At 34.8% G+C, this 144,179-nt stretch overlaps 13 protein-coding genes and 2 non-coding genes across 19 annotated transcripts; 8 read left to right on the top strand and 7 right to left on the bottom strand.

The window, feature by feature from the left end:
• Positions 1-10,226: 10,226 nt before the first annotated feature.
• LOC145577595 (heavy metal-associated isoprenylated plant protein 7-like) lies at positions 10,227-14,285 on the bottom strand. The gene is made up of 5 exons (XM_081635084.1): positions 13,876-14,285; positions 13,597-13,771; positions 13,074-13,285; positions 11,041-11,131; positions 10,227-10,811 (listed from the first exon to the last, which is right to left on the bottom strand). Exons 1-5 carry the CDS (start codon positions 13,882-13,884, stop codon positions 10,372-10,374), a joined length of 927 nt encoding a protein of 308 aa, XP_081491210.1. The 5' UTR covers positions 13,885-14,285; the 3' UTR covers positions 10,227-10,371.
• A 16,675-nt stretch (positions 14,286-30,960) lies between these two features.
• On the top strand, positions 30,961-32,493 carry LOC145579638 (uncharacterized). The gene is made up of 3 exons (XM_081636872.1): positions 30,961-31,274; positions 31,384-31,465; positions 31,590-32,493. The coding sequence occupies exons 1-3, from the start codon at positions 31,251-31,253 to the stop codon at positions 32,282-32,284; spliced, it is 801 nt and encodes a 266-aa protein (XP_081492998.1). The 5' UTR covers positions 30,961-31,250; the 3' UTR covers positions 32,285-32,493.
• Positions 32,494-34,231: 1,738 nt separating this feature from the next.
• TRNAR-UCG (transfer RNA arginine (anticodon UCG)) lies at positions 34,232-34,305 on the top strand. The gene has a single exon. It is a non-coding gene; the product is annotated as a tRNA-Arg (tRNA).
• A 781-nt stretch (positions 34,306-35,086) lies between these two features.
• Positions 35,087-46,538, top strand: LOC145577593 (pentatricopeptide repeat-containing protein At4g16390, chloroplastic-like). Of its 3 annotated transcripts, none has more exons than XR_014098826.1 (2): positions 35,087-37,420; positions 46,521-46,538. XR_014098826.1 is itself a non-coding variant. In XM_081635082.1 (1 exon), exon 1 carries the CDS (start codon positions 35,297-35,299, stop codon positions 37,352-37,354), a length of 2,058 nt encoding a protein of 685 aa, XP_081491208.1. In that variant the 5' UTR covers positions 35,087-35,296; the 3' UTR covers positions 37,355-37,667. The 3 variants fall into 3 exon arrangements, 1 of the variants encoding a protein (XP_081491208.1); XR_014098825.1 differs by lacking the exon at positions 46,521-46,538 and adding an exon at positions 39,076-39,204; XM_081635082.1 differs by lacking the exon at positions 46,521-46,538 and having other exon boundaries at positions 35,087-37,667.
• On the bottom strand, positions 44,045-48,841 carry LOC145577594 (microtubule-associated protein 70-5-like). Its single transcript, XM_081635083.1, has 10 exons — positions 48,558-48,841; positions 46,703-46,788; positions 46,509-46,574; positions 46,227-46,397; positions 45,813-46,139; positions 45,417-45,563; positions 45,271-45,342; positions 44,665-45,180; positions 44,440-44,588; positions 44,045-44,303 (listed from the first exon to the last, which is right to left on the bottom strand). Exons 1-10 carry the CDS (start codon positions 48,649-48,651, stop codon positions 44,288-44,290), a joined length of 1,644 nt encoding a protein of 547 aa, XP_081491209.1. The 5' UTR covers positions 48,652-48,841; the 3' UTR covers positions 44,045-44,287.
• A 2,210-nt stretch (positions 48,842-51,051) lies between these two features.
• LOC145579636 (two-pore potassium channel 1-like) lies at positions 51,052-52,967 on the bottom strand. The gene is made up of 3 exons (XM_081636871.1): positions 52,826-52,967; positions 51,610-52,581; positions 51,052-51,354 (listed from the first exon to the last, which is right to left on the bottom strand). Exons 2-3 carry the CDS (start codon positions 52,548-52,550, stop codon positions 51,210-51,212), a joined length of 1,086 nt encoding a protein of 361 aa, XP_081492997.1. The 5' UTR covers positions 52,551-52,581; positions 52,826-52,967; the 3' UTR covers positions 51,052-51,209.
• A 7,022-nt stretch (positions 52,968-59,989) lies between these two features.
• LOC145578407 (uncharacterized) lies at positions 59,990-70,092 on the top strand. The gene is made up of 6 exons (XM_081635722.1): positions 59,990-61,107; positions 62,961-63,054; positions 63,270-63,419; positions 63,508-63,842; positions 69,137-69,433; positions 69,519-70,092. The coding sequence occupies exons 1-6, from the start codon at positions 60,907-60,909 to the stop codon at positions 69,969-69,971; spliced, it is 1,530 nt and encodes a 509-aa protein (XP_081491848.1). The 5' UTR covers positions 59,990-60,906; the 3' UTR covers positions 69,972-70,092.
• A 154-nt stretch (positions 70,093-70,246) lies between these two features.
• On the bottom strand, positions 70,247-70,318 carry TRNAT-CGU (transfer RNA threonine (anticodon CGU)). Its single transcript has one exon. It is a non-coding gene; the product is annotated as a tRNA-Thr (tRNA).
• Positions 70,319-76,089: 5,771 nt separating this feature from the next.
• LOC145578405 (TPD1 protein homolog 1-like) lies at positions 76,090-76,909 on the top strand. The gene is made up of 2 exons (XM_081635721.1): positions 76,090-76,150; positions 76,572-76,909. Exons 1-2 carry the CDS (start codon positions 76,090-76,092, stop codon positions 76,907-76,909), a joined length of 399 nt encoding a protein of 132 aa, XP_081491847.1.
• Positions 76,910-80,917: 4,008 nt separating this feature from the next.
• On the top strand, positions 80,918-88,412 carry LOC145579635 (uncharacterized). Its single transcript, XM_081636870.1, has 7 exons — positions 80,918-81,196; positions 81,330-81,627; positions 84,106-84,185; positions 84,309-84,425; positions 84,512-85,294; positions 85,801-86,017; positions 87,625-88,412. Exons 2-7 carry the CDS (start codon positions 81,333-81,335, stop codon positions 88,056-88,058), a joined length of 1,926 nt encoding a protein of 641 aa, XP_081492996.1. The 5' UTR covers positions 80,918-81,196; positions 81,330-81,332; the 3' UTR covers positions 88,059-88,412.
• A 250-nt stretch (positions 88,413-88,662) lies between these two features.
• LOC145579634 (transcriptional adapter ADA2b-like) lies at positions 88,663-96,604 on the bottom strand. Its single transcript, XM_081636868.1, has 12 exons — positions 96,243-96,604; positions 95,494-95,549; positions 94,611-94,789; positions 94,387-94,452; positions 94,131-94,256; positions 93,958-94,033; positions 93,260-93,323; positions 93,119-93,177; positions 92,475-92,685; positions 90,228-90,438; positions 89,291-89,527; positions 88,663-89,180 (listed from the first exon to the last, which is right to left on the bottom strand). Exons 1-12 carry the CDS (start codon positions 96,287-96,289, stop codon positions 88,989-88,991), a joined length of 1,524 nt encoding a protein of 507 aa, XP_081492994.1. The 5' UTR covers positions 96,290-96,604; the 3' UTR covers positions 88,663-88,988.
• A 6,263-nt stretch (positions 96,605-102,867) lies between these two features.
• On the top strand, positions 102,868-106,043 carry LOC145577591 (uncharacterized). Its single transcript, XM_081635079.1, has 5 exons — positions 102,868-103,386; positions 104,066-104,284; positions 104,781-104,879; positions 105,146-105,250; positions 105,344-106,043. The coding sequence occupies exons 1-5, from the start codon at positions 102,880-102,882 to the stop codon at positions 105,536-105,538; spliced, it is 1,125 nt and encodes a 374-aa protein (XP_081491205.1). The 5' UTR covers positions 102,868-102,879; the 3' UTR covers positions 105,539-106,043.
• Positions 106,044-106,630: 587 nt separating this feature from the next.
• Positions 106,631-111,004, bottom strand: LOC145577592 (CASP-like protein 2B1). The gene is made up of 4 exons (XM_081635080.1): positions 110,594-111,004; positions 109,189-109,433; positions 108,830-108,962; positions 106,631-107,143 (listed from the first exon to the last, which is right to left on the bottom strand). Exons 2-4 carry the CDS (start codon positions 109,407-109,409, stop codon positions 106,892-106,894), a joined length of 606 nt encoding a protein of 201 aa, XP_081491206.1. The 5' UTR covers positions 109,410-109,433; positions 110,594-111,004; the 3' UTR covers positions 106,631-106,891.
• Positions 111,005-120,664: 9,660 nt separating this feature from the next.
• Positions 120,665-135,276, top strand: LOC145579633 (accelerated cell death 11-like). Of its 3 annotated transcripts, none has more exons than XM_081636865.1 (5): positions 120,665-120,826; positions 122,702-122,922; positions 123,052-123,224; positions 134,100-134,245; positions 134,876-135,276. In XM_081636865.1, exons 2-5 carry the CDS (start codon positions 122,731-122,733, stop codon positions 134,980-134,982), a joined length of 618 nt encoding a protein of 205 aa, XP_081492991.1. In that variant the 5' UTR covers positions 120,665-120,826; positions 122,702-122,730; the 3' UTR covers positions 134,983-135,276. The 3 variants fall into 3 exon arrangements, with proteins under 3 accessions (XP_081492991.1, XP_081492993.1, XP_081492992.1); XM_081636867.1 differs by having other exon boundaries at positions 120,666-120,826; positions 122,730-122,922; XM_081636866.1 differs by having other exon boundaries at positions 120,666-120,826; positions 122,726-122,922.
• Positions 135,277-141,401: 6,125 nt separating this feature from the next.
• Positions 141,402-141,865, bottom strand: LOC145578404 (glucan endo-1,3-beta-glucosidase 4-like). The gene is made up of 2 exons (XM_081635720.1): positions 141,796-141,865; positions 141,402-141,676 (listed from the first exon to the last, which is right to left on the bottom strand). The coding sequence occupies exons 1-2, from the start codon at positions 141,863-141,865 to the stop codon at positions 141,402-141,404; spliced, it is 345 nt and encodes a 114-aa protein (XP_081491846.1).
• Positions 141,866-144,179: the final 2,314 nt, after the last annotated feature.

The raw sequence follows: 144,179 nt of genomic DNA, 5'->3' as shown, positions 1-144,179 counted from the left end.
TCTCTTCATCCTCTACATTCCTACATAAAAAAAATTCTACATTTCCACAAATTCAATTTTCGACTACTACCTAATGGCGGCTAAAAGGGCTCGAAATTTGCTCGGGGGTAGCTCCAGCTCGTCCCAACAGTACGATCCAGCTCTTCAACTCGCTCAGTGGCTGACGATCAAGATCGCGACGGCGGAGCAACGGGAGAAATTGGAGGTGCTCTACGGAAGAGAGGTAATTCCCTCACGGTGGTTACACCGTCCCACTTTAGAAGCTTTAGGTTTATATGGTTTTGTTAGGAGATTTTTAAACGATATTGGTATGCGTAAATTCGTAGATATGCATTATGCGACATACCGTGAATTAACTTGTGAATTTTTGTCTTCTCTTGTTATTCAAAACCATAAAAGTGGTCCTAAATTAATATTTAGGCTTAACAATAAAAATATCACTCTTTCTTTTGTGGAATTTTGTAAATTGTTTGAACTGGAACCGGAATTAAACAGACAATGGCATGCTGAGTTTAAAATGGAGGATGTGTATTTAGCTTTGACTGGTATTCCTCATGTTTCTGCACAACATGCTAGTGCTAGGCCTATCCACCACCCCGTCCCTAAAATGTGGCAAAGATTTGCCGGTGTATGTTTCCTAGGTAGGAATGAACCCCATAACTGTCAGACCAATGAACTAGCTGTAATTGGCCATTACATGTTTGGGTATGAGAAATTGAACATAGCCCGGTATATCATCCACCACCTAGGTAGGCACGCTACGGCCAGCAACCACCACACTACCCCCATCCGTCTTGGTGGCCTTATCACTAGGATAGCCATCAAGAAGGCCGGTTTTGTAGAGAGTGGACCCCACCGGATGACTAACATGGGACCCGACACCTACATGACCTCTAGGTACCTTGAGGAGCTTGGGTGGTTGCGGGTAGACGAGAACCAGGTCACCCATTGGTGCATTAGGACAGGGACTGAACAACCCTTGCCCATTTTTCCTTTGCCCAACCCAGACCTGACCGCCTTTCCCCCAGGGCAAGAGTCCTACACTTACGCCCTGTTAGTTGCCCATGCTAGGGGTGAGGATCCACAGCAGGCCCAGGCTCAACCACAGCTCGTAGTTCAACCCATTCCACAGCCACCATCACCACCCCGACAGTCCCATTCCGTCCCTCACGGTGACTCTGACCCAGTTTGGGACTTGCAGAGTATTGGCCAGGCCATAGGTCGCATAGAGCAGACCCAGACCGAGTTCAGACAGATGATTGGTTCTATCGACCAGAGGCTAGGCTACCTAGAGAGGAACCGGGGTAGGGGACTCTACCCCATTTATGATGATTATGCTCGTCGGGGCAACATTCCCGACGATGCTGTTTACCCAGACTGGTTCCAGCCCCCACCTCAGGGATATGATAGGGATCCCACTGCCCATGGTATTTACACAGACTATTCCTCGTTCCATGGGTACGGCCAGGACATTCCTTTTGGGGGACCGCCGGGGGGGACTTTTCAAGCTAACTATTTTGGTGGTAGCTCTTTTGGTGCAGATGGTGCAGGTTCCAGTGGTGGAGCAGGTGGGTCCTCTCATATGGACCAAGATGAGGATGAGTAGCCAGCTGGGCTACTTTCGAGCCAATGAGGACATTGTCCGATCTTGGCTTGGGGGAGGATTTTTGGATTTGGTATATACTTTTCTCTTTCCTTTTCTTTTTTTTTTATTTTTGGTGTGTTTTGTTAGTTTAGATTTATTGCTTTTTAGTTTATGTTATTGCTTTCCTTATATGAAAAATACAAAAAAAATTGAAAAATCAAAAAAATAAAAAATACGAACCAATGAACTGTAAATCATGCTTCCTTGTGCCCCATACTTGAGAAAAATTGTTTTGATTCTTGGTATTTGATTGTGAGCATTGTGGATTTGTTGATCATGATTTGAAGTTTAATTGCTTGGATTCATAAACATGCGTCAATTTTGTCCAACTACTTGTGAATATAGTGCTTGACTAGTTGATTTGGTTAGGAATGTGTGATTAGTTCCTGGTATGTCAATGAATTTGAGTATTGATTTGCAACGATGAGTAGTGTTTCATAACTCACTATTATGCACATGTGGAGGACGAAGGCATTTGTTCTTTTAGGTAGCCTTCAGATTTATTAGATACATTTGTTCCCTTCTTGCTACCCCTGTTGTTGCCTTGACTTTTTATTGTTTTTAGCCACATTACAAGCCATGTTTGCCCCATTGGTTACTAGTCCCAAGCTTGGCTTGGGGGAGCTATTAGTGAGTGAGGTGAGGGAGTTTGTAGTGTGCACATTATTTGCACAATTTGGGTGAGAAGTATTTTGTTCTTGATCATATTTTTGTTTTGATGAGTTTAAAAGTGTATATATTTGAGAAAAATAAAAGTGTGATGAAAAAGAAAAAAAAAAAAGAAGTTCAAGGAAAAAAAATGAGAAATTGAAAAAAAAAAGAAAGTGAACTTCTAAGAAAAAAGAGCAAAAAGAAAAAAAAAGTGTTTCATGTTCAAATTATCTAAGTGAAGGTTGATCAAAAGAAAAAAATTGAGTTTCATTGTAAATATTTGAGTTTGAGTTCAAAGTTTGTTTATTCACTCTTGTTCTATATTATCATATTGTTATGAGTGAATTTTTGTAAGTATTGGGATTGATTTTTATGATTGGAGTATGTTTGGTGATTTATGTTGGAGTTAGTTTTGTTGGAGATGATTATGACCATTATTTTTGGTCATGTGTTTATTAGGATATGGCTCCCTTAATGCATAGCTTTTCTCTCACATATTCCCAAATTTATCCTACCCTTTACCCTAGCCTTACATTACAAGCTTTAAAGACCTTTTGACCTTGTGCATAGGGTTGTGTAAATATGAAAGTGTTGTTTATCAATGCAAGTTAAGACTTGACATATTCCGAGTCGACTATTAGGTTGAGTGTATGTCTTTTTAAACACACGAGTGTTGTGAGTTTGGGAGGGCATTGTTCACATTAAAGGGGTTGGGATGGAGAGCGATCGAGTACATCTTTTACTCGCCACATAAATGAGAGTTGAGTGTGTGAGCACTAGTCTTGAATTCTATATGCTCTTGTGGTTTGCTCTATTTGACAATTGTTGGGGATGAAGGGTGATTAGATGGATAAGATTGGTTGATTTTGAAGCATGTTCACTTGATTTACTTTGAATCGTTTGTGCTTGATTTTTATATTGGGGTGAGGCATGTTTTATTTGTTCATTGAGGAGCTCTTTGCTTAGGGACAAGCAAAGGTTTGGCTTGGGGGAGTTTGATGTGTTCATTTTATATATATATTTATCCCCGTCCCTTGGTCGTAATTAGTAGTGTTTTTGGCTCCTACGAGCCACTTTTATTACTAATTTGTGTTTTCCAGTGCTTTGGTAGTTTTGCTTGAGTTTTGTAGGAATTTGCGTACTTGGAGCAATTTCCCGGGTTTTTCGAGGAGCATCTACAAGTATTGGAAGACCGCGACCGCTTTCGATAGCCCAAGGCCGATTGGAGGGATCAAATCGGTGATTAAGGGCTCGGTTATGAAGATTTGAGGACTTGGGCCAAGTTCGGAGGCCCAAGAGTTGGAGATTTCGAAGCCCATGAGCATCGCCCAAGTCCACTCTCTCCGCCCGGAGGCGCGCCCGGTCGGGCGGGCCAAATCAACGTGCGCCCGGTGCACGCGCCCGGCCGGGCGCGAGAAAGCTTTTGGGGAGAAAAAAAGGCGGGCCCGGTCGGGCGAGCCCTTGCCCGACCGGGCGCGTGTCGTTCCTCAGAGACGATTAGCTTTTCGTTTTGTTTTGTTTTAGCGTTAACTCTTGCTTAGTATTAATGTAATTCTATTAGGCAAGATTAGGATCTCTTATCATTATTATTACTCTAGTTTAGTTTTTTTTCTCTCCCTTCTCTCTACTTAACTTTCTCTCTCTAGATTTTATTTCCTTTCCTTGTTCTTCACACTCTTGTAATTCCGTCGTCTTGGTACGATTTCTCCTTTAATTAATCTCAGTATTTTACTCTTTCCGATTTCTGTTATGTCTTGTTTAATTATTATGTTTTGTTTAGTTTTGATTATGTCCGAGTAGTTTAATTCTAGGGTTTATGGGGATCCATAATTAATATGAAGGGGTAATTTATTATTATTGATTATTGACTTTGCATAATAATTTCTTATTGAATTGTTCTAATTCTTTGCAATTGGATTATGAATCGAGCAGATGTAATTTGATTGTGAATGTTTAGCAATATTGAATTGATGAATCGAGCATATGTTAATTCGATATTAAAGGCTATTTTCAATAGGAACTTAGATCTAGTAAATTGCGAGAGCCTGTTAGATCTATGTTGGTTAATAAATTGCGAGAGCCTGTTAATCATGTTATTTGTGCAATGTTGATTGATTGATTGTTATGTTTTATCCCGGAATATTAATTATTGGTGAACCTATGACCCTAGGCCTTCTTATTATTGATTTTCTCCCTGAACTTGATCTCCGTAGAATAGTTTCACATTATATACAACAATTTGGTTACCTTAATAATTTAGATTATATTAATTAATTAGGAGTAGAAAGACTTGTTTCCCCGTGGATTCGACCCTACTTCCCTATCTACTTTAGTTAGAGATTTAGGTAATACTTTTGATTAGGTGATACGACTTTAGCCTGTCAATATAATCAATGATTATTGGGGACTTCTGAGATGAAAATTTATTTCTACATTTTGATGCATATGTGATGCCATGTGTTGGTTTTTTTGTTTCTTGTTTTCATCAATGATGAGACTCCGTAAAAATGAGATTACATATGCAAAAACGTGTCATTATTTTTTGCCATTAGATTCCACCTTCATATATGGGTGTTGAGACTTTTAGGCAGCTAATTATGTGCTACGTTTGTGTATATAATCAATGATTATTGGGGACTTCTGAGATGAAAACAAAAGCTTATACTTTGCCTTTAACAAAAAAAAAAAAAAAAGAGCACCATTGATTTATATATGATGACATAAACGTTTCACTTCATTGAGTCATTAATATAGTTACAAAAAGTTAAAATCTGATAGCATCACATTACTTTTTCTTTGATGTGCCGGCCTCATGGTCATTGTTGCAAATTGGAGTGCCATACTTTGACAAGCCTTGTGACTCTAGAAATTCTTCATTGTTTATTAATGACGCCCAATGATGTAGTTCTTCAGTGTACTCACTGTAGTCGAACCACCTTAAATCCATGTTATCTGCTTCTTCTTCATGAATCTCTGTGTTGTATTATGCCTGAATACCTGCAACTGTTTCTGGTGGTAGTTGATGCTCTGAATGTGTTATGTTTTCTGTTTCTTCATCTGGTTCTTCAAAAGTTGGATCACCCACATCCCCATAAACTGCCTCCCATGCCTTCAAAACAGCCCATGATGGCGCATCCATTCGCTCCTGTAACTTGCCTTCCCTTAACAGTTTTTCTTTATTAATGTGAGGCACGGTGAAGTCATTGCCACCTCCAACCTTGAGTATCTCATTCATGACTGTTTGCAAAGTACACCACACAAAACATAGTGTTTGTGGCTCAATCTCATAATATGCATCTTTAACGGCCTTGAGTAGCTCATCAATGTCTTTTGGCATTTTTTTGTGTTGCAATGATTGTATGCTTCTGAAAAATCCCAAATCTAATATGTTAAGATCAGGGCTGTTTGGTGGTTGTTGTACCAAAATGAATGTGAAATCATCTTGTTTGTAGACTTGTTGCCACTCGGGATCATCTTGATTAATGTGTGTTATGCAATTATCTTGTTGAATGTAAATAATCTTTGGTTGCCCATCATTTGGCCAATTTGCTTTTATTGTTGGTACAATTTGATCTATGAGCATCCGTCTTGTAGTTTCTTTTGTGATCGATTCAATGATTTTGGTGACCATAGTCCCCTTCTCCCTATTTTTTGAGTTTCGCTTGGCTGGTTCTTGGTTTGTGAATGGGAATATTCCATGTCTTCCATCAAAATAGCAGTCCCCATTTTCATCAAACCTTGGCCTTGAAGTTGCTGCCATGAACATCGCCTTTGGTATTCTTGTGCTAGATTTTGCTGCCCTATGTTTGCCCTTTTCAGACTTTGACAAGTAATACCTCTGACTGTTTCTTGTTAAGTTGAACCATTTTTCATCTATATGAACAAAATCGTACATCGGAAAATATTTTTTCTTTGTCCAAGCTGTTGATCCCATCAACAACCCTAGGACCCACTGCAATCTTGCCAATTTGTTAGCTTCTGTCATTTTTGGCTTTAAGGCATTAGTGTGTGCCTTCAACTCCCCTCTTTGGATCATTCTAAACACTGTGCTTTTAGAGACGTTGAGCATGTGTGCCAAATCTCTAATGCATGACCTCTGACCAATGCTCAACTTTGTTACGTCTTCTTCTTGAATTTGGATCCTTTTCCTTCCTGCCATGTAGTACTTTGGGACTAGATTGTAACCTCCAATTTCAGCTTTCTGGTTTTTTGCATCATGCCATATTTGACTGACAGACCTGTTGCATATGTTGAACTTTGCTGCTGCTGTTGTTATTGCTCCTTTGTGTGGTTTGTCCCCTTTAATATTTTTCATGAGATACATGAGGACATTAAACCTCCCTTCAGTGCTGAGCCGATTGGCCTTTTTTCTTTGCCTTTGTGGAGCTTGTTCTTGCTGCCCATTCATTTGGACTTGTTGTTGTTGACCATTCATTTGGACTTGTTGTTGCTGCCTATTCATATGGACATTAACATGAACCTCATCATGCTCTGAATCAGACACTTCTACTATTTCTGGCTGCGTGTTTAAGTCGAAGAAAAGTCCCCTAATACCCCAACAATGTTAGCTTCAGCAGGTCCATCTTTGTCTGGCGGCACGTTCAAATCGATTCCCGAAGGCATGGCTCAATTTGGCAATGATGCGAAAAAGTCCCCTATTTTCTCTGTTTTTTTTTTGGTGAACAATGCTGTAAACTTAAATTATGAACAGCGATTATGGTGGAATTTTTTTGGCTTCTTTTGTTTATATACTCAGCCAGAATCGTAGAGTTATTGTAAAATGGAGGGAAACTGAAATTTCAGTCATCCTTTAATTTTGTCAGAATCCATGTGCCATATTTCATTGAATGTGATTGGTTGAAAATTTTAAATTAATAGCATGTGATTGGCCCTTTTTTTTCAAGGGATTGATGACATGTCATGAGTTATCACATTCTCTTTTTGTTTTACTCAAGGACATTATTTAATGTCTTGTACTTCCCATGACATTATCTAATCATTGCAACTTTGTCTTACTCCCTCCTCCTTAATTCCCGTGTAAATTACCAAACAGGAATGTAATTTAGGGACGGAGGGAGTAGTAAAATATATTCTAGCATAGCACATGTTACTCCATATACAACTTCAATACAAGAAATGTTGTTACTCAAATAGTCAATACACCTCTAGCCATGAACTTTATATTTATATTTCACTTGACTCATACATATACCTTATATCATCGTTCTGCATATGTCGGATTTTTCCATTTTTTTAATTATTTTATTCTAATATTTGACCAAGGAAAAGATGCTGTATTTTATGGGAGTTTTAAAACACAATCACTCCTACTTTTGTCTATACAATTCATGATATAGTTTATGCTCTGTGTATATATAGTTCAAATCTAGCAAAATCACTCCTACTTTGACACACACATAAAGTAAGAAACATTATAATGATAAAATGAGCTCAAACCATCAAACCAATTATGAATAATGATAAATTGGAGACAATAATGAGATTGATTATAAACCAACCAAGTTTCATGATGGAAATAGTGGGTATGTATGTAGGCCTATAGGGGTTCTGTTTGAACATTATGCACATATCATAGACCATGCTCCAATTCTACGCCTAGATTTTCTTTTTACAGAAATAAGAAAATTAAAAATAAAAAATAAATAAATAATTTGTCTACGTGATACCTTCAATGGGCCACGGCCCACAGGCACGAATGTCATATTTGGTTCTAGAAATAAAGGAGCCGTACGATGTGGTTTGAATATTCCTCACTTCCAATGGCAAAGCTTAGTTGATCGATTACAAAGGACCATATAAATATTAATGTATGAAATGATTGCTATTTACATGTAACATAGTACATTAGTACCCAATGCGCTCGTCGTCAAACTCATCACTACGTATATTTCAAATCCTGTTTATCTTATATAATTCTTGTTTTCGGGGTGATTCGTTAACTTTTATTTAACTGGGTCAATAATGATTTAACGCCTTGCTTACATAGATTAATATCTTACCTTTGCCTGAATTGGCTGTTTTTTTTAATATTCATGAGGTAACTTATATTTGGTGTGTACACTAACTCATGCAACTGAGTTTGTACTGTTGTAGCCTCATCTTTGCTAATACCTACCTTATCCTATAATCATCAAAAATTTCAAATCGAACAGTTCATTACCAAACAATATTCTCATTTGTAAATCATATAGGAAAGGAAAAGGGAGAAATATGAATTCTCACAATTGCCCATCATCTTTTTCAACAAGAAAGATATTTAACTTGATTGTAAGCCGCATAGTCGGAGTACTTTTCCAGTTTGCCCCACCCGGTTCATCACATGCGGATCTGACTTGAGTTGCACACCTGTGTATAGTGGTTGAGTCTCCAATAAGAGTTTGACTGCATTCACTGAGACTCGAACTCGAGACCTTCCCTTAAACGACATCAAGCTGCTTACCACTTCAGTCAACTCTTGTTGATAAAGGAAATATGGAGTACAAGTACATAATAACGACTCATCAATGTTGGTTGTTTGAGTGTTATTTGTCGTTAGAGATATGAGTCTTATGTACGACAAAGTTACAGGATGAAGGGAGGACCACAATGCCATAATATTCATCGATTATATTCTCAAGATGAATTTGAGTGGACGATCTTACGCATAATCTATAATCTCATGTTCCATCTCTTTAGTTGACAATTTCAAAAGCCACTTGTATTATTTCAACTATTTTTTATTTTATTTTTAACCATTTACGGACCACCAAAGCCTTTTTATAAGATAAAATTATCCTGATACTTCCTCTGATTCATATCAGATTAATTGACATATATATATATATATGTATATATATATGTATAATAGTCCGTAAATTTTGTTAGACCTACCCCTCTCAATATAAACTTCGTTATGTTAATAGGGAATTGCTATTGAATTGTGTGTTGACAAAGGTAATAATAAAACATATCGGCTAATTTGAAATAACGATAGTAAGGAAGAAATTGTATGGTCTAAGGTGTAAGTACGAGAGTAGATTTCCTCAAAAAAAAAAAAAAAAAAAAAAAAGGGTACGAGAGTAGATTTTATGGTGTTTTGTTATATGCATGGCTCCCTTGCCAATTACGATGATGTAGTCCATCTCCTGGGCAGGGAGTAGGATTTAAAAGGAAAACAGAAAAGTGTGGGTAGGCCAGCTCTACTGGCCCAAATAATTTTTCATGTATAGGCCCATTCTATTAGAGGAAAAGTAAACAAAGCAATAATCCGCATATTTGATAACTTTTTCCTAAAGATGATCCATTCTTCTTTAACCAAAAAAAACAGCTCTTGCTCATTTTGCTGCTTGTAATTGGAAAATGAAGACTGATATCATTTGGGCCATGTCGGATTATGTTTCATTTTAATCCTGCGTATGCCATGCTACAATATTCAAAGCGAGAGCCCAAACACAACTCAAGCCTACATACCCATCGTGTAAGGTTTTGTCGTGCTTACATGATCAAACAATTTATTAGTGTTTATTAATTCTAATACCCATTGTTTGATTTTCGTTAACATGTATAAATACATTTCCTTCAAAATAATAATACAAAAACATGTTATACTATCACTAACAAGATACCCATTTCAGTTAAACAACAATAAATAAGTCAATAGCAATAATCCATCAATTAATTAAAAGTGATGGATGTATTATTGTATGTATAATAGAGGATGATTTGATACTTTGATGGTGTGGGTGAGGAGAAATGGCGTCCACTTAATGTAATAGACTAAAAAGGTCCATGAAGCTAATAAATATCTCCCATGCTTAAACAATACGCCACAATTGTTGCTTTTCAGCTTTCAATTCACCATTCACATCAATGTTGAAACAAATTGCAATTATTTCAAGTTTTTTTGATTATATTAAAGAAGACTTGACTATAGATCAAGTTGATCAAATATAATATAAACATAATTATTACACAAAATCATTGATCATATATATAATACAACATAATAAAATTCAAAGCAATAATTTATTTTACAAAATTTATAACTAGCTATTATATAGGGTAGAGGGTTTACATTACATAATAGAGCAAGCATTAGGGTTTTCATCACTAAACACTTGAGGAGGCTGATAATTATGATTATAATGATGATGATCATTATTATAATAATCTGTCATGTAGTCATACCTTGCTGATGGCCAATAATAATCATTCGAACTGTTCATTATATTATTCATCATCATCATCTTAACATCTTGATCAATTACTGTGTTATCAATGACCTCCTTATTTTCCTTATTATCATCATCTTTCTTGTTGTTCTCTTGTTCATTGCTACTAGCCTTGGGCGTCGTTGTCGTGTCTTGCTTATTATCTTGTTCGTTACCAGCCTTGATAATGGACACTTGCTTCCTTGTCTTCTTTTGCACATACTTAGCCAATGCTTCTGGATCTCCTATCACACCCTTCACAATCACTTGACTGTTGCCTACATCTGTTTCTACGGACTCTACCCCTGTTCATGTATAGATAATCATAATGTTCATCAGATCATCTCAAACAATCACGCATATATTACGTACACGTACGTACAATTATAAAATTAATATGGGGTACTACACGTCTACATTATGTAAGTGCCAAAAAAAAAAAAAAGTGTGCAAAACATGCATGTACTAATGTATTACTGTATGAATTATTGTATGCCACATAGTTACATACTTAGTACAATGTCACAAACATACCTTTAATCTTTCGAATGCGCTTCCGTAGGAGCTGCGCACAGGCTTCACAATGCATATGAACTCCAAGTACCATTGTTACTACGGGAGGTGGCTGCCAAATTAAACATGCATATAATTTATTAATTAACCTATGGCAAATATATATGTTAACCATCATTGATATATATTATACTCAATAAAACTGTTACAATCACTTTAATTTAATTCACATCTGTCAAAAATATAATGTCTAGTATATATATAGAGAGAGTTTTGCAAAATTCCAGACAAAGGTGGTTTTGAGTGTAAGCATCAATACAAGCTAATCATCTTCAAATATATATGATCAAATTGAACAAAATTGACTAGCATTAATGCTTTATTTTTTTTCATCTTTATTGTGGGCATACACCATGTAACTTGATTGATTTGATTGCCCTTTATAAAATGAAAAATCAGTGACATTTTAATTTGTTACGTTACTAGTTAATTAGGATAAGATCCTGATCAGAGAAGCTACAAACCAACCACATGATCTGAATATTCAAGATTCTTATAGTTTTAAATACTGCCTATAATGGCATACTAGCTAGAACGAAGAGTACTATTCTACCCAAAAACTAAAAGAGATCGATGGAAATGAAGTTCAAAGCTATGATGTGAGTTGAGGCTTATGTAAGCTAAGAGAGCAACAAGGGCATCAAGCTTATAAACATAAGTTAAGGTTATAAACATTCCGTATGATCTTTATTATGATGGATAGATTATACTAATCCTTCTAGCTAAAGGATGTGTAGATGCATGACTCACACATCTTATATGTTGGGCTGGAATTATTGGCGAGAGCGAGGTTTCAAATATTGACCCAACTTGAGTGCATTGACTCGACCCAAATTTGAAGTTGTAGGGACATATAATATTATGATTTAGCACGAGTCAAATTCAAATAATTAGACCCGACTCATACAAACCCTAAATATATATTAACACCTTAAAAACTACTGGTAGTATGTATCTCATTCTCATACGGATAGATTAGATTAGTGATGAATATATAAGGTGACGTACACATAAAGAAGGTAAAAAAGGGCAAAAATAAATGTGTCCAAAAATGTAAAAGAAAGATGAATAAATGAATGAAAATGGAATGCAGCAATTGGTACGTACGGTGCAATGTAATAGGGTGGTTGTGGTGTCGGCAAATACAAGTAAAAATAAATGTGATCCGGAATCGGAATTCATTGTAAAATGTGCGATAGCTTTTTCACTCACCGGCATTTGAATGTTGGCCTTGTGTTAATCCTGTCAGTTTTAACATATACGACAACTCCACCACATGCTGTTTCAGATCGATTTTACCATTTTAACTGTGGAGTATGTACTGTACTACTTTATACTTTCTCTTTTCCTTGTAACTATGTCTGTCCTACCATCCCTATTCCACCAACTATCTCCATCTTTTAATTATCTCTCATTTTATGTTAACAAGATGACAATCAACACTACATATAAGTAATTATACATGGATATATAGATCCATACATTTCGTTCCTCTTTCAGTCACACTTACGTTATGGTGGTTGATTTATTGTGTAAGTGGATGTCTAGCTAGTAGTCACATATATAAATCAAAGAGTTATGACAAAATAGAAAGCTAGTCTGCTAACAAATTCTAGCCTTTTTTCAAAATCAAAGGTACATCATCATATTACGGTTTTAGAAAGACTTTTAGTGAATCCCGATAAAAGTAAAACACGTGACACATATAGATTTTATAAATCCGGCATTTTTCAGATGGTAGATAAAAAGGTTGCAAGTTAGTTGACACTCGGTCACTAATTTAAAAAAAATCTTGCTTTAAGTAACACATACATAGAATATTTGTATATCCTCTTTAATTAGTGGACATGCATCTATCTCAAATCCTACATTAAACACCAAAATAGAACAAATTAAAGACATAAAAAGATTAATGCATATATATTATATATATTAAAGCAAGGAAAATAAAGATGCATGACGTAAAAGGGTAGAAAGTATGTTATGTTGCATACTTGATCCTTTACCGCAGGTTCATTCATTTGATCCTTGTTCTCTTCTTGTTTAGGTTTCTTCTCTTCCTGAGGAGGTTTAGGCAAGGGAGAAAGTAATTGAGCGTTACGTCCAGTTTTGTGGCGAATTCGGTCACATAACTTCAAAGCTTCAGCTGTCTTCCCTTTTACCATTACTGTGTTCGTCTTTCGGTCCACTGCTACGTCTTCCACCCCTTTTAATTCATTCACAACCAATTCAACAGAATCATTTATATGACCTTTACATAACCTTTACATCTTGATTTAAATTTTTAAGGATATTCGTATTACTTATTAATTACTTTTAATTATTAATTGGTACTAAATATCATTTTGTAAAATAAAGAAGTTTACAGATGAATATAAATCAATATAAGATGCAATGCGCATACTTTAAAACAATTTTATGTACAAAATTTAAAACTAACCCTGGCCTACATATACATCTCAAAGATAAAATAGTAGCTAGTAGTATGGATTATTTAAAAAGCCATAGATAACATACCTTGATAACCTTTAAGAGCTTTAGAAATTTTCTTGGCACAAGCCTCGCATTGACAATGCATGTCAACTTTGATTACAATAATCTCATTATTATTATTATTGGCTTCGTCGGTATTCGCCTTTTCCTTCTTCTCTTCAACCTGACCTTCTCCTCCGGCAACAATCTCTTTCTTTTCCTATGAATGAACAAACACACAATTAGTCTTTAAAGAACAAATTAAACAAAGTATAATACAATCGTGTAATTTAAAAGATAATTAAAAAAAACGTAAGCACGTACCTCTCCCATGAGATCGGAAATTAAGAATATAGATCGTGATAGGTAAAATCACAACGAGAACAAAGTATGAGCAGCTAAGTTTTGTACAAATTAAACGTGTTATATGTGGTAGATAATTTATGTGGCAACGAACCAAAATAAACCTCGCTAGTTATATTCTTACATAGCAATTGTAAAGTAGTATCGCATTAGTACGTGTTTTAATTTTGAGATCTGTAATTTTCATTTTTGTGGTGAGAAGAAATGTAGTCGAAACTATTTATTGCATGTTGTGCTCAAACCAATATCAGCCATTGCGTCACCAAGTCTCAAGTCTTTTCGAGACCACCACATAGATAGAGGTAACTATTTACCTTTTTCTTTTTATTTTTCCTTTTTCTTTTTTGGGTTTATGTGTATGTGTATCTAACGAAACTACTAGAAATACTTGTGGTACCTATTTTTTTTTTTTTTTTTTTTTTTCCTTTTTCTGTTTTTAAGGTAAAGGGGTCCATTCAGAGGAGAAGGGATAAGTTTAGACACGATGAGAATCAAACCTAGAGTTAGGTTTTACACTATATAAGGGTTTTATGTATGGAATTGTCTTGATTATATAAATTTATATTGCAAAACATATAAAAATGAATTGAATTCTATAATGTAATGGTGTGTATTTAATAATTATATGTTTTATGTGTATCACCCCATGCCACCTGGTCTCATAATTAGTATTGATACTACTTAACAAGGGATTATTGATCAACACCTTAATTTAGAAATTTTTAGAGAAAATAAAGGATTCTTAGAGATTGTCATGTTCTTTCGAACTTATTATGCTTATTTAGTTACTTGGTTTATATTTCAGTTTAATGTAATTCAAATCATTATAGATTCATTCAATGCAAAATAAAACTGTATACAACATTATTATTGTTTATAGGTGTAAATTATTAATTAGGATCCCTATTGAGATATGAAAGTGAATTTCTTTTAATTAGGATACACGGGAAAATTCAAGCTTTTAACTTATAAACCTAAGTGGCAAAATTGATTGGTGTTAGCTACAACAAAGTTGCACAATTTTATTAAACTTTGAAATCAACTATAACATACATACGTACAACTCAAAAACACAATTATTGAACAAGTGTTCTAAAATCTTGTAATCTTGTACCATCATTGAAAGACTTGTTTGCTAAATAAAAATATAGCTGACATCAATGTTGTCAATTAGGATTGTTAGTATCATCTTATCTCGAGTTATCTTCGTTGTTCGAATAACAAATTACCTTAGCATAAGATAAGAGAAGCACGAATATCAGAAATTTAATGGAGCCCATGGGCTGATATCATGATAGCTCAATTTATGGTGTGCCCTTTAAATATTTTCATAATTTTTGAAAATATTTGTGAGGATCTTTGGAAGAATATGAAACTATCATACTACTAGCTAGTTTGGGGACCAAAAACTAGCACTTAACCTTATCAAAAGGATGAAAACTTTGGTAAATACAACGATAAAGTTGTGCTAAGAAAAGGAAGGCCACCTCTTGATTTTTCTCGCTGTCCTCAAGTATACCTAATTGATACTCAGCCACATACCATTAATCTCACATTTCTCCGTCACTACTTATTTAGATTTAAATGTGAGTGACTTATGTTTTATATTTTATAAAAATACATATAAGTGTATTTTAAGGTATTTTAAATGATCATTAAATATAGTATCTATAAAATTAGCTTACGCGAGTATAACAGATATGTCACAATTTTTTAATAATTCAATTTTGGATAAAATTTGTGGCCAATCATTTTTATCAATATATGTACGTAAGTTTTAGTAACGCCTACCAGAATCGGTTTTACAACCATCTACGTAACAGTGATAGTATCAAATTATTTGAATATGAATATGGCTGGGCCTGATATCAGTGATAATATCGGGTCAGCAGGGTTGGTAGTTAAAGCTTGATTTAGTAGCCAGTTTGAGCATACTCCAACAAACCAAGTTGGACTGTACCAAGAAATTAAATTATGGTCCAAGCCCAATCAATCAGCTCCTGCTGGACTGCTACAATAATTGAACTATCCAAGCCCCTATTATACATAGTTTGATAGGGGTTTTGTTATTTGTCGCTCCCATTTTACCGGGTAACGCTCCCTTTTTTTCTTGAAATTCCAATCTTACCCTTGATAATAATAATAATTAAACATATTACTAATAATCATATTAATACAACAAAATTACATTAATTATCAAATACTAAATCACAACAATAATCACAAGACATATGTTGATAAACGTACTTAACAATTTAAAAAAAAAAAAAAAAAAAAAAAAAAAAAAAAAATTGGGACATCCGCCTAAAATTTCCGGATGTACCTGGGTACATCCGCCTAAAATTTCCGGATGTCCTAGGTACATCCGCCTAAAATTTCCGGATGTGCCTAGGTACATCCGCCTGAAATTTCCGGATGTACCATGGAACATCCGGATTTTTTAGGCGGATCCCAACTTCCGCCTAAAATTTCCGGATGTTCCATGGTACATCCGGAAATTTTAGGCGGATGTACGTAGGACATCCGGAAATTTTAGGCGGATGTCCTACTTACCGAAAATAAAAAAAAAATACTTACAGAATGATCCGACGCATTCTCCGGCGTACGTATGTTCCACTCGCTGTCCATGACCCAAGACCCGTCGGAAAATTTAACGATTTTTGAAAATAGAAATTTTAGGTGGTCGTGGGGACCGATTTGGTTGCAAGGTCGTGGGGACCGATTTTGGGAAGCTCGGGACAACAATGTCGTGAAGTGAGGGTACCGTTTCATGTATGGTGTCCAAATGGGGAACAAGTTCATTTTTATAACCCATATTGCATAAAGGGCATAGTGGTAATTTCAAGAAAAAAAGGGAGCGTTACCTGGTAAAATGGGAGCGACAAATAGCAGTTGAGTTTGATAGTTATGTTACAAAAAGTGTCATCAATACTATATTATTAAAGTAATCACCAGATTTATCGCTAAAATACACTTGTCATATTCACAAGAAAAATTTTACCGTCAATTTTTTTTTGCTTTTTTTTTCCCTTAAAAATAACATGACATAAAAAGTTAATGAATAAAAAACTACAATAACTTAAAAATATATTTTGAATTATATATCTAATACAATATGAGAGTTTTAAGGGTAAAAATCAATTAAACTCAAATTTCAAAAAAAAAAAGTTATATAAGTCATTTAATTTAAACTAACTTTATTTTAATTGATTATATTTTTTACAAGTCTATCTTATTATTATAAATATGTGCTTTGCACGGGGCAAAAAGTAGTTAATAGTATTTATAATAATGGACTTTTTTTAAAAAAAAAAAAAATACCTATCTTTATTTTAAACATTTACTTACTCTGTAATTCCGAGGTATTTCTTCTTCTATATAAATTGATTAGCATATAGTCATACACTTTATCCATTGAGAGTGAGGGATAACTTAAGTGATTAGAACTTCTCTCCCGATTTCAAGAGATCATGAGATCGAATCTCACCCCTGCCATTGTGGCTCTCTAAATACCCAAAAATATACATACTTTATCCGTTTATTTAATATTAAAGCAATTAGTATCATATATCATTATAACAAATATTGCGTTTTATTTATTATTATTTGCACATATTTTCCATTTATCTCTCTCCTCGACTTTTCTGTCTCTCCCCACATTGCAATATCAAGGCAATTATGGCCTCACAGGGTTCTTGATCTTTGTCCTTGGGTTGATATTTCGATTTGCAAGGTATAGTTATGAGGCCACATGCCCCATAATCTTTCGTCTCTCTTTGCATGTGTTTTTAATTTCGCTATTTAATCTTGTTCTTAATGCATATAATACGGAATTAATAAATGTTTGACGCAAATTAAAATTGGTTTAAGTGCCTTGAAAATCGATTAATCTCAAAGTGATAATATAAACAAATCTTTTGTGCCCATTAATAGAACTCGCCTAGATTTAAGTTGTGTGTTTTTAAGGGAAAAAACTTGAAATATTGTTGACGTTTGCAATTACGACAAAGATTTCGTAATGAAGCCGAGTAGAGACCGCTAGATGCGTGTAAGCGTTGTGCACTACATCGCTCTCACCCTCGTCTCCGAGTCCATAATCTAGTGCACGACCTAAATATGGAGTCCTCTGGCCTTTCGGGGCTACGCATAATACCGGTTCCGTGGCTCCTAAAAAAAGCACGGTGGCGACTTCCTCTACTTGAGTTTTCGAGTATAATTCACACTCCTAAGTCAGGCATACTCACAACATGCAAATAGCAAGAATTCAATTCTTCGCACCCAAAAGTAAGCCTCCAGAGGTATCCTCTTTGGTGCAATCCCACAAGAAAAACACGGGCCTACACATGGAAATTGTTTTCCATTGTAAATTGTTTTCTTTGAAAATCATTTTTCATTAAAAATGTTTAACGCCCAACCAAACGGAACCCTAATTCATGGTTAGATTAAAACTCTATGTTAAAAAATTTAAATATTTTGTGTGATTGATATTTTTCGCCGTGATTGTGATGCGAAGAATTCCAATTAGTTGGACCACTTGGGATTTTAAGAGAACTAGGGGAGCCTACGCACGCGATGCGCACGGTACAGCTAACCATCGTGGGAAAGTTATGCATTTGAACCTTGGAAAATGGTCCATGCATTTTTTACTTGACTGTTGGTTGCTCACACCTCCATTCCCATATCATCTCTTACAACCACACTAAGGCCAACACTAATATCCTTATAATTTTATAAATGTAGCATCAACATCAATCTTTAACATACCTAACTCTGTAGAATGCCATTGTAAGTCCTGATGATGTCCAATACTATGTTTCACCACACCTAAAGCAATCTGCTTCACTCTATAAAAAAATTAACTGAGTGAAGGCTATCCTCTTTCTAAAATTAGTCTCATTCATTTTTCCATTAAGACATACGAAGTACAATTTTTTTTACATGTAAGAAACACAAATTTGGTTATATCTTTCTTATTCTAAAAGAAAGTTCAGCAGGTATTAAAGAACTTGGAGTTCTTGTTTATTGCCAATTATCATATATCTCTGAATCGAACAATTATTAATTTACAGTGTATGTATCTTGCACCTTCTTAAAAGCATAAACAATCGTGGTGGCTAGGGGAATTAAGGTGACTATGATATCAAATAAGGTTTGACAACATATCTACTATACCACCAATAAAAGAGTAAAGCATCAAGAAGAGTATTAAAGACATTGAGACCTCTATTATCTGAAGAATGCTCAAGGCATCATGTAAGAAGCTCTTCACCACACACATCTCCTTCAGACAAGGGAACAACAATACCATCCTCTCCAATGCTTTCCATTTTCCCTTGTACAATAGATACCATCTTATCTATAATACCCCCTTCATATAATATACTTCGTAAAATTTGCTGTCCTTGATGGCTTGATGTATGCCTTTTATTTTAAGCCTATTGTAAACAACATCTAATATAAGCTCCTTCTCATCCACCAGTATAAAATATAAAAATTCAAATCTGCAAATAAAATTTTGATACAATAGATTATGTAAGATCATGTTTTGTTTTATTCAAGTGAGGATAGATCACGATGAATCAATGATGAATATTGATGTACATTTTAACTGAGAAAAGGAACAAGATTTAGAAATGAAATAATACTTGGTACTATATAAACTGAAGAAATTACAAGATTTATTATTTAAGTGATAGGCATATACTAATATGTTCCATGGCTGCACTGATAGACTTGGGAGTGCTTAAAATCTTTACAATTCCATACGATTACCCTACTGCCTAAACAAGAACTTGAAAGTAGAAAGTAGGAGTAGGAAAAAAGAGAGGAAATTGAAAAATGGGGAGTTTTGGGTTGTATGATGGAGAGGACGATAAACGAAGAAACGTTATCTAAGGCTTTCAATGGAGAAGATGAACCAGAGTAACAAATAGAGCCACACAGATGAAAGGTACGAAAGGTCAAATGTATCAATATATTAATTGAGGGTAAATGTGTAAATAAACTTTTTTAAGGATATAATAGTCATCACACTGTTCATAAGAGCATTCTTTCACTTTTTATAAGGTAGGGAAATATTGGCATATATCTCCTAGTGGACTCAACTAGTCCACTAAAAGGGTATTTTGGGGAGATTAGTCTAAAAAAAGTGGTGGGCTCCACGCTAAAAGAAAAGAAAAAACTGGAAAAAAAAACATAAAATCTGTTTTTTGAGCTACTCAATCGATCACTTGTAAACCGGACCAAATTAGTATGATTAGGATGAAAGGTCGGATTATACTGGGTTAAGTATAACGTGAGATTAATTTGAGAATAAATTCATGGATTATTTTTGTTAATTTCCCTTAAAAATAAAAATATTATTATTATTATTATTATTATTATTATTATTATTATTATTTGATATGATTATTATTACAAAAAAAAATCCTTTTAGGTCAATTCATTTCAGAATGAATATAGATCAGTTCAGATACTTTTCAAGACTAAGGCTATGTTCAGTTTGTTTATAATCTGGTTAGATCTGATATGGTATGAACTGGACTTATAGTAGATTTGTAGTTATTTTTCAAAAAAATATTTGCCGATCTGATCTGAACTTTACTAATCTGATTAGAATTTTTTATACAATAAGGCTAGAATGCTTAAACAAATTGGACTAAACATAGCCTAACGATTATTGGGTAATTTCTATTGTGTGGGCCCAACTCCCACGCCAACCACCACCGATTCCACCGTCGAAACAACCACCGTCATCTCCACCTCCTACACGACGATTCAGGTAACGAAATTGAAAACTTCCATTACAAACCTCCACCAAATCTCGTTTTTTTTGGGTTTTGGGTTTCAGTTTTTTCTGAGTTTGGTTTTTTTTTTTTTTTTTTGTGCGTTTAGGGTTCCAAACTTTTAGGTTCAAATTATCTAGGTTTTGGAGTTCGATTTTTGGTTTGTTCTTGTTGATTTGGGTTCGTTATTAAATATCTTTGAGTTGGGTATGTTCTTTCGAATTTTTGCTCGAATATTGCTGTAATTTTTGCTTCAAATTTCTTGAATATTGCTGCCATTATTGCTTCAAATTCTTTTGCCATTTTTTCTTCAAATTTCTCGAATATTGCTGCCATTGTTGTTGTTGTTTTTTTGTTGCTTTTCAATAATCTGTTACAGTACATTTTTGAATAATCTGCTTTTCAAACCTTAAAATATAGGTTGGAAAATTGAAATGGATAGTCATCGGTCTCCCATCTTTCTTTTTCACTCAGAATATCGAGATCTCTTATTTAGAGAAGTCCCACATAGGAGACATTGCCAAGCAAAATGGGATTGATTTCAATTTAGAGATTCCAGGAATTCTTATGGTTGAAATGCCATCTAATACTGGGGAAAGAACTCAAAATCGTCTTCTCGAGTTATCTGACTTAGCTGTACTAGTTGTCAATCATTTGAGCTCGTTTACAACTCATTTGATCAAGTTGATCACTAAGTCATCTAAACCCTTTGTCGTTGTGCTGAACAAAATTGACACAATGACTCAAGATCAAATTACAGAGGTTTTAATTTATAATATACTTTCTTGTTTTTATTTTTTCTTCTTTATTTTCAATTTTTGTTACAGGTAAATGAGAAAGTTAAAGAACGACTCAAAAAATTGTTATCATTAGTGCACTTAAGTAAGTTCTTTTTCCCCCTCAAAAAAAAAAAAAAAAAAAAAAAAAATCTTTTCCTATTTACTTCTCCTTTTTCCCCATTTTCTGCACATTTTTTCTTTGTTTTCTCTCTTTTGGTCTGTTATTATAATTCTACTACAATGCTTCTAGGTAATTTTTGAGTTTGAATTGACATTTGGGTCTATATAATAATATTGTGTGCTAAGTATAAGTCAAGATTGCATCTTTGTTTTAGATGTGGGAGAAATTATGTGGGTTGTTTGGTTTACTCTTATTTTGATGAGCAAACTTGCTTCTAATTACTACTCCGTATGTCTCTATCATTGCTATTGTAGGTAGTGAGATTTATGTATTTATTTATTTTTTCTTTTTTTGAAATTGCAGGGGAGAAGGCATGCCTGAATTTATGCATACGCTATTTCAGGTGTAATGTTAGAATTTAGGTGAGTGGAAGTAGGGGTGGGTTGAAATTATAAGTATTATTGCATGGAAATGGCTTACATTTGCATGGCAAATTGCTAGTATTTATAGTGGTGTATGTCGGTTTACTTGCACCACCGACATACTACACTCTACATCTAATTTTCTAGCTTTCTCTAGATTTCTCTTTACTTCCTTACATAAACTAGAGTTTTCAAGATACTAGGCTATTCTAGAATTATCTAGCTAATAGTAGATATTACTTAGATTTTTCTAGATTACATTTTTTTAACATCGGACACCATCGACAGAAAATTTCTTGAAAGAAAGCTGAGGTATGACCGTATGATCCTTGATTGTCAGTGGTGAGGGTTAAAACCCAATGAAGTTGATTAGTTGTCTCACCTTCTTTTAATTAACCATTAGGAAATTTTGTTAGGACCCCGTGTTTGTAAAAGTGTAATGAGTTAAAAAAAAATATAAAAAATAAACAGAGGAACTATTATCTTTTACTTGTATATTGCTCCGTTCTTTATTAAGTACCAAATGGTTATTAATGATGTTTTATCAACATGAAGTGCAAAGTTCTTGATGTAAAAAAGTTCTGGGTCATGGGACATTGCTATTAGTGGTGGTGGTGGATGGTGTCCTCTATGCCAAGGACACTGTGGTTGTGAGCAGTTCAGAGGTATTTTTTTTTAATATATATACTCTATTTCAATACTTAGTTGTCTAAAATTACTGGTTATATTTATAATTGCTAGGAATCTATGTTACTCAGACACGGATTGAGTGTCTACTCGGATACGAGTGTCGAAGTATCGGACTCGGTCATTTTATAGAAAAAAAATCAAGTTTTTAGTTAAAAATGAAGTATCCAAGTAGGGTGTTATATCGGACACGATACGATACAACACTCGATTTTTGAGGAAATGTGTCCGAGTAACATAGCCAGGAATATTATTAATAAACAATATAAAAGGTCTCTCCAAATTTCAATACAACAACTAAGTCTTAATCCAAAATAATTTCAGGGTCCCATTGTCAGCAACATCAAGACATTGTGGTTACCTCGTAAGTATGGAGGTTTGTTCTTAGCTGAGGTATATACCAACCTTTTTCGTTAAAGGTTTTGTTTTAAACACCATAGTATATATAACTATGACGTAGTACTTTTCTATGTAGGGGCCCTATGACAAAGAATTGAAGAAGAGGAGATAAGAACTGGAAGAGCAGTTCTGGTTGCTCTAAAGGTATATTTCTAACCTGCTTTTACACTCAAGCCTACTTGTTGATAATTATTGATTTGTATAGTGTTTACGCAAAAAAAACACCGGGTGGTTTTTAAAGAAGGGAAGCTTAAGGCTATATGCTAATTAGAACAGATGTGAAGGTAACCAAAGGACTCTGTGTAATAGAAACCTGTGGATTCTATTATATTAATTGCTTTGTTATGCTAGCTGATTTCAAAAAGAGGGTTGCTTTCATTGATACTTAGAGGTTCCAAAGAGTACGAGTTATAAAAAAACTGGGGTCCCCTTTGTTTGTGTCACTTGCTTAGCTTTGTATATCGAACCAAAACAGTTGTCTTGGTTGGTTGGATCAGCAGCGTAACTGTTGGACCGATGAAATAAAATTTTAGGATGATCATGGATTCACGGTTTCCTGTTTCTCTCTTATCTGCCATACTCTAAACCTTTCCTTAAGATATTAATTGCTTGTGGTAACATATCTGTCTCTGAGGAATAAAAATGTTCTTCTAGTTGTAAGGAAACTGAGTTTTTTCTTTTTCCTTGAAAGTTATACGTCATTGGGACTAATTGTGATATCTATCGTATCAAATTGGAATTTGTAATTAATCCGAGTGTCACCAGTTTATGAACAAATGGGGAATGTGATGTCTATGGTGGCATGGCTATTCCATACAAAGGCTTTCTCATGATATGAAGGAGATCCAAATGAGATGAAGAAACCGTATAGTAGTTAAATAGTGTATTTAGTGGAATGTTTATGTGTATTGCTCTCTAGATAGCTAGAAGCTTGTGGTTATTAAAAAATGAATTGTGATGTTGAATTGTCGATACTATAGCTGTTCAAAATACAACCTTTCTCATTATAGAGTGTTGCACATAAGTAGAGAGAACATTCAATTGAGATATTAGGCTCTTTTGCTGTTATAGTTTTAACTTCCTTTGAAAGCATCTACCCCTTTTCTAATTCTGTTTCTGTTGAACCGGTGACTTGACTCATCAAATTGAACTCTAGATATACAAGGGCTTTGCCAACGCTTTCTCTGAGGAGTGAAGTATTTTTTTGTTGGGTATTTGACCCCCTTTTTCCTCTTTATGTCAAGTTCCATATGTTCGTATTGCTTTACATATTATTTTAATCATTTTAGCTAATTTTGTAGCCATTTTATTTTTTCAGGATGAGGGAAGTGGATCTGTTATTGACCTGAATCTTCAGGTGTTGTGTCCAGACGACGATGTCGAAAAATTAAAGACAATAGCCAAATGTGATGCTATTACCTCTCTTCTCCAATTGCACTTGAAATTTGGCATACCACATTTGGGTTGACCTTTTGTAAATAAACAAACAAACGAACTATCTTTTGAAAGGTAGAATAATCATCTAACGCTTTGTGTTCCATAAAGGAACTAAAACTAGACTAGTTCACTAACATTTTTGTAGGTACTCTAGCTTTAGATATGTTAATCTGCAATGGCATGAAGTAACTTTAGGTATAAAAATCAAGTTTGCTTTCAATTGCCTTTCACACTGAAACATCAGTATAACTGTAGCCTATGGAGTATGGACTAGAGCTGTTTGGCATTGGAATATTATTATGTCATCTTAAGTCATTAGTAGCCAACTTGTTCTTTATCGCTAACACAAAAAATCAATCCTCCACCAGACTTTTCTTTCTTCCACTTTCCTAATCCTTTAAGCACCAACATATATATACCACAAGGCTTCTTTTTTTTTTTTTGGGTAATTATATGGATCTTTTTAATATTATTCACCTTCTTAATATGATTGGAAGATACAATTAGTATATCAGGCAATATACTACATTCACTTATTTTCTTTGAGTCCAACAATTAGTATATCAGGCAATATACTACATTCACTTTTCTTTCTTCTTTGACAGGTAAAGAAATTACTTAATATTGTAAAGTCTTCACATTTTTAATTTATCTTTACTATCTACACTTTACTTTGCCAAATTTATTAGTCATACAGACATTACTACTTTATTTAAATAATTTTCATTTTTCACAATACAGAGTATATATATTTTTAATTGGTTAGGACAATTCAATGTGCCCAATTTGCTATTGAAGGAACACTTTTGTATTCAATTATCAATATCTGTCAATTAGGTTCAATGTATTTGAAAGTTGAGTTATTAATTTCACAATGGAAAATCAAGCTAGGTTGAAATGGTACGTAGGATAACCATATTACCATACTCCAAACTTAATTTAATTGACTTTTTCCAAAAGCATTGCACTAGTCAAACTTTTCTTTGAGTGCGTGCACTTTTAAGATACACATTCTAATTCTTTGGGTATATATTGAAATAACATGTAATGACTTGACTTGTACAAGCATATTTAATTATTTATTAATTTATCATGTTTTATTACCGAGAAAGTTCATGACCAAATTTACCACCTAGACATAATGTTATTTTCTTAATTACTTTTCAAAAATATATTTCCTTCGTATTTTTACTTGTTCCATTTCTCCATACACAATGTTTTAAGAGAAAAAATATAGTGTAATAAAATATAAAGCAAGTGGGGTTGGTGTATTAGTGAAAGAATAAAGTATGATACTCCGTAGTTGGAAGAAGAGAGAAACTGGAGATATTAAAGTATGATATTTGGGATCCATTAGAAAAAAAAAATAGTACAGTAGTAAAAAAAAAAATCTTTTGGATATTGTTGGAATAATAATATCAATGAATAGATTATTAATTGTTATAATTTTTAAGGAAAATGATAAACATAGCCCTTAAGGCTATGTATAAGAAGCTCAAAAGGGAAAGGTTGGAAATATTAACATTTATTACACCGATCTGTGCGTGATTTTGCTATAAATTCTCAACTTAATTCAATTTTGGGAAGTTTATTTAATGCTTATACATAGCCCCAAGGGCTACATATATGTATCAATACCGAATTTTTAATTATATATTGTTAATTAAAGATATTATTGGTCAAAGTTTTACATTAATATACGTGCACAGATGAAATCAATGCAATTTAGTAATTTTCACAAATAACTAATTGTACGGTTGTACCATATGCATGATGCATTGTAGGTATAATCAAGGCTATTGTGTGCCTAGCCCATGCACTTGTACCTTATTAATTATATAAAGATTAATCTATTTAGTAATTTCTACATATAACCGATTGAGACTAGCTACCTTGTAACATGGTGTTATTGGACCTTGTAAAATGGTACTATTGGTAAACGATGGAACGAAATCCTCAACTTGATCTTGTGATTTTTTTTAGTTGAGAGATCAGACATAAACTCTCATACTAACTCTAAGCTTGTGAGGTTAGGAGTTATCCCTCAAAATCATCCAACTGTATCATACGAATATAATATACGTGTTACTTTGTACAATATGATAGAAAGATAACCAAATTTGAATAATTGGGGCATAAATCAGACATTAGTATGTACTATGTAGTGGGACATATTAAGAAAGCATGCAATTTCAAATCCATCGTCATTTTTGGAGGCTTAGTGGATTGGGGAAAATGGTTGGTAAAACATGTACAAATTAATGAGCTGGGATTTTGAATGGATTAGCTTAGCCACCGACGCCAAACTTTTAGTGATAGGGTTATTTGGTTATTCTTTTAGCTACAGATAGTAATAACATCTTTTTCCCCTTGTTTTTTGTTATAGTACTTAACTTTTTCGAAAATTTTATTCATTTGTATTTTATCAATATAACATAATTTACTCAATAAAAATATGAACATTATTTGGTATTTGGTTAATAAATATTCATTAGGGTAAATTAAACTCACGTTAGTTACTATAGAATTTGACAATATAAAACTCCAATATATAGTTAAAAATTACTCCTTAATTACTCCATTATTTTATTAAATTATTATTTAACACTCCTCTACTATGTGGAATAGACTCACATGTGACTACTATGTGAGACTCTTCTAAATAGCAATAATTAATGAAGGATGGAGAATATCTTACCTTACTTTCAATCATATACGCTATAAGCCTATAATCAATACAATCATCTCTTTGTCAAAGAAAAAACAAAATTAATAATCTCAATCAAATAAATAATTATATATATATATATATATATATATATATATATATATATATATATATATATATATATATATGTATATATATATACTTCCTTTATATCTATTTATCACTTTTGACCGGCATACATATTATGTAGAACTTTGATCAATAATATATTTAATTTAGTATAAGTTTAACTTTCAAATTTGTGAAAAATATACGTAGTAAGTAAGTACTTAATCCGATATAAGTTTACATAATAAAATTTAGGTTCATTAAGGCCTACTTATATAAAAAAATAGTATGTAAATAACGTAAAACTCAAACAAATACACCTATTTAATTAGATACAGAGGGAATAGTATTAGTTATGATCTAAGTAACAATTAAGACTATTAGTGTAGTAGTAGGAATTAAAGCTAGGAATTGAATATGAATGAGGTGAGGTCATATCATACAAGAAACGAAACTACTCAATCGAAAATTCCTTTAAATGAATGATTTGTTATACTAATAAGCAATAAAACAGAATTAACTTATCTATTGATGCGTGAACCAAACTGTCAATAGCCGCGTCGTGGAGAACCACTGACCTAAAAGACGATTCCGCGCTACCTCCCGGTGCAGGAGACAAATGCGGTCGCCCTCCAGGATAAGCACGGCGCCGGAGTTTATGTGCACTCACAAACCCGACTGGAACTCAGAATACTTGCCCAGAAAACAGAACGTAAAGAACATGTGTTTAGATAATTTTAGAGAAGAGAGATGACTGATTGTGTTGTGTGTTTAGGCTGAGAAAACCACCGAATATAGGGTGAAGAGGAAAAACGGGAAGCATGAAAGGTGGGAAGAATCTGGCCAAGAAAATGACCAGATGAATTTGGTCAGTCAACAACCGAGGCAAGAAACAAGGAATTAATTAGTCAGCTACAATCAAGGAATTAATGGCTGATTAATTCTCACAACAGTCAGAAAAGAATAATCCCAACAGACAAAAAGGAATATTCTGTTTAACAAAGAAAAGGGAAATAAAATTTCTCCAAAAAAATAACAAGGACCCACGCCCGCGCATCGCATTCCCCAAGACCCAAGCCCGACCCAGCTCGGCGCGCGCGTGTGTGGAGTAACACACACCTCCAACTCACTCAACTAAGTAGTGCTAAAGCACTACATTATAAAAACAAGGAAAAACCTTCCTCCCCAATCAATGTGGGACTTTTCCCCTTTCATTTGTTTTTCTCTCTCTCTCTTATTTTTCCCAACACTCTTGTTTTATATCAAGAACTTCCAACATGATTGTGATAAATGAGTAATGAGTTGGACTAATTCCAAGGTAGATGTTGGCGGGCCGACGGGCACACACAAAGCTGGCCATGTGGGGTTCGCTTATTTTCCCTTTTTTTTTTTACTCTTTCCAACCATGAAAGTTCACGTACCTTCTAATTTTTGTCTCGATCGTACACTTTTTTTTTTTTTTTTAAAAAAAAAAAAAAACATAAAATAAAAAATTCTTAACCTTTTCCTTATTTCTCATTAAGTAGCAACTAAATCTACCAACTCATCTATCTTCCTGCATCTTTTTTTATAACGTACCAACAAAGTTTTGCATGGAATTTGTTGGAACAATAACAGTTAGTTGTTGAGTTAATTATTCCTTTGCACTCTTTTTGTTCTACTCGGTTGTTATAAAGTTTTATTAAAGGTACTCCTAAATCCTAATAGTTTTATGTAGTAGAGTGAGGAAAAGCAAGTGAAAGATGCCTAAAATTTAAAAGATCTAATGATTATAACGAAAAAATTGACAGAATTATACGAATAATATTAAAATAGGGTATTCAATGCAAGTATATATCTATTATATACAAGATTAAAACATGTATATTGTGTGGTATTTTGGTAATTTTGTTAGATATTTTATGATACTTTGGTAAAGTTATTGATGGAGTTTATTATGCAGACAAATGTTAAACCATTTTGATGTTTAGGTTTTTTTTTTTTTATATTTTTTCTTTCTTTTCATAGATAAAAAACATTGTTGCGTCAATTTTGACATATGGAGGCCGACCATTTTTTTTCGTGGGGTTAATGTCAATGTGGACATAATGATAATCAGTTACTACTATACTAATTTATTGCACTGTATATATAAATGTGGTATTGATCTATTGGTGCTTGAAGTTAAGTGTTAATTCAATTTTTAAAAAATGTGGAGGTTGTAAATTTTCTTTTTTTTTTCTTGGTGAGAGAGGTTGTAAAATTATGATAGGTAGTAAATATGGGGATTTTATTGGGGGTTTAATTATTAAATTAAATAATCATAATTTCACTACATACAAATACGGAGTATATATAAAATAGTTGTCAGTACATTACAATACTCCATAATTCCATATTATTCATGATTTCATGGAAAGATGAAAATGCTTCGTACAAGTTTAACATGGATCATCAAAAAAAAAAAAAAAATAAAGTTTAACATGCATTAATATAGCAATATTGTTACTTTGAATACTTTCTCGATCATATTTATTAAACTTTTTATTTTCGATTAGATTAATTCACATGATAATTGAATAAAATAAAAGCATTCTTTGAGTAAAATTACGATCGTTGTTACAAATCGTATATTAGCCATGTCCTCTTTTCAATTTCGTACAACACTTTATGCATAAAACAACTTGTACCATGGCATGAGAGATTGGATTAGGAAGGGATGGAAGCAGTATGATATGGGCCTAAAATGTGAAAAAGGAAGAGTGGATTAGGAAGGTAAGAAGTTGGAATCAAAGGATATGATGTGAGAGACGCAATCACAATTCACAAGTCACATTGCATGAGCGAATGGGAATGCGGTGGGTGAGGCCAATGATGAGCCCACCATCCCATACATGAAGACATTTGAGACAATTCAAGCTAATAAGGTTTCTAATTCCATCAAATTCAACGCCGATATCATACGTGGCTAACCCTTGTTTATTTTATTTGTTATCATTACTAGTGAAGTGAATGAAACACCTTTTTATTCTTCCCCTTGTTTCGTGATTTTGCTTTTTTGTTGTTTTGATAGCAAGCATTACCATTTACTAGTACTATGGAAAGGTAGAAAGTACTACGCAGTAGTCAATTCCAATTTTCAGATTAATTCTTCTTTAATAAAGAAAATTTTGTTAAAGACATCAAATATTTTCTTTTATAATCAAGCTAGAATATCAATGGATGCCATCATCTCATTCTAATAAAATTGAAAATAACAATATAACATTCTAAGAATATGACCGATTTAGGTGTAATATATTTATGAGTAGAATATATATATAAAGCACTTTGATGATAAAGAGAAGGCCAAACTTATTTTTGCTTGATTTATATATAATTGGTTAGTATGAAAAACAAGGTAAATAAGATTGTTCTGAAAATTTGAATAAAGTATGGAGAAAGTATTATTGATAACAGTACGTTATGATCGATGAAATGACCCTAACAATAATGTAATTTTCATGTAGACATCCATTATTAATTCATTAATATATATACATACATAGGTTCTTAAGATGAAAAACTAGTATTATAATAAAACGCTTAGTTTGTAATGTAGCTAATTAGTAGAGTTGGAAATGAGAGAGTAGGCCTCAAGTAGTAGATACGAGTAGTTAATAATGAGAGGCATTAAGTCAATTTAAAAGCAGGCCACTTAGAGAATATCCAGGCCAGACTTCCTTTGTCTCCTCCAATTCGTCTCTCTAATAATCTCAACCTCTCTTTGTCTTTCCCTACCTTAATTAGCTAGCTACTTGTTTCTATCAATTCACCCTCCTTTCATATTATTAGCTAGATAGCTAGGCAGCAACCATATATTATTAGTTCCTTGCTTTTATACATAATAATCATCGATCACTCCTCTTTGATTTCATTTGTACATTTCATTCATCACTTTCACTTCCAACCATGACTTGCTCTCAGGATCAAAAGGTATTACCTCCATCTCAATCTTGTTTCTTTTTAGTTTGTATATAAATGCATTCTAATTAATTTAATATATTGATTATTTAAATGTATATATGTTGATCGATATGATCAGGTAACAACAATGGTGTTGAAGGTTGATCTTGATTGCTGTCAATGCTACAGGAAGGTTAAAAAAGTTCTCTGCAAATTCCCTCGTGAGTCTCTTCCTTGTAGCTTCAATTCATTCCTCATTAATAATATCATTACACTGATAATTGTCTGCATGATTTAATTAAGTTATACTGGACTAAGTTATGTGATTTGATTTGATGACAAGAGAAATACGAAACCAAGTGTTCGATGAAAAGAATAACACGGTGACCATCACCGTGGTTTGCTGCAGTCCTGAGAAGATCAGAGACAAGCTTTGCTGCAAAGCTGGCAAATCCATTAAGAGCATCGAGATCGTCAAGCCTCCCCCCAAGCCTACTCCTCCCCCAGTAGTCCAGCCTGAGAAACCTAAGCCTGTTCCCGCTCCCGCTCCTGCTCCAGCACCCGAGCCTCAAAAGCCGCCCAAGGCCGCTCCAGCACCCGAGCCTGAGAAGCCTAAGCCTGCTACCGATCAGAAGCCGCCACCGATGCAGAAAAACGGCTCTAAGAATGGCTCCAAGAAATCCGACCCACCACCTGAGGCAGCTCCGAAGGCAGCTCCAAAGGCAGCTCCACCAGCTGAGCAAGCACCTAAGCCTGCGCCTGCAGCTCCAGCACCAGCACCCGCACCCGCGCCAAAGCAACCGGAGCCACAGGCCCAATGGGTGCCTGGCTATCCACCAGCAGGTCCACCTCCACAGGCATTTCCGGTAGCGATGTGCTGTACTCCTTGCTACGAAGGCAGGCCCGGTGGGCCATGTTATGGGCCTGGGCCCGGGTACCCGTACGGTTACTACGGGCGACCATGCCCACCCCAACCTTACTGCGCTAGTCGCTGCGATTATTTCAGCGAGGAAAATCCTTCAGCATGTTCTATCATGTGACCTGTTTTTCGCCGAACCTCTTAATTCATTCCCTCTTTAAACCGTTTGCTTATTGCAACCTCCTTTTTTTTTTTTTTCTTTCTGGGATGGGTTAATTAATTGCACATCTATAGGTTACTTACTTACAGTTTACAGGCTTATTTTCATGTTAATATTGAGATTATACCAATTTTAATGATAATAATATAAATAATAAGGTTGTTTATTAATACTGTAGTGACTTTGTTTAAGGGGGGTATTACACGTTTTCTATGCACTAAATTAGTGCGCTAAATTCAATCATTCATCTTTACCTTAATGAATCAGTTGCTTCAAGGTGTACGTCCTCATTTTTATATCTTCCTCTCTTGGATCTGTTGATCATTTCTTTTCTTTATTCCTTTTCATACTATAATTATATCTAGCAAAATTAATGAATACATCGGATCCAAGTATCAACACCGTTAACTATTTTTAAAAGTTGAATTAATATTAATTATTATAAGAGTGAGATTCTCGTTATAATATAGTCATGTGTAGACATCACCTTATTTTATTTTCATAGTCTAAAACGTAAGATACAAATAAAAGGTACTCAACTTTATTTTTAAAAATAAAAAAAGTAAAATTGAGTTGTTTGTATGATGAATAAAAAGTTGGTATCAAATCCAAAAGGTCGATATATTTATGTCATCTTTGACGAAAGAGGTAAATGGGAGGATAGTATGTGTTTAGGAGGCTTTTTCCACAAGAGTGACTTTAGTCCCAAAGAAACTAATAGTGCAAGTTGTGTCAAGGACCATAAAAAAATTAAATGAAATAAAAATGTACTATAAGGTGATATGAATTGGATTTTGAAACTAAGTGCGACTTTGCTGTAATAACACAACAAAGGAAAATGAAAGCAATTATAAAGTAACAATCAACCACCATTTATTAGTAGGTCTAGATCTTGATTGCGAAAGTAGTAAATTAGGTGCACGAATAGTGAGGAAACTAATTTTATTTTTTTAACTTATGATTCACTTATTTCTCCTTTTCACTTTTCTATCTATGGTCTCATACAACTTTCTATATCTTTTATTTGGTGCAAAAGCATTGATTTTGATTTTAAAAGCAATTTGTTACTACATTATTTGTCAAAGTTATATTTATACTGTGTCTAATATCCAAAGCAATCATATGCCTGTTTTTAAAGATTTAATCATCTAAACACTTAATCTGTTTCATGTAACCCCTAAAAAGTGACTAACTAGTGTATAGCCCGGCCATTGCAATGGGTTGCTACTTTAATTGAATTTTGTGATTATATGTATTTAATATTTTTGGCGTCTTTTTTTTCCTTTTTAATTAGTCCTTGTGATTTTCAATTATATACAATTACTTTCATGTTTATAACATGGTTGCTAATTGGCTTAGATGGTTAAATAACCATCTTTTCTTTTCTACAAGAGGTTGGGTGTTCGAATCCATAGACTTTGTTAGGAACGCTTTTAAATAAATTAAGTATATATACCATATACATTAGGGTAGAGCTAGAGCTGGGGGGGGGGGACTATGCTTTGCTCACAATCAAGTGGAATATAATAAATGTCAACAAACTTAATTAGTTAGTAGGTTTGTAGGTTATATTCAAGACTTAGAAGTAGGCCCTGTTTTATTCACCTTATTTCAAACTTAATAAGTTCAGATAAGATAAGTTAAGGAAAAATAAGTTCAGATAAATTGTGATAAGGATCAATCAATGCTACCGAGTTCAGTTTTTGTTGTATCATCACTTTTTTGGATTCTTCCACAAAAAAATACGTGGACTACGTACATAAAGTCATCTAATTGCTGGATGAGTCCCATGGATTTTCCAAGGGACCATAGTACAAGTGTACAAGTGTACAACATGAAAGTGAAAGTGTTATTGATTTGAGATGAAACATCTTAGTGTTCTACTCACTTCCGTCTTTGGCAAGATGAGACCGCATAGCGCAGTGGATTAGCGCGTTTGACTTCGGATCAAAAGGTCGTGGGTTCGACTCCCACTGTGGTCGAAAGATCTTTTTTAAGGTCCAGCCTCATTGTGAATTGGTGTTCTCTTTATATTTTGGTACAATTTCATCCGCAGGTCCAGCTACATTGGGTGAGTTCAATACTGTTTTTTTATATATAAAATGTCACTTTAATAAGAGTTATTTCTCTATTAATAAAGAAAAAAGAAAATTAAGAGTTATCTCGTGCATTAGCAATACCAATGTATACTATAATATGTAGTAGTAGTTAAGAAATAAGTTGAGGTTCAAATATGGTCTAGGCTTGTTTTGTTTTTCTTTGTTTATTTCTGTCTTTGCTGTGTGAGTTTGGTTAGTTTATGCTTTTGCTACTTTTTAAGGGCTTCCCTCTCCTTCACCAAAAAGAAAAAAAAAAAAATTGCCATAGAGATAAGCGAATGCATGTGACTTGCCAATGGGTCTCGTGAATCATGATCAAGTGTTCCATGTATGAAATGTGGATGGAAATGCGGGTCAATCTTTCTTCCACTTGTCAATTTCGTGTCAAATTTTAAAAATCATGTCAATACATAGCCTAGCTCACCAATGTGCTAGTCATATTGATTTGGGTCATGTTAATTAATACCACCATGCTGGAATTAGTTGTGTTTACATGTCTAAGACAAAATCGTGCGAGATGTTTTTTTGTCATGCTTCTCCTAAAGACCTAATTAAAAACAACTCATTGCTACAGTATTATGTTGTATAGTGTCGTACTAACACCGTGCCATAATCTTTCCATATTAGATAGCGCCGAGCCATGCTTTAGGGCGGCAAACACAATGTCATTTATACCTCTAAACTAGTCCAATAGCCTATGCAGCTATTTTTCAATTTAATTCCATAAAATAAAGGGTGCATATGGAAGTTGGACGTATGAAATTGAAGATTGAGGAAGCTACAAGCTAAGGTGGCTCTGTAACCTGATAAGGCCTCGGCTATGCAAATTTGCAGTGTTACTGAATTCAGGTGAAGATCATTGCACAGAAATAGAATGGCTTCTCTTTCTGATTATCAAATCCTTTCCTCCAAATTTCAACACCTCACCCCCTTTTCTTCTTCTTCAACCTTTCGCCTTCCTCCTACTCTCAAACCCAATTCTCTCTCCTCCCATTCCAGGCTCTTCCTCGTCAAATCCTCCCAACTCTCTCTCAATGACCCACTTCAAATTCACCCCGACTCTGCCAACCCAGATACCCGAAAAAGCTATATATGGGTCAACCCGAAAAGCCCAAGAGCCGCTCAGCTTCGCAAACTATCATACGATTCAAGGTACTCTTCTCTTGTTGAAGTTGCTCATTCTTTAGATTCATGTGATGCTACTCATGAAGATGTGTCTAAGGTTTTGTTTGGTTTGGGGGAAAATGTTGTAGAACAGGATGTTGTTATTGTTCTTAATAATATGAAAAACCCAAATACAGCTTTATTAGCTCTTCAATTTTTCCAGAATAAGGTCAAATTGGTTAGGGAAGTTGTGTTGTATAATGTTACTTTGAAGGTTTTGAGGAAAGGTAGGGAATTAGATAGGGCAGAGAAGCTGTTCGACGAAATGCTTCAGAGAGGTGTTAAACCTGATAATGTTACCTTTTCTACTATTATTAGCTGTTGTAGATTGTGTTATTTACCCCATAAAGCTGTTGAGTGGTTTGAAAAGATGCCGGCTTTCGGTTGCGAACCGGATGATATTACTTATTCGGCTATGATTGATGCCTATGGAAGGGCAGGGAATGTGGATAGAGCATTTGCTTTGTATGACCGTGCGAGGACTGAGAGGTGGATGATAGATGCTGTAACATTCTCTACCTTGATTAAGATATATGGGAAGACCGGTAATTTTGATGGGTGTTTGAATGTTTATGAGGAAATGAAGGCTCTTGGGGCGAAGCCTAACTTGGTTATATATAATACATTGCTAGATGCTATGGGGCGTGCCAAAAGGCCCTGGCAAGCCAAGATTATTTTTAAGGAGATGACAAACAATGGGGTTTCCCCGAGTTGGGGGACTTATGCTGCTCTTTTGCGTGCCTTTTGTCGAGCTCGTTATGGTGATGATGCCCTCAAGACTTATAAAGAAATGAAAGATAAAGGACTAGAGCTCAATGTTATTCTTTATAACTCACTTTTAGCAATGTGTGCTGATCTAGCTTATGTTAAGGAAGCGGTACAAATCTATGAAGAGATGAAGAGTTCCGGGACCTTCCAACCAGATAGCTGGACATTTTCGTCTATGATAACAGTATATTCATGTAACAAACAAGTTGCAGAGGCAGAGAATGTGTTAAATGAGATGGTCGAAGCTGGTTTTGAGCCTAATATCTTTGTTCTTACCTCGCTTATTCAATGCTATGGGAAGGCCAATCGAACGGATGATGTAGTGAGGACTTTCGATAGGGTCTTGGAATTGGGTATAACTCCTGATGATAGGTTTTGTGGCTGCCTTCTAAATGTTATGACACAAACACCAAAAGAAGAATTGAATAAGCTCATAGAGTGCATTGTGAAGGCTAATGAGAAACTTGGCAATGTGGTGAAGATTTTGTTGGAGGCTGAAACCAGTGAAGAGCATTTTAAAGGGGCTGCATCTGAACTGTTCGATTCAATTAGCACTGATGTAAAGAAGGCTTATTGTAATTGCTTGATCGATTTATGTGTCAACCTTAATATGTTGAATAGAGCTTGTGAGCTTTTGGATCTGGGTCTCACTTCACAAATATACAGAGATTTACAGTCCAGAACTCCCACTCAGTGGTCTTTGCACTTGAGATCTCTTTCCCTTGGAGCTGCTTTGACTTCACTACATGTTTGGACGACTGACTTGGAAAAGGCTGTTGAAAGTGGGGAGGAACTTCCTCCCCTGCTTGGTATCAATACAGGACATGGAAAGCACAAGTACTCTGAAAAAGGATTAGCAGGTGTAATTGTTGCTCATCTGAAGAAACTTAATGCACCATTTCATGAAGCTCCAGATAAACTTGGCTGGTTTCTGACAACGAAGGCTGCAGCACAATCATGGTTAGAGTCTCAAAAGTTCTCTGAACAAGTTTCTGGTTAGGCGCTCCTTGTTCGTTTCCAAATTTTTGTGGAGGGATTTGTCATTTTCAATTGTCCAAGAGTCATAGTAAGTATTCTTCTTTGCATCTTATTTATTTATTTATTATTCGTAGATGATTTCTTTTTGTATAGAGTTGGTTTGTTCTCCTGGCATGATTTTTCAACAGTTGTGTGTCAAATTGCCATATATAGCTTTAAGGCCTAATGAGAAAAGTATTAAGAATACTTTTTAATGATTCAGATGATGCTGGAATTATTTTCTGATTCATAATTCAATGTAACTAATTTTAATTTGATAGTCAAAATTTATAAAATTTGACTACAATCAGTAAAAGATGTGGACTTTTACTTGTGAACAGAAAGCGTGTATAATTCAAGCTACATGTGACATGAGACTGAACTTTGTTTAACACTCTACACTACATTTCTCTGAAATTATACACCACATTAATACTCCCTGTGAATCTGAAGTGCAATACACTTAAAAGGAAGAACGATTATCTATATTGATAGATAGGTAAAGGAAATAAGGAAGGCATAAAAAATTATTCATTAACACCGATAAGAAATTCATCTACCTTCCTAATCCAATAAAATGGTACAGTAATTATACTTTGTATAATATGACCCTCATACAAAGGTATAATTTACTATACTATCTGTTAGCTTTGATTAGGATAAGCTGATACTATGTATCCATTTCCCTGGCTATGAAGAGGATGTTGCCATGGATAGACTACTTACTTCCATCTTGTACGACAGTACGAGATGGTTGAATGGACTGTTAAAAAATAATAAGATGAAGGCACTAAGGCAGCCTTTTGCTTGCGCTTAATAACAATCTGAATTCCAAAGAGGCCAACCTCAATGGTGTTACGTCTTCAGTGCTAGTTAAGAACAGTGTTTGGTAGTCTCGCTTTTTTCGATTGATAGCGTCTAAGTTGCATCTACTAGTAGGTTCCCTTGTTTCTCTGCCTTTACCTTTTAGGGTAGTGCAAGGATTCAATATATGGGGGAAGGGCATGTTAATCATAGTCTATTACTAGTAACTTAGGGAATAAGCTAGAGGTTTGTTAGGAGGGATTTCTTATAGATAGGTTTCATTAGGAGGAATAAGGACATGTTGAATATTGAGTGGTTTGTTATTGGGACTTGGGAGAGAGTGAGCCTCTCCAAAGCTCATACTTGGGAGAGAATTCACCTCTCGGAAGTGGAATTATCATTTGATTTATTGTAATTCTCATCTTATCAATACAATCATCATTTCCTTCTTAATTTTCTTCCATTGTTAGAGCTGTCAGCTATGTCAGTTCCTAAGTAGTCCTTAACCTATCCAAAGACCAAGGTGAGCCTGTCAACCAACTTATTGGGAAAATGTACATAATAATTCTCATATCATAGACACTAAGATATGGAGTTTCATTATGAAATTAATTTGGGGTTTTGCTTTGAGTATAAAACTATAAATAGAGATTTCTCTTATATTCTGTAGTTAATGAAGTTGCGATACTCAAAAGATACATCAAAAAATGGTTTGATTTGGATCTTCGAGGAGAGGGCTAATATTATAATGGATCAAACCAAAAGGTGTTGATTTTTTGTCAAATGGTAAATGATTAATGTTTGTAGAAAATTTGTTGCTTGGTGTTTCAACTTCTCTCTTTGTGTAGTGGAGGTTGAGTGATTTATTTTGAGCACCATTAGCTGATTTTTTATTTGTAGAACAAGCGCATGAAGGCAATGTTGAGTGGGGGCAGCTCTCCTCTATGTTTGGTCGATCCTATGAGTTATTTTTGAGCCCTATTATGGTATATAGCCTCATAGGCGTCACCTTCCCGTTTCTGCTTGTTTATATTACTGATAATGCTTTGGGAGATTTTTCCTCCTCCATTTTATATACAGAGTGTGAGTTATTAAACATTCTAGAAATTAAAACCTTATTATTCTCTTAAATGTTTCAAACATGCTGTTTATTCTTTCTGACTAAAACCTTGTTTTTACTGGTATGTGAATGCAAGCTCTTTTACTATTTCTAGACTAGCAGGCTACAGTTGGAAATTGAAAATTAGTATTGACAATCAGATTTCATATGAAAGTTCAGAACTTGTTTCTTTAAATTTCTATATAGAACAATACTGAATTGAAAGCTTTCCCCTCTAGTGCACATACCATATGGTAATACTTAGATGAATAATTAGATTAGTGGCACAGGCAGCTTAGAATTTGCTGCCAGTTCGTTTTTAAGGGTCTCTCACTATCACAATAGGGTCATGACTGTGGTTTAGGGAATTTTAGTGTCTCTAGTTGAGAGCCTATCAGAACTACTGTTGATAACCCGAGCTTGAGGAATTGCCTTTTTTACCCAATAGGAAGAACCAGGAGAGGATCTTAATGACTTCTTAATATGCTTTTCTATGCCAAATAATAATGGTACATGAACCTTAGTCAGCCTTAGTTTTTAATACTTCAAGCAACTATCTATCGTGTTCTTTGCTATGAGGTTGGTGTTGTGGTAGTCCTACTAGAGATGGGTGACATTGATTTAGTAGCTAGTACCCAGGGACTGCATTGGAGCTTTTTGGGACATGTTCATGAACATGGAGGCTCAAACTAGATCTGGCACTTGGCACTTTGGCAGTGAATATCAATATGTGGAAATGAGAAAGCTGTTGAGGCATGTATGGAATATTGGAATCGGTTTTGTTGTTAATTCACTTTATGCGTATTAGCCGCTGTGTCACAACAGAGGACCTTTACTTTACCCTATCCCAGGTAGAATCTTGTTCGAGGCATTGTTCGGAAGGTAATGCTATACAATGATCTACAAGTTAAGGTTATTTATCTTACATTTTGCATCCCTAAAGGAATAATAGTTCCATACACTTTAGTTGATCACATCTTGATGACATGGAAAAGCAGCAAATACATTACATCCTATGCTTCAACCAACAGTGGGTCAGAGGCTCTTCTTACTGTTCAGTGCTATGCTGAAATTGGCTGAAACCATTCGATCAATGATTTGGTATAGTCTGAGCTTCCTGCTCTTCAACGAGAAGTAGGTTTTTATTGTCTGACACCCCTGCGCCTTCTGGTTTCCTTAGGGTTGAAGCTTTGATATGATGTCTAATATGGCTTCATAAAAGGACCAGTAAATTTGCTGTGTGCTCAAAATATATACGTAGTACTTATGTTACCTGCCTCTCTTGGTCCTCTTTTATCTTCCATCTGCCATCCTAAAGGAAGAATAGGGAACTGTCTGCTTTCTTCTATTACTTGTAATTCTTTACCCTTTGTAATATGGGGTTCCTTTTCATATCAGCCTGCTCTTTCTTGCATCATTACAATGACTTAACACCACAATATCTTCCCGAGTGTAAATAAATAAGATTACAAGAGCCTTCCTATAACAAGAGTTCAACTGGAAATGAGGATTGTTTATCTAAGATGTTAGAGAATCAGGTTGTTGACAAGGTGTCTGAGTAATATTTTGTTCACTGATAAGACAAAATGCTAAGTATGACGGGGTTGTACATTTTTAGATAGAATTGAAACATCTGGATTTGTGTTTTAGGGTAATATTCAAGGTTCTGGTTCAATTTTACGATTGTATGCGTGAATTGAGATCAAAATTACTGTTTCCTGTGGCTATCAAGGGACCAACTTTACTGATCTGGACGCTTCCATCTTCTGGATTGGAGTAACACTTTTTTAGTGACCATTAAGTTATAGTTATATGAGTTGGTGATCGAATTTGTGAAGGAAGAAGTTGAGGCAAGCTCTATACTGCGCTATGAAATGATACAAGTAACATTCATTATTAGAAATGAGGAACATGTACATATGTACTGGAATCAATGAGATGTTTTTACTCTTAATTTTAAATTAGGGTTGTGATGAAGCATAATGCTTATTGGAAGTTGCTCTTAAGACTCATGAGTCAAGGTTGAACTATTAGGATAATACCTGAGTTGTCAATTTGTCATAGTTGTCAGTTAGTAATTCTGTACGATTATGAGCCTGGCTGTTAACTGGATGGAAGATGACCTTTGTTTTTTTTTTTTTCCCTCTCTTTTAAGAACTTATTATTGTTTTTGTTTTTAGAAAAAATTAAACAATACAATCGGTTAAAAAATTACTCCATCCATTCTACTATTGTTAATTTTGGCCTGTCCTTGAATATTTCTCATGAATGAAAATGTCATTCTACCCAACCAATAAGATGTAGGTTTCTTAACTCAATTTCTTAATCTTATTCTTTCTTTTCAAAATTTCATATTCCATGTAATGTGGGACTCCTCACTATAGTTATCAAATTATTATCTTTAGTTAGTAGACTACTTTCACACTATTTATCAAAAGAACTCACTCTCTCCTACTATTGCTTGGCTTATAGAATAATATTATAATAATAAGCCTAATATGCTCACATGCCGGTTCTCTTAAATGTCATGCCTCATTTGATCTTAGAATGATGTTCAACTTATCATCTACTGTTAATATAAGGTTATCCTAGACTTCCTAGCTCCCTAGACGTCCATGTAATGATCGATGTAGTTATGTTTTAACTATTCAGGTTTACATTGCCTCTAGCTATTTTCATTAATTAGTAAATAGAGTTTTGTACTTTAGTCAGCCACAGAACTATGTTACCTGAGTAAATGTTATGGATTTATCCTTAACCTCCATTGTGATGGTGGTTTCTGGAATATCTTTTGTTTTGGAATGAGCATTTCATTTCAAATGCTGGAATTGGCCAAATTGAGTTTTTTGGGAAAACAAATAATATTTGTGAAAATTTTATAGTAGTCGTATGAAATATGACTAGCATAATGTTTTAATGACTATGTACTTCATAACTGACATATTTTTCTCCAAGTAATAAATACGTAGTACTTTATTTTTGATATAATATAGTGTTGTCAACATTTTTTTTATTTATCAAATTTGTTTTTTCCCTCTCAACCGAATTTTTCGCTCGGTTATGTACATTGAACACCATTGCTGCAGTTGACTTGTGATATTTTAAATTTCTTAAATTTTTTATTTATTACATCAATTTTATCTTTTTATATTAAGATAAAGCTGCTATTTAGAGATGCAATAGCCAATAACCTCGAGGGCGCTTTTCAAAGCTAGAAGTGTTCACATCAGGAAGACCCTGTATAATAGGAAGACAAGGAGCAAGTGTGCATAAACAAATCCTTAGTTTATTGTCTGAACGTGCAAGCCCACATGAGTGAATTGACCTGATCATGTGTAGAATGTTTAAAACCCAATATAGTAACCAGCAAGGTGGCCTGCACGTTATGCTGCCGCCTGACCTGCTTAAACTAAGAACAAATTCTATATAAGTCTTGTTGTATGGGTGTTGCTGTCATTTTATCATTCAGTCTTTTCCTCAATAATTACCATGGGTAACTGCATTCAAGTTATATTGTCTCAAAAGGGAGCATTTAGCTCTAACAAGCTGCAGGAATTTGATGAACCTAAATGCTATGCAAAGGTTCACCCAATACCTGCTCTCGCCTCAATGCCGTTGGAAGGCAAGACAGAAAACCTAGTTAACCCCCCAATCCCTCCAATGATGTCAGCTGATGATAGTTCCAAACGCAAAACTGTAAAGATTGTCTTAACTAAGAAACAGTTGGAGGAGTTGCTGAAAGATATGAAGGAGTTAGAAGCTACTGGAACTAATGTGCAGTTTGCCGAGAGTTTCTGGGAGAAGGATAAAAAATCGAAAAGCAGGTGGCAGCCATCACTTGCTACGATCCTAGAGTAGGTACATTAGAGATACCTTTTTTGTAACTCGTTTTTATCCATATTTTTAGTGTTGGATAAATTAGATGCAACCCAGTTTTCCCTGGACCTCTGATTTTGCTCGTGTAAAATCTGTCTGGAAAATGAGAGGTGTTTTGACTTTCTAGGGCTAATATAAGTGTTTTAGATTTTGATGTTCTATGTCTGTTTTATTCCTCCCTTCCTGTCATTCGTTACTCAGTGACTTAGAAAGAGGTTGTTTTGTTTATCAATCTCAGTGGACAAAGCATTTTTTTTGTAAATCATAGAACTCAGACAGGAAACTTATACACCATGGCATGCAATGTAATCTCACTCCTGAAGGCGTTATGCATTTGAAATGATTTTACTTGAAGAAGGTCTTAGACTCTAATGAAGAAGGTCTTAGACTCTAAGGTTAGAGACTTCTTTTGTTGGATGTTCTCCTAGTAAGAGCCAGCAGGCTTAAGAAACCCTTGAATAGTTTTGTGAGAAGTCTGAGAACATATTTGAGGTGAAGCCGACTGGCTGTGTGTTCATGCATGCATATGTGTATCGTCACTCTATCAGAAAACATAAAATCACTCAAATTTTAGATTGTTTAGAGCCTTGCTTGGATAGGAGCCTCAGGCACTATGATGTTGCACCAAGTTTATCTTTGCATTTCCTTCTTTTCCCAATAGATTATTGATCTGACTTGGAGAATGGAGTAAGCTTCAGGGTTTGGATAAAGTAACATGTACTTGTATTTCTGATATGCTAACATTAATAAAATTTAGATTGTTTAGAGCCTTGTTTGGATAGGAGCCTCAGGCACTATGATGTTGCACCAAGTTTATTTTTGCATTTCCTTGTTTTCCCAATAGATTATTGATCTGACTTTAGGAGAATGGAGTAAGCTTCAGGGTTTGGATAAAGTAACATGTGCTTGTATTTCTGATATGCTAACATTAATAAAATCAAAATTCACAAAATCATACTGTTTGAGTTGCTTCTTAGCTTCAATCTATACAAAATTAACATCTGAGGCTAGCTGTTATGAGTTGCAACTCAATAACATTCTTCACAAACATGTACACACCGAGGAAAATAAAATGCGCAGGAAATCCCCATCCCTTAACTTTTCGAGCTCAAAGAGTTGCGAAACTGATTGAATGGATTAAGATTTTGTGACCCTGCAAAATAATCAGAAATTCAATAATTCATGACAAATATTAGAAGTTATTTCTAATTGAGTTGATGCTATCCACAATAGTACAAGACCTTTTGAGAATAATCAAATAAAAGAGAAGGGTGAGATTGAAGTATCACCGTTTAAGGAAAGCTTTGCTCCAGTTTTTCTTGTTTTCATCCTTTGCAGCTGGTATTATTGCCTTTTGCCCGGCTGATGTTTCTTTCTTTGATTTTCTTGCCTCCACTTCTATGGCTTTGGTCAGTGTATCAACCTTCTTCAGGAGAATCTGTCAGGCAATTTTAGCTGGTAAACTTATTTTCTTCACAGAGGAAGGAAAGGCAAAACCTAAATTCAGCAATTACCTTGATCTCTTCATCTTTGGAATCTAAGCCATCATCTTTTGCTTGACAAATCTTCCGTAAATTGATAACCTCTTTTTGAAGCCTATCGTATAAAAACCCTGAAACTGCATCTTCACTCCCTATTTCTTTGCTTTCCATTCCCCCTTGAACTGCAGAATTACTATCCTTTGTCAAACCAGTATTCACATCAGTATTTGCTACTAATTCTGAGTTTTCCTTTCCAAAACGGTCTGTATTGGTAGTCTTAATTCCCCACAAGCTTCTCTTGGCTATATTCTCTTTTGAATTATGGTTCTCCAAACTATTTACTTTCTCCAACCAAGGTTGGTGAAGGGGAGAGCTCTTGCTGTTGATCACTGAACCTCTTGGCTGCGATGAAGATCTCTTCCTTGGTCCAGTATTGTTTGATACAAAGCCCAGGATTCGATTAGAATTTGTGTTCTTCGGTGTGCTCTCATTGCTTGAAGCATGCTTTAGGCCTTCTTCCAGAGTCTTCAGCCTCAGCTTGAATTTTTCCTGAGGTTATAGTTCGGTCAAACAACAATGATTAATGAATCTCCCCGGGGTGTTGGGGGGGGGGGTCATGGTGCAAAGACGGGCATTTACCTTCAGCTGTGCTTCTGCCTTCGCTGTTCTTTCAGCCACAGCTAGTTTGTCTTTTAAGCGCTGCATCTCAGCCTGAGTAGCATATATTTGCATTACTTAACTGGAATTATATATTTGATAAGAGCTCCATGTTAGTAGTTGCGTACCTGCAGGACCCTACGCTCTTCCAGCCATTGCTTCACCGGCATTACCTTATCATTTTCATCTTTCCATTCGTTAGCAACAACAGTTGCCACCCTGTTTGCTGACACCCTAGCCCGTGCAAGTTCCCTCTCAAGAGTTCTCTTCTCCTCCTAAATATCAGCAAGAACAATTTTTGATTATTAATTACACCATTTAGTTACCTTGGGACTAAGCTAGTTTATATATCTTTACAGTTAACACAGAGTTAAGAGCAATTGTCACCTAATTAGCTAATACCGGCAAATTAAGTGCAAAGATAAACGAAAGATTCAAACAAAGGTGAAATAAGATGCAATTTACAATACTGTACTCTTTTAGTCAGATTATTAGACTTCTTTTAGATGTATTATTAGACTTACATTCAGCTCGGAGATTTTGTGTTTGAATTCTCTAACAACATTAGCAGTAGCTCCACCAGCCAAAACGGCCTCCTCAAGTTCCTGAATGGTCTGGCTTAGCTTTTCAACCTCTACAACTTTCTGACGGTTGGTCTTTTCAAGTATTTTGTTCTCCTCCAGGCAAATTTCTATCTGTCTCCTTAACTCAAGGTTTTGGTTTTGTACATCCTCAACTATCAAAGCCCTTTCGAGGGCACTCCTCAAGATTTTCTCAGTCTCAAGAAGAGCTGTTTCTTTTGACTTTGTAAGACGCTCCATAGCTTTCTTATCCTCTAGTAAAGAGGCAATCTGCCAATAAAGATATATCTTAAACTCAATAAACTATCTAGCAGTCAATCTGTTGATTATGAAAATTATTAATATATCAAGTAGTACCTCATTTTTGTACATTTTGATGTCAGCTTCAAGAGGAGCTATGATCGAATCAATTGGAATATAATCATCATCCTTTTGGTTTGTGTGTAGCCTCCTAAGGGCTGCTTCGGCTGCAAACTGTGCAGCCAAAGCGTCCTTCTTCTCATCAGCTAGTTTCTTCATCTCTAGATTCTGCATTTGATCAGTTCCCAGTATACATTCATTTTCACTTGTTTGGTTCTTTCACTCACTTCCTTGCACTTTATGAAACCTTTATTAACATCAGAAAGTAAGCATAAATACCTTTTGTTGCAGGGCGTTCTCAGTTACTCTCAGTTTCTCATCCAACATGTCGTAATTTGTTTTAAGCTGTACAAGTGATAAAGTAAACAGAAAGGGTGCATAATGCATATAGATTATAGACTTAGCTGAAGATCATGAAATATCACAGGAATAAAATTAATAATATGACAAAATTGTCGGAGTGTATAATATACCTCAGCTAGAGCCTTTTCCTTCTGTGCTTGAGTTGCTCGCAAGGCCTTAATCTCATTTTGTGCAGCACATAAATCATTATCTTTCTCTAAAGCCATGTTTAAAACCCAAAAAAAAATGTTGGAATTCAGACATAGCTAACCAAATGCATTGTTTTAAGGAAGTATAGAATAGGTTCTTATATAATCTGTCAAAAGCAATAGTTAGTTATTGACGACTTCATCTGTTGCATTTTTTATTCTTAATGCATCTTAAAACAGCGATTTCTGAGTTTCCTAGATACTTACATCTTAACAGACTCTTCTTATATTGCTTTGGAACTTAAATGCATGTAGGCTATATGTTGCATGATTTAATAAAGTTACAGGTAATGCACATCTTAGAAGTTCTGACACTGATATTAAGGTGATTAATCAGGATCAGTTTGTTACAAATTCTGGTAGTGTGAAGTGATTGAAAAATGTGTGTGTTACGCTTCACCTAATTAATGTCACTAAAATAGAATTTTCTTTCATCTTCATTGGCAGAAATTACTACTTTTTGAATGAGGAAATCACTTTTCATTTGTATAAAATTGATCTTGTACCTAAATTTTAACATTGCCTGTAGTCTAGTCGCAAATGAAGTACTGAGAATTAGGAATGAGAGACGTGATTCGACTCAAGCCGAAAGGATTTAGGGATCAATTCTCATGAGGAGCATGGGGTGGAACCCGTGAAGGTTGGGGGCTGGATGGCCTATAGGATATTCATGCTTGGGCCCGCGTACCAGGCCCCCATAAAAAAAAAAAAAAAAAAATGGCTAATGAAGTACCAAGCAGGTTAGATGATATATCAGATCATATTAGTTAAAATGCTATGAAGGGGTCACACAATCACATTCTCATCATTCTTTGCCAAAGATATAAGCAATCCAGGCCACCCCAAAACAAAATTACAAAACTTCTAGAAATGTCTTTTGCTTCCACATTTGTCATGTGTTGTGCACTATTACTCATAAAGTGAGGAATTAAAATGGATCTCCTTCCCATATTCCCTTTTCATTATTATGAGATAAAGTTGGCAATGGCATCTGCGATCATTGACCAACAGTGGACTATGGCTAATTTCGAGATTGTTATTTGCAAAGACTACCACGATATGAAGGAATAAAACCTAATTATTTTACTTGTATAAATAATTAATAAATAAATGGTTAAAATGGCACATTATATGGGTCAATACGCTTGGCATGACACAACCTATGTGAGTTGTGCTGCATAGAACCAAAATGTGTTGCATACAATTTAAATGTGCTGCATAGAACCAAAATGTGTTGCATACAACCTATGTGAGTTGTACTAGAAAAAAACATATGCTTTATAATGGTTTTGGAAAAAATCATTACTCTTAATTGCATATACAATTTAATTAGATTGTTTATGTCGCACTTTGTATTAAATGGTAGAAATATTGTGAGAATAACGCATATTACAAAAAAAAAAATAATTTTATTTTAAAAGCATTTCATATCCTTCATAGTTGTAAGAAGTTTCTTTTTAGAAATTTCTAACTATGGAAATTAGTAAATACGGATCTCTTTTACTGTATTGGGGAGGTTTCTTAGTTTCTAAGATAATAACCCTTGTAATGTTGTAATGGTCAAAATCCCCACATCTTTGAGATGGGGTATATCTCCTCATTCCCTCTTTGCCCAAATGCTCTTTTATTATTATTTTTACTACGAAGTAAAATGAATTTTTAGACTAAAAATAAATGTCTCATCTCATTAATAACTTATGACAAATAAAGTTTTGTATATCAAACCCGGCCCCCAAACGTATATAACAAGCAAATTAGGTTATGAATAGAAACACACCTTTAAGCTGATTTTGCAAGTGGTTAAGCTCCAACACAACAGGGTCAGGTTGAGGCTGAGAAATGAAGCTAAGGTCTTCCATTCCTAACATCATTGTATTTGTATATAACTTGGACAAAATATATGATGTATGAATTATCAAATATGTAATGTGGAAGAGGGGGCTTAATATAGTTGGGTACAAAGGGGGGTAGCTAAGGAGAAGTCCATGCTTTTAAGGAATTATAATTAATCGGTGGCACCAAATAATTCCTTAAAATCCTTTTCTTTCCCCTTCAAAACTTTCATTTTCCTTTCATAATCTATCCTTAATCACATTATAAGCCGTTAAACCCGCCTTAATTCCTCCTCTTATGAAAGTAACCGTTACTACCCCCTTGTGATATGCCATTGTATAATACAATTCTCTCATCATTTCTTTTATCTTCTACTATCATATTCTAATATAGTATTTGGATTCTTAAATTCTCGCAACCCTAACAACTTCTAGTATCATATTACCTTTGTTTTGAGAGTGTTAATCACTCCTACTCAATTTCACGTTTTACTCAATTTATCTTCATCTATTTACTCACTTCAAAAAATTCATAGTTTGTGAATTTATTACGATTAAAAATTATTCCTAGGAACGTCTAATGTGTCAAACAAAAGTTCTCATTACGCCATTTATCATTACACCGCGTGGCTCACCTTTAGCTTCCATATGTTTCTTATTGATTCTATACTGAGTGTCTTACCACCAGGTTATGTGATATTTTGTGTAATATTTTGAATGAAAATATGAATAACAAATTTTATTACAAGAAGATTGAGTCCTAAATTAAATTTAAAATGTATATTAATGATCAACTACAAGTAATGACCTAGGGCATCGCCTAGGCTCAAATACTAGTTATAATATACAATCGCGTTAGAGTAGAATTTGTTATATACACCTAGGTGCACCATACACCCAACTAACCCAAGGTTAGTTTTGCTCTTTATTAGGTTAATTCTGCTCTTTATTTGATGATTAAATAATAAACAATCATCAAAATGAGATTAAAATACCCATGGGTGTACAGTACACCCGAGTGCACATAACAAGCTCTCCGTTAGAGAGCCTCGACTTCGATTTGAGTTCAATCATTTTTTTTTTTATCAAAAATCTTTATCCTCTCACGTGGGCCACTAAATACCCTTCCCTTTTCCAAATTTAGTGTAATAATCAGAACCGAAAGTTGCAAAAATGTAATGGACTGTGAGTTATGACTAAGTTGATGACTAAAACATATATTTGCTTAAGCGCTAAACCTTCCTTAAACCATGCTTTGTTATTCAACCATTAAAATGACATTAAATCAAGGAATAATGAAGAATCCTTATGACTCTTTTGTTGGTTATTGATAGATTTTGTACTGAAGTGGCTTAAAAGTCAAATTAAGAAAAAAACAAATACATGAAAAATTAAAATTCTCTTCATCTTTACTTGAAAGTATAAGTCATAAATGATGATGTATTTTGATTAAATTTACATTGAAGATAAGAACTACTTTACTTAAGCCATTTGGCAAAGCTCTAACAGAAGTTTCCAATCTTACCAATAACATTAACATCCCCATTATATGTAATAGTGGCCCAAAACTATCTACATCAAATATTTAATGTGATTAAGAGTCAACAATGGGCTTTGATTAAGAAATTGGGCTTATGTAGCTAATTAAGATTAATTATACTCCAAATAGAATAATTTATGATAACCAAGAATTGAAAGGGACTTCTCCAATAATGGCGGTCAAGCTTGTTTCCTAGGTGCCTCTATTAGTGATATAGGTTAGGTAAAACTCGTGTCACACTGATTATTAGCAATTAAGCGTTAGATGATCTTTTGTGCTTAATTATAATTGTTTAAAATCATCAACTAACTAGATTGGTTGTATCATTGTATGTAGTCTTGTAGAAGTTATAAGAATGAGAAACCTGGCTTGATTGTAAAATTCTAATTATGATTATATGTACCCAAAATCACAGTCTTGTTGGTTTTGCGTGACATCAACTAACATTGTCACGCACATGTAAAATGGAACACATTCACAGTTCACACGGTTGTCACAGGCTATCAGCTACCCAATACTGTGTGCTTGTAGATGCATCTAGTTTAATTTGTATTCAAAACCTTCTTATTGATCAGCTTTTATCCATCTTTTAATATAACATAAGCTTGAGGCAAGGTTTGCTCTAATTGGTGGCTGCTTATTACTATAACCTACACTAATTCTTGTAGAAGAACAAATTCTTAAAAGTGGGCTTTGCCTGTTTGCACTTAATTACAAGTCATCGTATGCATAACAAAGCCAAACGTCAAATATAACATGGCCATCAGGCTACTAGCATGCCAACCCTTGAGTTATGTGTTATAACACTGAGCCATTAGCTTAGAATGGCAATTAGCAAAGAAGGCAACCATACATTAAGTAGGTGATTACTAGTGTCTATCATACTTCATATATATAAGCTGCTGATAACTTGCAGACAGCAGAAATTCTGATAAAAGCTAGTATCCCAAAGTATTGATTGTTTCGAAGAAGCTACCTTTTTCTCACAAAGTATGGAAATGCAAGGATGTAAGATTTCTCTGCTTGTGAATATATTCTGTTTCCATACCCTGTAAGATTAACCTGAATTTATTATGTCAGCTGTTGTCAGGGTTCCTGAATCATCCACATCTAAATTCCTGAAACAGTCCATCAAAACGGTGACATCTTCAGCAGTGATCTTTTCCATCTCTTTTAGCTTCATTATAACGAACTCTGCAGCACTGTTATAGATGAATACAGTAATTGTTAATAGCAACATCAACTATACTTGACTTGCAAGCATCAGTAAGCTTGAATTGAAGCAAGGAAACTAGTATTAGTGACTTGACTAGGGTAGATTTAACCTACAGATTAGACAGGGTGCTCTAGTATCAGTATAAGTAAGTCGAAATGTATTATAAATTTGAGGATAAAGTAATCAACTAAATTGAATGAAACATTTGATGAGATAAAGAACTTGCTCCAAAAGTGCTCACCTCACGACGTTATCATTATCAAGATCAGCTTCCTCAATGTCAGCTAGTGTAAGCTTCCTGCTAAGAACCCAATCCAAAAAAGTCTTCTGCCTCCTCTCTGTATAAAGTTCAGTAAGGTAGAAAAAGAACTGAGCTAGACACATAGTGCTGCACAATATCCAAAACACAGCAAAAAGTCGGCCCTTTGCTGTGGCAAAGCTCTCATCCCCATAACCTAGAGTGGTGACCGTGGCACAAACACAATAGAAGGCATCAATGAGATCCATTTCTTCGTGTAAGGTCAAGAACAATGTTCCTGCAGTCATAAGCGATAAGAGAAGGATGGAGGCCATCACAAATTTGTATCTAGTCCTGTTGGTTTCCACGGGTACTACTTCAAGTATTTCAGCAGGGGGGACGGCCTTATCCTGAAGGTGAAAAGCCTTGACCACAAGTGCTTCATTCTTCTCAACAATGTATTCAGCTGCTCTGCTAAGAATCATACCGACAACAGCCACCCCGCTGAAAACAAACAAGCTGGCAAGCAGCTTGGCCAGAGTGGTAGCAGGGACAAGATCTCCATATCCAACAGTGGTCATTGTGACAATGCAGAAATAAAGGGCATCAACAACACCATTGGTTTTCTTGCCATCGAGCTGACCCCTAACTAAGACAAAGCAAATAGTTCCAACACTAAGGTACAAGGCCAATGCTAGGAACACATGAATAAGGACAGGTTTTTCATTGGGGCTACACGATGGTGGTGGAGGACTCGGATTATCATCATTATGGATGTTGACAATTGACTCTTTTGAGGGATTGTACTTTGTAAAAGGGGTGCTTTTGCTTCGTCGAAATCTTTTCCTTGTTAAAGCGTTGTTGACATCTCCGAATTCCTTTGCAGATTCATTGATGGAGCACTCAAGTAATGGGGATTTGGCAGTGTAATGGCCAGCCATCATTCACTCAAGCACCAGTTTCCAACACCCTGCCCTGTGGAGTGTGGAACACACATTAACTGATCATCAATAATGTCCTAGAATTGAATACGAGGGCCAGTTAGAGAGTTCAAACTAAATGCATAATCTGACATTATGTACTATAAAATGCAAATATATATCTATGTGCACCTAAGAAGATCTTGATTTTGAATATGTTTGCAAGTGTATAATTGAACAATGATGATATATATAATATGAGTTGCATGAAATAAATGTAGGCAAAGAAAGATAATCACCTTTTATAATGCTATAATGTAAATATTTGTTTTATACCCATTTTAAGAAGCTGAATTCTTTATTCCATGTTCTTGAGTGTAAATGCCCAGAAAATTTAGAGAAGGAGATATATAAAAATCTGTAGTCCTATCATTGTCTTAGTGTTTTCTGTTTTGTTTTCTTGTTATTGTTTTTGACTTTATAATAATATAAGTAATATAAGTTGTTATATATTTGTGGGTATAAATTCTCCAAGTTGGAATTTTGTCAAAGTTATGGGATCCCTCATAATTCATCCCTGCTAATTGGTGGCAGACAATGGGGAAGGGCTTGAATTTGTGAGATATGGAGTTAATTGTCATTCTCACATTAACTACAAATAACATCATAATAATGTCATGTATTTCGTCTATATAGCCCAATATGTCCAATTTATTTTTGGCTTGGGATGTCAATTAGACTGTCTACTCTGGAATTTGTAAGTTGTGACCCATAAAAGTTGCCGAGAGAGACAGGGACTCACGAGAGAGGAGAAGTAACACTAACGGAATAATGGCTTGGGATTGGAAAGGAACGAGGGTTTGTCAGCGGCCAAATCGTACATGAATATATTTTTATAAAAATTGTCAAAAGACTACAAGAGATATGTTGGTGGGCAGAAAATATGTTATGCAACCATTGTATATCGTATGTATCACGTTCATGTCAAGCTTTTGAAATAATGTCCATATACAACTCATAACCCTCTAACATCAAAGCTTATTAATTAAGAGGACCCTCTAGCCCAACATGTGAGTGTATCTCAAGCCATACATGGCAATTAGGGCGTGTTCGGCAAAATATAGCTGTGAAGGTAGCTGTCAGTTGTGAAGGTAGCTGTGAGCTGTGTAGGTAGCTTTTAGCTGTCAACAAGCTGTTAGCTGTGAAGATAGATAATTTAGGTATGAGTGTTCGGTAAAGTAGCGGTTAGCTAGCTGTTACATTTAAAAATCAATATTTTATATTTAATACTATAGATTAAATTTTCAACAGCTACCTCAAAAGCTACCTCTAATTTCAAAAGCTAATATTTCTAACTTTTCATAAAAGCTATCTTCACCACTAAAAACTACCATAACCACTATTTTGCCAAACACTTACATTTTTTGTTAAGTAATGGTTTGACCAAGTCAAACCACTAAAAGTTACCTAAAAGCTACTCAAACGCTAGCGCCGAACACACCCTTAGTCTAAGATGCACCCTTGTGCACCTTAGATAGGTGTATCAATGCAGCCCAGAAGCTCAATTACACACAACCCAATTAAAAAACGCCCTAAAACTAAAAAACACGGAAACTGCAATACACCCACCCACACCCAATAAATGTAACGTCACTTCCAAACTCAAAATTCTTCTTCTTCTATATGATTTTCTCTCTCCTCTTTTTCACTTTCTCTCTCCTTTATTTCATTTTCTCTCACTAAAAAACTGCAAAAACATCAATGGACATTAGAGAAGAGATGCAAAATCAAAAGGATCCTCCCTAAAAAAAGGCAATTTTATGTAAATTTCACTTAATTTTGTTTGAATTTATATGATTATCACTTAATTCTGTTTGAATATTGTTCGATACTCTATTGTTTGAAATTTTTTATTGGAATTTTCAAAAAAAATTAGTGAAATCAAACGGATACCTTATGTTCACATTCCGAAATGCATATGTTCATATTTTGAATTCTTATGTTCATATTTTGAATCCTTTTGTAAACTTTCTGAAATGCTTATATTCACTTTCTAAATCCATATGTTCATATTTTTTTATGTATATGTTCACCTTCTGAAATGCTTAATTATGTTCATATGCATTCAAAAATGAACCAATGCATATGTTCATATTTTTAATACTTATGATGCATATGTTTCATAATCATATTATTTTTTATTTCTTCAATTTTTTATGTTCATAATTAAATGCCTTATATTCATAATAATATTTTATATGTTCATAATGTAAATATTCATAGTAAATATTTGTTGTTCATAAATATTCTCATTAAGTCTGTTTATGCATATGTTCTCTTTGTTAAATGCATATGTTCATATTTTTTTACTCATATGTTCACCTTTTAAATGGTTATATTCACTTTAAGGAAACCAATGCTTACGTTTATATTTTGAATTGTTATGTTTACTTTCTGAAATGCATATGTTCATATGTTTTATGCCTATGTTAACTTTTTGAAAAGCTAATGTTCACATTTAAGGGAAGCTATGCATATGTTCATATTTTGCATGATTATGTTCATTGATAAAAAAAAATGCAGAAAATCAGATGAAATTCATACACAGATGAAATTGATTGAAGCTAAAAAAATTCAATTCATATGAATTCAAAAAATCAGATAAACAACCAATTCCATATTGTAAGGAACAGATTCAATCGTTAAATCGAAAAAAAAAAGAAAAAAAAAACAGAGGAAAAAGGAATTAAAGAAGGAAGGAGAAAAAACAAAGTATAATTTGTGAATTCAAGGATTCATATAAACCTTAATCAATCGAAATTAAAGCACAAAATCGAAATTCACACAAAAATTCATACTCAATAACTACTTTCATGTTGTAAGAAACAAATTCAATCAAAAAAGTGTAAAAAAGGGGGGAAAATTAAAAAAAACAAAGGAGAGAGAAAATAAAAAACGAAGGAGAAAAATAGAGGTGAAGAAAACTAATGTTCACTTTCTGAAAAGCTAATGTTCATATTGTACAGTTGTTACACCTATTTCTAGGTGCATGAGTGTGCACTTAAGAATATGCGCATACATGGAAGATAGGTAGCGCATGACATTCCTTGACTTGTTTTAGACATAATCTATTGAAGCACATGAATTGATGGTCCAGCCCGTGCACATGCAAATTTTTTTTTTAATATATATATTTTTTTTAATTTTCGGTTGTAATTTAGAGAGTCCTAAGAGGCTAAGAACATGTGATGAGAATCGATTATAGGATTCTTAAACCATTTGAATTGAATTTTCCCTCTCTCTCATGCACAATTTCTTTTTTTGGTGTTCCACCCGATTCACCCTTTTGATCAATCCAGATTCAAAGTTCAGTTCTGGATGGATAGGTTCTACCCCTTTCTCAATTGTTGTTGTGAGGGATTGGACATGCGGTCCTCCGTACCGAGTGTACCCCCAATCATCGCTATATCAACAACCAATTGATCAATTGATAAATGGTCACCTTGTATAATGTATTAGATTGGGATGCAAATTGGAAACCCAAATTATGTTTATCTTGATAGGCCGTTGCCCACAATGACATTTCACACTTGCCGATACAATCTGTTTTTACAGTCGGGAAGAAAAACAGTGCACACTCCACTCCAATGAGCGCAGGAAATACAAGCAAATTCCTCCGGTATGCTTTAAATCCTTCAATTTATTTCTTATTTTTCTTTCATTTCAGAAAAATGAGCTCTTCAATATTGTGTAGTCAATAATGTCCGACAATTGGAATTCGGAATTCCCAATTCCCAATTGAATATTCAATTAGGGTATCTGACATTGCATTATTAATAATCGAACCAATTCTAAGGTTTCTTCTTTAGTAATTAGTACAGTAGAATTATTTGATATGTATCCATTGATCCCTATGTCTTTCTTGAAATGGTAAACTATGCCTTAGAATAATACTACATATAAAGATTGGAAATTTTACTTCAGGCTTTGATTGGTTATCCTGGGAAATAAATTCCTGTTGAAAGTTGTATTTTTGGGAAGTTTTTTCCTCCTTAAATTGTTTGGTTATGACAATGGGAAGTCGAAATTCCAAATTTGGTTGATCAAAGGAAGGTCTTGGTAATTTACTTCCTGTTTTGGCAAAAAATGGACTAACTGGGCCTTGGAGGGCTGCTTGCGGACCTCGGATTTGGACCTTGAATGGACCTGCAAAATGAACCCTTAGACGGATCCTTCGACGCCCAAGTTAGATGCCAAACAATGCATATTTTGAGAGGATTTTAGGGGAGAGAGAGTGAAGGAGGATGGTCATCTTAGTGTAAGAGTGACCTCTCTTTTACCTTTGGCCCCTTGAGGGGTATTTATAGTACGAGTAGTACATGAGTGGGTATTGTCAACCCTAGTAGTACATATGTGGGCAAGTATGGGCCATATTAGTGAATTTTCCTTTAAAGAAGCCTACTCATTATTCTGCTTATAGTAGGTCCTTTTAGCAATATTGAAAAGATAATACATCTAAGTTTGTTGGTTGTCTTGCTGACTTCCTCTGGCTGCTGACATTTGATGATAGATGAAGTCTGAAAGTATCTGCTTGGAGCTGTTGCTTAGGATACTAACTGATCTGAACTGGTGAGAAACTAAGAATTCTCCATGCAGGCAGGGAAGTTGGGACACTGAAAGAAAATTTTGGGATTAAGACAAGTTCCACCTCTAGCTTATGGCTCTGCCTGCTTCACTACATAACTTGGGGACCTGCATGTAGATGGATGACAGAAGTTTCCTCTGAAACAAGATCTAATAGCATAATCTGGCTGGAACAACTTGTTAACAATGAATGTGTTGGAAACAGAAAAATGGATTGTTACAGGATAAGCCAGATAATAAAGTAAGTTCACCAATGCATGCTTATACCTTATACCCTGGCTAGTGTACTATTGTCGGACACAGCCAGTTTTAAAGCTTTGCATTATTTGTCCAAATGAAGAGATAAGCATCCACATTTTGCTGGATTGTCTAGTATCCCAACAGGTAAGTTGAGGTGAAATGGAGAGTTCAAGTAACAGTTGTTTGCCTTTCCTGTTTATTTACTAACAATTATGTTAAATGTCCTGCAGATGAAAAATTTATGGCTCTTAGTATCACTCACATGACATTGGAACTTATCAACTGTCAGGTATAATGGGTTATGAAGCTAATCAGATCCTGTGTTTTTTTTCGATCACTCTTGAATCTTGATGCGCCTCTGCAATTAGTTTTCAGGTGATTCATTCATCTTTTATTTTTTTTTTTTTTTTAAATCAAGAGGACCCATTTGATATATGTTTGAGTTGTTCATTCATGTTTGATAAAGATAGTGGACATGAAAAGGAAATTGTGCTTGTTTAGGACCACATAAAAGAGAAGATTTCATGGAGCAGTCATTATCGTTTATCTGGTAAATGACAAACAAGCACATCCTTATGTTGTGAATCATTGCTTGAATGCCTTATTACATCAAAAAAAAAAAATTCACAATCCTTTGTATTCTAATAATCAAGTTGGTGTTTAAGGTCCAATTATGGCCTGATAGCACATGTTTAAGCTTAATGCATTTAGCTAGCTGGTTATTCTTGATTTCTATGGACAGATATCAAGGATAATCCCATAGCTACAAATAGATCAGTGTTACCAAACAGTTAACAGCTTATCCCCTAATACATGATTGAAGAATCTTATGGTAAGTTTTTTCTCTCTTCAAGTCCCACTTCATTCTTGTCATTTCAAAAAAAATGATTTTTTTTTTTTTTTTTTTTTTTTTTTTTTTTTTTTGTCGGAAACACAAGCTTGTGTGAAGCCATTGAATGAATCAGTTCATAACAGTTTTAAGGCTGAGCTCTTGTTTCATAGATATATTTGGGAATGAGTTTATATGTGTTGCTATGTAGTAATTTAGTAAAGCTGTAAAGTTCCATGAAGTCTCATGGGTTTGTCTGTGAAAATGCATTTTCAACTCAGGTGCGTGTTTTCAACTCAAATACGCATACTTTTATCTACTCAATTGCCATGGTCACCACTCACCACCATGAGCTATGTTACTTGGACTCAGGTATTCTTGCGCGACATGGGAACGTGACTGGGTGTCCGACTATGCTATTTTGTGAAAAGTTTCCATGATTTTGAGCAAAATGAAGTGTCATAGCCTCCTACCCACGTCACAGAGTCGAGAGTTCGACACAAGTACTTGAGTTGAAATGAAGAGTCCGAGTAACATAGGCCATGAATGAGACTCGCATTGCAAAATGAATTGATTACCATTATTACCATTCTTGTATGTGTGTATTTGATTCTTACGGTACAGTTATAACAGAATTGTCTAGCAGCAGTGTTCCCCGTCCATAGAATATCAAAGATGGAATATTGCTATTAAATTGGAGTCAATTATTGCTATAAAGTTGTGAATAAATTTACACTTTGAATCAAGATCTTCTGTAATTGAATCTTTAACACGTGTAGTCAATTGGTTGGATACAATATCACTTTGCTGCTAACAGTTTGATTTGGCTTTTCTTGGTTGATTCGTTTCTAGTGTTTTCTACACAGTAAATTACAGGTAAAGATATTACGTCCCCATTATTATGCATAATATGTGATAAAGTAGCACAGTTCAGTACATGGGAATGATTGAATGGGTGATTAACTGATAAACTCATTATAGGAAATAAAACAAAAAGAAAAGAGTAAAAGTAGCAAAAAACTTTGAGGACTAGACATCAATGGTCTCCCACCCTCTAGTAGTACTCTTTCTCTTACTGTACTTAATTGTGATTTGACTCTTCTTTCCCCTTAAAACTCCTAGAGCTGACAAAAAGAGAGTCGTGTACTAACTAGGCAAATTAAAGGATTATTATCATGCATAATTTCTGAAAAGTTGCACAGTACATGGGCTATAATATGAGGATTATGTCATCAATTTGGGTGATTAAACAAGGATGGTAACACGAGATGTTAGGAATAGACGTTTAATTATTTTGCCATTAACTAGTACGAGCTGGGTATGGAGTACTTTGTATTACTTTGTTTATTTTTATAACAATACTTTGTCTTGCAACATCTTTGGTGATTTATATGTAGGGAAAAATATTGTTGTGTAATGTCTTGTTAAATTTGACTCAGTGTACAATATATACTTGATATTGATAACTAAAGTTATAATTGATCGAAGTTGAGCATTCTAAACTTTGCAACTAATAAAGGAGAAATGGAGGAAGCATCATTCTTCTTGATCTAAAAAGGAGTGATTTTGAATATCTTTTTTCCCTTGAAACTTCTAGACCTTAAAGAGGAAGGGGAAAAAAACAAAAATGAAAAATGTATTAACAAGACAAATGACTAATGACTCTGTAACTTCCATTACTAATGCTAGTTTGAAGTAAAAGGTTTTTTTTTTTTTTTTTTTTTTTTTTTTTGGTGGAGGGCGAGGAAGGTGGTTGGTGAAAAGCTTAGTATACTTGCACCTGTAGTGTGCATTCATGGTGAAATGGAAAAGGTTGGGAAAAGTAGACTAGTTATGCAGCAATGATTTGCTGTTGTTGAGCTTCAAGCTGAAGTTCTTCCTTCATCTTTCTAATGAATTCTTCAATCTTCTTATTTAGCTCTTCTGTATTGCTTGCAGGTCCTTCACTCTCTGTATCATCCTCTTCTCCTTCTGCAATAATCGACCCACTTTCTTCCTTGTTCTCTATTTCAATTCCTTCATCCAGCTGGGCTCCATCTTCTACTAAGTCTACCACTTGATGATCTGCTTCAATCAGTACTGGCTCATTTTCTGCCACTGTTGCTGCTGCTGCTTCTGCTTGTATTTTAAGCAATTCGTCTCCAATGGAAATATCTGCTTCTTCTTCAGATAGAGGATGAAAAGATTCTGCAGGATGCAACATAAGGTCTTCTTCAACATTCATGATCTTTTCGCGGATGTGAATATCAGTTTCAGCCACCTTCGTCTGTAATTCTGAAGGCAAATTGCAGGAAGCTTTGTGCAAACCTGATCTGCCTGCAAGGAAGATGAGGATTCCGTTGCAGAGAAGAAACATGTACTTCCTCTCAAAAGTTCGGGTGAGATATGGCAAGAGAAACTTGGAGGAATAATAAGTGTAAGAGTAGAGGAAGGAGAGGCCAGTGAAGTAGGAAAGAAGGAAGGAAAATAGAGTAATTGAAATGAACAACACTGAAGCTTTTCTAAAATAATATTGGTACTTGGTTCTTAGGCTTGATATGTTAGTGCTCTTAGAAAGTAGTGAATCATCAAGCTTCAAGGCTTCAACTTGAAGGCACATTCTTCAGATTCTTTACTAGCTATGGAAATTAAATAAAGAGCAGATTAACCGTCAAGTAGATCGAGAAAATGACTGGAAATTCGAGTGGTCCTATACAACTTTCTTATTCATGGAGAAGCAGAAGGCTCTCCTTATATAGAGGGCAACCAAGTTCTACTGCTGAAAGTTGCATGGAAGACGGTCATATGATGAATGACCATAATACCCTGGCTATTAGTTGTGAGATCATGCGTAACGACCTAAGAAAGGGTAGAGAAATCAATATACAGGTGAAACTTTATCCAATTATTTATTCAACTTGCTTTTGAAGGTTCTAGTTACAAATGCTAGATCTTACATGCATAGGGACGGTGGGTTGCTGTAGGATTGTTGATGATTGTTGTGGTGAATGTGGTCTATAATATTTACGTAGTATTTATTATTGGTTTGTTTGAATTGATATTTTCAGTTGCTACAAATCATAGGAGAGTCCAGAAGTTGTGATTTTGTGCAATGTTGTTAGATGGACCCACCCAATAGACATGATTGAGTTGAGAGGAGGATTGAGGCCATGGATTCTTGAATATATCCTAATACTGTTTATTTATTTATTTTATTTTTTACTTGGTGAAATCCTAATACTGTTTATGTTCTCTTCAATAGTAAGATCCATTTTAGGTTTTAACTTTAACGATGTTTGTATTGCACGTTCACACTTATTAATCTTTAATTAAATAAGACTAGTCAGAATTTAATTTCTAATATAGTTAGAATCATAGTTTTGGTGGATGAGACTAGTCAGGTTTTAACTTTAACGATGCTGTTCGCAGATGATATCGTTTTGGTGGATGAGACTAAGGATGGGGTTAATGTCAAGTTGGAGCAATGGAGGCAAAGGTTGGAATCTAGAGGGTTTAAGCTAAGTCGGAGTAAGACTGAATATTTGGCATGTCGTTTTGGCACTCAGAGGGGGACAAGCAATGAAGTGGTGAGTTTGGATGGAAAGGATTTGACCATGAGTGAATGTTTTAAGTACCTAGGGTCGATCATCCAGAAGAATGGTGACATTGATCAAGACGTGACCCACAGGATTAAGTCAGGGTGGCTTAAATGGAGAGCGGCCACGGGAGTGTTATGCGACCGCAGCATTCCCTTAAAGTTGAAGGGAAAATTCTACAGGACTGCCATAAGACCAGTGTTGCTCTATGGTACAGAATGTTGGGCTTCTAAGAAAGAGCATATTAAAAAGATGGAGGTTACGGAAATGCGCATGTTAAGGTGGATGTGTGGAAACACTTTAAGAGATAGAATCAGAAATGAGGTTATTCGCAAGAAAGTAGGTGTGGCGGGCATTGTAGATAAATTAAGGGAAAATCGTCTGCGTTGGTTTGGACATGTAAGACGGAGACCCGAGGGTGCACCGGTGCGAAGAGTGGAAGAGTGGGACCATGGAGGGATTAAACGAGGAAGAGGGAGACCAAAGATGACTTGGTTGGAAGGAGTGAGGAAGGATATGAAGTGCATGGATTTACGTGAGGATGAAGTTTTGGATCGTAAGGGATGGAGGAGAAAGATTTATGTTGATGACTACACGGAATAATCAAATTTGGTTCATGTTAGCCGACCCCACTTTTGGGATTAAGGCTTTGATTGATTGATTGATTGATATAGTTAGAATCATAGTAATTTTCAAGTGATGAATGTTGTTATGCTATATCACGTTGGCAGAACAACCAACTAGTAACTACCCCATAAGTAATTTAATTAATTAGTAGTGCTATAGCTGTAATTTTGTAATTGGTTATTAGTGTAATTTTGTCATACAATTGGCTTGAAGATAAGGGTGAGAATTGACTAAAAGAGAGCGAGTTGATCAAATCAGTTGCATGCCTGCTGCTTCAGTCCTCATTTACCTCCATTATTCTTCGTATTAATCCATCTTTCTTGTTATAAATAGTAGCCTAAGCTAGTCTTATTAATTGCATTTTCATTTCCCATTGCCTACTACCGCACGTACTACGTAGTATACTCCTTCGGTACATCTATTTGATCATATATATAAATGCTGCTGCTTCTTCAGTTCTTCTCTTGAATATATCCCACTTATTGTACGTATAATTGTCTCATCATCGTTCTTCCTTAGGATCGTGTCATGGGAGCTGCGCGAACTTGTTTGGAGCTATGTCACCTTAATGATTACTTACCCTTTATCACTTTCCTTCTACTTTCTATCACAGGTATACTACAGCCACTCTTCAATTCCACCCCAAGTAAAAAAAAAAATCCAAAATTCTCACCCGTAGCTAATACACTGTACTAGTCTTGGTTTACTACATTCTTCTCTAATTTTCTCGGTTTTTAAATTTGTCTAAAGTGTTAAATTTTTTTTTTTGACAAATACAGTAGTGATTTTGTATCTACTACTGAGTAAGTGCTGATCATGTTTTGGCAGGAAGTTTAGGCAGCAGGTCAGTAGTGAAAGAAGAGACAAGCAACAGAGAGATAAACATTGCTAAATTAGTCCTTTCCAAGGACTTTGTCAATGGCACCAACTCTAGCTTGTTGACGCATAAACTCCCTAGCCCTCTCGCAACACCAATTGGTAAACAAAATGCTGCAAGATTTTGAATTTTATGTTAATAGCTGATACCCTCATTTTAATGCGTCACATTCGTGTTGTTATGGATCAGGCACTGATAGATTTGGATTTGGACCAGCATGCTCTGAGCGCGATATAGACATAAATCAAATGCCGAACCCAACAGTCCCAATCCAATTTTCATACATCATAGTCGTGATAAGTAACTTCTGCACATCAGACGCCTGCAGACTTGGTAACATCCATGTTAGTTGCGGGGGGTTCAACTTCGATAAGGGCCCCACCATAGATACCACTATGTTGTGGAGAATCTCCGATGATGACTGTCTTGTGAACAACGGTGATCCCCTTGGGCAGTCGGATGTGTTGATATTTGAGTATTACAGTATTCACATTTATCCTTTCTCTGTTTCCTCTGTTACTTGCGTATAATATCTGAAATACGTACTCGTTTGCCATAATACAGTACTTGGTATGTATGATCATAATACAGTGTGTATAAATCCAATAATAATAAAAATAATCCCTTTGTGAGTAAATTTACGAATTAATTGCTTTGAGAGATTTATCCATTGTTACTCGTGCATTATTATTCAGATCGATTATGAAAAGAAAAGAGAGACAAAAGTTAAAAATTCCTTGGAAGTTAGAAGATCCTATGTAGTAGTAGTAAAAATAATGCGCTGCCTTTTTTCTTTCTAATTTTTTCATTTTGTATATTTGTTGTACACATGAGTACATGATTCGTATAATCCAATGCAGTAAGAGAAATGAAAACAGAGTTGCTCTTCCCCTTTGTCCAATTGCAATCTTTAAATTTAACCCTTAATTATGTGTAATTATACCTCAACACCTACGTCTATATTTTATTTGTTCCATATTAGTTTTCAATTTTCTTTTATTATATTGTCAAGGAAAGCTTAAATTAAACAAAATGTACATAGTGTTTCTAATTTTCAATAATGTGAAATCTAACAAGATTATTATTATACTTGTATTTTTTTTTTTTTTTTTTTTTTTTTTATTTCTCTGTATTAGTTAAAGTAAAGTTGGTAATTTTTTATTTTTATTTTTTTGAAAAGGAAAATCCAGACTAGACTATAACCCTCACAACTTTTTGATTTAGTATTTGTGGGTAGTGTTAATCAAAGTGAAGACTGATACAGAATACAAAAAAGAGGAGTTGCACTTGCACATGTATGTATTAATAGTGATAAAATGACAATAATGGGGCTATAGCTAATTCTTAATAACCATGCAACCTTAGCAACATGTTTTGGTTACTTATTCTCTCTCCTCCAATTGACCAACGGACTACTGTACACACTCTGACTTAATTTAAATCTGTTTCACACTCTGAGTTAAGCTGAGAATTCGCCATCCTAGTTCGGTTCAATTCCCTCGCAACAAACACTACACTTTTCCTTCAGTTCTTCTCCTTCCTTGTATTCTCTTTCATATCCACACCCCCAAATTAAATTAATAAGGTCCTTTCTTACTTCGTTTTTAAGTTTATCTTTATTATATATACTGACTTCTTGCTGTTGTTGCTCTATAATTAGGCGAATTCATTCCAAGTTAACCCCGGAAAACAATCGACCTAATTAAGGTATCAAATTAAAACCATTTTTGAATAGTTGCATTCCATCCCATTGCATGTCGGATTTTCAGGGCTTAATTGTATATTGTTGTTGCTGTGTTTAATTTTATGTCGTTGGTGAGCTTGTTGATGTTGTATGTTGTTGGCTTTAGATTGTTAATTGTTGTTGTTATATATTGTCTTTAGAATGCTAATTAAGATTATATTATATTTCTCCAAAAAAAAAAAAAAAAAAAGCTGCATGCTACTGTTGAAAATGCAAATGTTGTTGTAGTTCAGGGTCAGGCCCGGCCCTGAGGGTGCACTAGGCCTAGGGCCCGTCGTTGAATGGTAAACCAAACATCTACACCAGATTTCCGTTAAGGGATTCCCTTTAATTAATTTTCAACCTCTTTCTTTGCATTTCCAACAGCCATTTTTATTACCAACATACATCTAATGCTATTCCATAATACGGACTTCTTTAAGTCAAATTAAGTCCTGATCACTAATTCCAACGCACCAAAAAACCAATTGCCTTTTTTTATAGCTAGAGAAAACCAATGAACATTAATACAATTATACAAGCATTAATACCTAATTTCCCTATACCAATTCAAATGGAGTAGTACTATTTATTTATATAACTGAAAATAAATTGTGGATTAATCAATCAATCAATCAATCAAAGCCTTAATCCCAAAAGTGGGGTCGGCTAACATGAACCAAATTTGATTATTCCGTGTAGTCATCAACATAAATCTTTCTCCTCCATCCCTTACGATCCAAAACTTCATCCTCACGTAAATCCATGCACTTCATATCCTTCCTCACTCCTTCCAACCAAGTCATCTTTGGTCTCCCTCTTCCTCGTTTAATCCCTCCATGGTCCCACTCTTCCACTCTTCGCACCGGTGCACCCTCGGGTCGCCGTCTTACATGTCCAAACCAACGCAGACGATTTTCCCTTAATTTATCTACAATGCCCGCCACACCTACTTTCTTGCGAATAACCTCATTTCTGATTCTATCTCTTAAAGTGTTTCCACACATCCACCTTAACATGCGCATTTCCGTAACCTCCATCTTTTTAATATGCTCTTTCTTAGAAGCCCAACATTCTGTACCATAGAGCAACACTGGTCTTATGACAGTCCTGTAGAATTTTCCCTTCAACTTTAAGGGAATGCTGCGGTCGCATAACACTCCCGTGGCCGCTCTCCATTTAAGCCACCCTGACTTAATCCTGTGGGTCACGTCTTGATCAATGTCACCATTCTTCTGGATGATCGACCCTAGGTACTTAAAACATTCACTCATGGTCAAATCCTTTCCATCCAAACTCACCACTTCATTGCTTGTCCCCCTCTGAGTGCCGAAACGACATACCAAATATTCAGTCTTACTCCGACTTAGCTTAAACCCTCTAGATTCCAACCTTTGCCTCCATTGCTCCAACTTGACATTAACCCCATCCTTAGTCTCATCCACCAAAACGATATCATCTGCGAACAGCATACACCATGGAACCTCATCTTGAATTGGTCTAGTTAATTCATCTAGAACCGTTGCAAAAAGAAAAGGGCTTAATGCAGACCCTTGATGCAATCTGATTGTAATAGGGAAATCTTTTGTCAACCCTCCGCATGTCCTCACATTTGTTGACACATCCCGATACATATCCTTAACTAGGTCTACATACCTTCGTGGGATACCTTTCTTCAACATTGCCCACCAAAGTATCTCTCTTGGCACCTTGTCATATGCCTTCTCTAAATCAATAAAGACCATATGAAGATCTTTCTTCTTTACCCTATAAAACTCCATCATTTGTCTTATCAAATGGATTGCCTCCATAGTAGATCTCCCAGGCATAAAACCAAATTGGTTATCTGAAATGCTTGTGCATGCCCTCAACCTTTGTTCAATCACCCTTTCCCACAACTTCATAGTATGGCTCATAAGCTTAATTCCTCGATAGTTAGAACAATCTTGAGCGTCTCCTTTGTTTTTATAAACCGGGACCAAGGTGCTCTTCCTCCAATCTTGTGGGATCCTTGTAGCCGTCCATATCTTGTTGAAAAGGTTTGTTAACCAATCAATACCAATCTTACCCAAACACCTCCACACCTCTATCGGTACCCCATCAGGGCCAACCGCCTTCTTAGGTTTCATCTTCCTCAGTGCAATCTCCACCTCTACTCTCCTAATCCTTCGCACATACTCCATGTTGATTTCTTCATCACTCATAGAGGTATCTCCTATCACAACTCCATTACTTCCATTAAATAATTCATCGAAGTACCCCTTCCACCTGTCCTTGATGCCCTCCTCTTGCACTAGGACCATTTGGTTCTTATCTTTGACACACTTCACCATGCCAATATCCTTCCTTGCCTCTTGTCTTCTCTTTGCCATCTTATAAATGATCCTTTCTCCCTCCTTGGAATCAAGCTTTTCATAAACCTCCTGATATGCCTTTTCTTTTGCTTGGCGAACAGCTGCCTTTGCCTTACTCTTAGCCTCCTTATACGCTGCAAAGGTTTCATCACTCCTACATTTTCCTAAGGCTTGATAGCATTCCCTTTTTTGCTTAATTACTGCTTTCACCTCTTCATTCCACCACGAAGTATCTCTCTGTACCGAAGTTCTTCCCCTTACTTCCCCTAAGACCTCTTTGGCCACTCTTAGGAAACAGTTCTTCATTCGTAACCAAGTCATGTCCGGATCCACCTCTCCATCCCAATCCGCTTCTTCAATTACCTTTTCTGTAAAAACCTTAGCTTTTGCATCCCTTAGGGACCACCATCTTATCCTTGGTTCTTCTTGTCTAACTTTTTTCTTCGCCTTCTCTTTCAGACGAATAGTCATTACCAATAGCCGGTGTTGGGTGACCACACTCTCCCCTGGGATAACCTTACAGTTTATGCAACTTTGTCTATCTATGCTCCTTGTGAGCAGGAAGTCTATTTGAGTTGCATTTGCTCCATTCCGAAAAGTTATCAAGTGTGAATCCCTCTTCTTAAACCAAGTATTAGCCAAAATTAAATCATATGATTGGGCAAAATCCATAATAGCTTCACCACCGGCGTCCCTCTGCCCATACCCAAAGCCTCCATGGACACTCTCATAGCCATCTCGGCTCGCCCCAACGTGCCCATTTAGATCCCCTCCAATATATAACTTCTCTGAGTGGTGGACACCCTGCACCACCTCGTCTAGGTCCTCCCAAAATTGTCGTTTCTCTTCTGCATCTAAACCCACTTGGGGAGCATAAGCACTGATAACATTCACAATCTCCTTGCCACATAGCAACTTCAGCCTTATCAACCTATCGTTCTTCCGATAGACCTCGATCACCTCTTTTGCCAACCTCTCATCGAGAACCACACCAACTCCGTTCCTAGCTCCACCATTCCTTGTTCTGTGGCTCGTTTCTTGCCCAACATACCATACCTTATACCCCAAAACCAAGCCTCGAGCTCCTTCTCCTGTCCATCTTGTCTCTTGGAGGCACATGATGTTCACGCGTCGTCTTTTCATTACTTCTACCAATTCTGCTGATTTTCCCGTAAGAGACCCCACATTCCAAGAACCAATCCGCAAACTAAATTCTTTTCTCCCACGCTCCCTCCTGATCCCAACTCCAAGCCCTTGATTATTTGACACCACAATTGGGCAATATGGCGCGTCGCTTCTGGGCGACGACCTAGCAACCCTTACATACTTATCACTGCACCCGGGTCTGGGAAGTGCAGCGCGTCGCTCAGTAGGGAACGCCCCAATGGCACGCCCTTGCTCATTTGACACCACACTCGGGCAATGTGGCGCGTCGCTTCTGGGCGACGACCTAGCAACCCTTGCATACTTATCACTACACCCGGGTCTAGGAAGTGCAGCGCGTCGCTGAGTAGGGAACGCCCCCACGAAAATATCTGTTTGGCTCATGTCATGGGATGTGACGAAGTTTTATACTGGCTGTCACTGGCCTACCGTAACCCTCCTCCTTTATCCAGGCTTGGGACTGGCAGCGGGAAACCCAATTGTGGATTAAACAAGTGTAAATATATAATATGGCCAATCAGCATACCTATTGTAGCTAACTATTCATGTAAGTAATACCCCCTCCCCCTCTCTTTAGATTGATATGTGTGATGTGTATGATACTTCACTTGCCACAGAAATGAAATTGTCATCCAAGGCCGCAGTACCAGGAGAGATGAATCACATACGCGCAACTGTCAATGGAAAAGTGTTGTCTCATGACATGAATAACAACTTCAACGGAAGTGGTAACCACTCAGCTGATCAAGATAACAATGAGTGCACTGTGCGAGAACAGGATCGCTTTATGCCCATTGCTAATGTCATTCGCATCATGCGCAAGATTCTTCCACCGCATGCCAAAATTTCTGATGATGCCAAGGAAACCATTCAGGTCATTTCTTAAACATACCATTCAATATGAATAATAATGTATGCACGTATTTCTTCAAAGTTTTCTCATATCAAATATATTGCAGGAATGTGTGTCTGAGTACATTAGCTTTATAACAGGAGAAGCAAACGAGAGGTGCCAAAGAGAGCAGCGTAAAACAATCACAGCAGAAGATGTACTGTGGGCCATGAGCAAGCTTGGGTTCGACGACTACATCGAGCCACTCACCCTTTACCTGCATCGTTACAGGGAGCTGGAGGGGGAACGTGGCTCTATTCGCACTTGTGAGCCGCTCCTCAAGCTCAGTAGAGCAGCCATGGATCAGTACGCCGCATTTGGGCCTGTATTTCACATTGGACCTCCACCTTCACACCATCATCATCCCTATTTTGGAGACTCTTCCTCTGTCAATGGTTACTTAAAAGATGCTTCCGTAGCTGCTACTGCTTCTGACGCGGTTGGTGCTCCCGCTGTTGCTGCTGCTGGTGGTCCTGCTAATTCTGTTACCAGTTTTGAGCCTTATGGTCGCCATAAATAATAATCTGTTGATTCTGGTATGCATCGCATCATCTGTTGTTGTCACTTTTAGTGCAAACAATTAACAATGTCCTAACATTCTTAATTAGGCGTGTTTAATTTCCCTTTAACTTCTTGATTACTTCATCTCCCTCTCATTTGCTAGTGCGTACTTGTCAAATGACGAGGGAGATCATTTAGAGATGATCAATGGGAAAATAATTTTTAAAGGAAAAAAAAAAAAAAAAAAACCTAAACAAACTTGTATTTTGTGGTTGAAAAAAGAACACAATATAAAGCCCCCAGCGAGGATCGAACTCGCGACCTTTCGCTTACGAAGCGAATGCAATACCACTATGCTATGGAGGCTGGACAATAATTATTTTCTTTTTTCCACTTATATAAATAAAAATTATACAATATGTAGTACTCCATCTTTAGAAGTTTTTTTCAAGCTAAGAAAAACGTTGCCGTCTCGGACATTTTTGTGGCCTGGAGCGAAAACTAAATAGGGGCCCCTAAGGCCTAAACAATGAAGTCGTATTATATAAAATACATTAATCAATTATTTTGTGAATTTTATAATAAAAAGTTTATTAAAATTACTTACAAATACATTGCATGATAGTCATTTGGAAAGGTTGTTATATACAATCGAGTGGGCGGGTGTAACATACACCCATGAGTATTTGTTCTCATTTTGATGATTGTTTTTCATTTCATCATCAAATGAAAAACAAAAATTAACTAAAGTTAGTTGGATATACGGTACAAACGGGTGTATATTACAAAATCTAAGTCATTTGAGATTAGGTTAACTTGCTCTTATTGCTCATTTTTTTTTTTTAATGCTTTTCACAATTCGACTCATCTTTTCTCTTATGCTTCATATTTTTATAGAAAAAAAAAAAATTATATAAGTTCACCGAAGAATTTTAAGAGACATAGTTATAAAAATTGGGAGGTGAGGAAAGGAAAGAAAATAAGGTAAGAGGCTTAGAGAAGAAAAAAAAAAAAAAAAAAAAAAAAAAAAAAAAAACCTTGAACGACACCTATCTTAGTATCTTATTTTCATTTTTTAAGAAAGCTTATATTGGAACACACCTAAAAAATATTGAAGCATATTTTTCAGTTTTTGCTTTGCGTTTATTATATACTAGAATGTACCCATGCTAATGCATGGGCTATATGTATGTGTAGAGAAAAAATTAGTATAAGTGGAAGTTACATAAGTGAAAATTATAGATTTTTTTTTTGTAAAGTAAGTTACTTTACAATTATTTAGAGTTGTGGGAGTTATTTTTTTTATTTGTTTTTTTTTAAAAAAGGAGAGAGAGAGAGAGAGAGAGAGAGAGAGAGAGAGAGAGAGAGAGAGAGAGAGAGAGAATTGAAAGTTGAGGGTTTGGAGTGATGTGAGGAAGAGTTGCAAAAACGTCTCTTAAATTATATAAAAGATATATATATTTTTTTTATATAAGTACTAAATTAGATTTTTTTTATTTATTAAATAAAAAAGATATGAGGCCTGAACGATCGCTCACTGTGCTCATGCTATGAGTTGGCCCTAAAGAAAAATAATGATGTAATCGTATTTAGGAGTATCATACAGTCTTTTTTTCGAAAGAAGTGTTTCAAAAAAATCACTACTCCCTCCGCTTTTAAATACTTGCTTCATTTCTGCATGCGCGGAATTTTAGGAGAAATTGAACAAAGTAATAAACTATGGAGGTGGTGATGTAGTGGAAAAATTTAAAAAAAAATTGTAAAATAAAAATAGAAAAAATAAATAAATATATGACATTAATTATATTGATTTCTCGTGATTTTAACATACATTGCTAAATTAATACCAAATTAAAGTTTAAATAATATTTTGAAAACATCACCTTAAGTTTAAAATAAAATTAAATATATGGAAAAAAAAAACTATGGGAATAGAAAGAGAGATGTAGCAGTATACTTGTAAATACTACTATGTATAATTGCTTAACTGGTATTAAATCAAGAAAATTAGCATCCAAGGAATTAACAGCCCATCGTTAGTATGTGATTAATTTCTTACAAATTAATTGTAGCTTATCGTGCAATTACATCGAAGTTACATTCTAAGAGGAAAATTAAATTCGAAGGTTATACATATGAAGAGTTTTAAAGTGATGACTTATAGGATGACACGTAAGGGGTGACACATAGCGTGGCACCAAATCATATTGAGGCATTAGTTACACATGAAGATAGCATATTGTCCCTTTATGTTTTAATAATATTATAAATTATAGATTTGTGCCAAACTAAAAGGTCTTTATTGAATTTATTAATGCAAGTCAAAAGGCATTAATCTTTTTTCAAAGAGATGGATCCTATCATCTCGAGAATGTTTTACACTTTTACGGTTTACTTCAAGGCGTTGTTTGGTTGCAATGGGAAATAACTTCTCATGGTAATTTACAATTCATGGAAAGTCATTTCACCAATGCAATTCCTAAGAAAAAAAATATAATTCATGGGAATTTTGAATTACCTAGGGAGACCTAGATAATTTAATTCCTATATTATATGGGAACTTCAAATTCCCATGAATTTCAACTTCCTCCATTTTACACTTTTTTGGTTAACCAAACAACTCGTGAGTTTTGCATTTCCCAAGACTTTTGAGTGCCATGGAAAATAAGTGTAACCAAGCAGCACCTAAATAACTCAAATTATTTTTACTAAACTAAAATTAATTTTACAAAATTAAAATTATTATTGCTGAATTGAAACTATTTTTACAGATTTTTTATTATATTCTTCTTTAAAGTTACTAAATTTTACTGAACTAAACTTATTTTTACTAAAGTGAAATTATTTGTACTGAACTAAACTTATTTTTACTAAACTAAAATTATTTTTATTGAACTGAAATTATTTTTACTTAATATTATTTTTGTAAGGTGAAGTGAACAGGACCTTAACAGTATAACTAAATAAGCAAGCGCACAAAGAATCAAGCCTTGAATAGATACTTTGTATATGGTATTATTTAGGATGATAATATATATCTTAGTGATTTTCTAAGATAGATTTATAGTAATTTCATATTGTCTGTGAATATAAAACTCTACCATACGTAAACATTTCTAACCTTAGACAATATCAAATAACCATAAATCTATATATATATATATATATATATATATATATATATATATATATATATATATATATATATATATATATATATATATATATATATATATTAGTGATTTTTCAAGATAGATTATTTATGGAAATTTGATATTGTCTATGAATACAAAACTCTATCATAAGTAAACATTTCTAATCCCAGACAATATCAAATAACCATAAATCTATATATATCTTAGTAATTTTGAAAGATAGATTATTTATGGTAATTTGATGTTGTCTATGAATATAAAACACTACCATACATAAACATTTCTAATCCAAGACAATATCAAATAACCATAAATCTATATATATCTTAGTGATTTTTCAAGATAGATTATTTATATTGTGATTTGAGATTGTCTATGAAATATAAAACTCTATCATACGTAAACATTTCTAATCCTAGACAATATCAAATTACCAGAAATCTATCTTATATGTTAGCATATCACTATATTATCCTAAATAATATTATTAAGATCTATATGAAAAAAATATATCACAATAATATATTTTCCCATATTCCATGTATTTTCAATTTCAAATTCATGAATTTTTTGATTTGAGAATACTTATATCATATCATATCACTAATAAATAAAGTCAATCTCACAACCACGTCACGAGACAACAACACTTGGCATTCCAATTTTTCGCCAAGTGTCGCGCCACGTAAGATAAAATTGGTATTATTGTGACACATATGATGCTAAGTAAACGATTTTTGAATAGATTTTTATATTTTAAGATAAAATTGTTGTATAAAGTTTTATTATGAATTCTAATATTTCAGATATATACAAAATTAATCATAACTTTTAATAAATATCCAATAACTCAATTCTATTTTCATCATCAAATTTGTTTCAAAAAGTTCTTTAAAATAAGATTCATTATAATATATTTAATCATAAACTTTTATACGTAAGTGACCAGACCGTATCTCCAACTATTACAAGAATTACTTCGTCAATGCTATATAGACTTGGCAATTCTAACCCAGACCCGAATGACCCGACCCACGACCCGAAATTGATCCAAAAAATCGACTTGATAATGACCCGAAACCTGAAATTGACCCACCTGACCCGATTCAAACTTAACCTGAGAATGGAGTTGACCTGATCTTGACCCGACATCCGAAGTTGACCCGAACAAACCCGATACTCGAAATTGACCCGAACAGACCTAATATCTGACATGTCCCGAACTAAAAGTACTTTATAATTGAACTAAAAATGTCTAGTACTAAAAACAACTCAATTTGTTCATCTTCAATCGTAGCTAAGCTCATTAATCGATTTAATAACAAAATGTAAAATTATTGATTTGAACTTGATCCACAAATGGAACAACCTGAACATGACTTGACTTGATTTTAACCCGACCCATATATGACCCGAACATACTTGACCCGAAATTGACTCAAAATTGACCTGACCATAACTCGACCCGAAACCTAACTCAAATCATACCCCAAACCCGAAATGACCTGACCTGTAATTGACCCGACCCATACCCGACTTGAATGACCTATTTGCCAGGTCTAGTGTTATACGGGTTATATGGTCAGTGTTATAGTAGTTACTCAATCAGTGTTATAGAAAGGGGTTACTTAGTTAGTGTTAGAGGTTATTCAGTTAGTATTACAGCCTTACAAGGGTTGCTCAGTCAATTTTATAGGGGTCACTTTGTCCTGCTAGATGGTGTGGCTAGCTGCATACAAAATGCATTGTTATTTAATTTATTTAAAAAAAATATTAGAGAATCGGTAAAAATAAGTTTTAAATAGTAAAATTAATTTTGGTTTGGTAAAAATACTTTCAATTTAGTGAAAACAATTTAAGTTCAATAAAAATAATTTCAAGTCAATAATAACATAGATATCTATTTACAAACAAAACTACAAAAAGTATTATTTTATAAATATAAGTCATATGTTATCGTATGTCTAAATATCCTACATTATCAGAACGAATTATTTGACCGTATTTAACATTCATGTATAAATGTTATCTTAAATTTTATCAATCATCTGGGCATTGAAATAATGAATTTGCAATTTACTAGTATATATATAAATTATAAAATATACTTCCGCTGTTTTTGTTTACTTGCAACACACTCTTTCGCACTCATTTTAAGGGAGATATATATTAGATTAGGTATACAGATACAGATAAATTAATTCACAAAAATTTAATTACCACCTATAAGAAGAAAAGAATAAATTTTTTTTGTTTTGAAAGAAAAAGAAAGGAATAAGTTACTACGGTTTAAATTACATAGCTTAATTCAATTATAGAAAAATTGTCAAAAATAAAATGACCTTTGGGCGGTCTTCCAAAAATAAAACGACCTTTTGATTATTTCAAAAATAAAACGACCTTTTGATTGTTCCAAAATAAAATGACCTTTTAATCTTGGAAGACCGCCTATAGGTCGTTTTATTTTTGACAATTTTTCCTTCATTTATTTACCTAGTTCCATCACCTCCTCAAACAAGCGTGATAAAAGGTATGTTGCAACTTGCAAGTATAAAAATACAGATGAAGTATTTTGATTATTTTTCCGTTATGAAATAGTGTCCCTGTAATTTAATTAATAATTCCATAAAATTAGAATAATGAATATATTTTTATTATTCTTCAACATAAACACCCAGAAGAGGAAAGTGTCTACCATTATTATTTGTGTAATTGTGTTTCATTTACAATCATTCATTAAATGGAAAAAAAAAAATCAATAAAAAGAACTTATGAATAGTTCACATAACTAAAAAAAAATAGTTCACATAACTCTTGCATAATTTGGGTACAGATAAATATTAACATAAATAAGGGCATAATTCTTTATTCATGTGGATACCACTTGACCTATAATATAAATAAGATGAGACGTATAAATGGTTCATATGTGAAATTATAATATAAATTCAAGCTTTAATCATACAAACATAGCTAGTCACCATGAACGTCTGCATAATTTTCACCTTGGTCTTGAGCACCTTCTTTCTACTTTCTACCGCAGGTAATATGATCTCATCTTGGCTTGTTTAATTTCTTTGTAAGCCGTAGTATATGTAGATGAATTTGACTGGTAATTTAAAAAATATCAAGTGTGAAGTATTTTGTTATTATGGCATTTTAAATGTTATGATGTTTCTAAATATCATTACCTCATTGGTTTTGAATTTTCATGTGACTTTGAATTCGTATACATAAAAGGCGTTACTTGTATTTAATTTGATGAGACTCATGACCCCTCCTTTTTCTATGGTATGCATCATGTGCAATTTATAACATACCAATTATATAATTAATAAGAATGGTACTCTACAATATGCTTTTAAAGTAATTAACTCTGTTAGTGGATTTTCCGCAATAATTAAGGTATAAATTTTAAAAATTACAAGCATACTCTTAACTATAATTATTGCAATTGTTGTTAGATGTAGGTGTGCTACGAGCTGGAGGAACTTATAAATGCTCAAAGAATGACATACTAATAACTCAAGAGGATTCGTCGCCATTGCCCAGCGGTATTCCATCCTACAACATTGTGATACTTAATGCTTGTGCATCCGAGTGCAACATCTCCAACATCCATGTCAATTGCGACTGGTTCAGCTCTGCCATTACTATCAATCCTAGTGTGTTTCGAAGACTCCGTTACAACGATTGTCTAGTCAATGATGGCAAGCCCCTTCGTGCAGGCGAATCCTTGATTTTCCAATATGCCAACGGAGATCATTACTCTTTATCTGTTTCCTCCGTTGTTTGTTTATGAAATACATGCATATTCTCTTGGGACATCTCCTAGCCATATTAGACAATTATCATTTATGATAATAATCAGAGCAAATGAATCGAGTATAACTATGCATGCTTCATTCCTTTTATGTCCAAATTAAATTCGACAACTATTATATTATCGATTTTCAACGTTTCACTTACGTACTTACCATTCCATTCAACTTTGATCATTTTTGCATTTACCTATATGACCGCACTTGACTTAATAGACAAATTTGGTACCTCTTAAATAAATTGAACTTGACTTGATTGATAAAAGGGAATTTTAGTTTTAAGAGCAACTCCAATGGTAAGCTAATTGTCAAATTAGCTTGTCATGCTACATAAGCTTTCAAGCTAATTATGTTTGTAACTAGTTTGATTCCCAATGGCTAGCTATTAGCTTACTATCTAAATTACCAATTTATTATTTTTATCTTAATTACTAATTGACTTTTAGCATTTTCTTTTTAACAAGTTTTTTTCAAGCAAATTAGCTTGGCAAAGCTAATTTGCTTGACTAAGCTAATTACATATTTTTGCTCCAATGGTCAAGCTAGTAGCTAGGGACTATTTAAAATTGCAAGCAAGTCTCTACCTACAACCATTGGAGTTGCTCTAAGAGCAACTTCAATAGTAAGCTAATTGTTAAATTAGCTTGTCATGCCACATATGATTTCAAGCTAACTTTCTTTATAGCTATTTTGTGCCTCAATGGTTAGCTACTAGCTTGCTAATTAGATAAGATTGATTTTCTCAATTAGCCATAGAAATTTAATTATTTTTATATTTTAATCTCCAATAATTTTGGAAACTTTTTTGTCAAGCAAATTAGCTTATCTAAGCTAATTTAAGCTAATTTGCTTGGCCAAGCTAATTGTATTTTTTAGCTCTAATGGTCAAGCTAGTAGCTAGAGACTTTTGAAAATTGCAAGCAAGTCCCTAGCTACAACCATTGGAGTTGCTCTAATATATCCAACTTTCACCGATTTTCTTTAAATAAACTGAGGCTAAACAATTTCAAAAAGCACAACTTTACTTAATCTTGAGCTTAATCATCTTCCTCATAAACTGATATTACACCGCTATTAACTCATAAATCGTAATCTAAACTACCTTGCACAACTTTGTAACTTTGGCATATCAAATACTATAAAAGTAGAAAATGAGGAGCGGGTTTGTTTAATACAATGTATGATATCATCTAAACACGATTAAATAAGTCGTAGAAGACTCAAGCTACTATTAGAGGCCGAGAAATTCTCATTTAGTACATACCAAGTGCGTCTAGTAGGCATATTGATAAGAGAAGTCGGAGACACCAACCATGGCAGAAACAATTTGAGAAACGATGTAAAACGATCCTCCAATTATAACCACTATCAAAATAGCTGATATTGGATTCTTAAGCAACTCTACAATTGGCTGTAAAATTGTGTAAATAACCCCAGTACTCACTGTAAGTGCATACAATGCATATCTTCTTACATTCTCCCAGAATTCCTCCATTAACGGGCCTTCTGGGCCTAAAGCCCATGCCTTGTCTTGGCCCATCATCATCAGCAGAAGCCCAATTGAAGCAGCCCCTGTAAACACCTGTAACCTTCTCTTAAACACTAGTTCATCATTATCATTATCAATAATTTCATGTTTTGATAATGATGATGATTTAATCACCCAATTTTTGTGTTTGGAAGAAAGGTTGATAATAAGGCTTTTGTTACCCAGAAATGCAGGGGAATTTGATGAAATAAAGTTGGAAATTTTAGGATTTTGTGGGGTGGCTTTGATTGGGGTTGGGAAGAAATGTTGGGATTTGATGGAAGTAGTATTCATTGGTTATATTTTGATGATTTCTAAAGAGGAAGAAGAGCTGCTGCTTGTTGTTCTTGTATTAGATGAGTACAGTTATAGTGGTGTTATCTTATTGTATGGTTAGGTATTGCTGCTACTGGTCTTCAAAGAGATCACTAGCTCCTTATCTAGTTATCTGATTGTTAAGTGGGCCGCTTTTTGTTTAAATTGTTAGAGTGGCGTTGTAACAAAGCCCATCTTCTGCTGCCTGTACCCGTCCATTACACCCTCCGTTTTTTAACAACCCGTTTTCGTTTGGTACCGATAATAAGTGGTAATGGTTATGATTTTCTCATTTACATTTTGTTCACTTTCCAATGTACAACGTCGAACATTTATTTTTGAAGGCAAATGTACAACTTTGAACGTATACATTTTATTTTATTTTTTGGTACTACTAAGGAGTTCTCACCGCCTTTGGCAAGTGGACTAATCTCCCGCGGGAGTTTGAATGGATACCTCGATGGGCAGCATTCCTCCCAGCTGAGATTTTTTCCATACCCAAGGCTCGAATTCGAGACCTTGGTTAAGGAGCAAGAGGCCCTTAACCACTCACGCCAATCCCAGTTGGTAGTTCAAACATATACATTAGTTTTTTTTTTTTTCCCCCAAAAAATTTTCAAATTGATTCCCTACCTCCCTTCCTAGATTTTTCCATTCCCTTTCTTTAGCCACCACTACACCGCCATATACACACCAGCCACCTCGCTACTCCTCCCCCTAAAAACTTCCCTCACCCTCGCAAAACCCTAGAAACCCCTCCCCCTACCTATAAAACACTAAGGTTTCAAGGGTGGGGGAAGGGATGCTAATGGTTTTACGGGAAAAGGGGAGGGATTTCTGGGGTTTTGGGAGGGTGGGGAAAGTTTTTCAAGGGAAGGGAGAACTTTTTGAGGGGTGAGGAAGGGCAGGGGAGGTGCGACGAGGGTGGTTGGGTGGTGGGGCTGCTGGCTAGTTGCTAGAGAAGGTGGGAAAGAGGTGGTGGTTGTGTAGTGGTGTGGTATGGTGGCTTGTTTTCCTCTGTTTATAAACAAACAACATTATAAATTTAAGGTTTTTCCATTTCATTCACCTTGTGTTCCCTTTGTTGGGCTCATTCTTTTTCCTTCAATTGAATTAAACAACCCCTAATTGCATGCAATAAAACTGATACTATCTCGCATCATACTGTTGTATTTATCTATACATCATAAAATACAATCAATCTTTTTAAATTTTGATCGCAGAGAAAGTACATGGGAAAATAAAAGAACAAAGGAAGTAAGAAGTCGGTCAATATAGCTAGTCCTTTGGTTCGTGCATTGCATGTGTCATATAAAGTGAAACGAGGAAATGATGCTGGAGATAGATTACTTTCTAAAGTAAGTAACATTATTTGTAATTTTTTTGAATCGAATTTTGATTTTGCTTAACTAAAATATCTTTAGATTCATTAATATAATTGTACACGTATCTTATAAGAAAACATGCTATTAAGATTCCGATGTTCTACATACAGTGTATAATTGTCCATATCAACTCAGTCACATTAAAAGTAAAGTAGAAAATTGTTTTAATGGATACAATTTAGTACTTGATATTGTAGTTGAATTTTGTGTACTAAATTTGGAGATATACATATATAATTTAATAACAATTCACGTATAATAAATTATCTCGATATACAAGAATAAGAAATTGATGTATGGAAGATAATTTTTCATTTACACTTGTATAGTGTTTATATCTCAATAAAGATCATGATTCATGACTCGATGACCCTCGATTCACTAACAAATTCGAATCTTACTTTGTTAGATCGAGTTATATTTTCAAAGGCCAAGTTTAAGACACTCGTGTTTATACAGGATATACAATTTAAGATTTACTAAAACAAATTCCCTTCAACACCTCCATTAAACATCTTAATTCAAAAATATCCACACATCATATTATTTTACGACGTAAAACTTATTAGAATGCAATAGTTTTAAAGACGCGTGTAAAAATACTTCTAATGTACATAAGTTTTATGTCGTATAAATATACAGTGTACTTTTTTTTTTTTTTTTTTAATTTTTGTAAAAGGTAAGAAAAATAATCATTAGTATGATCACTGTGATGTCATATAGGTTAAAAACTAATTTAATCTCTATATTTTAGGCGTTACACATATGATATGAGCACAAGAGTCAAGAATTACGGTTACCCGCCTCCTCTCCTAACAAAAAACCCCTGCCTGCTACTGCTACTACCGCCGGAAATTCCCCAACTTACCCAGAAAAAAACCCAGAATTTCCATCATCAAATCATCAACCTTTATTCATTTGTGTTGAATGAAATGGCAGTTCACATCAATTTTCCCTTTTTTTCTTCCTTCCTTCTCCACCCCTAAATTCTCTCTCCTCCGCCGCTTCCGCCGCCGTGCTATTCACCATTTTTTGTTCAGGTACCCTTTTTCTCTTTCTTTGGTTGGTGGGTTTTGTCAGATTATTGATTATTTTTATCTGGTTTGGTGGGGTTTTAGCCTTTTTGAAAATGATTGATGTTTTAATGATATTGAATGTTTCATGAAATTGTAGACGATGACGAATGATGAAAAGGGATTTGTGTCGTGGGATGAACGGATCATTTCACAGGAGAAAGGTAATCGTACAGTTCATTATTACCTTAATGATTCTGTGGGTGATTCTGTACTGGCTATTCAAGGTACTGAGAGAAGTGTCAGACATATGATTTATGTTGTTTTCGACGCTTTTGTCGATCTTTATGGCTCTGTCTGTAATGTTAACTCTGCCACCAAATGGCGCTCCAGAAGGGAGGTTGTTGACTGGCTTAATAGGCTGGTTGCCAAGAATCAGCACCTGTTGCCGCCGTCGGGTGAGTCTTTATGCTTTCAATGATTTACTCTAGCCCTCTTTTTGTTCTTCTTGTTGCTGTTGTTTAGAGAACAATGTTGGTGTGTTTAAATTGAAATTTGGTGAAATTCTATTTTGATGATCATGCATAACAACAGTTGATCCACTATCAGGCTACTCAGATATTTGTTTGATAGAAAATTAAATATAAATGGTGATTCAATTATTTATCACATGAAATTAGCAGTGCCACTACTTACTAGTTAGTACTAGGTGAAGTTTGGGGGAGTACAAGGTGAATTCAGAAGACTTGCAAGGCCTTTCTCTTCATTAAATACATTAACACTTGGCTTTTTGGGGTAATTGGAACTGGAAATTCATTACTCAGAATAATAGTTAGGCTTCATTCTTGTAAAGTTCAAAATATGTCAACTTTCGAAATCTTAGTTAGCCACATATTGCTCCAGAAGTTGCCCATGCAGTTCATTTATCGTCGTATTTATCCTTGGCCTGACCCATAGAAACCCTAGTCTTGCCTTTGCTTGCCATGCTCATAGCCTCATAAAATCTTACCTACTTAACTTTACCAAGTTTTGGCATGCCCTCCTAATCTCCACTAGCTTGTTGATTTTTTTTCCTCTAGTCTTTACAACCACTTCTTACATCGTAGGACTCTAGATGTGTGTGTATGGATGATAATGAGAACCTTAAAGGGAAAATAAGTACTTTGTAGTAAAAAAGGAAAAGCATGATGATGAACATTCAAATGTGAATTTTTATAATAATATGCACAAATAGATTACCATTGCTTTAAATTATGGTATGATTGACATCTTACCTTAAGTGCTCATTTGTGCTGGCATGATTCCCTTTCGGATTAAGGCTTTGTTGTTGTTGCTGTTGCTGCTGCTGCTGTTGTAACGTGCTGGCATGACAGAGAATGCATATGATTTCTGTGTCTCAGTCTTCATTTCCATGTTGACTGTTTAACCTTTGGGAATCATGAGTTGTTAGGAGGACCGGGGAAAGGGGGTTAGTAGACTTAAATGGAAATTGCACGCTTATTAACATAAGATCTAAAGTTTTGCAAGTAATGTGAACAATAGAATCTACTAAATAAATGCAAACATATCAATCCAAAAAGGAAAGAGTATCCGTATGCTAGGATCTGGAAGGTGCTGCCAATTAAGCTGTTTCGTGATTAGGATATGTCAAGTTAGCTTGGCATTCTCTGGCAGTTTGCTGACAATATCACAATATGCAGCGATTTACTGTGATGGTTGGAGCCTTGTAGAACAAGTGTTTCATATACACTATGTGGCTGAGATTATATTTTGTTTCTCTTTTGTGGTATTATCAAAAACCAAAATATCCTTCTTGTGCAATCTACTTATCTTTCAATGTCCAAACACCCGCCTTACTGCCTCTCTTACAACCCAGCTGAGTTACTCATATAGTTATATGCAGACAATGGAAAGACCTCCAATTTGTCAAAGTCTGTCCAGCACTAGTGATTTATTTTATTTTAGAATATGTGTATTTAGTTTTTTGTGTTGCATCCATCCAATCTCTCCTTTGACTACCCCCTCTCTAAGGCAATATAGAAGAAGATAATGAAGAAGAGAAAGGGAAGACAAATATTTAAGTGGAGTATGCCACACCAATCTTTGGTGTCTAACCTTTTAATAAACATTGTGTCTTCCCTCATCCGTATTACCTTATTTACCTGTTCGCATTTGTAAAATTATCTGTAAAATGCTTCAGTTATCAAATTTATTTATCTGTTGGGCCATATATATATTTTAAAACAGTTTGTCCATTTTTTATTAGGTAGGCGCAAGTTGACAATCAAACATGTTGAATTGTGCGCACTTTTATTATTGATGTATCCTGTATAGTATTGTGCTCTCTTTTCATCCAAACATTTCTGATTTAATTCATAATGATAACACTGACAAAATATATGTTCCAATACAGTCATAGGTTTATATTCCTATAGAGTCTAACATGACTATGACGTATGAACATCTTATCACATCCTCCTCTCTTAGTCACAAATACGATGCATCAGTATTCTCTTTCGTGATTTTATTTTTGGAATTATTATATGTAAAGTCATTTTCCAGTGTTCAATTCACACACTCATGTTGAGCTGGCTTTTTTATTAAAAAAAAAAATATTATTATTATTACTCCGTATATTTTTATAAAAATATACATATTATTAAATAAGCCGTGGAAACAGTACCATGTTTATCATTTTCTTCTCTTAGTTAGCTTATGTATATGCATCCTTTCCAAGTTTTATTATTATCATGATTTTATAATTATCCGATGACATCAACTACCTTGATGTTTTATGCATTATCAAAATGTCTGGGAGTTATTTCTGGTGTTCCAGAATCCAGATTGATCTGGTTGCATGTTATTGTTTTTACGATGTCTCGTGTTGTGCTGTTTCTTTTAGTGACCCGTGTTATTAATGTTGATAATTTTGTCAGAGTCATTGGCTTGTGCTCAACGCTTTCAAGATCGAATACGTGGATCCAATGGCACTCTAATTTCTCATTCACCTGTGACGGTACTTACTTTACCCTATTTTAATGAGGTTGACTTGTAACTATTATGAATTTTTGATAGGTATTTCTTCCTTTTTTTTTTTTTTTTTTTTCCTTTGCTAACTACTGATCTCTTGTTTGTCCAGCTTCCTAGGAAATTGAAGGCCCAAATATCTGATATTGTGTGGAATGGGGAAGGTTGGGCTTGTTCCAAAAAACTCATGCACTATCCTTCCTTTATCCGAACTGGAATTACCATTTCCGTAAGCATCTATCTGAACATTGTATCCTCCTGTCATTAATTTTCTATCATTGGACTTAGCCTATCAGTTTCTGATGCATGATGCAGGTGCATTCTTTTGTGTTCGTCATGGCTGCAGAAGGAAATCCTTACCTTGGTTACTTAGAAGACATGTATGAGGATAAAAAGAGGCAAAAGAAGGTTAAAGTGCGGTGGTTTCATCGTGATGAAGAGGTCACAAGTTTAGTGTCTCAGCTGGATGCCCACCCTAGAGAAGTATTCATTACACCTCATGTCCAAGTAATAAATGCAGAGTGCATTGGCGGACCTGCTTCTGTCTTAACCCCCAAACATTATGAGCAATGTGTGGCTGCTCTTCCACAGTCTATATTATGCAGGGTACATTTGTGCTTCAGACAGTTAAAAAATGATCAGATCAGACCTTTCACTGTAAGAAAATTACAGGGTTATCGTAATCAAGCAGTTTTGTCCTGTATAGATCATATCCTTTTCTCCAAGAAGAAGACCAAGGAGCATAGTAAAAGAAAGAGACTTGATGAGAGAAAGATTGGAGACATCCAATTAAGGGGTCATAGTAGAGCTGAGACGAGTCCTTCAGCAACAGGGAGTCAAAAAACAAAAGTTGTGCCATCATTTTCGAAGCTGAAGATAAAGTTTGCTGGGAAAACAGTGAAGCATGGAGATTTTGTAGAAAGTCGTCATGATGAGGTTTCTGCTTCATTTGGAATCAATGATGAGATAGAGCTACTTTCTCAGGATAGTGGTATCCGAGGATGTTGGTTCAAATGCAAGATCTTAGAGATCTCCAGGAAGCACATCAAAGTTCAGTATGATGATCTGGAGGATCCTGAAGATTTTGGGAAATTGCAGGTAATATATGAACTTAATGCATTCATATAAAACCTTTTAATGGAGACTAAATCTGCCCTGAAAGGACATTTACAAATTAATATTCGTCAATCCAATAGCTAAACATATAGTTGCTTCAACCCCATCCCCCTCAAAAAATAATAGGTCCCTTGTGGTGGTTAATCTACTGCAAGACTGCATAATTAGAAACAACAAAAATTGTATATAGATGTGCTAGATGTTTGTGTGTATAAAAGTCAATACTTTCTGAAATGAATTTGACAATTAACAAGAAAATTCAAGAATGATACCCAAGTTTGTTGCATAATGTTTCCTGAAGAAGAGTTTCTTGTAGAATATCACGTGCTTTACATGGTCTTATCTTGGTCCCTGCATGTTTGCTAGTTATTGCTTTAATCATATGTAACCCCACCCCTCCACCTCTTTTTTTTCTTTTAATTTGATGAAATACCTCTGGTTTTTACAAAGACGGGATACTGAGAATAACTTGTTGATGTGTGTGCCAGGAGTGGGTTGCTTCATATAGAGTGGCAGCTCCTGATAAAATGGGCCTGAGATGCTCTGGCCGTCTCACAACTCGTCCACGTCCACCTAAAGACCCTGATGACTGCATTATTGAGGTGGGAACAGCAGTAGAAATTTGGTGGCATGATGGCTGGTGGGAAGGGGTCATCATCGCCGCAAATGTATGTGGGACTGACCACCTACAAATTTACCTGCCTGGTACGCTCTATTCCTGTAGCCTTCAATCTGTGGTTGCCTGCCTCCTACCTGGCACTTTCCCTCCCTCCTAGATAAACTCTATATTTATAACAAAAACTATGTACTCCTGTTATGCAATTGTCATTGACACTAACCTATGTAAACATCTGTCCCTGCTCTAATCACTGCCCACTAGAACCAAGAGACATCAGGAGCAATCACTTAAGTGTCTTCCTTAAACCCAACACTCATATATGAGCTTTGATCAAAAGATCTTGCAATCATTAGAACAATTTATAGGAGAATGAATTGTGTGAAGTTGACAATTCCACCACATTGGTGATGTGCTCTCAATCCATACAAGGAGTTGAATATCTGCAGATTTTGCTGTGTATCAAGAACCCTGTTTTAAGATAAGATTGGTCTCACTTAGTCTAGCCTGTCTCTGGCCTCAGATTGAGTCAATGCACTGAATTTGATTGCACGCTAGGTTTATGTATTTGACATCTAACTAGAAACATGTGCTATTCTGATGCGTGAATGTAGGGGTTTCCCATGCAAGTCAACATGATATCTAGCAAGTTAAAAGGTGATCATTATTTAATTTTTAGATCATTTGACAAAATGAGGGTCTCGTGTCCTTTGAAGATGAAATGGAGCTATCTGGTACTCTTAGTCTTATGAACTAAAAAGAGAAAGTTACTTTTTACTTTTTTAGCTCCCTTAAACAAATCTTGTTCATAATAGATCAATCAGAGGATTAAACATTCACTAAACATTGTAGTGGCCTACCATTTGAGTAAGGGGGTTATGTAAGAGAAGAGTATAAGACTGCATCATTTTGTTAACTTATATTGGCATTGTAAAGATTGAGGGTGATCTATAGCAAACCCCGCAGAATATAGGCGTATGGTAGGCCGGTGGGGGATAGTCAGTCTATAATTGATGTATGCACTACTTTATGAAGCTTCTGGTGAAGTCATTATGTAAGATATTGTTGAGACTTGAGAAGCCGTCCAGGTATGAAAATGGCTCAACCGGCCCAAACCATACAACGCATAGCAGAATGGAATAACTAATGGAATTCTCAATTCTTCACCACTTTCCCTCACACTTAATGACACTGTGCTGTGCTAAGACGCTTCTTAGTTTTTCTTGCATTCTCACTAGTTAATTTTTTCGTAACACTCACTCCCCATCATTCACTCCTTTTGATCTTGGCTAGGACTTAGAAATTTGAGTATGATAAATTGCTTTTATCTGCAAATATATATATTTTTTTAACTCTGAACTTTGGTGCGAGATTTATGTTCTGAAACTTGCAAATTTAGTGGCATATTTCTATTCTAGGCACCGAAATTGAGTGAAATATATATATATATATATGCCTTAATACCATAAGTGGGTTCAGCTATGGATATGTATATATTATGTGGGCTATGGAATTTTCATGCTCAAAATTTCAGTTTCTAAATTAAAGTAGCCTTTTTTATAACCTAGTTTTACGTTAGCATTTTTTTTTTTTTTTTTTTGGGAAGGGGTTTCATTTTCTTCATTATAGCAGGCATCTAACTATCTACAAAGCTGGACTATCAATTATGATTTGATTGGTGCTTTCTTGTAATCAGGTGAAGACAGATATGTGACCACAGAGAAATCACTTATAAGAACGGCCAAAGATTGGGTTAATGGTTCATGGGTTACTGCAAAGACATGCCCTGACATTCTTTCCTCTATCTCTGCCAAGTCAAATTCACGCTTGCTTGATTATGCCATGCCTCCTATTTCAGAAGTTGTGGAAGTCGAAGAAGGGCAAGATGCACCTGTTGTGAACATGCAGAAGCCTGTACTTACAGATGTTGCAGACAATACAACATGTAGAAGTCCATCAAACAAAAAGGACAATTCTGATGCTGAGGTTGATGAGCAACTAAAGGAAGATCATGTTGACTATGATGTTGGAGTAGTGGCTAAAGATGGTAGGCTGAGTGCCGAAAAGGATTTTGAATTTTGCAGGCAGCAATATTCACAGGAAAAATTTGTGGAAGCCAGCGTGAGTTGATGCAATTTTTGTAATGTGAATGTAAGTAGCATATTTTGTAAATAGCATAGACAGAAGAAAGAGAGCAACCAAGGAAGGAATCAGCAATGCTGGAGAGATAGCCGGAAATTTTTTAGTTGTGGAATTTTGGGGTGGTGTATAGAGAAGCTGGACATATCTATATGAGGGGGTCTGAGTTCAAACGTTGAAGAGCTCACTGCAGAAAGAAATTAATACAGCTTTTTATTTATGCTTGTCAATAGTGAAAAGGTTTTAGTACTATTGTAGCTTGAAACAAGTCTCCAGTCTTGTTATTTAATTTAGGAGTATTTAAACTCTCGGAAGGTATTAATATCAAGTTGCAACATTTGCAAGTATGTGCCCTTTTCTACATTTTGTTACTCTGTCAATATGTTTTAAATTTTGTTACTCTGTCAATATGTTTTAAATTTTCATAATGGCTAAACCAACCACCCCCCCACCCCCCTCTTATAAGTTCTATTTTCTTTCTATCACTTGTAAGTACTGCTAAATTGGGAAATATGACAATTTTATTCTGGACAACCTAAAATAGTAAAATATAAAGGCTTTATTTGGTCATCTAATATGATTATTCTGAATAAAAAAAGAAAAAAGAAGAAGAAAAAAGAGAGAGATTATTATATGATTACATTATTATATCTGATTATTCTGAATCATCACAAATCATTTGGTAAACAAGACAAGACATATAATACAACAGGGAAGATCAAAGGTTTGAAAGGAGGGGGTGAGTTAAGGGGAGCGCGAGATAACTGTAAAGCTGATTTATCATGGTGACATATCCTGTGGTCTAAAAAGCAAAGTTTTGTATCCTATTGTGTTTATGTGGATGGAATCCTTCTTGAAACAATTACAAACAACCTGTGGTGATGGTAAATGCAGTCTATATAAGTCCCATATGAACTCTTCTTATGGCGGAGCAACACCCTTTCTTATTAGCATATCATATATACGGTCGATTTTGCCTGGTTCAATATCAAACAGGCAGTGTGCATCCACATTACTAGTTACATTGCCGCTGAAGATTTTAACAGATATGATCTCCTGCATCTTCAGATACTGATGCGGGGATATCTTGGTCTCATGGCAGAGCTGCTTTTCCTGGCAAGGTATTCAAAAATTAAGAAGTAAGACTTTCTGGAGTATATAAATGACTTATGAGTACTCATAAAAGTTGGGTGGTGGTGGTATAAGCTAGAAAATAAACTTACAGCTTCAGAAAGCAATTCTTCACCCGGATATCTCCCTATATCTAACTCATGTATTAGCGAACCTGGATCCTTAACAGTTTCAGAGGTCATGGCAGCATTTTGTCCTAACTGACTGGCTGGACCAAGTTGAGCACTCTCTTTTGCTCTACGGGAACTTTCTTCAGCTTCTCTTTTCCTCTTAAGCTCAAAATACTTATCTGCCTCGGCAGATGTACGGCAACCAACAGCTCGAGCTTCCTACATTCATCAAAGGAATCAACGTAATCACTTCACAATAGCTACTGATAAAGTGTCTTCATTATTTTTAGCAAGGGACGAAGACCCTATTTGCCTTTGGTTTATACTCCGTAATAGATTGAATAATTAATAATAATAAAAAAAGGCTTGTTACTCCCAAATACCAGATCATTGTTGCATTACAAAACAAGGGTAAAACCAGACAGTAGAAACAATCTCTAGGAATGAAATTTATCCTAGTGGCTCATCTGAGAAGAACTAAAAAGAGAAGATAATTTGAAATTCCTTGTTCTAAGACTTATTAGTAGTCATCACAATCATCAGCCCACGGATGTCGCCTATTGCCCAGCTGGGCAGTAAGCCGGCTTATCTATTATATTTTCCAGGTAGGGAATAGAAAATTGGTTTTTGTTTTACATATAGCAGTTTCAATTAATGTATATAAGTAACTAACAATAAAAGAAAAGCAAAAATCTGTTTCAAAAAAAAAAAAAAAAAAACAAAAATCAAGTTAAACTTGTTAAGTCTTTGGTGTTTACAAGCCAGCCTGAGGTTTCAGGATCCCAAGGCTTTGTAAACTTAAGTCCACTCAACAAAGTCCAAACCAAGCATTACCTCAATATCGAAGAGATGGGTGAATCTAGATAGCTCAAACTCGATTTGACTTGTTATACATGTAGCTGAATGAGCTTTACTTTACCTCAAGTTCCAAAATTCGCTTGTGAGTGTGGTGTTCTGCAATGACAGCCCGTAGCATATCTTCGTGCTCTTCCTTAGAATGGAACCGCATGAATGGATCATATCGGCGACATATTGCCTTCTCTTCAGGAGACAAATCTTTCTCAAAAGGACTGGGATAAAGCAAATTTCTCTCAAAAATGAAATCCTTTCTTCTGTTTCTCTCATCAAGCCTGTGCAAACAGAATTAATAACCTTTTTATCCTCTCTGCCTTTCAAACCAAAGCGAAAATAAATTAAATACAAATTGATACTCTGAAGAGTTTTGATAGGGGCTAAAGCAAGTTATCAAAATTGAAAAGTGTTAATTGGTGCCAGTGCAATATGACTATAAGATGGTCTAACTCTGAGTATCAATTTCAGGTACCATAAAATGAATATATAAGTTAGGCCCTTTGTCTCAAGATGAACTTCACCCTCTTAGATTTGTGGTGTCCCAAAAATATTTATTGGGCCAAGGCATAAATGAAATAGTTCCTAGCACCTAGTAGGCCTCCCAGGACCCTTTTGGGAACCCCGAGAAGCACCTCGATCCTAACCTTGACAGGTCCGAAAATGTTCTCCAATGACTAAATTTGGAGGCTATAATACACAAAATTGAACCATTTTCAGAGATTTTAGGATCCGGAGTCGAAAACTCAAGTGATAGTAGGGAAATATATAATGTTGTTTGGAACCATATATGGCCATTAAATTGTCACATAAATGCCTCAGTGTCATTGAGTTGATGAAAGGAGGCGTGTACATAACTGGCTAAAGTTAGAGGCAAAGTAGATGGTTCCAACCATCTAAATGTGACGTCCCATAGGGTCCATGGGAAGCACCTTATCCCCTTTTCTTTTCAAGCCCAAAAAAGTGGAAAATGTCCAGAATTGAAGGCTAATCCACACTTTCGGACCAATTTTGGGATTTTTTTCCAAAATTAAAGTAAATATGAAGGATGCCCCCCCGGGGTCTTAAAAGTTGGTTTGAAATCATAAAGGCCACTAATTGGTCACATAAAGGCACATATGTCCTTGAGTTAATGAGATAAGGCGTGTATGTAATTGGCTATATTAAAGTTAAGAGGCAAAGTGGATGGTTCTTAACTTCCTACCATCCAAATGCCCTCCCAGGGTCTCTTAGGGTTCATAGGAAGAACCTTGTCCTCTTTTCAATTTGATCCCGAAAAAGCGAAGAAAAAAAAAATCGTTGGAGGCTATAATCCATGCATTCAGACCAATTTTCGTAATTTTTCCCATAATTAATGTGAATGTGAGGGATGTCCCCTGCAGTCATAAAAGTTGGTTTTAGACCATAATAAAGCCTATCAATGGGTATATATACACTTACATTTCCCTTCTCTCTCTTTTCCCTAACACTTTATTTTTTTGTCACTATCCAATTATTTATTCCAATTTTCTTCACAGTTGCTTACAATGATATAATCCAGTATTCCAGACTCTAAGAATTTGCTTATAGAAACCTACATTAACTGATCTAGGTCTGATTGTCTGACACTTCCAATACACAAGATCAGAAGGAAAGAGAGGCAACAACAGATATTGATGCTTATACACAGCCAACTTAAGGACACAATAAGATTGAGGGCAGACAAAATTAGGTAGCTACAGTAAAAACCTTGAGATGTTTGTTAAAGTAGTTGGTACATGATGTAGCTTGATCGAATAACAAGCTCTATTGATACAGTGTGACCTATTGGTCTGAGTGTCATCGACTCATCGTTGATCTAGTCATAAACAGGCTAACAACTACATTTTCTAGTTAAGTATTGCACTTTCATTTGCTAGTCAAGCAAAAGGTTATAGTTGCACTTCCATTGAAGATGGTAATTTTAGAAAAGCCTATGTTCTCTTTCAATGCCTCTCCTATATGCATTGTGGTATATATTTCCCTCCTAGTAAATTAAGCCCTCATATATTTATAGTTTTATACTCATTTTACATTGAGTAATATATCAAACTCATTAATATCCAATAAAATGTATTGCATTTATGTATGGATGAGCTATTTTTGATTGATAGACAAGAATGGAATAAATCTGTACATATAGAGATGTTTTCCTTTTGAAATTTGAAGTTATACCAACTTCTTACGATAAAGGAAGTACATTCGTATAATTGGTGAACAGGCAAATATTTCCACGAGTTTAATAAAAATTTCCAGAACAATAGAGTTACGTAAAATGATGATGAAGTGAATCACTTACTTTTTTGAGTAAATGCGCAGCACTCGCAACTTCAATTCACGCTCATCTTCAGTATCAGCATCCTTGAATTCCATCTCTGCAAGAAGCTGCTCAGCATCGATGTCATATTCCGGATCAAATTCATGGCGTTTAAGGCTGAACCCGCTTAAACTCACCAAGGAGGAATCTTCCTCCTTTGGAGGTTTCTTTCCAATAGGATTTACATGAGAATCTGTGTTTTGAAGGCAAAATTTGTGAAACACATGATTAAGAAAATGACTTACTCAGCTGCAGCAATGGAAATGATTCAGATAATTTTACATGTGAGAAAGTAGAATCTGAACAGTTGGGCTCTTAAAAGGTCTTAGCAAAATCATCTAGAGTTTTAGACATGCATATGAATCTCTATACTAGGTCATCTTATCTGTTATTCCATGCTTCTTAGGAGACCACTTTCTAGTATTTAAGAGGCAAAGAGAATTAAATATAAGAGAGCTCTTCTTAAAGTAATTGGCACAAGAAAAAGTAAAAGCAATAGGTGACCTACCTAAGATTTTTACTCAAGTCAATTACGATGTAGATTTGACAATTGGCACAACTCTCATCAATAAATATCATATTTATTTTTGTCTTTCAGATCACATTGTAAGAAAGAATTGCATTACCTGCATTTTGCACGGATAATAAGCGGCTCGGTGGACCTCCCTTTGGCAATTCGTCAACTCTGTCAAATATATTTGAAAGGTATGGCATAAGAGTCCTGGTAACATGCCTGCATTATACAATATGAGGAGTAATATGCATACTTGACTCTGGAAGGAGAAAATGTAGGCTCTGTTTTCACAATATGATCACCAAATAGAGTTGAACCTGCAAGAATCATATGCACACAATTTCAGCGGAGATCAACACCATTTTGCCCATCTTTTATCTTTAATATACTTCTTATATAAATAAAAATCACGCAGCAATTGGCATGTCTGACTCAAAACTCAAGCACAGAAAAGAAATCACCAGTCCAAGTCCTCATGATCACAGTGAAAAGTTGTCTTACTACTGGCAATCAATCACAAGTTCTGGGGAAGCTGTAATATCCTTGTCATATGACCTGATCTTGATTCCTACAAAGGCAATAGCCCATAAACTTTCTTTCAAGACCTTTTTCTGCTTAAATGCCTTAATCCCATAAGTGGGGTCGGTTACATGAAACAACATGAGGACATCCCAAGTGGTCACCCATCCTAGTACTACACTTAATCATTGTGGCTCATGTCAAGCGATGTGACAAAGTTTTACCTTAACATTAGAAAATTAATTTTTAGCAGGAATTAATGAATAATAATCTCCTTGATACTTGAACTTGAGGAAGTCATCAATTTGATGCTAATCTTTTGATATAGATGAATTAAAATGCCAGCAAAAACTCATAAGTGAGAAATATCATATAACCAAATAGGCAGGCATACATATATAAATTAATATATTTATGAATAATAACCCAAACCTTTTCTATCTTCATCGTTTTCCTTTGCCATAGCAAGAAGGTCGTTCCGGTTTTTACCAACAACATGAGACATGTCCTACAAGTAAAACGTGACTATTTCAATTTTACAGGGGGGGAAAACAAGAAAAGTGGAGACAAATAAACTGAATTTGATCCATATCATTACTCCTTACCGGGAGAGGGAAAAATGGTGAATTCAGGTACACACTTCTGTAGTGGTTAATGCACTGCTCTTTGTTCTTTGTGCCCACATGCTCCGCAACCTCAGCCCAGTTTCCAAGACCGTACATTTCAAGCCCCTTTGAGCAAAATATTCAAAAGTAAGGGGATGCAATCACACACATGGTAATCCCTCCATCCTTAGCAATGATTAAAAACAACACTAAAGACTATGCAACTCAACTAGAAAGGCTTGAAAGAATTCAACACCTCCAAGAGTAGTATCTCTTCATCTGCATTCCAATCAGGAGAAATCAACGGGAAGGATAAACTATCCTGTCAAGAAGATATGAATCACAAGTCACCAGCAGCCTCAATATAAGAACATATGCTCAAGCAACAATCACCAATAGTCAAATTAATTAACATACTTAAGGAACGAAAAGATGGAACTTTAGAGTACCAACACATATACAGAATGAAGAATTACTGACCATAACTCTGTAAGGATGATTACTTTTGTGAGGAGTCATTTCAACTCCGACAGAGAAGCACTCTATGCATAAGTCGAAATCGGGACACATTGCACATTTGATACGAATTCGACCGGAGATATCTTTATTGCAGTAGTTGCAATGGTATAAAGCCTTCTTTCCATCACCTGTCCCTTGCCCTGACTCGCCAGAAAATAAACCAACAGCTTAGTTATGTATGTTAAAATGTTATAAGATATAGAATATGGAAATTTTGGCAAATAGCTTGTTGCCATCTTTGTGTGTAGCTTTAAGTCTGGATAAACAACCAAAGAAATATGTTTAATATTTCAATTATTTCAAAAGCCAATTTTTGGCCTGAAAGGAAAAGGCTAGTCAGCTTAAACAACTGTTTTGTGCAAAAGTTGGCTATTTTGTAATTAACATTATTAATGGCTAATATCTAACATGTTTTACAGAACATTTATACTAACAATCAATGCTACTGATGTACTAAAAGAGTCCGTAAAATTTAGCAACTAATAAACAAGCCAAGTGAATAAGCCAACATTGCATAGCTAAACAATGTAGTGTAGGTAATATCAAGGAAATTACATTCCTATTACACGTTCCCATCTTACCCATTATTGTAATTTCCTATACAAAGTCGGGCTTAACATCTGAGAATGATTGGCCATATAATACAGATACTTATTCACTTTCAAGTAAGCCTATGAATATGCTTTAATATCTGTAATAACTATAATCCTGAATGTTACCATATAAACCATTTTGTCGCTACTGTAAGTAGAATTTAACTTCGTAAGCAATGTTCTCTTTTCAAGTGCTCACATATTTCAGGTTAAACGTGTTGAATAAGCTGTCTTGGGGCAAAAGTAAATACCTCCAAGAGCAGATTCTATACTTTCTCCACTAGAGACATTCTTTTTCCTTCTTGACCTGCAAAGAAACTACAGATGAGTTTTACAAATTTCCAAGCCAACCAAGTATACAAAAGTCATAGTTTACCTGCAAATATAGAAACCATAACATTTACACTCCCCTATTTACAGTCATTTGATCACATTATGCAAATTAAAAAAAAAAAGACAAAGGAATAATTTCTTTCATTTAAGGATCAGTGGATCAATAAAGAACAGCAAACCCTTGATATAAAGGAATACTTAGCAGTAAGCAGCAGTATCAGTTAATTGCAACCTACGAAGTAATTTCTTTGGTAATGTTAACTATGAAAGGCAGAAGAACATGAAATTGTAAATTGAAAGGCAGAAGAACATGAAATTGTAAATAAAAAGCTTATAAACTCCACTAACAAGAGCCATTTACTTCACCACAACCCAGCACAAAATAATCGAGCAAGATGATGATTCTCAGTTCTCAATCAAAATATCAACTTAACTAATCGATCATCTATAGCCATTTTCAATAATCTTAATGTGAGACAAAATAAAGTACCAAAACAACTAATCAAGCAAGATAATATAACTCAACAAATTAACAAATTTTGGCAGGACAATTAGAAATAAACTAAACAGCTTTAATTAATCAAAGATCACAACTTTGAATCAAATAAAGAAAGGACGAGACAGAAATTTGACAGAAAATAATTGAACAAAAAGGGAAAGAATAGACCTTTGAGTTGGGTCTTCATCAGAATGAAAAACACGAGAACGACCCATTGAATTGCTTCTCTTTTCTTGAAGCTGACGGCCAACAATAACTTATTAATAGAAGCCCTAGAAAATTATAAATTATGCTTAATTTTAATGGATTGATTCATGATTCTTGTAATGAGGCAGATAAGGTTAGAAATCAAGCAAAAACTCAGCGGATTTATACTGCTGACGAATGAGCTGATTTAGATATGAAAAAACATCATATCATATCATGCAACTTCAAACTCAGCAAACAGTGTTTCATCAACTGTCGTCTGTAAATGTCTGTTCGGTGGGGAAAGATAGGTACTAGCCTACTAGGGGTGACATTCATATGTGTTCAACATAAATATTATCTCTGTTATTTCTATTATAAGATGATACTGGCAACATTTTGACTTTTTAATGAATTATAAGAGAATGTATTGATATTAGAGTTGAATTTATGATCGTCTAATAATTTAATGGATAATATTATATGTAGCCTATATATAAACATTAAATATATTCTTGAAAATTGTATAAAATTAGGAATTTATGACAAAAATACGCGTAAATCAGTGTTACTAGTGTTTATGTTTTGATGATTTTTTAACTTTTTATAATTTTCAAGTATAAATTTAATGCTTATATATAGCCCTAAAGATTATGTATAACATTTTCCTAATTTAATATACCAAGTATTTTTTTAAGTGATGGTGTATTAATAATTTGACTAATCTTTTAAAGGCAGTAAAAAGAGAGATATTAATCATATCAATTCATACAATGTACTCTCTAGTTAAATTCCTAAAATAGTTTTTCTACACCACATTATCAAGATATATAGATGATATTTATTGTATACCTGGGTAATTTGCTCATTAATTTTTGCTCATAAAATTAATGAGTAAATTACCCGATTGTATCGTACACCCAGGTATATAACAAATTCTAAGACAAAGTAACTACATAAAGATTTTAACATGATTAATTACCAACAAAATGAGGGATTACCAACAAAATTTTGCCGAATGATGATTATATACACTAGTTATATTTCCTTTTTAAAAAGTTTTTTTTTTGTTAAAAAATAAATAAATAAATAAATAAGAAGGACCCGACCTACTAATTCAATAAGTTTCGTAAGTTATCAGCCCATTACACTAGTCCAACTACATTGAGTGATTATTACTTACTAAAATTAGATTTAGGGCTTGTTTTGATTTATAGAACTGAACTGAACTGATTGGAGCTAAGCTAAGTTGAATTGAATTGAACTGAACTGAAAATAAGCTGAAAAGAACAGGCCCTTAGTTACCTTAATGGTTGTACAATAGTGTACAAGTGAAACTATCATCTACAAATTACAATGTATGTACAAACAACATGACACATACGAGTATAATATACACATGTCCTACTATTGACACTGTACAACCAATATTGATATTTGTATATGCTTGATACGGAGTAATAATTTGTAATTGAGAGTGAGGGATATATTAAGTGGTTAAAGTTTCAATCTGGATTGGAAGAGATCATGGATTCATGGATCGATTCTTGCCTATCAAACATTGCAATTGTTGGTTCAAAGCAATTGGTATTACATACACCATGGTGCACCTAGAACAGGGCCAATACGCGCCCAACAAACGTAGCCCAGACAAACAATCCACGCCCAACTAAATTAACCCAGACCCAACACACGTGATTCAGTTTTTTTTTTTTTTAAAAAAAAATAACCGTTCTAAATTATAAACCGCCATTTTTATTTTTTTAATCATTTTAAAGACATTCTCTCTCCTCTCATAAATTATAAACTTCCTTTAATTAATTCATCTGCATTTCTCTCTCCTCTTTTCAATTTTCTCACTCATCTCTCAATTTTCTCTCTCTAAAAACTGCTACTCTTCCATGGCAAACGACGAAGAACAATCGAAAACACCTTCAAAAAGGTGAACATCACTTCAATTACTTTGATTTTGATAGATTTTGTTAAATTTGTTAAAATTATTGTCGTTTTGATTTTTTCTAATATATAATTATCGATATGATTGATTTTTTTTTTTTTTGTAGAAAATCGAAAGAATCTACGCCTACTGAAGAAGATGAAGATATGTAAGTGATTTATTGTTCTAATTCGCAACAAAATGTGTAATTGAAACTCTAATTTTTAAAATTGAAAATTAATTTGAACCCAAAATGTTTTGAACAGGACATTAAGTCAAATGTTCAATGTCAAAACACCAAAAAAGAAGAAATTAGAAGATATAAAAGTAAGTCCAATTGTTGATCAAAAAATATTGGAAGAATTAAAAAAAACAAATTTCAGAAAGTCCATCAAACAGGTATATTTTGATTCATATGTTTCCTGTTTAATGTGCATATATGTTGTTTTTATGAAATTATGTTCGAACAACTCTGAATAAACCACTGAACATCTCTTATAAACAACTGAAAAACCCACAATTGTGTATTTATGTTTGTATATTTGCTTGTATGTTCGTTAATTTTAATTATGTTTGGATATTTTTTTGAACAACCCTTAAAAATCTTTTGAACAACAACAAATAACCACTGAACATCTTTCATTTCAGTTTATATTGGAATATATTATGGTTAATATTTAATTATTACATTATCTGATGAACACCCTATAGAAAATTTTGAACAATAAACAACAACCACTAAACAGCCCACAATTCTATATTTATATTATATATTTGTTTGCATATTGATTAATTGTGATTATGTTTGGATATTTTTTTGAATAACCTATAAAAAACTTTTGAACAACAAAAAATAATCACTGAACATCTTCCACTTTAGTTTATATTCATATGTATTATGTTTGATATTTAATTATTACATTATGTGCTGAACACCCTTTAGAAACTTTTGAACAATAAAAATATACCACTGAACAGCCCACAATTTTATATTTATGTTTGTATATTTGTTTGGATATTCATTAATTGTGATTATGCGTGGATATTTTTTTGAACAACCTCAAAAAACTTTTGAACAACAAAATATAATCACTGAACATCTTCCAGTTCAGTTTGCTTTACATTTATATATTGGGATATGTTCATATGAAATTTAATTTGCTTTACATTCATATATTAGTTAGAAATGTTAATTCTCTTGTTATTTTTTTATTGACAGTCCAACTACTGGAATGCCCCCACTGACATCTGAACAGCATCCTGAAACATCTGATCAACCCCCCAATCCACTGAACACCCAGAAACTTCACAACCACCAAAAACTTCTGAGTTGCAACAAGAAGTAAACATTCTGAACCAGAAATGACCACTGAAACACAGAAGCAATCTGAAATAGAAAAACCTCTGGTAACATAAAACACTAAACCTTCTTCGAAACCTTCCGAACAACTTCCCAAAACTTCTGAACAAGAGATTCCACCAGAGAAAAACAACCAGAAAACACTAAACCATCTTCAAAATCTTCTGAACAACCTCCACAAACTTCTGCACCTATGATGGCCACTGAAAAAGAGAACACTGAAATAGAGAAGCCACCAGAAATTTCTAAACAACCTGAAAAAACTTCTGAACTTCCTCCACAAACTTCTGTACCAATTGAAACAATTTCTGAATCAAGGCCACAGGATTCTGTTTCACCTCCAAGAACTTGTGAACTATCTCCAGAAGTTTCTGAACCACTTGAAAAAACTTCTGAACCTGGAGGCAATGCTGACAATTCTACTGAGCCCAACCAACCATCTCAGAGGTAAAATCTTAATATTTTTTTGATTCATTTTAATTGTAGTTTAATTTTCATTTAATAATATAAATATATACATTTGTTAACTATAACTACTTAAATGTTTAAAACAGTTCTAAGAAAAGAAGAAAACATGTTGCAACAAAAAAAAAAAAAAAAAAAAGAGGAACACAACTCCTACGACAACAACAAGAGTGTTGCGCAACAAAAGCTCCCAAGAAGCAAAGGAACCTCGGGTTGAAGAAGCACAGGAAGTTCCACCTGATGAATTTGAAAGAGTACAGAAAACAAGAAAGGAGGTTCAAAATAAATAGAAGGGAGTTCAGATCAAAGAAAGTTCTGGTGTAAAGGAAGGAGGAAAATCTCCTAAAAAGAAGGTGCTTGATCTGTCATTATGGTTATGGGGTGTCGACATCCTCCCATAGATCTCATAAAAGCCTCAAACAACCATACAAAACTGTTGGTCTTTTCATCAAGGACAAAACCCATTCCAAACATGATATTATTGCAATGATGGTTCATACCAACGAAAGGAGCACAAATCATGCCGTATTTGTTGGTTCTATAGGTGGTATCAAAGACCATCAAATCACCAAACGCTTCATAATCCCTTCGCATTCTTCCATCCCTCCAAAATACACTACTAAGGGCATGATTTCCATCCACCTCAAACTTATAATAAAAGTCACTCTCTTTTGCTTGTCTTGCAGCAAAAGACTTGATCAAAGCATTACAATCACCACCTTCTAATCTGCCAGCTTTTTCAGTAGCTAAAGCATTGTAAACATCAGTAACAGTGTAGCATAGATTAGGAGATCCACCAACTTCTTTCCTCAAAGCACGAACAGAATCCGTAACCCTAACCCCACTAGCCTTCATAGTACTAATGAAGTTCAAATGCTCACCTTGAATTTTCCTTTGAGACCTAAGGAGATGTCTCTTCTCAACAGGTATCATAGCATGATTGTGATCCATATTATGTTTAACAGCAGTCCAAACACCTTTCTCATCAATTACAAAATCAATGAAAGCTTCACAACATGTACGGTAATACAACTTAGAAAACTTCCGAGGCATCTTAGAAGAAGTATCCTTCAAACCAGCATTTGAACATAAGTAGTTTCTGCCTCTCCAAACACTTGAAGTACCAACATATCGAATTTTCCCCTTCCTAATACTAAATCCATGCCTAAATGCATAATCATTATACAGTTCATATGCTTCCGCATCACTTTTGACTTGTTTCCACTTCAATTCAGACACTTCACTTTCCTTATAAACAACTTCATACTTATAACCTGCAATAAACAAACAAAATGCATAACAATTGTTACTATAGTTCAAAAATAAAACAAAAAAGTTCAAATAAAGAAAAACGAAGTTCATAATTACTTGTACAATTTTATTTTTAAAAACATACATGATCAAAGGTTCAATAAAATAACCTAGAGGTTCATAAATATAATAACAGTGTTCATAATAATATTAATCTGCTAATAAAAATTTCTAAAAATAATTACAATGGAAAGTGCATAATACGAATTATAAACAAATAATATTCATAAAATACAAATTTAAACCTCAAATTCAGCAATTAAAATAATAAAATCAAATTCAACACACTTTCAACTAATCTTTCAAATTCTTCACATAAATTCTTCTACAAGAAATCATATGATCCGAATGTTCAGAATCAAGAATTCATGAACAGTTTAATATACAAATGATCAAATTCATCACAAATTAATATAATACAATAAGAAATCAAAATCTCTTCACAATTTCATAAAATAGATCAATAGTTTGATTACTTCATAAAAAAATCAAGAAAATACAACTAATTAAACCTAAAAATTATGCGATGTTCAAAATCATATTAAACTTCAAATTTCAGAAAAATCAAAAATAAAATTCAGCAAATAACAAACCTAATAATTATACAATGAGATCAAATAAACGAATAAATGAAAAACAATAAAAGTCAAAATCTCATCTAAAATTTCAGCAAGTAAATAAAACCTAATTATACAATGAGTTCAAACCAACAAATAACAATCCAAAACTGATTAGCGATAATTATCAATTCAAATAATTAACAAAAATAAACAATTACTCAACAATTACTCAAAAACTACATTAAAAAACCTAATTAATGAAAATTATCAATTGAAATAAAGAATCTAACCTCCACTATCAAGAACTTTAGGTACAGAAATTAAATCAATGGAGATGAACTACAGTGAAGAACAGAGGAATCAACAATGGTGATAAGCAATTGATGACAATGAAGAGAGAAGAAAGAGGAGAGAGAAAATCGAAGAGAGAAAAGTAGAGGAGAGAGAAAATTGACGCCCAACAAATTATGGATGATAATTGTAAACAAGAGATTGAGAAATTACGAAGAAATTGAAATAGGAAAGACGCGCGAAGAAAAAGAAGAAAGTTTCAGTTGGAAGAAATTGGTAGAGTTGACAGCATATGATACAGATGGCAGCATCTGATTTGTGTTGCACACAGAAATAGGTGCACCACGGTCCACCTTAAAATTTGCGGGTTTAAGGGGCAGCTGAAATGATAGTTAATGGGCATGTAAAATGCAATGCTTGACAGGCCCAATCTAAACGGACCAACAATTACGAAAACGGTGGATGCTTAACGTAGCAGTTATCAGAAAGAGGGATAGAGATACAGTAGCAACAAAACAAATAGCGATTAGCGACTCATCGATTATCCCGCGCTATCAACAATTTGAATTCCACCCGACAACAAACTGCTACTTGTCAAAAAGACTACCAATTCCCCTATTTATCTTTCTTGTTTGTTGTTTTCCATAATTCAATTTCAAATTCAATTTGATTATCTCACTTGAATCTAATATTCAAATGTCATCCTCTGGATATCGAAAAGCTGCTTCTCGTTACACTTCATTCGATTCCCAAACTTCACCATCATCATCTGCCGAATTCAATCCAAACCCTAAATCATTCCTCCCCAAAAACAATGCAATTACCAAGCTTAATTCCACCAAACCCGACCATAATTTCACTACTATGGTCAAGAAATTCATGGAGAAGAGAACAGTTTCAAGCTCCAAAACCAAGAGCAATGGCGATCGGCCATTACCGCTGATTATTCCAGCTGATTTTATAGCAGAGGATTTGAAGAAATCAGCTCGGAAAGGCTCAAACTTGAGCGCACTTCCTAAGAAATTATTTGGTAAAGGGTCGAATTCTAGTGAGAAGAAGGTGAAAGCATTAACGGAAGTGAAGACGAATACCAGAACACTAGCAATGGTGCTCAGGAGTGAGAGGGAGCTTCTCACCTTAAATAAAGATCAGGAAGCTCAGATTTCTGACCTCAACTCTTTGCTCCAAGAACGCAATCTTGAAGTAATTTTCACTTCCTCTTTTTTAATTATATGCTTGTTGGTTTTAGTTTATAGATAGTCATAAAGGGTAGTGATTTAAACGAGATTTGATTCCATGTCTCGGGGACTAACTACGACCCCCTTCCAGACTTTAACCAACTAAGCCGCATTAGTCTTTTATTAATTTGTTGTAAATGTTTTCTAATAAGCGTTTGAATTTTTAGATAATGTTTATAAGTTTGCTGATAAAAGTTTGGATGAAATATAAACTGATTCCATGTTATTGATAATTTTCCTTTTTTTTTGGGTAGAGAAAAGCTTGAAAGAGATGGATACCATATAAAGTTTACTTTAAAAAAAAAAAAAAAAAAAAAAAATCTTTGCCTTTGGCTTAACTGACTATGTGCATGTTAGTTTTAGTGTAAAGTGAGCCACAAAGGGTAGTGGTTTTAATGAGATTGGATTCTATGTCTCAAAGCTTTATTCAACTAAGTTAGTTAGTGTTAATCTGTTATTAATCTATTATTAATGTAGTGTATAAGCATTTTAATTTTGGATCTGTATAATGACAAATTTGAACGGAATGAATTACAATCACTTGATTATTGTACTTGATCTATGTAATGATATGTTATAGTTTGCACAATGAAGAAGTTCAATACGTGGTGTTCATTTTATATGTTTTGCCTCAACTATAATAGGTAGAGAAGTTGAAGAATTTGTGCTTGAAACAAAGGGAAGAAATAAAGGCACTGAAAAGTGCCATCTTGTTTCCGGAAGAAATGAATTCTCAACTACAAGAGCTTTTAGAGAAACAAGGCTCTGAACTCAAGCAAGCTAAGCAAGTCATTCCAACTCTTCAGAGGCAGATTTCTTCCCTCACGGGTCAGTTACAATGCCTTTCAGAAGACCTTGCAGAGGTATCATTTTCACAATCATTCCTAACCGTTTTTAGTTTCAAGGACACTGGGGAGTTTGGAGTCCCTTATACCACTACTGTCTAAGGATGCTTTTATATTTTAAGTTTGATAGATGTTACTATCACACTTGCAACTGTTGCAAATTGGATATTAAGTGTTTCAATTCAGGGGAATTGTTGCAAATTGGATTCTATCTTTTAGCATCACATAACACGTTCTTTAGTATGAATTACAATTGGAGTGGATAGTCACTCTGCCTTTTGGCTTATGCATAATAACTTGTTCATAACCAAACATTCTGACGCCCGCATATTAGTGAGCTTTTATAACTTTGTATCCTATATTTCGGAAATATGCAACTCAGAAAGAGGTATACAACTACAAGAGTGTATACATGACTATATAATTAAATATTTTAAATAAGCTTTGACTGCTTTGTCACTGTCTTCATATTTTCATACCACATTGTGATTAGTAGATATTGTTGTGAATACAGGTCAAGGCAGTCAAGTATACAAGCAACTCATGCGTTGATGGTAATTTTAGCTCACCAAGGACACCAATATATGATCAAGAAGAGGCTGCTAATTCCCTGGTATGTAAAAATATTTCACAATCAAACTACATTAAGTATTTATATACGATCGAACCTTTATACATAGATAGATAGACTGGAGTCAGGTGACTGTCATTCCAAATGCTTGCGATTGTCTTGGGTCAAGCTTTTAATGTTAACCTTGAGAATTTGTCAGCTTACTAATGAACCTTAAACTGTGAGATACAGTACAACATTAAATTTGGATCCTCCTCTTTGGGAATATGCCTTGTTGTCTGAGTGCTATAGCGAAACAATTATTTCAGGATTTCAGCGACGATGATCCAACAACTCCTGACAGTCCAGTTGACATGCTGCTCAGGGATGTAAACCCTTGCTTGACACCCTGCTATTCGAAGATGAAATCAAAGGTATGTAAATGTTTTGTTCAAGCCTTCAAGGTGTATTGTAAATGTTTTGTTTCTAACTGGAAACATTTATACTTTTCAATGTTGATATTATAGGAGTTTGGGGTGATAAGGTGTGATTATATTGAAGAGGAGGCTTATGAAGTAACTCAGGAAGCTAATAAACTGTCAAGAAGTTCTGATCATTATAGAGGTTTGAGACCTGGAAACAACACAACTCGTGCAAATTTTCGCATGTCTGATGAAAATAGATACAGATACGGAAAGAGAATGGACCATCAAGCTATCTGAATCATATATGTAACCTCCTATCAATTCTGTCTTTTTTATTTTTTTTTTTTATTTTTTTTTTTTTATAATTATTATTTGCTGTTGATCAGTTTTAAGTATTGAATAATTTTGTCTGAAGTTGAGGGCTTGGACAACTATCCTCTATGTAATTGTCTGATTGTAGTCTATTATGCATCTTCAAAATATTGGAGAGGACGGTAAGTACACTAGGAACCACCCAAATTCCAGATACAAGATGGTGTAACTGTCGCCTCAAGGCCTCCAACATTTAAAGACTATTTGTTTACTGTTAATAAAAAGGTGGATAAAGTGATAAACAGAAACTCTGCTTCAAATTACAAACAATATGGCAATATTTATGGGGAAGTTAGGTTACATTGAAATCAACGAGTAAGGCGAGTATGCCCTCTTTGATCTTATTTAAGGAGGCAACAAACCAATGCTTCTAGCCCTGGATGTTTATGTCTATGATGTTGATAAATTAACAGTGCTTTTGCAGGTGTGCATGATTCTGCATGAATGCCCAACAATAGAAACTTTATCAAAATATTAGACAACAGGGTAATCTTTGTAAAATAAATTGCAAGGTTATAATGAAAAAGAAAGTGAAAAAAATATTGAAAGAAGATATTACATGGATTATTAAGAACAAAGCGCCTACAATTTTTTTTTCTTTAAGAGAAGCCAGTGTGTCTATATTTCTATCTTTGTAAGCTGCTACACTCATATACTACAGCCTACAGGTGATTTGATTGACCATCTGATTTGCTGCGGGATCAAGGGAAGCAAGGATAACTAAATGTCCCGCTCTTTGGTGCTGTAAATTCCAAAACCTTCCTTTACCGAGGGTCTTGGTTCTTAACTTGCAATCGACAAGATAAGACCCTTACGGCCTACTAACGAGCTACGAGGCCTACTACCACTTATTTCATCTAGTCTTGCAAAAAAGATTTGAGATTTAGCTCTAATAAAGTGATTCTTAGGATAAATTGCTATACAAGACTTAATTGAAATGTTGAAGATGGTGCATTTTTAAGGGAGGAGAGAGTAGATGATGAAAACATGAAAGCATGGAGAGCATAAGCACCAAGATTCAAGTGAAAAATGGTTGCACATAATGGTTAAATACAAAACCTACTTTGAAACTTGTAACAATATTTCCATCAAGAGCAAACACTTAATTACACAAGATAAGACTAAGCTTTACCATAGCTATTCCTATATTATTTTAGAACTACTAGAGAGACTTACATTTTCCGCATTGAAAAATGCTTCTGAGTCACCATTACATTGATAAAAACTACACCAGAAACGAGCCATAATGTATATGTATACACATTCCTATTCTACCGCCTACCATCTTGTATTGCTCTTCCCTTTGTTCCCTCCATATAAGCGAAAGAGGCTAAAAGCCGAGATGCCAGAGAGAATCAATGTGCAAAGACTAACCACCACAGAACTTGCTAATCCTTCTGCAATTTGATTACAAAACTTCGGATAGAAACCACATGTCTTCATCCATTGTAGCTCTGCTTGTCCAAACTTTCCAATCACAGATGACTGTACAGCTGCTGCTACTGCTGCAAGGGTCAGATACGCCATAACCTGCATATAAAAAAGTTGTGTTACTTGGCCTGTGAAAAGCATCATACTTGTTGAGACTTGAGAATATCTAACACAGGATATGGACACTTGCTACACCAGAATACATCTAAGTTCATGCAAATGCTCATGCTTCATCAAGTTAATAATTTCATGGGCCACCCATTGCATTACTGGCAGTCATGGTGACATTGCAGATGAAAAAGCAAGATCACATCAAGATTACAAGATTACTGTGTAATTGTGTATCACATTACTGGAAAAAGTTGCTAGGAAATTTACTTGCTTTTCGCTTTTCCAGGATTTAGTAGCAAGATCCTGGATTCTGACATCATTTTAACCTGATCAATCTAATTCATATTTTAGACAAACATACTAATTCATAGATGTGCCCCAATGATCACAAATGTGGCACCTTCTAGAAGACATCAGAACCAAAGAGTTAATAGTATTAACTCGCTACCCAATGTGGTACTTAGCGACTTGGCAATTGGCATGACGAATAAACTTCACTAATTGAGTACTTCCTCCGTGAAATGTCAAATTGAGTACTTCCTCCGTTTATTTAAAAACATATTTGTATGGGGACTTAGAGCCTAGTTACCCAATCTCCAATTGTTTTATATGAAGCAAACGGAGAACCGTCCTCTATCTTTAGAAATTCTTGTGAAACACAAATATGTACATGGAGGTAGAACCATGCAGAAAAACAGTGAAGGCCACAATGAGGAACTTCAAATATAGTTCACTTCTTTTGTTCATTTGTATACTCAGTTTTCCTAGATATCTTTCAGGCTTAACCACTATCACACATTCATGCTATAGTTACAAATCCTCTTCTTCCTAAACAAAGAAGATCTACTATTTATTACAGAATGGCCAATGTGATAATAGGATCCATAACAGAACACCTGAGGCTTCCCACCAGCAGCATGTCTAAGCGCGGTCTATAAATGCAACCTTTACTTCTAAGGCACTAACAGACATAGAGATTCATATCGATCTACTGGTACATAAATGGTTCAAATCGTTGGGCCCAACCATCAATTATTTTTAAACCCATTGTCAACAAAATTATAACTTGTGGCCCATGAACTCTCTAAGACTATACTAAGCAAACTTGCACTAATCCTTTATAGAAAATGTACAAAATTAGAGTCTATTTTATCAATGGACCCTCAAATCGTACATAATGGTGGGTGTCAGTACAATTTATGATACTTCTTTAATGGTGATGGAGCTTGCATTACTTGAGGAACTAAGGGACCAGTAAGCTAGACAAGATAGGTTATGAAGTAATCCTAAGGAAACTTAATGTCTGGCCCACTAAATCATACCAATTAATAAGTAGCACACAAATTTTGCATCATATTTGTTCCTTGGATTAGAAAATATTTACTTAACCTTGAGGATTTTTAATTTAATAAGATCATAAACATACTTTCTACTTGACTTATATTACTCCTTCAATATTATCTGTCACTTAATATATCAACGCTCTGTTACTTCTCAATTTAAAATACAACTACAATAGTCAGTTTTGCAATCCTAATTGCAACAATCAAGCAGTTTCTTAACCTAAAGTCACTATTTTTCCCAGATAGAAATCATTTATCAATAAATTCTACTAATTAAACGAATTACATAAGCTTATGTAAAGCATAAGACAGTATGAGTAAATCAGTATACCTGATCACCAGAGAAGATGAGCCAAGCTAGAGGTTTGCTAAAGAGAACACTTCCTCTGATCACTCCCAAAACACACCTCACTATTTGCACCAATGAATAAGCAGCAACTATCCCATTAGCTATCACCAAGAACCTGATTACCAAATTACATTTACAACATCAATAACATCAATACTTATACAAAAATATAACATGAAAATATCAGCAAGTATTTCTTAAGAATCAAGTGGGAGCTCAATGGTAGAGCATCAGCCTCGGGTTCGATTCTAACTACATTTTCTCAATACCCCAATCAAATGTAAGTAGAATCGAACCCGAGGCTAGGGTTCAATTAGGGTAAGTAAGTAGGTAAATCTTACACAAGAGACTTCATGTCAGTGAAAGAAGCCTTCTTAGTAATGGCAAAGATGACCTTAACCTCACTATCTAAGCCAACAAGAGCAGCAGCAGCAACACCCAACCCAAATATCAAAACCCTTAACACCAATTCTGCTATTTTAATCCTCCTTTCAACAGCCACTTTTGCAGTGCAACTTCCATGGTGAACTGCCACATTTCCAGGACTAATTCCAAAATCCATCTTCAACTTCTTTTTCACAACAATCTTCAAATTAAAAGCAACTATGTCAGAGACTTAAAGCAAGTGAAGAAGAAAGTTTCAAACTTTTCTCTTATTCACAAATCACAATCAACCCAAAATAGATAACAAGAAAATGAACTAAATTGCAAATATATATGAGCTCCTTCCCTAAATAATGTTGTCTTTTTATCTAATTCCCAAAATACAGTCACTTTTTTATAATTTCCCAATATACTGTCCACGTCATCGGTTTAGTGTGGTTTATTTTTTTTACGGTTTTATTGCAAAACCGCTACTTCAAGTAGCGGTTTATCATGGTAAACCGCTACTTGAAGTAGCGGTTTGTACTTATTTTTTTTATTTTTTTTTTCTTTTTTTAAAAAAAGCTTTCCTTTCTTCTCTCTCCTAATCTTCATCAACAGAGAACAAAACTTCCAGAGTTTTGAAAACACCTCCCTGCCATTGCTATGAGATGAGTCCGCCGCCGATGAACCTCCACCACCAAAGTATTATGCCTAACCATTTTATCCATTTCAATTCAATTATTAAATTTGTCAAATAATAATAATTTTGGTGATTGTAATTTTAATGGAGAAATTGGAATTGGGAGTAAGTTTTGAGAGATGATATTGGAATTGGGAGTTTTTCAATGATTATTTAGGGTTGAAATGTTGGATTTCAGATTTTGATTGGATTTATTTGGAAGATTTACTTTGGATGAAGAGGATAAATGGAGTTGAAAGGCAAACGGTGAATGTCGATGCACGATGCTCAAGGCAGTCAAGCCTGTGTCTGGGATTTTTTTTATGAATAATTTTTTTTTTTTAAAAAGATGAAAACCGCCACTTCAAGTAGCGGTTTTCATGTTTTAACAGTGTAGATGGAAACCGCTACTTGAAGTAGCGGTTTTCATTTGAACCATAAAAAAAAAAAAAACGGTTTTTATACATTTGCTTACGTGGACAGTATTGTGGGAATTTTTAAAAGAATGACTGTATTTCGGGAATTAGATAAAAAGACAACATTATTTAGGGAAAGGACTCAATATATATAGTCACAATAAACATGAACAAATTATTGTGGACCCATCAAAATAAATTTGCAAATCAATATTCACCACAAATTATGTAAAATCTTGAATATAACTATAGTACAATAAAAAAATGAAAGAGATGAATACTCACTTTTTATTTTAGGGGTGAAAACCAGATGCAAGGCCTAAAGAAGTGACAAGTGGTCAAAATGAACGATTGTGAAAGCAAGAAAAGAAATAGGTGTCCTAGAAGAAATTACTAAACACAGTTTAGATAAAACAATGGAAGGCTAAAATTCAATCTTTTATTAATGGAGTACAAACTCACACAGTAAGAAAAATAAAAAAAATGAGGACATTAATTGAAGTAGAAGAAGGAGGGGTCAGAGCATTAAAGTAGGCTCAAATGAGTTGGAGCTTTCTTATGGGGAAGGACAGTTTCTCGTCCCAAGAAGAAAGTGCATTCAGAGAGAAAAATGGTAGGAACAAGTATTTATTAAGGCCCATTACTTCTTCTACTACAATTCTACAAATAATAAGGTAGTCGTAGCAAGTTAATGAAGTGATGCAGTAAAGACTAGTGGTTCTTTGTATTTTTATTGTTTTTGTGTTCATTTTTTTGGACTTTGGGGTGGAAAGTTTCTTAGTTTTACTAGGTGTTAACTGAATGGGGTAACTAGTATAGTGATTTGTGATGGGTCCATGAAGGGGTTTGCTATAATGATTTCCAACCACAACAATATGGTAATTTTTGAATTATTTTTTATGTTATTGGTTTTGTCTTTTTCTTCTAAATGAACAAACAATGCTTAAAATCCAATGCAGTGATCATATAACTTGGTTAATGTCTTACCTTGTGTTTAATCTCGTTCTATTTTGAATAGTACATATCTGACTTATAATCAAATATTGTATGATTTAGTTAATTGAATAAGACAGTGCGAAATTTAAGATACTCTGACCTAAACTAAGTAAGCAACGCGATGATATAACAGATCTTTGTTATAGTTTTTCTTTATGTATCTATTACATGATTGGTAAAAAAAAAAAAAAAAAAGGTTCTCTATGGCTCGAATACACCTTTATAAAACTGTTTTGTGTTGTGGGAAGGGTTTGAGTAGCACCATACCACGGCATACCAATATAAAAATTGCTTATACGTGTTATAAACTGAATATAAAACTCCGTACCAAATATAGGTCACCTAATCTAATGCTACAACAACTACATGTACATGTCGAAATATGAGGTTCAACTTGGCTATTACATGTGTAGTCGAATTATTGATTCTAGTTTCAAGCAAACAATATTAAACTCTTCATTCATTTTAGTAGATGCATCTAATATATTTACCATATTGCTCTTAAAATGAGATGCTAGCTTTTAATAGTCGTACAATTTCTACCTGTATCATCTATGATCTTTCATAATATCATTCGTTGAACTAACAAGTTGGAGAAGTGAAAGTGTGAGTGTTGACTGAAAGCCGAAAGGGAAGGTGGTGAAGAACCACTTATTACTTATATTACTCGATTGTACTATAATGCGGTTGAAATAATTACTTTTGTTTTTGTAACTTTACTATAGCTAGTGGAAATTTGGTGGTTTGAATGAGTGTTTTGGTGGGGACACGTGTAGAGATGATCAATATTAAACCGTTGGATCAGACATTCACCAAACACAACAATCCGACATCAAAGTGAAGGGAGGCATATACATCCAATTTTATGTAACCCTATTAATTAAATAAATAAATTAACAAGAGTAACATGGATCAACTAATGATGATAAAGTATGAAATTGTGAGCTATGAGGCCACTCTTTATAACTTGAAAATTGAATAATCCAATTTTCACATTGCTTGCAAATATGTCTATGCACTATATGAGTTATGGTCTAAAAAGTTTCTAATAAGTAGGTAGAATTCGTTATTTTTGCTTGAACCACATGCCTTTATTCGACCAATTATTGAGTGCAAATATGACGATGGAGATTTATGCAAAGGGTACATTGTGCATATGTTTAACATCAAGCCTGATTTCAACGAATATGAAGACCAACTCCAATGAATTATAAGTAAGATAATGCTATGTTCATTAGAGTTTATATTGATTATACTACATAGTTAGGCCCTGTTCTCATCTAATTATTTTCAGTTCAGTTCAACTCTAATAAGTTCATTTTAATTCAGTTCAGTTCAGCTCATTTCAGTCAATGAGAACAAGCCCTTAGTCTTATTTTCTTTTAAGTTAAGCTTGATGTTCATTATTTGCACACTGAGCATTGGACATACACCTCTATTATCCAATTAATATCGTGAGTATATATGATTCCAAACAACAATTTATAACCGTACTCTACAATGCATCTCCCACAATCACTTGTGTTTTTAATATTGTATCCTGGAATCTCTGAAAATGTTATGATTTCGTGTATCAGATGCTAGAGTGATTATTGAAGTGTCCAAGCACAAGCACGATACATGATGATAATTCCACTACCGTAGTATGAATGTATGATAGGATTCGAAGCTATCTTTACATAACTATGCGCATCATGACATTGTGGGCAAAACAAAAATCTTCATGAAAAAGACAAACCATAGCTTTGAAATTAATCGATAAAAGTATGAAGCAAACTTCGAGGAAGGTTATTGTTTTATGAATTTATGGGTATAGCTAGGTTGGCATATTTTATCACTGAAAATGAAATGCATGTTACAGTACACAATATAGAGGTGTCAAAAATTAATATAATCGATCTGATTCAATTTTGAAAAAATTCAGCTTAAATTTTAAATTTTTGATTCCTTATTTTTTACTCCAACATAAGTCATATTTTATTAATTCATATTCTCTCTCCTTCACTTTTCTCAACTACTTTTATTTTTTACAATTTTTTAATCTTCTCCCTACCCCACTACTTCCATATTTTATTACATTATCCAATTTCTCTTAAAACACTGCGTATAGAGAAATAGAGCAAGTATTTAAAAACGGAGGGAGTACTCTATTTGACATTTCACGGTCTTCAAGCCGTGTCTTCAAACATATATATCTACAATAAATTAAGTCTTGTGCAATGCACATCTGTTAAATAATTATATTGAAAGCAATTTTACAAAAAAATGTACAGAAAAAAAATATATTAAATCAACTCGCGAAGTTAAGTACTACCTCCGTTTCATATTATTTGCAACTCTTTGACATAAAGTAGAGTGGAAGAATGTCTAATCGTTGCAAATAATATGAAACGGAGGTAGTATTAAATATTATAAATAAAATATATAGTACTCCGTACTAAAATAATGAAAAAAATAATAATAATTAAATAATTTTAATTAACAATTTGATATTTTAGGAAGTTTACTTTAAATGGCATATAAAGTGAATGTCATAAATTAGGGTCTGTTCTCTTCAGCTTATTTTCAGTTCAGCTTCAATCAGTTCAGTTCAACTCAATTCAGTTCCTAATTTCCTTCTCTCATAAAATATTTAGTTCACTTCACTTCAACTCCAATCAATTTAGTTCAGTTCAATTCATTTCAATAAATCAGAACAGGCCCTTAGATACAAACCTTCTTTTTCTTTAACAATGAACTTTTTGAAAGGAAGTAAATTTGGAGGGAAAAATTTTAATAATTCATTGCCAAGTGTCATTTTAAGTTTTGCTTTTAGTAGTTTGTAATATATTTTTATATGCGAAAAAAAATTTAAAAATTGATACTAATAAAATATACAATGTGACAATTCCAACAACATTTCACATGGATAAAAATTTGGCCTGTAATGGGGCTAAAAATAAGGGGTAGATATGAGGGAGTAATAATTAAGCATGACTCATCTTTGAAATAGATGCCAACTTGACCTTATTGAACCTGACTTAGATATCCGAACTGACACCTTTAAACTCGCTATATATATAAACAAAACTCATTTTTGGTACTTTATAGACATCTTTATAAGTGCCTTGTGGTTTCAACCCACCTTATATGACCCTAAGAATCACCCCACGCATTTAATTCATTTTTTGAAAAATTGTCAAAAGTGACCTGAAATTGTGTATTATAGCCTTCAATTTTTAGACAATTTTTTACATTTTTGGACTCGGAAAAAGAAATTGTCGAGATGCTTCCTATTGACCCTAATAGACCTCGGGAGTCCATTTGGTGGGTAAAACTACCCGATATGTCTTTAAACTGTTAATTTACCCATTTACAACTTGCTTTAATTTCATAAACTCAAGGCTACCACAGACATTTATGACACACATATAATAATCATATATGGTTTCAAAGGACATTATATGACCCCAAAATGTATCCCCTATTATCTCGAGACTTTTTAACATCGGGTCCCGAAATCACTGACATTGCCCAAAAAACGTGAATTATAACCTTCAATTTTGCAAATATTCGACTTTTTTTTACCCGAAAACAAAAATTGCCGAGAAGCTTCCTATAGACCCTAATACCTTCTGGGAGTCCAATTGGGTGGGTGGACCCATCCAATTTTCCTTTAAGCATCCAATTTACTCGTTTTCGTACATGCCTCTTGTATTTGCTATAAGCTTTTATGGGGCCTTTATGTAGCCGACCGATGGTCGTATATGGGTCGAAACAACATTATATGACCCATGGATGCATCCCGTAGATTTTCGTGAATTTTTGACACCAGGTCTCAACGCTTCCTATATTGCTCCGATTTCGTGTATTATAGCCTTTAAAATTGACTTTCGTGAGACTGAGGAATAATTCAAGTGGTTAACCCTTGTGCATGTGACAACTTTCATTTTTTTTTTTTTTTTTTGACACAAGAACTTTCGTGTATTTGATTACTTTGTATATCATATAATATTAAATCATATCATATACGGAGTACTTGATATTGTATGAAAGGATCGGATATTGTCTTAAAGGGACATAACAATGGGCAGGCCGGCAGGGACGACAGGGAATGGGAAAGTTGTGTCCCAACTCTAACTAATTAACTACTCGTAGGAGCTTGCGAATGTACTTTTTCATGTATGGACTATGCAAGTGGTCTTTTTCCTTACCCACCGTTGCTTTTTTGTGCGAGATTTAATTGGACTTTTGTAGTTGATTTCATGATTTTTGATTATTTACTTGATATACCTTGGATCAACCTCAAGAATTTTTGCATTTGTTATACTTCGTACCTTAAATTTCGATCTGTGTGGCAAACCAGTCATTTTTATCATATGATCGATCTCATTCTCTTTTGTCCTTTTCACGACGGAATATGTCCATTCTTGTGAAGTAGGAGTGTTGTTTTTCTAGGACATAGTGTTCTCTGAATCTCTGATGCATGACATGCATGTCTAATACTGTGCAGAGTGCATCACTAGGTAGTTTAACAAGTACTCCTACTGTAAACGAACTACTCCTTGATAACGTAGTTGGTACATATATACATAAAACTATAATTAATGATTGTGAAGAAATATGATCAGACGATATTGATATATGCATGGGTTCTTTGAAGTTGGCATAAATGAAAATGATAAATGGTCAGTAGATTTGGGGCTTGTGCAACTGGCATGCAACTGAATAAATTTAGGATATAATGAGTTAATGACATTAAAATGGGTCGTTGCATGGAGTTATTATTGGACTTTGAACTTACTCGAAACCAATGGCGGCCAATGGAGAATGTGCTAGAAAGTTGTCACGTAAGACATGCCTAAGAATTGGGGTTTTTAGAGAAAGATGATGCATTGAAATTTGAGTATACTTTGGCCAATTACTACGGAAATTGCTAGAACTAGGGATGGTTATTGATCGAGCAATTGATTAAGCTAAGGTATTAAGACATATGCATTAGCTAATTAAAGCTTGGTAAGCCTGTGAACCCTACTTGCTAGCGTGCATAGATCAATGCAAGATGGTTAGGCCAACTATATCTAGAAACCATTTGGTAGATGTGTCAAAAACTGACCCGAACGACCTGATTCGATCTGAGCTGTAAAAACTCGATTTAGATTTTGACTCGCATATGGACATAATAATTAGTATGACACAACTTTGAAACTCACCTACTTTGACACGACTTCACTGAACTCAGCCTAAGTACCCGAATTGACACCTATACCTAGGTGAAACCATTGAATTAAGTTACATCTTTTCATTAAGAGAGACAATAACCTTTAATTTTCTACCAATAGGGGATTACAATAATTATCCTTGATCAATTCAATTAATCATGGATGAATTATGAAAATATGCTAAGTTTTTGATAATGTTTAGAAAATATAGAAGAATTAGAATTGTATTTCTTGATCATAATATTCCACCCAACATCCATATTTATACAAGATCTCTCCTTGAGCAACAAGGAAACCAAAACTTATCTAACTTAGGAAACTAATTATCTTTTCCTAAGATAAACTATAAGAAAATATATCTTGTAATCAAATAATATATCATATCTTTCCTAATACCCTCCCTCAAGTTGGAGCACTTGAATCAAAGATGCCCAACTTGCTTAAGAGATACTCAAATTGTGATCTACCCAAGGCCTTAGTAAATATGTCGGCCAATTGCTCATTTGTACGCACATGAGTAGTAGTAATGAGGCCCTCTTGAATAGCATCTCTAACAAAAGTGGCAATCCACTTCAATATGTTTTGTGCGTTCGTGAAACACGGGATTTTGAGCAATATGAATAGCCGCTTGACTATCACAATAAATTGGTATAGCACGGGGATGTTGAATGCCCAAGCTAAGAAGTAAGCCCTTCAACCACTTCATTTCACACGTAATAGCATGCATAGACCGATATTCAGCCTCGGCGGAGGACGTTTCAACCGTGTCTTGCTTCTTTGTTTTCCAAGCAATTGGAGAGTGGCCTAAGAAGACAAGCCACCCCGACCGGGACCTCCGAGTGAGGGGGCATGCTGCCCAATCGGAGTCACACCACCCTTGCAAAGCAAGTTCACTATCCGACCTTAGTAAAATGCCTTGATTCGGGGTACATTTGAGGTAACGAACAACTCTAAGGGCAGCCTCCCAGTGTTCTTGCTTCGGTGCTTTCATGAATTGTGACAAAACGTGCACCGAGTATGTGAGGTCTGGGCGTGTAACACCCAAATAAACCAAGCGTCCAACTAGCCTCCTATATGCTGCTGGGTCCGTGAGCAGTGGCCCGGTGGCACGTGCCAAACGATGGTTTTGTTCCATTGGGGTGTTAGCAGGTTTCGACCCCAAGAGTCCCGTCTCCGAAATAATGTCAAGAGCGTACTTACGTTGACTCAAAAATAGCCCCTTAGAACTCCTAGCCACTTCAATGCCGAGAAAATACTTGAGCACACCCAAGTCTTTCATGTGAAAACAAGAGCCCAAATAATTTTTGAATAATTGTATAGCATTCGAATTATTTCCGGCCACAATTAAATCATCAACATAAACAAGTACGTTTAGTTGAATGGACCCATTAGTGTAAGTAAAAAGAGAGTAGTCCGGGTATGATTGTACAAAACCATATTTCTTCAAAGCAGTTGTGAGCTTGGCAAACCAACACCTAGGCGCCTGTTTAAGACCATATAAGGATTTTCGAAGACGACAAACAAGATCAGGGTCATCCGCAGTAAAACCCGGAGGGAGTTTCATATAAACTTCCTCGTGTAAATCACCATGAAGGAACGCATTGTGAACATCCATTTGATGTAGTTCCCAATTTTTCGAGGCGGCTATAGCAAGAAAAGCACGAACAGTTGTCATCTTGACTACCGGGGCAAAAGTTTCATCATAATCAATGCCTTCGGTTTGATGATTACCATACACAACCAAGCGAGCTTTGAGTCGCTCAATGCTTCCATCAGATTTGTACTTAATTTTGTACAACCATTGGCTACCAAGGGCTTTCTTCCCGGGGGGCAATTTCTCCAAGGTCCAAGTACCATTATTTTCAAGAGCACGCATTTCTTCACTCATTGCTAATTTCCAATCTTCATCCTGCATTGCCTCTTTGAAGGAACGAGGCTCTCTACCTGCTGTTATTGCTGCAACAAAATTTTGATGTTTTGCAGAAAACTTATCACAACTAACATAATGTGCTATAGGATATGGCATACCTGAGGGAGGTGGGATGCTTGGAGTAGGTGAAGAAGATGGACTATTTCGAGAAATTCGAGTATGAGTGATAAAATCCTTGTATTTGCTATTTGCAAATTTCTGACGATGCCCACGACCCATAGCATCGGGGTCCGTGGCTGCCATATGCGGCTGCTCTTGTGCAAGAGCCTCGGCCGACTGTGGTGATGGCGCACTGACCACAACCGGCTGCTGCTGAGTGGGAGCCTCGAGAGTGGTGCAACTCTCCTCGGGGTTATATGGGAAAACCAAGTCACCTCCCATATCAATACTTGACTCAAAATTTGGTGTCCAAATATCAATGTTTGTACTCTCAACATCCAAGTAGGGATACACATCCTCAAAAAATCGAACATCCCGTGAGGTAAAAAAAACCTTTTTATCTAAGTCATATAAATACCATCCTTTCTTCCCAAAAGGATAACCAACAAAGACACATTTACGACTACGACTTGCAAATTTATCACCTTTTGCCTTTTGATTATGAGCAAAACACAAGGACCCAAACACACGTAACTCACTAAACGAAGGTGGGGTGCCAAATAATAACTCATAAGGGGTTTTATTATTAAGAAGTATTGAAGGTGTCCTATTTATCAGATGAGCCGCAGCAAGAGCACACTCTCCCCAAAAATAAATTGGTAACCCCCCCTGAAATCGAAGGGCACGAGCAACATTAAGGATATGTTGATGTTTTCTCTCAACCCTCCCGTTTTGTTGAGGAGTACCCACACAAGAGGTCTGAAAAATAATGCCTTGAGCCAAAAAATAATTTTTCAAAGAAAAAAATTCGGTACCATTATCACTTCGTACTATTTTTATTTTCTGAGAAAATTGTCTATCAATCATGGCTATAAAAGACATAAACATCTTAAACACCTCAGTTTTATCAATCAATAAATATATCCAAACGACACGAGAATAATCATCCACCAAAGTCAAAAAATAGTGAGCACCACAAGAAGAGGGTTCGTCGTATGGCCCCCATAAATCACAATGAACTATTTCAAAAATACGAGAAGCTTTATTATCACTTAAAGGAAATTTGTCTCTAGTGTGTTTAGAACGATGACACACTTCACAATCTTTATTTAAATGACCTCTAGAATTACTGAGAAAAGGTAGGAGTTTTACAACTTTCTCGGAAGGGTGCCCCAATCTTTTATGCCAAAGCTTCAAGTTGGATGAGTCTTCAATAGAAACGGCCGCTATGGATGCCTCCTCTCGAAAATAGTATAGTCCATCCCTTAGATCACCCGTGCCAATCACCTCCCTCGTGCGTTGGTCCTGTATAGTACAAGTGATAGAGTTAGTTATGACTTCACAATTGTTTGTAGAGCATAATTGTGAAACCGAAATCAAGTTACAATTTAATTTTGGGACAAAAAGAACATTATAAAGAGTGATTTTGTCCGTCAATTTTACAACTTCTTTCATGGCCACAACACTTTGGCCATCCGGAAGACCAACATTGCAAGACGGGACATCATGAACGTCAACCAAGCAAGAAAGATCGCCGGTTACATGATGGGAGCAACCGGTATCCACGATCCACTTTCCATTCACACGGTTGGTTGGTGGGGATGAATTACCCATGGTGAATTAAAAAAAAAAAATTCAAGATTTGTTTATTGAAGCAACCTTAGCTCCGATACCATGATAATGTTTAGAAAATATAGAAGAATTAGAATTGTATTTCTTGATCATAATATTCCACCCAACATCCATATTTATACAAGATCTCTCCTTGAGCAACAAGGAAACCAAAACTTATCTACCTTAGGAAACTAATTATCTTTTCCTAAGATAAACTATAAGAAAATATATCTTGTAATCAAATAATATATCATATCTTTCCTAATAGTTTTCAAACCCTTCCCAATTATTGTGGCAGGAGATAGAATATTCGGCCATTCCTATCAAGTGCATCCCCAATCATCATTACATCAGCAGTCAAATTGGTTAATTGAAGATATTATTAAGGTTAAAGAAAATCAATACGTTTCACAAAAAAAAAAAAAAAAAACAAAAAAAAAGTTACGCTAACTAAAAAGGAAAATTATAACCAACGTTTGAATTTTGGTTAAAAAAAATAAAAATTCCCCCTTTCCAACCACTCAAATTCCGCATCAGTTAATTCCGATTCTCTCTCTCTCTCTCTTCCCCTGATCTCAAACTTCGCCGATTCGCCATCGCCATCAAAATCTAACCTTCAGACACTCCATTTATTTGGCCTCATCTCTGTTCAACAACTTCCTTTCAATATCCAATTTGGTATTATTCTTTTCAATTTACTCTTTTTTTTTATTTTTTGCTTCACAAATTAACATGTCTTGATTCTCAAATTCAAAAGGGTTTGTAGTTTGTAAGATGATTTGATGAAATGTACAAGTTACTGTAACTGGGGTTCTTTGTTCTGCTAGTTTGAACTTTAACTGTCTATTTTTGAGAGTTGAGGAATTTATGGATTTCAGATTGATGATCAATTAGTATTGGAATTTAATGGGATTTCTTACTGTCAAACTAGAGAAAATAATTAGAGTGAATGATTTCTGTATATTGTATTATGATGTTCACAATGTATTTATACAACCTAGGAGAAGAGATTAGGGCTTAATATCGGCCCATTAGCTATACATAATACATGGTTTAACACTTACTCTAATGATAATATTACATTAATAATTGAAGAAACCGTAATTTGATTTGAGAAGGTGATTGATGACTGAAAACTGATATAGAATTATACAAGTATAGTTTATCTAGTTAAAGTACAAGTATTTAGGATTCTTATGTTCATATTATACACTTTGTCTGTATATTCTGCAATACATTAGATCTTTGATTAGGTGCTATCCTCATAAACTTGCAATTGTTTTTTATCTTGTTATTGGAAACGTTTACTCAGTACTTTTCCGATATTTTGTTTACATAAGGCCATTAGGGATTCCAGTGATTAAATCATTGTGTTGGATGGTTTTCACGCTTAAGGCGGTTGTGTGTCAAAGCCTTTTAGCCTTACGTCTCCAAGGGATGAGGGAAGGTTATTGAATGTATCTGTTTGAAGTGACCTTAGTGAGTAATATTTTCCCACCAAAATTCATGCTTTTCTGGTAGTGAATTCCCAAAATTTTACCATACAGGCATATAGTTTTTTTGCATAGCTTTCATGTGTAATGCCATTGATATGTGGAAGTTGCTTAGCACTATTTTTTTTGGAGGGTTTATGACCTTTATGAGCACTGCTGCGAGAAGTAAAAGCCATTTAGATGAGCTAAGTGATATAGCTGGGAATTGGCAAAATGGCAAGTGAATTAGAAAAGTTTATGTTTTTAATTAAATTAAATGGAGATTTTAGAAATCGTTGAACTACTCTAACAATTGCCATGTCCTTGAATGGTCATCGTATAGGGTGTCGTGTGTGTGGAGTGACTAGTGCCTTGGCACTTTGGCAGGAAGAGGGATACGGAACAATTTTTTTTCATACGGTTTTTGAACTTTATTTGCAAAATAAGGTTACAGAAATTCTTAATCCAAAACATAGGATCATTTATGGTGTTTCCAAAACTATTTCGCTTCCAAAATGTAAGTCTTAAAAAATTAGACCGCTAACAAGAATTCCCTTGTAAATAACTACTCTACCTTTATTTCAAAATAGTATTCCGTAGTAATTAATCATAGGTTTCTGTTTTCTTTATTTAGATGATTTGTTTGTTATGGAGTATGTAGCTCCATAAGAAAATTTTTATTTTGTTGAAATTCTTTCAACAATCATCTACAGTGTAATGATTGTAACAAAGTGATATAGTTTTGTTTAAATGGATATGTAACCGACTGTATCTACTTAAAATTAAAATAATTTCCCATGTTCTGATCTTTGCGAAGACTGACTCGGTAAAAAAAAAGCTGGGGGGGGGGGGGACCTAACAACAACAATGTTCTTACTTAGAAGTGGTGTGGCTACTTTAACATAACAATAACAACTTCAAGCTACCTATATGGTAAAAAATGGTGCAAATGTGATGGAATTCAGTGTCTTCACACCCTTGCTATTGTATGTTTTTTGTTTTATTACAATCATACTGCTTAAGGCATTCGATTTCTGCAATTTTGAGTACCTTTATTTTCATCATGTTCTGCAAATTTTAGAGTGATCTGTAAGGGTGAATTTAGGAAGAATGACAGAGGATGGGGGAGGAAAGCCATTGAAGAAGATTGCTGAAGCATTCAATGATCTTGCAACCACTGTTAATTCCCAGGACTCTGATCTTAAAGTTGCCCCATTTTCCCATGCTTGTTCCCTTGTCTCGCCGTTGTTTGGTTGTTTGGGGATAGCTTTTAAGTTTGCAGAGATGGACTATGTTGCCAAGGTAAGCCAATATCTCTTCATTATTAATCACCTTATTTTCCCCACTTGTGATAGGAAGGCTTTTGGATTTAATTTAAAATGTCTGAACTTTATTATTTGGTGATATTAATCGTACTTGAATTTTGCATAGGTTAATGATCTTGTTGAGGCCTCAAACTCGATTACTACATTACAAGTATTGATTGATCAAGATATTCAGGCAAAAACAGTGCGAAAACAAGGCAGCCATACTAGAAATCTTTTGAAAGTGAAGCGTGGGCTAGACATGGTTAAAGTACTTTTTGAGCAAATTATTGCAACTGAGTACGTTTTTTTTCTCCCCCTTAAATGGCCTCTCTCTGTCTCTCCATATATGTATGGCTATTGGCTTTATTTATCAATTTTTATCTTTAAATGCTATGTCTATAAGTATTTGCTCTTTGCTGTTTGAGATTATTGCTTATGTGTACTTAGAGCTGTCAAAAGTTGACTCAACCCAAGATGACCACACGTGACCAACTCACGCTAACCATCTATTTGTCCTGTCATGAACCCAACCTTGTCCGCTGAAAATTTGATATTATATGTGAATTGTGAAACAAAAATGTTTGGTGCTTATTGTATCAGACTGTACTACCGTAGTTAGTGTTTTGATTACTTTTTTGTATAAGTGAAGGCATTTTCCATCATTGTTAGCATACAAAATGGATTTGTTGGCATATTCAAGATCAAGTAGAGTTGATGGAATTCTTCTTTTTGTTCTTCTCCCGTTAAAATATTGCTTATTATGCAAGGGCTTGTTGAGCTTCTCTTGTACATATGGTCTAGAAGAACGTAGTCTGTTGGTTTTGGTATGGTTAATCAACTCCTTTGAATTTGTGCAGGTTAGTTTGAGGTTCCTGCTTTTGCATTTTGCTTTGTCTTTTTAATTTAGTGGTGGGGATGACGTAGTGAAAACGTTTCTTCCCCTTTCTTCTGATTGCTTACTTGATTAAACACTTGTCAATATGCATGTAACTGGTAATTTTATGGCTTACCAATGACTTTGTGATGCTTGTTAGTTGAAACTGTTGTTACTCTAGTTTACTGATGCAGTTGGCCAGAAATTTTGAAATTAGGACTGTACTGGCCATTAATCAAAAGTGGAAGTTTGAATTATTCTGTGAAAGGGTAGCTGCTGACTTTTGCAATTCTATTTTTATTAAGCATTGGGTACAGAGAGAATCAGTGAACATAAAATATGTCCGAAGGCTGTTATTGTGGTGTTTTAAGAAGAGACAATAGCTATTGATGCATTATCCATTTAAACAAAGTGGAAAGAATGTTTCGGGATAAAATAGTTCTTGGGCATTATAATCTTACAAAAGGTCTTGTTTCTTCGGTTTTGAGTAATCTTGTTTAAATGTGTATAATAGTAAATCCTCAAGAATTAAGTTTTGAGATTTCTATACTTTGTATTTGCTGCTTTGGTCTTTGTTACCCTTCATGTCTGTAATGGCATGTGTTATGGTGAGCCTGTTTTCTCTATACCTTGATTGGAGGTAATAAAAATTCTTCTAATGCCCCAATTGAGAAGAAGATTGGTTAGTATCGTTTCTTTTCTTGGTTTGAAGGAGATTTTGGAGATTGTTAGGGATACAACCACATGCTTTTGAACTTTGTATTTATGATGGCCGTTCTTATCAGCTATCAGGGCAAAGGCCAATCTTTTCTTGACTTTGGGAAGGAAGGGAAAATATTGAAATTCTATAGGTTGCGTTTGTTTTGGTAGAAAACATCTTGAAAGTGATTTTCCTACATTTTGGCAATTTTCCTATGGGTGGGGATTTTTTAGAGAAGGAAAACCTTTTTTGTAAATAGGGTATGCTCTATTTTCCTCTTTACTCCTCACTTCCCTATCTCTCCTCTATCCTTCCCCTCCCTTTTATGTACTTCCATTTTTCTCAAGGCCAAGATAAAGCATTCACAAGGCTTCAAGACATGATAACATAGGGTGGGTGAGCTGAGGCATGAATGAGATGGTTTCGAGCACCAAGTAGGCTTTCACAAGTTCACAGGGCTCGTTGGAGCCCAGAAATAATCTTGATGCATAATCTTGTTGGGTTTTAAAATGTTATCTAGAAGCCTAATTTGAAGGCTATAATTCAAGAAATTCGACTAATGTCAGAGGTTTTAGGACATGGCGTCGAAAAATCTTAAGATTGTAGAGGAGACATTTTGGGGTCATATAATGTGTTAGGAATCATTCAAAGGTAATAGTCGGTCACTTAAAAGCCCACAGTGGCCTTAAGTCATTTAGAGGAGGCATACACATAAACGGTTAAATAGATTGTTTAAAGGCAAAGTGGATAGTTTCAACCATCCAAATGGTCTCGCGGGGTTTATGAGAAAGCCTCATCCTCTTTTCCTTCCGAGTTTAAAATAGGTAAAATAAAAATTGTTCAAAAAACAATAAGATGAATTTCAGAAGTTTCGTGACTCGGTGTTGAAAACTAATAGGATTGCAAGGGATGCATCCCAAGGTCATATAATATTATTTTCAACCGTATATGATCATTAGTCGGTCATGTAAAGGCTCGTGGTGGCTTTGAGTTAATTCGCACCTACATTGAAAATCTCATTTTTAGTACTTTATAGACATCTTTGTAGGTGTCTTATGGTTTAAACCCACCTTATATGTCCCTAGAAGTCACCCCACGCTATCAATTCATTTTTTGGAAAAATGTCAAAATTGACCTGAAATTGTGTATTACAGCCTTCAATTTTGGACAATTTTTCACTTTTTTCAACTCGAAAAAAAAATTGTCGAGATGATTCCTATTGACCCTAATACACCCCGGGTGTCCATTTGGTGGCTAAATCTATCCGATATGCCTTTAATCTATCAATTTACCAGTTTACCACTTGCATCAATTTCATAAACTCAAGGCTACCATGGACATTTATAAGAACATATAATGGTCATATATGGTTTCAAAGGACATTATATGACCCCAAGATGTATCCCCTAGTATCTGGAGACTTTTTTACATCGGGTTCCGAAATCTCTGTAATTGTCCAAAAAATGTGAATAATAGCCTTCAATTTTTCAAATTTTTGACTTTTTTTTGACCCGAAATCAAAAATTTCCGAGAAACTTCCTATAGACCCTAATACCCTCCGGGAGTCCAATTGGGTGGGTGGACCCATCCAATTTACCTTTAAGCATCCAATTTATGCGTTTTCATACACGTTTCATGTATTGGCTATAAGCTTTCATGGGGCCTTTATGTAGCCGATTGATAGTTGTATATGGGTCGAAACAACATTTTAAAGGCTATAATTCAAGAAATTGGACTATTGTCGGAGGTTTTAGGACATGGCGTCGAAAAATCTTAAGATTGTAGATGAAACATTTTGGGGTCATATAATTTGTAAGGAATCATTCATGTCAATAGCCGGTCACATAAAAGCCCGCAGTGGTCTTAAGTCATTTAGAGGAGGCGTATACATAAACGGTTAAATTGATTGTTTAAAGGCAAAGTTGATAGTTCCAACCATCTAAATGGTCTCGTGGGTTTTATAGGAAAGCCTCATCCTCTTTTTCTTACGAGTTTAAAATAGGTAAAATAAATTGTTCAAAAGTAAAGACTATAATACACGAAATTAGATGAATTTTAGAAGTTTCGTGACTCAGTGTCGAAAACTATTATAATTGCAAGTGATGCATTCTTAGGTCATACAAAATTGTTTTCTACCGTATATGATCATTAATCGGTCATGTAAAGGCTCGTGGTGGCCTTGAGTTAATTCGCACCTACATTAAAAATCTCGCACCTACATTGAAAATTTTATTCATAGTACTTTATAGACATCTTTATAGGTGTTTTATGGTTTCAACCCACCTTATATGTCCCTAGAAGTCACCCCACGCATTCAATTCATTTTTTGAAAAAATGTCAAAATTGACCTAAATTGTGTATTATAGCGTTCAATTTTGGACAATTTTTCACTTTTTGGGACTCGGAAAAAGAAATTGTTGAGATGCTTTCTATTGACATTAATACACGTCGGGAGTCCATTTGGTGGGTAAATCTATCCTATATGCCTTTAAACTGTCAATTTACCCGTTTAACACTTGCATCAATTTAATAAACTCCCGGCTACCACAGACATTTATAATAACATATAATGATCATATATGGTTCTAATGGACATTATATGACCCCAAGATGTATCCCTTAGTTTCTCGAGACTTTTTGACATCGGGTCCTGAAATATCTGAAATTGCCCAAAAAACGTGAGTTATAGCCTTCAATTTTGTAAATTTTCGACTTTTTTTTGACCCGAAAACAAAAATTGCCGAGAAGCTTCCTATAAACCCTAATACCCTCCGGGAGTCAATTGGGTGGACCCATCCAATTTGCCTTTAAGCATCCAATTTATGCGTTTTCGTACACGCCTGTTGTATTGGCTATAAGCTTTCATGGGGCCTTTATGTAGCCGACTGATGGTCGTATATAGGTCGAAACAACATTTTGAAGGCTATAATTCAAGAAATTGGACTAATGTTGAAGGTTTTAGGACATGGCGTTGAAAAATCTTAAGATTGTAGATGGAACATTTTGGGGTCATATAATGTGTTAGGAATCATTCAATGTTAATAGTCGGTCACATAAAAGCCCGCAGTGGCCTTAAGTTATTTAGAGGAGGTGTATACATAAACGGTTTAATTGATTGTTTAAAGGCAAAATGGATAGTTACAACCATCCAAATGGTCTCGTGGGATTTTTGGGAAAGCCTCTTCCTCTTTTTCTTCCGAGTTTAAAATAGGTAAAAAAAATTGTTCAAAAGTAAAGCCATACACGAAATTAGATGAATTTCAGATGTTTCGTGACTCGGTGTCGAAAACTATTAGGATTACAAGGGATGCATCCCTAGGTCATAAAATATTGTTTTGAACCGTATATGATCATTAGTCGGTCATGTAAAGGCTCGTGGTGGCCTTGAGTTAATTCGCACTTACATTGAAAATCTCATTCTTAGTACTATATAGACATCTTTATAGGTGTCTTATGGTTTCAACCCACCTGATATGTCCCTAGATATCACCCTACGCTATCAATTTATTTTTTGAAAAAATGTCAAAATTGACCTGAAATTGTGTATTATAGCCTTCAATTTTGGACAATTTTTCACTTTTTCGGACTTGGAAAAATAAATTGTCGAGATGTTACCTATTGACTCTAATACACCCCAGGAGTCCATTTGGTGGGTAAATCTATCCGATATGCCTTTAAACTGTCATTTTACTCGTTTACCACTTGCATCAATTTCGTAAAGTCAAGGCTATCACGGACATTTATGACAACATATAATGATCATATATGGTTCCAAAGGACATTATATGACCCCAGATGTATCCCCTATTATCTCGAGACTTTTTGACATCGGGTTCTAAAATCTTTGAAATTGTCCAAAAAACGTGAATTATAGCCTTCAATTTTTCAAATTTTTGACTTTTTTTTGACCCAAATACAAAAATTGCCGAGAAGCTTCCTATAGACCCTAATACCCTCCGGGATTTCAATAGGGTGGGTGGACCCATCTAATTTGTCTTTAAGCATCCAATTTAAGCGTTTTTGTACACGCCTCTTGTATTGGCTATAAGCTTCATGTGGCCTTTATGTTGCTGACTGGTGGTCGTATATGGGTCGAAACAACATTTTGGAGGCTATAATTCAAGAAATTGGACTAATGTCGGAGGTTTTAGGACATGGCGTCGAAAAATCATAAGATTGTAGTGGAAAAATTTTGGGGTCATATAATGTGTTTGGAATCATTCAAAGTTAATAGTCAGTCACATAAAAGCTCGCTGTGGCCTTAAGTTATTTAGAGGAGGCGTATAAATAAACGGTTAAATTGATTGTTTAAAGGCAAAGTGGATAGTTACAACTATCCAAATGGTCTCGTGGTGTTTATGAGAAAGCGTCATCCTCTTTTTCTTCCGAATTTAAAAAAGGTAAAAAAAAAATTGTTCAAAAGTAAAGGGTTTAATACACGAAATTAGATGAATTTAAGAAGTTTCGTGACTCGGTGTCGAAAACTATTAGGATTTCAAGGGATGCATCGCAAGGTCATATAATATTGTTTTGAACCGTATATGATCATTAGTCGGTCATGTAAAGGCTCGTGGTGGCCTTGAGTTGATTCGCACCTACATTGAAAATCTCATTTTTAGTTCTTTATAGACATCTTTATAGGTGTCCTATGGTTTCAACCCACCTTATATGCTCCTAGAAGTCATCCCACGCATTCAATTCATTTTTTGAAAAAAATGTCGAAATAACCTTCAATTTTGGACAATTTTTCACTATTTTAAACTCGAAAAAAGAAATTGTCGAGATGCTTCCTATTGACCATAATACACCCCGGGTGTCCATTTGGTGGCTAAATCTATTCTATATGCCTTTAAACTGTCAATTTACCCATTTACCACTTGTATCAATTTCATAAATACAAGGCTACCACAGACATTTATGATAACATATAATGATCATATTTGGTTCCAAAGGATATTATATGACCCCAAGATGTATCCCCTTGTATCTCGAGACTTTTTGACATCGGGTCTCGAAATCTCCGAAATTTTCCTAGAAACGTGAATTATTACCTTCAATTTTTGAGTTTTTGACTTATTTTTTACTCGAAAACACAAATAGTTGAGAAGCTTCCTATAGACTCTAATACCCTCCGGGAGTCAATTGGGTGGGTGGACCCATCCAATTTGCCTTTAAGCATCCAATTTATGCGTTTTCGTACACGCCTGTTGTATTGGCTATAAGCTTTCATTGGGCTTTTATGTAGCCGACTGATGGTTGTATATAGGTCGAAACAATATTTTGAAGGCTATAATTCAAGAAATTGGACTAAGGTCGAAGGTTTTAGGACATGGTGTTGAAAAATCTTAAGATTGTAAATAAAACATTTTGGGGTCATATAATGTGTTAGGAATCATTCAATGTTAATAGTCGGTCACATAAAAGCCCGCAGTGGCCTTAAGTCATTTAGAGGAGGCGTATACATAAACGATTAAATTGATTGTTTAAAAGCAAAGTGGATAGTTACAACCATCCAAATGGTCTCCTGGGGTTTTTGGGAAAGCTTCCTCTTTTTCTTCCGAGTTTAAAATAGGTAAAAAAAATTGTTCAAAAGTAAAGGCATACACGAAATTAGATGAATTTCATAAGTTTCGTGACTCGGTGTCGAAAACGATTAGGATTACAAGGGATGCATCCCAACGTATATGATCATTAGTCGGTCATGTAAAAGCTCGTGGTGGCCTTGAGTTAATTCGCACCTACATTATAAATCTCATTCTTAGTACTATATAGACATCTTTATAGGTGTCTTATGGTTTAAACCCACCTAATATGTCCCTAGAAGGTCACCCCACGCTATCAAATGTTAAAATTGACCTGAAATTGTGTATTATAGCCTTCATGGCAATTTTTCACTTTTTTGGACTTGGAAAAAGAAATTGCCGAGATGCTACCTATTGACACCAATACACCACAAGAGTCCATTTGGTGGGTAAATCTATCTGATATGCCTTTAAATTGTCAATTTACCCGTTTACCACTTGCATCAATTTCATAATCTCAAGGCTACCATGGACATTTATGACAACATATAATGATCATAATGGTTCCAAAGGACATTATATAACCCTAAGATGTATCCCCTATTATCTCGAGACTTTTTGACATCGGGTACTGAAATCTTCGAAATTGTCCAAAAAATGTGAATTATAGCCTTCAATTTTTCAAATTTTCGACTTTTTTTGACCCGAAAACAAAAATTGCCGAGAAACTTTCTATAGACCCTAATGCCCTCTGGGAGTCCACTTGTGTGGGTGGACCCATCCAATTTGCTTTTAAGCATCCAATTTACACGTTTTTGTACACGCCTCTTGTATTGGCTATAAACTTTCATGGGGCCTTTAAGTAGCTGACTAATGGTCGTTTATGGGTGGAAACGACATTTTGAATGCTATAAATAAGAAATTGGACTAATGTCAGAGGTTTTAGTACATGGCATTGAAAAATCTTAAGATTGTAGAGGAAACATTTTGGGGTCATATAATGTGTTAGGAATCATTCAAAGCTAATAGTCGGTCACATAAAAGCCCGCAGTGGCCTTAAGTCATTTAGAGGAGGCGTATACATAAACGGTTAAATTGCTTGTTTAAAGGCAAAGTGGATAGTTTCAACTATCCAAATGGTCTCGTGGGGTTTTTGGGAAAGCCTAATCCTCTTTTTCTTCCGAGTTTAAAATAGGTAAAAAAATTGTTCAAAAGTAAAGGGTATAATACACGAAATTAGATGAATTTCTGAAGTTTCGTGACTCGGTGTCGAAAACTATTAAGATTGCAAGGGATGCATCCCAAGGTCATGTAATATTGTTTTGAAGCGTATATGATCATTAGTCGGTCATGTAAAGGCTCGTGGTGGCCTTGAGTTCATTCGCACCTACATTGAAAATCTCGCACCTACATTGAAAAATATCATAAGCATTTGGTATTCACTAGGTTTTTCTTGTAATCTTTGCCATACAGGTTTTAGGGTATATTTAGCAACCTCACCCACACTTTCAAGTCAATGTGTCATAATCTGTGGAAGTGTGACAGAAAATTGGACAATTTAATGAGAAAGAGGATCTGCTTTGGGAGATCATGGAACTAAGTATGTTGGGTGGAGGGTGTAATCCCTCTGGATTTCTTGTTTTGTGAAAATTACGACTCCTAAGTATAGATAGAGGATTATCCAGGATTAGTTTCTGTCATAGACTCATAGTTTCATGTCTATTCTAGGGATTTGGGTGCTTAATTGTGCCACCTCATTACCCCCTTCTTCCTGCTGCTGATTTCATCTGGATGGAAAGGGTTTATCTTAAGGGAAGAGCTCTCATGTTAACGCTATTAATAATGATTTTCTTTAAAATAATGATCATGGTTGCTTCTCTCTGGATATTTGGGATTCTTTGTTGATCCTATAGTGAATCCAGTTCACAAGTCTTCCTTCATTGTCACTTGTTAGGCTGCGTAATATTTTCAAAAATGTTGTGTTGTGAATCTTGTGTTTATTTCATTGCCGTTGTGGATTCTTGTGGCATGCAATGATCATGGAAGTTTGTGGTGCTTTTGGTTTTACTGGAACTCAGTAACATTTTCAAGTCTTTCCTTCATGTGCTTTGCTATGAGATGAAGTTTTCTATTTAACTTCTTCCGTGCTTTGCTACTCCTGTCAGAGTTTAAAGGAATTAGGTGTCTTGTAATTTTTTGCTGTTGTTTTGAGGACAACCTTTCTGCCAGCTATGTGCACTCTTTGTTCATATTTATACACATAAATTGGAATTTATAGGGGGTTTGGGTATGTGATGTTACAAGAGTGAATAAGAATGTGTTATTGTCTACTTTACCACATCATCTTTTTGGAAAGTGTAACTGGTAGCTAATTGGCTAGTGGATGAGTTTGTAGCTAAAGGTCAAAGGAAAGGCACATCATGTCTGGGGGAGCACCGGAGGTCCGGAGGAGTAACATATTGCTCAGAAGTTGGTGGATGCGTTAGATGGAAATGATGAAGGATCATGTTAAGAGCACATCCCTGCCATAGCATTGGAATGAAAAAGTATTGGTTCTGTATGGCTTAGTAGGCTGTTGATCAAAGCTTTTGTTATATTTCTATGTCAAATTATTTGGTAAAAATGGGGTTTAGATGATGGTCTGATGCTTTAGAAAATTTGTTTTATCCTAACCTGTATTCAATCTCTAGTGGGTGTGGTGTTACATAATGTGTACCTATGGGTAGTAAGGAAATGTACCTCCAAATTTTATAACGAAACAAATCCAATGTCTTTTATTCATATTTATAAGCACCTGGCTTTGCTAAATTTAGTCAATGATGTCATTGGAGAGAATGTCCACTTGAGTAATGGGAGTGATGTTGACTTAAACAATATTTTGTTGCTTCTTTTCCATGTTGCAGATTTGGGTTGTAGGAACTTTGTCTGGGTGGGTTGTGAAGAGCCTGTCTTTTGTTTTTACTAACCTCACAAACCCTATGTTCATTCAAATTATAGCACAATGTGGTTTTTATTTTGATGGTCATTGTTAAGCTTATGATTGACTTTGCTAGGTCTAGTGTCATTGAGTGATTGTTGGCTGTATAACCATTTGCTGGCTTTCTTTCATTTGTGGGAGTGCTTTTACGTGGTTAAAGCTTGAAGGTTAGTCCAGTGAGAGTGTTAGGTCATTGACTGTGAGAATCATGAAAATATAATTTGGATTGATGGTATAGCAATATGGCCTGTTTTTACAAATTTTAGTGAATCTTATAGTCCTCTAAACTGCAGAACACTGTGTTGCTCAAGGTGATGAAAACTACTTGCAAGAAATTGTTCCCGCTTTAAAGAATTGACTTGTTTATTTATTTATTATTTTATTATTTGTTCCAGATGTGGATGATTGTTTCCTTTTCAAACAACACAATTTTAAGATCAGTCATTGACTTGTTCTGCCTGTTAATGAGGCTAATTCTTTCAAGTTTAAATCCAATATCTTTGCGGCATTGCCAATTAATAATCCTTTCAGAATGTTGAAGAAGTTTAGTTTCTTTGGAACTACTAAAAATGTTGAGAAATTAAACAGCTCAATTTTTTTGGGCAGAAGAACTTGTTTATGAGAACAGTAATCCACTGATCCTCCAAAGCTTTATATGTGGTCTGGCTGTTTACAAGTTGAACAAATGGCTTGAGTACAAGAACTATTGTGGTTTAATAGTTGGCGTACTGGTTGTTTGGATTAATTTTGGCAAGAATTTTGAATAGGGAAATAGTCAGATAGTTTGGCTGTGGGTCCCGTATCTAGTGTTTTGGCTATAGCTTATACTTAGTTGGCTTGGCAGTCATTTTGTTTACATAGAAAGACCATGGAATGAAGAATGTAGATTCATTCATTGAATGGCTTGTTCAACCAGTTACACTGATAATCTGATCTTCTGCCGAATTTATAAGTTTGTCGCGACTTTTGCTTAATTCTTCACGTGATATTTTAGCTTCTATTTCTTCTTTCAATAGTTATAAAATGGAAATGTGATCTAGGCTGAGCTTAATTTTGTTGGAATATGAATAACTGAAGCAGTCTGTCTTTCTATCTTCAGGGGAAATTCTTTGAAGGATGCCGCTTCTAATTCTTACACCCAAGTCTTTGCTCCATATCATGGATGGGCTATTAGAAAAGCTGTTGGTGCAGGGATGTATGCGTTGCCTACTAGGCCGCAGTTGATGAAGAAGCTGAATGAGGATGGTGGGTGCACCTTCGTCATTAGTTTTACTTGACTAATACATTCATATTGTGATTCATGTGCATGGAAGTTCAATAATTTAGCAAATGCTTAGTAATTATGTCTGATCTCCATTCTCTAGAATAGATCCCCTTAAAATATTCCCTTTTTGAATTGACTCGCTTCAAAATGAGTTCCTTAAGAAGAAAATATGGGCTCTGATATCTTCAGAGAAATTTTGCCTCTTGGATGAGTTTTTGTAGAGAGAGAGAACTTTTTTAAGGAGGGGGGGGGGGGGGGGGGGGTAGTATCCATGTATGCTTAAATAAATTTAGGATTCAAATATGTTGAAGTTGCGCAATTAGTTATTTGCTTTATATTGGTCGTTTGAAGCTCTCTGGCAGGTTTTTGTCTCACCAGAGTCGAATGCTTCTCAGAACTCACTGTGAAATGCTCTCCTTGTCTCCGAGCCCTTAGGTGTCAATTTATTGGCATCTAATAGTAATTTACTATCAGTTTGACATACACTTAATTTAATATGCATGTGCCCTTTCTTTGTATAGTAAGAGGAACATTTTAAGGAACTTGTATGTTGTATTGTCTAGTTTGCTATCAGATGCTTATATTCTACTTGTTTATTGGTTTCTTTACAGAGGACTCTGCCCGCGTCCAAATGCAAAGCTACATTACTTCTTCGGATGCTGTGATTGGATACATTGACAAGTTGTTCCTCTCGAAAGAACTAGGTATAGATTGGTGAATTGTTGGAGGAATTCATTGTGTGGCTTAGAAACAATAGACTATAATATGCTCTTAGTATGTACTATGTTTATTGTTTACGACCGTGTAAATAAGCGTAAGCTGAGTACTCTCATTCAAGCTGGTAGGACTAATGAGGGTTGCTATGGGCCTTTGTGACTCATTAATGCTCGCTTGCTATAAATGTTGCCGAATGGCCATAGATGACCCTGTTATCTTCCTTGACAACTTGAGCCCTTTTCGAGCTCTTTTCATTGGATAAAAAAAATGATAACAGTAGACTGTTGAACCAAAATCTAAGTTTTCAAAATCATAACTGGCTAGCTGGTCAAGCAAAATATAAATATGTTCTTCAATATAAAATTATTACATGTTCACCCTACAAATCTATTGTATTTCCAATGTACTTGTTTCGATATTGTTCTTTGCTGTAAGTTTGTACAAGTATATTAGACATGAATCTCAAAGATATCTTGAGCTTGAACTTGAACTTAAACTAATTTGTTTATGAATTAATAAGTTCATTACTCCAAAATCTGTAACTTTTTGCAAAATTTTCAATATTTCAGTTTTTGAATGAGCTTATTCTTGGATTTCAATTTAGCTTTTATATGGCTTGGTATAGTTATTTGTTATTACGGACATATGGTTTGTCCCTTGTGATTCACTTTCAATCCAACTCTATATATAAGCGGCATAGAATTTGGTCATTTCCATGAACCTGCGCTTTATTTTAATTTTTCCTATAAAGATCCTCATCTAACTTGCATAATTGTCTTACAAACTAGGATCGTGACTTCACCCAAAAAAAAAAAAAAAAAAAGATAACCTTGAAGAAAATTTCGGTCAAGTGTCAGCTATATCTCTGTAGATTAATGGAATGGTTGATATTTTCCTTTTGTTGCTACTGCTGCTGATAATACAACTAATGCCACGCTGGGGATTAGTTTGTTAAGAGTTTGTTAGAGCTCTGTGCTGACGTGTAATTAGTTTGTTACAAGTTTGTTATTACAAGCTTCTCATTAGAACATTCTAGTTGCAGCTTATATATATTGCTTCTGTAATCTTCTTCATTATTCAATAATAATGAAAACTCTCCTCTCTTCTCTCTAACTTCTCTCTCTATAATTTTCTCTGCTCTAAATTCACAGAATTCAATATGGTATCAGAGCTGCTGGATTTCCAGTTGTTCGTTGAATTCTGTTGATTTTGTTTTTGATCCTTATTCCGCATTTTTCACTCTGATTTTGTTTGAGGTATGAACTTGAAATTCTGCTTCATTCTCTATTGTTTTTAGATCAAATTTCTACGGTTTTATCTTGAGAATTTGATCGATTTGTTCCAGTTTATTTCTGGATTTCTTTGATCAATTTTTGTGCCTACAATCTGTTTGATTGATTGTGTGTCAACAATGCCTGAGAATTCTTTGCAACCTACTCAAGATCCTACCAGTCCCTACTTCATACATCCTTCAGAAAACACTAGTCAATCTCAGAGAAATTTTCTGGAGAAAGTTATGGTGAATGGAAGTGCAGCATGATAATTGCTCTTTCTGCTAAGAATAAACTTGGATTTGTTGATGGAAGTTTGGTTAAACCAGCTCAAAATGATCCTGTGTTTACAACCTGGAAGAGGTGTGATGCTATAATCATATCCTATACTCTGAGATCACTTGATAATTCAATTACTAGAAGCGTTCTATATCTGACAACTTCTAGAGAAATATGGAAGGATCTAGAGGAAAGATATTCACAAACTTCAAGTCCTCAGCTGTATACTTTGCAGCAGAAGCTTTCAGATATTTCTCAAGGACGTGATACCTCTATTGCTGAGTTTTTACTCATATTAAGGCAGTCTGGGATCAGATTAGTGAGATGAATCCTCTGCCTATTTGTTCCTGCAATGGTTGCACATGTGCTTTAATACAGAAATTCGTGAAGCAACAACAAGAAGAACGTTTTGTTCAACTCTTGATGAAACTGAATAATAAGTTTGCTAACACAAGATCCAATATCTTGATGATGCAGCCTCTATCACCTATCTCTCTTGCTTATAGATTGCTCATTCAGGAAGAGAAACAAAGGGAGATGAACTCACTCGTTGATGAAACAAACAAGGCAATGGCATTTACTGTAAATTCTCATAAGTTTTAGTCATATCCTAAGCATCAGTACCAGACGACAGGAAATTCACATAAGTTTGTTGTACACAACAAGAAGCCTGGTACTCCACTTTTCTGTGATTACTGCAAGTTTCCTGGTCACACAGTGGATAAATGTTTCAAGATCATTGGTTATCCACCTAATCATCCAAGCAAATTCAAGGCAAGAGGATAGCAGCTGTTGTTCAAGGAGATGATGATGCTCAGAATGCTGACACTGATGATGCTCAAGTTACTCACATTTCACAGGAGCACTACAACAATTTTCTGAAGTATATGCAGACTCAGGAATCTGATGTAAGCTCTGGAGGTTCACTTGCTCAGACTGAGTCATCTGCATGAGTTTATGTTGCAGGTACTTGCCTTATTACTTATTCTAATTCTAGCTGGATAATAGATAGTGGAGCTCAAGACCATATATGCTGTAATATTGACCTATTTGGTGAGCTTAGAAACTTTGATAAGTATCCTAATACTATTACTATGGCTGATGGGAAAAGAGTAGTAGTTGATCATATTGGAACTGTTAAGTTTGATAATGGAATTCAGCTTGATAATGTTCTTCATGTTCCTGGTTTCAAGTTCAAGTTGATTTCAACACACAAGTTGTGTAAGGATTTGAATTGTGAAGTTACTTTCACTCATGATAAGTGTTTAATTCAGGATCCAACTTCGAATCAGTCCTTGGTTCTTGGTAACTTGAATTTTGGATTATATGTTGTTGATGAGGCTGGTCAAGGGAAGGCACAAGACAATTTTGGTGCAAGTTCTGGTGCTGCTACTGTTTCTCATCAATCCTGCTCAGAAGAAGCCAAGCTGTGGCATCTTAGGCTAGGACATATTCCTTTTAATAAATTGCATCTAGTTAATACAAATTTTGATTGTACAGATGGTTGACATAGTCTGTCAAGTTTGTCATAAAGCCAAACAAACTAGATTGCCATTTCATTCTAGTCTTTCTAAGAGTACTAGGTGTTTTGAATTGTTACATGTAGATACATGGGGTCCATATAGAGTTAAAACTCATGATGGATATAGCTATTTTCTTACTGTGGTAGATGATTTCTCAAGGCACACTTGGACTTTCTTAATGAAACATAAATCTAAAGCTGTTTCAGTTCTGTGTAATCTTGTTACTTTGTTAGAAGTTCAATTCAATTCTAAAGTTTTGTGCATTAGAACTGATAATGCAAAGGAACTCTATGAGGGAGACATTTTAAAGCTGTATCATGAAAATGGGATTGTGCATCAGAAATCTTGTGCAGAACACCTCAGTAGAATAGTGTGGTGGAAAGAAAGCATATACACTTGTTGGAGACAGCTAGGAGTCTTTATTTTCAGTCTAGAGTGCCTGTGAGATTTTGGGGAGATTGTTTATTATGTGCAACTCATATAATAAATAGGATGCCCTTAAGCAGTGTACAATTTAGTTCACCATATGAGAAGATGTATGTGAGAAAGCCTCATATGGAGCATTTGAGGGTGTTTGGCTGTTTGTGTTTTGTTTCAACTTTGAAGAATGACGGGGAAAAATTTGAACCTAGAGCTTCACCCTGTATTTTTTTTTGGGTATCCACCTGATTAGAAGGCTTATAGAGTGATGAATTTGGAGACTAAAAAGGTTATTGTAACCAGGGATATTATTTTTTATGAGAAGCATTTACCATTTCAGTTTGATCCTACTCTCTCTAAACCAAAATCACAAATTTTTTTTCCTGTAAACACATCCATTGATCTTGACTTACCTTATGATATACCAGAACCTTTCTTATTTCCCACATAACCTAACCCAAACCCAGAACCTATCCCAAACACACAACCTACCCCAAACACAAATTATATTCTACCCCAAACACAATTCCTATCACACATACTGATTCTATTCCAGAACTTTTCCCAATTAGACAGTCAACCAGGCCTAGAAAATGGCCTTCTCACTTTGACAATTTTGTCTGTATAGCAGACACAGTGTCAGAGCACTAGTGCAACATTGTACAATTTGATGTTTTGCCTGCAGGCACTAAGGCTTTGATTAATACAGTCTCTCAAGTTAGTGAACCAGTGAGTTATTTTGAAGCTTCTCAGCATTCTGGTTGGGTTCAGGCAATTAAGAAAGAAATTGAAGCTTTGACAGCCAACAATACATGGGAGTTGGTTCCTTTACCTAAAGGGAAGAAGCCTATAAGGTGCAAATGGGTTTTCAAAGTCAAGTTAAAAGTAGATAGGACTGTTGAGAGGTTAAAGGCCAGACTGGTAGCCAAAGGCTTTACTCAGAAGTATGGGATAGACTATCTTGAAACATTATCTCCTGTAGTAAAAATGGCTACAATAAGGTGTATTCTTTCTTTATCAGCAAGTCAACATTGGCAAATACATCAGTTGGACATTAACAATGCATTTTTGCATGGTGAACTTAATGAAGAAGTGTATATGAAGGTTCCTGAAGGAATGCAGAATCCTAGTAATCTGGTGTGCAAGCTAAAGAGCTCCCTATATGGACTTAAGAAGGCTTCTAGACAATGGTTTGCAAAGCTAACTGCAGAGCTGATAAATATGGGAAACACACAGTCCAAGAATGACTACTCTTTGTTCTTGAAGAAATCAGATGTTTCATTTACTCTAGCAGCAGTTTATGTTGATGATATTATAGTGACAGGGTCAGATCCTACAGAGGTTGAGCATTTCAAGACTCATTTACGCTCCAAGTTCAGCATTAAAGATTTGGGCTTGCTGAATTTCTTCTTGGGAATTGAATTCACTCATTTACCTTCCGGTATACTTATGACACAGAAAAAGTTCACTAAGAAACTTCTGCAAGGCTGTCAAATGGACATCTCCAAGGCTGCTCTTACTCCTCTTCCTACTTATATAAAGCCGCAGGCAGACATTGGTGAATTCTACCATGACCCTGAACTATACAGAAGTTTTGTGGGCAAACTAAATTTTCTGTCTCATACAAGGCCTGATATCTCTTTCTCAGTGCAGACTCTTAGTCAATTTCCCATTCAGCCTAGAGTTCATCATGTTACAACTTTACATCATGTTCTAAGATATGTTGCTCATACACAGGGTCATGGCATTCTGCTTCGAGCAACTGATAAGCTCACTCTCCAAGCTTACTCAGATTCAGACTGGGCTACTTGTCCCAATATTAGGAAGTCTGTAACTAATTATATTCTTTTGTTAGGAAAATCTCCTGCTTCCTGGAAGTCTAAGAAGCAATCTACTACTTCTAAGAGCTCAAGTGAGGCAGAGTATAGGGCTATGGCTGGAGCTTCTTTTGAAGTTGCTTGGCTTGTTAGACTTTTACAAGAAATGGGAGTTCAAAACTTACAGCCTCTAACTCTAAAGTGTGACAATCAAAGTGCCATATATATAGGGAAAAACCCTATATTCCATGAAAGAACAAAACACATAGAGATTGATTGCCATTTCACTCGGGAAAAAGTTCTGGAAGGACTATTGGAGCTCACATATGTGTCTACTGGAGAGCAATTGGCTGATATTCTGACTAAAGCCTTACCTGAGAAGATGCACACAAAGCTTAAGTCCAAGCTAGTGATGTTAGAAGCTGATATACATCCTAGCTTGAGGGGGAATGTTGCTACTGCTGCTGATAATACAACTAATGCCACGCTGGATTAGTTTGTTAGAGCTCTGTGCTGACGTGTAATTAGTTTGTTACAAGTTTGTTATTACAAGCTTCTCATTAGAACATTCTAGTTGCAGCTTATATATGTTGCTTCTGTAATCTTCTTCATTATTCAATAATAATGAAAACTCTCCTCTCTTCTCTCTAACTTCTCTCTCTATAATTTTCTCTGCTCTAAATTCACAGAATTCAATACCTTTTGTGGTGGTTAATTATTAAGATCAATTCTATTGACGAGTCACAATTTTTTTGTAACTGATCCAATGCATAACGAACATAATTGAGATAAACTTGGTTCAATAGTCGAGGTTGCAAAATGATCATCTTTTCAAGAACTGTATTATTAAACTCAGAATATTATATAAACTAAAAAACTACATATATATATGATGTAGTGTAAACAAGTATCTGGAAGATAGCCAGAAACAAGTTCCTGATATATTATTACTCTCTTCATCTTGTTAATCTCCCAATATCTTCAAGTTAAGCAGCTAAATTTGCAATTGCCAAAACCTGATCGTCAAATGAAAAACAAATTAAATTATTATGAGTATACATAATATTAGAAGTATAATAGCTATGGTTGAAATAAGAAAAACAAAGTGGGTTAATTAAGAGACATACTAGGGTCGATGTCAACCAATATAGCAGCGCCATAGATTTCACACTTGGCTCCGGGAGCGTGCTTGACCCTCTGCCAATAGTCATTGAAGGCGACGGAAGCAACAGCTCTTAAATCATTTGGTTTATAGCAGGGTTGTCCTGGCTGAATTCTGTTACATGCTTCTTTTGCATTCACGCATACCCAGTCTAGCGATTTTTGTATCACTGCGTCTGGTACTTCATTTGCTATACACCAATTTTTGCATTGGCTGTAACCCCCTATACATTATATTATACGAATATACGATATTAGAATACATTTATAATACATTCCTAGTACCACTTTAATTTGTAGTAACAATGTTAACGAATTCATTTTTTTTTTTTGTATTTCTTACCAGATATTTGTGACAAAAGAACCAACAAAAAGCAAGCAACAAAAGCACAACAACAGCCAGAAGTCTTCATTTTCGAAAATTGGGTTTGTTGCACAAGCTAACAATACGTCTATGTATTACGCTCTATTATGTTGTATACAACTACGTTACAATTATCCTGGTATATATATATATATATATATATATATATATATATATATATATATATATATATATTTCACAAACGTACTATATAGCAATTATCTTCAAATTTAGAAATTAATGTTTAGAATCATCATGTGATTTCATTCTTAAGAATGATGTTAATTTGATTTCATTCTTAACAATTATATACAGTATGTATAGATAGGGGAAATCGTTCAAGTTAAAACTATTACAAGCTAATCAACCTTAATTTAGTAATTACAGATATTATACTACATATTCCGATTATATGAGGAAATAAATTAATTTCATGATCTTCAATTCATATCATCTTAATTATTCTTAATGATATTCTATCCTAATGCAAGGTCAGGTCTAGTCAAGACTGTCAAGTAGTCATAATATGATTTAGTTTCCTACCATGTTAAATTACTTGGAAATAATATGGTATATCTTGTAATAGAGGGAGTAATAAAGATTTTATTATTTCCCAAATAATAATATAGATGCACGGTTTGTTTGAATTTTTTAAAGTAATTTTTTTATATATATATTTATGTGCTAAAATTTGGTATATATGGTATATCTTGTAACTCCTGTATTCCTGAGGGTTTTTTTTTTTTTTTTTTTTTTTTTTTTTTTTTTTTTTTAATTTTGTTTAAAAAAAATAATCTTTTATAAATCTTTTATATTTTAGGAAATTATTATATACAATACTAATTGTCTTAGTTAATCGTATGAAATAAGTAAAGATCTTTTACATTCTATAGATGGATATGCAACTACTATAGGCATGTGTTTTGGCAACATATAATTACTTTTTTTTAGGAATGCAACATATAATTACTTTAAAAATGCAATCTTTGAGATTTGTTTATTTTAAAAAATATAATCTACATATACTTGAAAAGAATAAGTACTGAATTAGGAAAAAGTCTATATATATACTTCTTTGATTAATAGTAAGAAATAAAAAGGATACATTACACCAGTTTTGTCTTTGAAAATTTAAAAATTACTCATACTATCAAAGACCGCTACAAGAAAACGCATTTTTAGCGATTAATATTACTGACGGACGTCAAATCAGAGCCAGTGTGAAACAAAGGTCACAGATTCGAATATCATCAACCCTCACTTTAAAGTGGAATATTAAGTGCATAGTATGCGAATCCACATTTCAAGATGATCCTCTAACAATACGAATTCAATTCATGATGTTAATTTATTGTGCTGATAGCAATTGTAACAATTTTAGTAAAACGTATATCGATCAATATAGTTCACTAAAAAAATTGTAGCTAGCTAGGACGGACTTGTAGCACACATCGCTTGAAAGACCAATATTCCAATTTCTTATTGTTAAGCAGTAAGCAAGTTGCTACCATTCAACAATACAATAATCAATCCATAAAACATTAATTTGTGGTCACACGACGCGAAAGCAATCCACTAGGAGATTACAATTAAGAAGATGAGGGAGATGCTCGCTGAGGATTGCAACTTCTAATAATGTCTAAGACATTGCTAGAATCTTCAAAGAATGTGGAATAATCGAAGTTGCATTCTCCATGACCTGTTCAAACAAAAGAACACACAACAATCATTAAATTAGTTAGTAATAATAAAGTGATCATGAGCTTCAATTTTTTTTATGTTCGACTAACAATTATCTTTACACATTTATTCTTGAGAGTTGCGATGTATAAGTATATATGAGTTTGGAGCTTACTAGGATCAAGCGTGGTTAGCACAGCAGCTGATCCAAACTCGCAGCTGCCAGTCTTGTAGTTGTTCTTCTGAAAGTAGCTATTGAAGGCATATGATGCGTGGTCCTTGACCGTGTTTGGAAAATAACAAGGCTGATATTAGTGCAGTCTGCTCCTGCGCCACATGCATAATCAAGTGCACTCTGCAGCTCAGCATCCGACGCATGCTCGTTTGCAATGCACCATACTCCTGCTTCTACCTGCAATACTGATCCACATCATACATATATATAGCACCACAGATAACGGGTCAGTAAAATAAGCCTGAAGAGATTTGCATCAGTGTCAAATTCATAACAGTACATATTATTTCTACTGTCATATATTAAGCGTTAAAATTAAGGTGGTAGCAATATGTAACGTAAATATATAATGGTATTATACCAGATTTGAGTGAGATCGATATCAATACAATTAGAACAAGCAAATTTTTTTGATGCAGCAACATAGTGTTCGGAACTGGCTGAAAGA

This window comes from Chenopodium album, chromosome 14, assembly GCF_948465745.1.
Source record: "Chenopodium album chromosome 14, dcCheAlbu1.1, whole genome shotgun sequence".
NCBI lineage: Eukaryota > Viridiplantae > Streptophyta > Magnoliopsida > Caryophyllales > Amaranthaceae > Chenopodium > Chenopodium album.
This window is presented reverse-complemented; position numbering and strand designations above follow the sequence as displayed.

Coding starts and splice junctions, on each gene's coding strand:
- LOC145577595 (XM_081635084.1), bottom strand. Junction 13,286..13,596: donor AGCTCTTAAAGGTTATCAAG/GTATGTTATCTA, acceptor ATGAATTAAAAG/GGGTGGAAGACGTAGCAGTG. Junction 11,132..13,073: donor AACCTGCGGTAAAGGATCAA/GTATGCAACATA, acceptor TTAATTTGGCAG/CCACCTCCCGTAGTAACAAT.
- LOC145579638 (XM_081636872.1), top strand. CDS start 31,251: ATGACTTGCTCTCAGGATCAAAAG. Junction 31,275..31,383: donor CTTGCTCTCAGGATCAAAAG/GTATTACCTCCA, acceptor CGATATGATCAG/GTAACAACAATGGTGTTGAA. Junction 31,466..31,589: donor AGTTCTCTGCAAATTCCCTC/GTGAGTCTCTTC, acceptor TGATGACAAGAG/AAATACGAAACCAAGTGTTC.
- LOC145577593 (XM_081635082.1), top strand. CDS start 35,297: ATGGCTTCTCTTTCTGATTATCAAATCCTTTCCTCCAAATTTCAACAC.
- LOC145577594 (XM_081635083.1), bottom strand. CDS start 48,651: ATGATGTTAGGAATGGAAGACCTTAGCTTCATTTCTCAGCCTCAACCT. Junction 45,181..45,270: donor AGGCAGAAGCACAGCTGAAG/GTAAATGCCCGT, acceptor CTATAACCTCAG/GAAAAATTCAAGCTGAGGCT. Junction 44,589..44,664: donor CCAAAGATGAAGAGATCAAG/GTAATTGCTGAA, acceptor ATTGCCTGACAG/ATTCTCCTGAAGAAGGTTGA.
- LOC145579636 (XM_081636871.1), bottom strand. CDS start 52,550: ATGATGGCTGGCCATTACACTGCCAAATCCCCATTACTTGAGTGCTCC. Junction 51,355..51,609: donor GATAATGATAACGTCGTGAG/GTGAGCACTTTT, acceptor CATCTATAACAG/TGCTGCAGAGTTCGTTATAA.
- LOC145578407 (XM_081635722.1), top strand. CDS start 60,907: ATGACTGGAAATTCGAGTGGTCCTATACAACTTTCTTATTCATGGAGA. Junction 63,420..63,507: donor CCCTCTCGCAACACCAATTG/GTAAACAAAATG, acceptor GTTATGGATCAG/GCACTGATAGATTTGGATTT. Junction 63,843..69,136: donor CTGTTTCCTCTGTTACTTGC/GTATAATATCTG, acceptor CCCTCTCTTTAG/ATTGATATGTGTGATGTGTA.
- LOC145578405 (XM_081635721.1), top strand. CDS start 76,090: ATGAACGTCTGCATAATTTTCACCTTGGTCTTGAGCACCTTCTTTCTA. Junction 76,151..76,571: donor CTTTCTACTTTCTACCGCAG/GTAATATGATCT, acceptor AATTGTTGTTAG/ATGTAGGTGTGCTACGAGCT.
- LOC145579635 (XM_081636870.1), top strand. CDS start 81,333: ATGACGAATGATGAAAAGGGATTTGTGTCGTGGGATGAACGGATCATT. Junction 85,295..85,800: donor AAGATTTTGGGAAATTGCAG/GTAATATATGAA, acceptor TGTGTGTGCCAG/GAGTGGGTTGCTTCATATAG. Junction 86,018..87,624: donor CCTACAAATTTACCTGCCTG/GTACGCTCTATT, acceptor TCTTGTAATCAG/GTGAAGACAGATATGTGACC.
- LOC145579634 (XM_081636868.1), bottom strand. CDS start 96,289: ATGGGTCGTTCTCGTGTTTTTCATTCTGATGAAGACCCAACTCAAAG. Junction 94,453..94,610: donor ATCATCCTTACAGAGTTATG/GTCAGTAATTCT, acceptor TCTTCTTGACAG/GATAGTTTATCCTTCCCGTT. Junction 89,528..90,227: donor AGCGAATTTTGGAACTTGAG/GTAAAGTAAAGC, acceptor TGATGAATGTAG/GAAGCTCGAGCTGTTGGTTG.
- LOC145577591 (XM_081635079.1), top strand. CDS start 102,880: ATGTCATCCTCTGGATATCGAAAAGCTGCTTCTCGTTACACTTCATTC. Junction 104,285..104,780: donor TTTCAGAAGACCTTGCAGAG/GTATCATTTTCA, acceptor TTGTGAATACAG/GTCAAGGCAGTCAAGTATAC. Junction 105,251..105,343: donor ATTCGAAGATGAAATCAAAG/GTATGTAAATGT, acceptor TTGATATTATAG/GAGTTTGGGGTGATAAGGTG.
- LOC145577592 (XM_081635080.1), bottom strand. CDS start 109,409: ATGGATTTTGGAATTAGTCCTGGAAATGTGGCAGTTCACCATGGAAGT. Junction 108,963..109,188: donor ACTGACATGAAGTCTCTTGT/GTAAGATTTACC, acceptor TTTGGTAATCAG/GTTCTTGGTGATAGCTAATG. Junction 107,144..108,829: donor TCATCTTCTCTGGTGATCAG/GTATACTGATTT, acceptor TTTTATATGCAG/GTTATGGCGTATCTGACCCT.
- LOC145579633 (XM_081636865.1), top strand. CDS start 122,731: ATGACAGAGGATGGGGGAGGAAAGCCATTGAAGAAGATTGCTGAAGCA. Junction 123,225..134,099: donor GAGCAAATTATTGCAACTGA/GTACGTTTTTTT, acceptor TTCTATCTTCAG/GGGAAATTCTTTGAAGGATG. Junction 134,246..134,875: donor GAAGAAGCTGAATGAGGATG/GTGGGTGCACCT, acceptor GTTTCTTTACAG/AGGACTCTGCCCGCGTCCAA.
- LOC145578404 (XM_081635720.1), bottom strand. CDS start 141,865: ATGAAGACTTCTGGCTGTTGTTGTGCTTTTGTTGCTTGCTTTTTGTTG. Junction 141,677..141,795: donor TCTTTTGTCACAAATATCTG/GTAAGAAATACA, acceptor TATAATGTATAG/GGGGTTACAGCCAATGCAAA.